The 114,136-nt window shown below is 37.7% G+C and overlaps 7 protein-coding genes across 13 annotated transcripts in view; 5 read left to right on the top strand and 2 right to left on the bottom strand.

Moving 5' to 3' along the window:
- The window catches only part of cdk14 (cyclin dependent kinase 14), a 145,654-nt gene extending 143,455 nt beyond the window's left edge, over window positions 1–2,199 (bottom strand). The window contains exon 1 of the mRNA XM_079895130.1: window positions 1,889–2,199. Coding sequence (XP_079751256.1) covers window positions 1,889–1,982 — 94 coding nt within the window. The 5' untranslated portion in view covers window positions 1,983–2,199. The remainder of the gene's footprint in view (window positions 1–1,888) is intronic.
- A 2,771-nt stretch (window positions 2,200–4,970) lies between these two features.
- LOC307172613 (pituitary tumor-transforming gene 1 protein-interacting protein) lies at window positions 4,971–23,886 on the bottom strand. 2 transcript variants are annotated; one of them, XR_013823739.1, is made up of 8 exons: window positions 23,566–23,884; window positions 22,519–22,565; window positions 21,006–21,114; window positions 17,243–17,348; window positions 13,366–13,431; window positions 10,848–10,894; window positions 5,275–5,510; window positions 4,971–5,222 (listed from the first exon to the last, which is right to left on the bottom strand). XR_013823739.1 is itself a non-coding variant. In XM_079895138.1 (7 exons), the coding sequence occupies exons 1-7, from the start codon at window positions 23,708–23,710 to the stop codon at window positions 5,461–5,463; spliced, it is 570 nt and encodes a 189-aa protein (XP_079751264.1). In that variant the 5' UTR covers window positions 23,711–23,886; the 3' UTR covers window positions 4,971–5,460. The 2 variants fall into 2 exon arrangements, 1 of the variants encoding a protein (XP_079751264.1); XM_079895138.1 differs by having other exon boundaries at window positions 4,971–5,510; window positions 23,566–23,886.
- A 2,810-nt stretch (window positions 23,887–26,696) lies between these two features.
- Window positions 26,697–35,105, top strand: LOC307173040 (B-cell receptor CD22). The gene is made up of 8 exons (XM_079895844.1): window positions 26,697–26,813; window positions 28,179–28,556; window positions 29,547–29,858; window positions 31,007–31,270; window positions 32,095–32,364; window positions 33,241–33,340; window positions 33,462–33,633; window positions 34,827–35,105. Exons 1-8 carry the CDS (start codon window positions 26,771–26,773, stop codon window positions 34,932–34,934), a joined length of 1,647 nt encoding a protein of 548 aa, XP_079751970.1. The 5' UTR covers window positions 26,697–26,770; the 3' UTR covers window positions 34,935–35,105.
- An 874-nt stretch (window positions 35,106–35,979) lies between these two features.
- Window positions 35,980–61,328, top strand: xrcc1 (X-ray repair complementing defective repair in Chinese hamster cells 1). Of its 2 annotated transcripts, none has more exons than XM_079895128.1 (18): window positions 35,980–36,073; window positions 36,945–37,034; window positions 37,420–37,512; window positions 37,628–37,735; window positions 40,161–40,319; window positions 40,418–40,495; window positions 40,578–40,701; window positions 41,875–41,978; window positions 44,158–44,314; window positions 46,634–46,865; window positions 46,979–47,095; window positions 51,505–51,583; window positions 51,842–51,932; window positions 54,008–54,050; window positions 57,192–57,331; window positions 57,424–57,514; window positions 57,621–57,696; window positions 59,244–61,040. In XM_079895128.1, exons 2-18 carry the CDS (start codon window positions 36,984–36,986, stop codon window positions 59,349–59,351), a joined length of 1,851 nt encoding a protein of 616 aa, XP_079751254.1. In that variant the 5' UTR covers window positions 35,980–36,073; window positions 36,945–36,983; the 3' UTR covers window positions 59,352–61,040. The 2 variants fall into 2 exon arrangements, with proteins under 2 accessions (XP_079751254.1, XP_079751253.1); XM_079895127.1 differs by having other exon boundaries at window positions 36,015–36,127; window positions 59,244–61,328.
- Window positions 61,329–62,826: 1,498 nt separating this feature from the next.
- drd2l (dopamine receptor D2 like) lies at window positions 62,827–86,358 on the top strand. 3 transcript variants are annotated; one of them, XM_079894320.1, is made up of 9 exons: window positions 62,827–62,913; window positions 62,997–63,057; window positions 69,321–69,691; window positions 70,393–70,502; window positions 74,595–74,731; window positions 78,720–78,925; window positions 82,194–82,277; window positions 82,368–82,701; window positions 85,520–86,358. In XM_079894320.1, the coding sequence occupies exons 2-9, from the start codon at window positions 63,030–63,032 to the stop codon at window positions 85,714–85,716; spliced, it is 1,467 nt and encodes a 488-aa protein (XP_079750446.1). In that variant the 5' UTR covers window positions 62,827–62,913; window positions 62,997–63,029; the 3' UTR covers window positions 85,717–86,358. The 3 variants fall into 3 exon arrangements, with proteins under 3 accessions (XP_079750446.1, XP_079750444.1, XP_079750445.1); XM_079894318.1 differs by having other exon boundaries at window positions 63,020–63,057; XM_079894319.1 differs by having other exon boundaries at window positions 63,020–63,057; window positions 82,194–82,274.
- A 465-nt stretch (window positions 86,359–86,823) lies between these two features.
- LOC307172503 (uncharacterized protein) lies at window positions 86,824–99,697 on the top strand. Of its 2 annotated transcripts, XM_079894929.1 has the most exons (11): window positions 86,824–86,924; window positions 87,111–87,601; window positions 89,152–89,692; window positions 90,465–90,569; window positions 90,683–90,811; window positions 90,891–91,065; window positions 91,268–91,446; window positions 92,481–92,576; window positions 92,650–92,792; window positions 98,816–98,971; window positions 99,530–99,697. In XM_079894929.1, the coding sequence occupies exons 2-11, from the start codon at window positions 87,587–87,589 to the stop codon at window positions 99,581–99,583; spliced, it is 1,593 nt and encodes a 530-aa protein (XP_079751055.1). In that variant the 5' UTR covers window positions 86,824–86,924; window positions 87,111–87,586; the 3' UTR covers window positions 99,584–99,697. The 2 variants fall into 2 exon arrangements, with proteins under 2 accessions (XP_079751055.1, XP_079751054.1); XM_079894928.1 differs by lacking the exon at window positions 99,530–99,697 and having other exon boundaries at window positions 98,816–99,069.
- A 1,883-nt stretch (window positions 99,698–101,580) lies between these two features.
- On the top strand, window positions 101,581–110,102 carry ethe1 (ETHE1 persulfide dioxygenase). Of its 2 annotated transcripts, none has more exons than XM_079895766.1 (7): window positions 101,581–102,048; window positions 103,504–103,648; window positions 106,217–106,365; window positions 106,790–106,919; window positions 107,904–107,993; window positions 108,235–108,351; window positions 109,612–110,102. In XM_079895766.1, the coding sequence occupies exons 1-7, from the start codon at window positions 101,893–101,895 to the stop codon at window positions 109,656–109,658; spliced, it is 834 nt and encodes a 277-aa protein (XP_079751892.1). In that variant the 5' UTR covers window positions 101,581–101,892; the 3' UTR covers window positions 109,659–110,102. The 2 variants fall into 2 exon arrangements, 1 of the variants encoding a protein (XP_079751892.1); XR_013823792.1 differs by having other exon boundaries at window positions 101,768–102,048; window positions 106,765–106,919.
- Window positions 110,103–114,136: the final 4,034 nt, after the last annotated feature.

Raw genomic sequence — 114,136 nt, forward strand, 5'->3', positions numbered from 1 at the left:
TTTCATAATGTGATTTTCCTCCCACTTTCAATTCTTTTACTTCAATAAAAGGTTAGATTTTTCCTTTTTTTTAAAATAAAATATCAAAAGAATAAACAATGCAGATTTTTTTTTTTTTTTTTACAGCCATCTTTGATCATATCGACCAAGGGGGCAAATAATTCTGACCAGCACTGTATTTGCATGCATGTATATATATATATATATCATCACCCATCACTTATTTGAACTACTGCCATCCGGAAAACGCTACAGGTCTATCAAATCACACACAACGAGACTCATGAACAGCTTCTATCCCAAAGCTATCACGATAATGAATCATGAACTGAAAATACATCCTCAAACCATCAACAACACATTCTTGACACACAAGATAACTTGTGTGAAGCACCACGAGCACTTTATTTATTTATGAGCAGTACGGCCTTGATTGCAATATTATATTATATAGTCATAGATTTAAACTAATATACACACTGCTTATTGTATATAAAAATGTTTTATACAAATATTTAAATAAATATTGATTAATGAATTAATTTAAATTTAAATTAAAAGTGAAGTGAATGATTAATTGAATGACTCATAGTTAAAATGTAAAGTATAAGGCTTAACTTTATGAGAAAATAAAATTTCTTTTAATTTTGAGGTGAAATGCGACATGAATGCTTTTGAGCTTCGCCCACATATACAAACCACTTCAACTAATTATTGCCTTCTTTGTGAATGTTGCAAAAGAAGTTGTCTCCGCAGGCAGAATGATTAACTCGATTTTGGAACGGGGCCCATATGAATAACTCCTGTGCAAAGACACAATCATCAGCCCATCACTGTCCTTTAACAGAACAGATGAACGAGCACAACCGTGATGAGACACATGACTGGTGAAGTCAGCGTCTTTAGGATATAAAAGCCCCTAGGCAGCATCTTTAACAGAACAGCCTTTATGACACTGACAGAAGACAATCAGAATCTCAAATCAAACCGCAAAGGGACCAGATTAGTGCCCTAAAGAGTGCTCTTCGTAACCGGTGACATACAATAAGCCATAAAAGTAGCATTGCTCAAGTCTCTATTTGAGCTCATATTGAAATGTGACTCATAAGGTGAAACATCTGATGATCAAAAGACTGAACCTTCATGTTCTGTTGTCTAAGAGAGATATGTTTAAAAAAATAAAAACATGTTGATGCATCATAGCTTTTCCTCATTCTTATGAGGACTGACAGTTTTTAGTTTAGGATTTTCAAACAGAAGCAACATTATAATATCAGAGAAATGTCAATAACCAAAAGCTTCAATACTATCTGTCCACAAGGTTTTGATGAAATCAGGGAATACACATAAATAACCAACAGATAACAGGACATTGATGTAAAGCAAAAGTCTCCATTTGATCTGCTCAAGAAATGAGATCTTATGATTCTTACGCAAAATCAAAGACCTTTACAGATGAAGGTCTCTGCGAGTTTAGAGGATTTCAGACACTGACAATGAATCACAATGCAGGAAAGCAATGAAAAGAGTTCATGAGATCACATTGATCGATCACACACATTGATCAAACGTGAACCTCTGACAGAAGATCACAAACAATCAGATTCTGGTGCATCTGCAGATTAAAAGTCCATGAGATTGAGAAGATGTCTATTCCACAGCCCTACTCAATTCTATTCTGCTGGTTTGTGAGGAGCTCAGCCGCATCATGAACAATCATGCAACATCTGCACTTCTTCACATGCACAGCTCAGTTCCGTTTACCGTACAAACGCGTGGCTTAAAGCATAAAAAACTATCATTTACAGTGAAAACAAACTTTCCAAGGACTGTCCTGCAGAAATAATGAGCTCGTGTACAATAAAAGCGATGGATGATGGACACTCACCTATGCGACTGAAGCTCTCCGACAAAGTTCTTCTTAATTTCTTCATTTTGCCGATTTTTTCGGCAGGTTGAGCCGCTGGCATTAAATCACACATGAGTTTGAAATCAGGGAGTAAATTAGACGCGTAAATAACAGTTGTGTGCAAACACTGTCCTTATGTATTAAATATGCATTTCCAAAGTCTAATGACTACATATCTGGAGACAATGTAATCCGCAATAATGTGACGAGGCGAGGGAAACTTCAGGACAACGTCTCTAAACGCCGTGGTTTTCCTCTGGAAATGTGGATGTCATTTTTGGGATTCTCTCCTTTCGCTTGGCGAGAGTGCGGATAAAACCCTGAGTTAGCCCCGCCCCCGCGAGCCAGCTATTGGCCGTCGAACGGATGTCTCGTCTTTTACTGGCTGCATTAACTGTCCATCATCTGTAGAGCTCCGCCTTGCCTTATAATAAGAGCCAGGCGTCTTCAGGACATTTAGACATTTACATTTGTATAGTACGTAAATTGCTTTTAAGGACCCAAATATTCCGTACATTCTATAATTCATAATTCAACCAGGAAAATATAAAAATTATTAAATAAATGCAGGCTAATCATTTGTTTTTCATTATGCGTTTTATAATCAAGTTCTCTTTAATGTTGTTTTAATATTGTCATTTAGTAGGCTACCAGTCAAAAGGTTAAAAACACTATTTTTAATGTTTTTGAAAGTCGTCTCTATGCTTATCAACTTAAGCCTGCATTTATTTGATAAAAAATACGGAAAAAAATGTAATATTGTGAAATATTAAAATTTTACAACAAAGGTTTTCTAGTTTAATATACTTGTATGTATTTCTGTGATGTCAAAGCTGAATTTTCAGCATCATTACTCCAGTCTTCAGTGTCACATGATCCTTCAGAAATCATTCTAATATGCTGATTTATTATCAATGTTGGAAAAAGTTGTGCTCCTTAATTTTTTTTGGAACCTGTGATACTTCAGGATTAATGAATAAAAAGTTAAAAAGAACAGCATTTATTCAAAATATAAATCTTTACTATCGCTTTTTATCAATTTAACACATCCTTGCTGAATAAAAGTATTAATTAAAAAAAAAAAAAATTAATTTCACAATATTACATTTCTTTCTGTATTTTTGATCAAATAAATGCAGGCTTGATAACCATAAGAGACTTCCAAACTTTTGACCGATACTGTATTAAATTCCTTACCATTTGATATACCACAGTATCACCGTATGACATCAACACTGTACTATAGTACCCCCACATTGTTTTATTAGTGAAGTATTACATTTTTAAAAAATAACATTTTACAGGTTACTTTACAGATTTAAAGACATTTGATAATAATAAAAAATTGTCATGATAATGTCACAAAGCAAAAAAGCTTCAATTTCTTTATTCAGTTTTATTTATGAAGTGAAATACGACCAGCATATGGTTTCATATACCCACGAATGTGTCATTGATTGTGTGTGTGTTATAACCATAGGTCTAGAGAACATCTCTCTCTGAGCCGAATGGAAATGCAGTGAGAATGTGGGAGGCAGGACAGTCGAGTCTAATATAAACATTCCTTCATCACACGCCTTGCTCTGCTGATTTCTGCTGCACTTTACAAACCCGTTAGTCAAACACAGTTCACAACCCTTTTTACCTCCATAATCTGACGCATCTGCGAGCAAAACGAGACTTCATCCATTGTGTGAAGTGTCTCTATTTCACAGGTGGTTGAAAATGTCGGCATCCTCCTGCATCACTTTCCTTGGGATAGCAATGATGAATTATTCAGGAAGATTATAAGACAGTAAATAGGGTCAGTGTTGATTTCATGTTGACTTAAATCTTTCATGCGACTGGTTCTGCTCAGCATCTTTAAAATGCAGCTGATGAGCGAGATCTACACAGCGAATTCCCATGGATGAGCTTTGCAGAGTCTGCCCAAACATTTGCATTTCCCTGCTGGATTTTGTTCCTTTGCAGTGTAATGAATGTAGCGGGCACAAATTTCACTGTTATTCTAATTACGGCACAGAATGAACTGCATAACTAATGTGCTTGGCGATTGTTAACGCTGCACTGTAGAACAGGTGGCATGAAATAAGAGAGAAGAACGATTTTCTGCTCAGCGTTTAAATGAATTGAGTTATTAAACGTAGTGCAAAAGAATCATCATCATCATCCTCATCCTCTCGTGTACGTTTGTGTTGCAGCTCATGGTTTAGTATGGAGATCAGGAGCCGTTCGGACTGATGGAACGACTAGGACATGAAACTACTTCCTCCAGGCAGTGAAAGGGATGTGATGCGAATTTCACTTAACTCGTCTGTCCTACTAACTAATCGTCAGTCCACACAGTTTCCATGATTTAGAGATTTAAACCAAACAAGCACTAGTATTTCTTTAAAAGCAGAAGCTCGTTTTTTTTTATTAGAACATGTTTTAATAAGAACACACAGTATAAATATAAACGTCTAAGTCATTCACAGAGTGATTTAAAAAGACGCTTCCTGATTGATCACAACTGAATCAAGAAGTGGAATAATAGAGAAAAATGAAAACTGTTGTTATTTAATCACCCTCGTATCATTTCAAACCGTATCGGTGTTATTTTTGTACCTGGAATTTTTCAGGTCTTTTTCACAATAGTTCATAGTGACAAAAAGAACAGTAGTTCACATGATGCATGCACTATACAGTAAGTCTTCTGAATTCATTTGATGCTTTGTACAAATTAAAGACTTCTCTGATCGTCTTCTCCACCTTAAGTTTGAATATGAGGAAAGACAAGACAGCTTTGGTGAATTTTCATTGAATAAAACTCACAGCAAGAATCATATAATTCCAGAAGACTTGCGCTGAATTCAGAACCACATACTAGTCATACTATGTTTACAATATCTTTCTATGGCAGAAATAGTAAGAGTAGTATGATAGCATGCGCTTCGAATTCATCAGCAATATAAAAATAGCATACGCATAATTTGGATTACCTTTATGGCATATTTATTGTCCTTCTTATCATTTTGAAAGTCATAGTCAGTCTGAACTGTTGTTTTTGCTCGCCAAAGTAACTTGTGCATCAATGAAATACAGGTTTGAATGACGCGAGGGGGGGGGGGTGAATCATGACAGACTTTCCATTTTTGGTGAACTAGTCCTTAAACTCACTATAAGAAAACAAAGAAACAAAAAAAATTCACTCCATTTTGGCCACTTTCATCAGTTGCTTCTAAAGCAATTCAAATGTGATTTTGTCGTGTTTAGAGTAAAAAAAAAAAACAGGAAAATGAAATATAGAGGAACTGCATTCTAGTATACTACTCTTACTATTTCTGCCATACAAAGATATGGTAAAAGTAGTAAGAGTAGTATACGGTTCTGAATTCAGCAAGTGTCAGATCAGAGCAGAGAGAGATAACTGACCAATGGAAGGGCTGATAAGGTTAATCTCAGTTTCGGCTGCTATCCAGCTTCATCTAACCTAAAGTGATTTGACGTGTCTCGAAAGAGCAAAGCAAAGCATCTGGTGAAGTGATTCCTGGACGTCCAGTCCCTCGGTTTTACTCGTTCTCGAACTTGCTGTAAGGGTGGTCGGAGTCTGGGATGAGACCTAGGAAGAAGGACACAGGACAGATATTATTTACATTCATGCATTTAGAAGATGCTTTTACCCAAATCGACTCATGATAGAGGACCATAAGCAATTCGACACTGAAACAATCACATGTGGGGATCAAGAACCGGTTCTTAATCATTACACATCATGTTTTCAGTCAGTGACATTTCTTTTAACCGCCTGTTGCTCGAGGGCATTAAAGCTTACGGTGATTTTGTGTAGAAGCAGCAGAAATAAATTTCACTGAGATCTATTCTTCTCACACACGTTGCTCTGAGTTTGTTTGCACAAGGGCAGATGGGAGAGGAAAAGCCTCTCAACTTTCACCTCCCTGATGGTTAGGAGGTGCAGCAGGTTTTCGGAGGACGTGAAGTGTTTTAAGCAGACGACCGCAGCTCATCCGTAACCTTGGGTCGATTCGGGCATGAGAGTAGCGGATCTGACGCGGGGCGACGCTCAACTCTGATGGACACGTGACATACAGTGTCCAAAACGGCCAGAAATGTTTCTGATCAGCCATGAAACTGTTTTGAATATTAAAAAAAAATATATATATAAGAATACGTTTGCATGCATTTGATTTAAATCGCAAAAGTGACTTTCATCTTAAAATTTGTTTTCAGAGAGGACACTACTTGTGTAACTAACAGATATCACCATACTTTCCTCAGTCAATTAATCACAGTACATCAAGACAATTGGTTTGTAATGAAATGTTATGTTTCTATATGCAAATTATGCATTATCTAATTGAATATGTAGGAACAGAAATTTGGAATAATGCCAGATTCAAAAGTTTAATTTCACTGACATATTAGAGATAGAGGGATTTTGGATGTCACTTTTTATTGCTCAATAAATCAGAAAATATACCAAAATATTTTTAGAGCATTTGGTGCATGTAAAGCTGCTAAAGTGGAGATTTCTGACTCAATGCAGGAGACAAAACTGCACTGGAATTGAAATCTATAAATGCAAATAGATAAAGTGCAATAAAATACACTTAACTGTCTATTTAGGATGTTCCCACTAGTCTGAAAGATGACATGTTATAGAAGCAAAATAGCTTCTATAATAGCAAAATAAAATCTCAAAACTATGAAAAAAACACTGGTTTCACCTGCAGTGTATTTGCCTTGAACAAACAACAACAAAAAAAGGTTACAAGCTAATTGGCCAAAGTCAACTACCAGTGTTGTATTAAGAGTGTGATACATCTCACACCGAACGTCCTTTCGAGGGCAGACGCTAGTGTGTGTGAGTCCATGTGTGAGAGCAGCAGGGTCGGAGACACCCGTTCCCTGACGTACAGACTGCTGAGAGCAGGAGAAACACAAAGGAGGCCTCCATCCATCATGCTGTCATGTCGTCCATACACACACACACACACGGTGCACCACAGGACACACAAACACACGGCCCAGAAACCATCAGTCATAATAGAGCAGCATCACCACACACTCAGACAATGACTTCAATGACTTCTATTTTGTACTGAATAAGCAAAGTTTCCAAAAAATGATTTTTAGTTTGCACTGCAGCAGGTTGTGGAAACAGTTGCAGTTTCTGAGATCATAGTCTCTATTACCTAAAGCAGGCAATCTTCAATTTCTGCAAAAAATTTTATAAAAAAAATTGATTCGTTGGGTGAATCTCACAAAAACAGCAAAGAACACCCCCCCCCCCCAAAAAAAAAAATTATTTATATATATATATATATATGAAACCTTGAATAAAATTATAAGACATACATTTTCTACAAACTGCTTCATAAAATGCATGACTGAAACATCTGAAAGCACAACACTGGGGTCACATCTAACCGCTCAGGATCTGTTCATCAGCACATTACCGACCGCACTCGAACGTGTGCAGATGAGGAGCCTGTGGTGCAGCGAGAACACGATGATCTCCAGTTGGAGTGTCTTGTCATTATATGTTGTGAGCGTGCTCTCACAGCCTTTGATCTTCTCTTCACTTTGAACACCATCTTCACCGGCTCACAGAGAATGTCAAACAGGCGCACTGCAGTCACATGAATGCATCTGCAGGCTAAAGTGCCCCATTATGCTATTTTACAGGTTCCTAATTTAGTTTTGGAGTCTCCTACAGTAGGTTTACATTCATCCGAAGTCAAAAAACACTTTCATTCTCTCATTATATACATTGCAGCATAACCTCTTCTCTCAAAGTATCTGAAACGGTTTGATAAAGCATACAGTCTTTCTAAACCTGGTCAGATGGCCCTGTCTGTTGTGATTGGTTTACTCTGCTCTGATTGGTCAGATGGCCTAGACTGTTGTGATTGGTCTACTCTGCTCTGATTGGTCAGATGGCCCTGTCTGTTGTGATTGGTCTACTCTGCTCTGATTGGTCAGATGGCCCAGTCTGTTGGGATTGGTTTACTCTGCTCTGATTGGTCAGATGGCCCAGTCTGTTGTGATTGGTCTACTCTGCTCTGATTGGTCAGATGGCCCTGTCTGTTGTGATTGGTCTACTCTGCTCTGATTGGTCAGATGGCCCAGTCTGTTGTGATTGGTTTACTCTGCTCTGATTGGTCAGATGGCCCAGTCTGTTGTGATTGGTCTACTCTGCTCTGATTGGTCAGATGGCCCAGTCTGTTGTGATTGGTTTACTCTGCTCTGATTGGTCAGATGGTCCAGTCTGTTGTGATTGGTTTACTCTGCTCTGATTGGTCAGATGGCCCAGTCTGTTGTGATTGGTTTACTCTGCTCTGATTGGTCAGATGGCCCAGTCTGTTGTGATTGGTCTACTCTGCTCTGATTGGTCACATGGCCCAGTCTGTTGTGATTGGTCTACTCTGCTCTGATTGGTCAGATGGCCCAGTCTGTTGTGATTGGTTTACTCTGCTCTGATTGGTCAGATGGCCCAGTCTGTTGTGATTGGTCTACTCTGCTCTGATTGATCAGATGACCCAGTCTGTTGTGATTGGTTTACTCTGCTCTGATTGGTCAGATGGCCCAGTCTGTTGTGATTGGTTTACTCTGCTCTGATTGGTCAGATGGCCCAGTCTGTTGTGATTGGTCTACTCTGCTCTGATTGGTCAGATGGCCCAGTCTGTTGTGATTGGTTTACTCTGCTCTGATTGGTCAGATGGCCCAGTCTGTTGTGATTGGTCTACTCTGCTCTGATTGGTCAGATGGCCCAGTCTGTAGTGACTGGTTTAGTCTGCTCTGATTGGTCAGATGGCCCAGTCTGTAGTGATTGGTCTACCGCTTACAGCATATGTCAGAAATGAAACGCCCATTACCATATATGGATTTCAGTTTCGAATCTTCCTCAGCACTTGAAACACAGTGAAACAAACGACGATGTCGGTTTTACCGCATCAATCTCATTCTTTTGAAGTGCAAGCAAGGTACATTGGCTTCCGTAGTGTCTTCTCGACACTAACAACACAAACCAAACTCTTCCAGGGCTCAGCTACAACTACAGTGTTTGACGGTCAAAGTAGACGTTGTTTTTGGGAAGCCAATTAAGACCATATAGGCGAGCATTATGAATCTTTGTTACAAACCTACGTAGGTTTGGGCAGGAAGTAAGACTGTAATTACTGACGACTCAGTATTAGTTCAGAATCAGTTCTTTCTTTTGAGAGACAATAACTCCATTTATCGAGCTCTGAAACCAGCAGATCTACAAACGAGAAAGCATAACTGGGGCACTTTGATACAGAATAGAAGTTTGTTTCCATGTAGCTTTACTTTATTTCTTCTGAAAGAAATGCTCTCTGCTGTTTCCTCTTATTCAGGTCATTTTCATCGTTCTTCTTCTGTGTCATGAACCCACACATCCAGCTTTCCTTCAGCGTCTCTCAAGGTCACGTGTATTTCCGCAGGTTCGTCCTCCTGCCCTCCGTCTCGCTCTGAACGCTGCGGCTCTGGTGACCCTGGTTCTCGGTTTCTCTCGCTTTCACGCACTGCAGGAGCTGTGATCTGAGGCGCCAAATACATTTACATTTCACCTCATTCCTCTGCAGCGCTGGGACAGGACCCGGGGCTTTGCCACCACATAAATTACGGCTCTTCTCGGCTCTCCACCAGTGCTAATTAGCACAGAGTTAATCAAACGTGAGTCAACCAGCCAGCCAGGTTTTTATTAGGAACCAAAAAGGTGTAAAACAAAAGAAGAAATTCTGGAGAAATTAATCTCTCTCTACAAACCCTCATGGAATTTTTGCATCTGTGCTTTTAAACTTTATAAGGCAAGACACTACAGGTGAATAGGGGAAAAAAAAGAAAGATTAAAAAAAAAAAGAAAACACAGAACAGAACAGAAATTATTAAACATTGAATGAAGCCAGGTTCGATTTTGTTCGACATGTTAAAGGCTTTTACAGAGGGGATTTTGGATATAACTTTTTATCACTTCATAAATCAGAAAATACTGTCAACAGCCAGAAAACAAATCATTTTCATCATGTTTTAGGAACTGGAAGAACAGGTTGGTGTGTATGTCCATCTGGTAAAAGCTAATGAGGTCTTAATTCATAAGTAATGAGTAAATAATTATGTTTTAAACAGTAATTAGTACCACTATCCTACTGCTATCTAGAAAAGCAATCAGTAACTTTTAGAATTAGTATTACTATCACTAAAACACATTCATAATCTCTACTCTCGCTCTGCTGAGGCGCCGCATTACATCCAGCCACATAAGCATTGATCACGAGTCAATCGTTTGAAAAACGGCATATGCTGAATCAAGCATTACTGGGGAACCAGATCAATAAAGACAACCAGAGCTGACATGATGACCTGTGTGAAAACAACGCCATATAATGTCCTGTAATCAGAACAGAACACTACAACTGAAGACACATTAGCTACGTTAACCAAATAATGAAACTAAGAAAGTTGTTGCAGAATTGAGCGCTTTCTCATTGCGTCAGTGCAGCAGATCAATCTGAATCTCACTCACAATTATTGGTGCAATTATCTCCAGCAAATTCCTCCACATCAGCGGCCTGAATACATTAGTGTGTGAACACAAACACATGGGCCAAGACCTCTGCTGACCGTCTGCTCACGCTCAGTAAAGCGTGCAACACTTTTCCAAAACTTTTCAACCGCAGTGTATGAATTTCTTGTTAAACTAAATTTTATTTCTACAGTTTGTATGTTTTGAAGCATACAGTGAAGTAAAAGCAGGCGGCACTATACAGCATACATGTATTGCCATAGTTTTATTTGTGTTATTTCATAACTGTTATAAAATATTACCGCTATTTTTATAAAATGCAGAAAAGAGTCATAGTGAGTCGACTGTGAATGACATTAACGACAGAAGATCAGGACTGATGTGACTCACCATACTTCTTGCGGATTTCATCATGCTTCGTCTTCCTCTCCACCTTCCTGCAATAGACAGTAACCAGAGATTAATAACTGGTTTTGACAGACTGGTCTAAGTTATGCATATTTTTCCAACTTCTACCGAGTTAAATACTGAATTTCTGCGAACCGACAAAACTAATAGTCATTGGCCTCATTTGACTTGTTTTGAGCTGTATTTTGTTGCAAAATCATCTATGACTTGGTAGAAACTAAAGTCAGCATGAAACGGAAGTTGTGAATGACTTTTCCTGCCTATTGTGACACATATCTGAGAGAAACAGTGTCTTTTTGTGTTGTCTCTGTAAAGCTATGGAATGGACAGAGTCCAAAACAAATTTCCCTTCGGGGACAATAAAGTATATCTCATCTCATCTCATCATCAAACGGCTTCTCAAACAGGAAAAAATGTAGGGCGGGACTTTTTTGTACATGGGGAACTGTTCGGATGGTTGTGGTTTGCTATTGGTGGATCTCATGTGAGTGACAGGTTGTCCCGCCCTCACGCCAGTAAACACATCATCAGAGAAGAGATGTTGCTGCAAGAGGGAGGGGAAGTTATTTTGATTAAAGATTACAAGGTGCATGAATACATTTAAAAAAAAAAGAAAAAGATGTGCACTGATAAATCATTTATAATAAACACTGCAATATTCGATAAATTGCAACTTTGATTTCATGATTCAAGAGCATGAAATCTTGATATTTAGGAGATAATCCAAAATTGAAAATTTCACATTTCTTATCCAGACTATGTAATGTAGTTGTGCATGTATTGCTATTTATTTTTAATACTGTGTTGGTCACCACTGTCCAATATTATAACCTGAAATAGTTTGCACAAGAAAAACAATTCAAACTCATAACCTGGATTCAATTTCAGCTGCAAAAATTGCAGAACTGAAAACACGGCAAGTCCTAAAGAGCAGCACATGGGATGCAGTTGGTGATTCATGCCGAGTTCATGTCTTTGTTTAACCCATCCATTCCTTCACAGGCTCACGTGGGGCGTCGTAAATACGAGCAGCAGTGTTTTATGGGTGTGTGACACACTGAACGACACCACTCGCTCCCCGTACATCATTCATTCTCTCTACACTCCATAAAGAAGATGGGCCGAGCCGGAGCCTGGTCTCCATACGAACCCGCGGTCGCTTCATATCTGCACAAAAGTGTCGTATAAATCAGCCGGAGCTTTATGAGCAGCTGATCTGAGAACAATCACCGGAGCTGTTAGCCATCTGTTGCTGCCTCCACAATCCTTCACAAAGCACCGCAACAATGACTCCACCGGTTGCTGTTTTACATGTGTGTGCGTGTGTATCTACTGAGAGAACCCAATCAGATCAGATTTCCATATTAAACTGGAGTGCCAAATGCTTAGACCAACAGCGGTTAAAAACTAAAAGGGTCTTGATCAAAAGACAAAGTTGCACTACCAAAAGTTTGGGGTCAGTACGATTTTTAAATGTTTTTGAAAGAAGTCTCACCAAGTCTGCATTTATTTGATCAAAAATTTTGAATCATGAAATCATGAATTTTCTGCATTATTTCTTTAGTCTTCGGTGCCACATGATCCTTCAGAAAAAAATATTATATGCTGATTTGTAGCTCAAGAAAAAAATTCTTATTTGATTAATTGAAAATCATGATTTTTTCCCCACAGGATTCTTTGATTAATAGCAAGCTTAAAAGAACAGCATTTTAATTACTGTCACTTTTGATTAATCTAATGCACCCTTGCTGAATAAAAGCATAGATTTCTTTAAAAAATTTAAATATTACTGACCCTAAACATCTCAATTTAAAATCATCTTGAAACACCAGTCGCAACTCATTCGACTTACACAATGTGACATTTTTGTGCAAAGAATATTCAAAGAGAAAAATACTTAAGGTACTTTTTTTTACGCCAGACAACATTGTGAATAAACATTTAAAATATGCAACAACAACAAAAAAGAAAAAAGACAAATCATAAAACGAACCATTGCCAATCAACCGTTTTTCCTGTGTAGGTTATAAGTTTTACAATTCTTCTTTAAAAAGAAAAAAGAACAGATTTACTCCAAATACATATGTGTTCAATGGCCATGCCATTAAAATCTATAAGACTCCCAGAATGCACTGTGCTACTGTTTGCAATAATCATTCTAAACGATACGTGCTAAAGAAACACACTGTTGTGACAGACAAAAACAACTGAACAAAAGCACATTTGTACATCAGATGCATCACACACAATCCATCAAGACCCTTCAGAGATATCTGATCTTGGTTAATCTGAGCTCTCGAGTTCAAAAGGAGATTTCTGTTCCCCCTCGAGTGTCTGACACAGAAATGACCTTGTTAGTGCAGCACAGCTGCTGAAAGACCCTACAGACATATTTACACGCAACACACGTAATGAACCGATTGAGCCACACACACACATTATGTGACTGAATCCATTACCAACAGGTGCCTGCCTGATCTGAGGTCTGAGATTTACTTACCGTTCATCTGCTCGCTGTCTGATCTCTTCTCTTCGACGGGCAAACTGCTCATCATCACGGTCAAAGCTGAAAATAAACCAACATATAATCATAATCACAAAGAGATAAACATTAAATATTCCACCTAAAAAACAAAAAATAATAATTAAATATCATGAAAATAATGTTGCAATGCAAACTAATCATAATGTTTCTTATTTTTTGATGCAAAATAAATTCTTATCTCTTTATTTTGAGGTTGGGGTGAAATATAACCTGGGCATGTTGTTGACCAATGAAGCTTATTTAATCATATTTATTAACCAGCAACAAAAGAGATAATTTACAGCTCAAATTCACCTGCAGTCCTTGTCGACAGTTATACAGTCACAACGAGATCAGCTTGAACAGACGTTAACATATTTTATGAAATGGATTGTAATTGTGATTGGATTAGTATTTAAATATTACTTATTAGCTCCTCAGTACATAAGCAAGCTCTCAAAGCGTTATAGTCCTTCATGTCTATTGTAATCTAAAAATTCTGCACAGTTGATAATACCTATCAAACCGACTGCGGGCGGTAGGTCCTTTTCATAGCATTGTTCGGGAAGCAGACACACTCTGTCAGTTTAAAAGGGTCCTATTATGCTTTTCCACTTTTTCTTAGTGTGTAATGTTCCTTTTTGAGCATAAAAAAGATGTGCAAGGTTACAAAAGTCCACTCCAAAGGGAGATATTTTAATTAAACAGAATCTACTTTTCAAGAACTACAATTGAACGACTCATTTGGACTACAAGAAGTTTATTCCGGATCTTATGAAGTCACAATGGGATCATTTAAATAATCTCCGCCCACAGATTACAAAAAAAAGGGACGAGGCCTGGTTGAGCTGAATTAGAGAAGACATTGTTGTCGCTGTCAAAGAGAGACTGTTTTTTCCACAACATTTCCAAAACTTTAGTTTGACCTTCCTAAGGCTGATGAACAGAGTGATTAAAACTTATTTTAAACACTGTTCCTGAACATTATAACCACAACGTGTGCTGTACATTTTATGCCGAACAGCTTGCTTTCTGTTGCTTTTGTAAGCTCTTACTTTTGTAAGACAAAAAACAAACCACTCTGAAAGATCCTGTGAAATCAGTGTTTGCAAAGTCTGTGCATGAAACCCGTTCTGCACGATCCTCTTGTTTGTTATCATTGTCAGGGTCTGAATCGGGCTCCAATTAGTTTTGAAATTGACGCCATCCTCAATATTTACACTAGAGAAGAGCTCGTAGTTATGGAGGGGCGGGACATTTCACGAACACGCGCTAAGCGCTGCCAAACACAACACACTGAGCCAGCTAACCAATCACAGCACATTTCGTATTTCGGAAGGAGGGGCTTCATCGAAATCGGCGTGTTCGAGTCAGACTGGGGAGAGAGGAGCTGTAAACTGTAAAAATCCACGATAAAATCACTAAAATGTCAACTTACCGGTAAATTAAAAGCAAACCAGAAAACATGTAAATAAAAGATAGTTTAAAGCATTACTAAATACTATAATAGTATATTAACAATACTAAAAGAACACACAGGCTTTCATGTCATGTCAGAATTACTGTAAGTTTACAAAGCATATTTATGAAAACCCAGACTTCACAAGACATCAAAATGGCAGCTAAATTTATCTGAGAGAATAGAGAGGTGAATTCATGTTGTGATCAAGTATTTTACTGTCATCAACAACCAAACTGCACATGGATTCATTTAGCCTGTATGATGGTAGGACGGAAGTAGAGATTTTAAAGCCACGGATTCAGGTGACACTTTTTCTGATAAGATCTTGTTAAACATGTCTTTAAGAGAGCTTACTAAATAAAAACATTGTCTACTTGCTTTAAAAGCAGAACAGCAAAAATCACTCCCCTTAGACAAAGAACATGAACAACTAGTACTAGAATCTGACATTTACAGTAATTCTGCTGAGAATCAGCAGCTTCAGGACAATCCCCTTTAGGTCAGTCATCACTGAAAATGAAACACCAGCCGCATGAATTCCCCTTCGATGTCCAACCACAATTAAACATCCTTTACTCAGAAAGAGAGCAAAAAAATGAAACTGATCTGTAGTCCTTCTGTGAGTCCCAATACCACAATGCATTACATTCCACATTTATTACAAGCTCACATGAGTGAATGTAGATGAATAAGCGTTAATAAGAGGAAGTGCTCGCTGCTTCTTTAAGTAATACACGCCTGTGTTTTCATCACATGAGATGTGTGATTGACATGAAGCCGGTGAGCGGATGGACGGCTTGCCAAATGAAATCATCTCTGATTGACTGACTGACACACAGACATGCCCTTTACAACCCGTCAAATACAAATACTGGCTTCTTTAAAAATCATCTCTGTGGGGAAAACATCCATTCATACATTATTCTTCATACATAAATAAATATATCCAATACTAAAATGTAATTTTTGTTCATTAACACTATAAAGCTACTGTATCATATTTGATATACAAGTTTCTAATGTCTCTAAATGATCAACATGAACAAAACTTTGCTACAAAATGCCTTTTGCCGTCTGAATGATACTTTATACTTTTTAGCAAGTAAAAGGCCTTTTAGTATCATTGTAAAAACATCCACCTTCAGGTCAAGCTTTTTGTTGTGAAATCTTTACTGATTTTTATAAAGTAAGTGTAAGAATAACTTTAATATTGTTAGTAATACTTCAAGATGAACACTTACTGAAGCAACTTAGGTTTGCTTAATTATTCATACATAAATCATGTTCAAATGTAAGTATCAATTATGATCCATCAGGGTTTTAAGGAACGTTTCTTTGTTCATCTCTCAATCATCATTATATTGCATTGCATTATATGTTTTGCCCACCACAGTATAAAATACAGAGCATTTAAATATCATATTACCAAAACATATTATTGGTCTCATTGATTTACATTACAAGCCAGAATTTTATCTTTAAAGCCATATGAATATCAGCATCTGCACTAAATTGCTAGCCTGGGAAAACCCAAACAACTTCAGGCAAATTCAGATTTGCTCGAGAAGTAGTCTGGCAAAGAGTTCATTCAAGTCCATTTCCATGGCCTAGAAATCGCGGCACCAATCAGAAACGTTGAGGCGGGCGTTACACAATGACGATCGCTCTGATTGGTTTTAGGTCTATCCAATTGCGCCCAGAGGCATTTGAGCGTCGTCCGTTCAACTTTTAAATGCATTATTATATTCAAATTGCAAACACATGAGGACAGTCTCCATGAAAGACCCACTGGCAGATGAACGTGCTACTACATTTCTCTCCGAAACGGTAGGAAATTAAATTAGATTTAGAGGATGACACGATGATTGACAGGGCAGTTTACGTGACAGGATGCACGCGACAGATCCGTCCGATAAAGATGACGAAGTAGTATGTCCCAAAGTTTGCCTACTTTTTTGCTACACATTCAAAAGTAAATACCTTTTCTTCACAAAAAGAGTACATACTTTTATGGCGTAGTGTAACTTGGGACGCGGCATATGGCTTTACACGATGACAATCGCTCTTGACGAGGCATTTGAGCGATGTCCGTTGGTGACGCCCCTTTGGAAATGATTTGTCTATGGAGCTTTGCCAGACCATAACTCAGTTACTACTGAGAATGGTCTGGTTTTACTAAATTGCATATTTTTGAGCAGTTTGGGCACCTCTTTTGTCTGAAGGTTCAATAAACTGTTTTACTTTACAGCTCTGAGGTGGAAGTGAAACCTGGTAGTGTGAATCTGACTATTTAAAGAAAAGAGGCACTGATGCCCGTATGCAGGACTGTATAAGGCGTCTTCTGTTAACTCATGAGTGTTTAACGTGTGTGTGTTAAGTGAAGTCTGTCACCTTGAGCGTCTGCGTTTGCAGCAGCAGCAGCAGCAGCACACAGTGATCGCCAGCAGCAGCACTCCCAACACCACGGCCATAGCGATGATCAGAGCCTCGAAGTTCACTGGCACAACACAAAACAACAGCATATCACAACACTGAACACATACACACTTGCTCAAACAGATCTACTGAAGCACTGAGTGTGTGTCACTACTGACACCTACTGGACACTTACTGACAGTGCAAAAACAGGAACGTTCTCATGATTGAAGAGATGTGCAATTGTGTTTATTGTTATCATGTGAGCATGAGCAATGTGATTCATCATATAAAACTTAAAGCAAGAGGTTACCCAACAATGATATCATTTACGCAACCTATTTACGACCTGGACATTCTGTTCTCATCCAATATGATTTCAATTCAATATCATCAGTGTCATTTTAGGGAATTCACCGTAGATCCACAAGGTTATAAGTCTGTCCGAATGTCTTCTTCTCTTAAGATAAGTGGTTTTGTAACCCTGACTTGAAACTGAGCTGATTCATGACAGAAATACTTGAGACTTTCATTGCAGAAGTGAGAAACTAAGTAAGGGTGAATATAAAGCCAGCCTTTCATCATCGTGAAATAAAACTCAACATCAGGATTTTTATCATTTTTATTTTGTGAAAATGACAGTCTGAATGTACATTTTCACACGTATTACATTGACTATTTACCAAATAAATAAATAAAAGAACAGGTAAATATTTATTTGAGTTTAAATTATTTATGATCTATACGTGTAGAGGCTACAGAGATGCAAAACTACGAAAACCCCTAAAGGGACATGAGTCATAAAGGAAAAAAATACGAGATGGCGGAAAAATTATTTGTTAATGCTTTTGCGTTCCCCTGAGAAAATTTGTTCCCCCACAAATGTTTTGCATTCCCCAAGAAACTTTGCGTCCGCTCGCAAAGAACACAAAAGTTTGAATGCAAGTTCGAGCGAATGCAAAGTTTCTCAGAGAACGCAAAGGTTTTGTGAGCGAACACAACGTTTTTCGGGAGAACACGAACTTTTGCGAGCAAAAACATTGAAATATATTTTTTTCCTCCCATCTCATATTTCTTTCATCACCATGTCCCTTTGGGGGCTCAGTACTTTTCCATTTCGGAAAAGGTTTGGCTTATACCTAATCAATATTTAATTACAAACAAAGTTAAGGAGGTATCATTCAAATTGATACATAGAATATACCCTGTAAAACATTACTTTATAAAATTTAAAAGTGATATTGATGTTAATTGCACCTTTTGTGACAGTTGCCCTGAAACTGTGGTTCATTTATTTTGGCACTGCCCATTTGTAAGACCATTTTGGCAAAATGTCTGTGATTTTATCACAAGAAACACTGATGACCAATTTATGTTGTTTTGGAAACATATTTTATTTGGTCTTTGGGAGAACAGTAGAATCAAGCATAGTCAGGTTTATATAATTAATTTTATTCTTTTAATGGCAAAATTGTATGTAAATTCTCATGTAAAAAACCCTGTTTTACTTCATTCAGGAAAGAAACTGAGCTTTATATTGATTCACTCCGATTTTCTATGAAGCAAAAAGCAATTATTGAAAATTTGTAAATGCTTTAATATCTTCATATAAATTAACAATAGCCCCCTAGTGTGCAAGTCTTTGTTATATCTATGTATACACAAATGTTTGTAAAAAACTTTTTGTTGATAATAAAAAAAAAAAAAAAAAAACATTTCTGTTAAAGACCCCCGGTGGTCAAAATCAAGTTTTCAATGTCTATGTGTTGTTTTTAATATTCTTTAAGACAAACCATGTGCAAATTCATAAGTTAACACCATTGCTGAGTATTTTCTCCTTAAAACTGCAGTGAACCAAAGACTGGTGTTTCTGACACCACAAACTACATTGTAACCAATCACGTAACGAGGGGGGCGGGCTTTAGCATATCATTAACAGCTGTGAAGCAAGGGAGTCTCAAGAGGCCACCAGGTTATCCCCGTGAATTTTTCTGTTGATATGAAAAATCGTGTACATTTAGCAATATAGCAGGTGTATGATGTATATCATGATGTTATGATTAGGGTTTCTCCACTGACGTTCTGAGTTGTTTAAAGCGTTTCTAAGATGCTGATTGTTAGAAGGCAGCTGTCTGACTCTGAGATGGTGAATGGGAACATGGTTTGTGTAACATTAGCAACAGATTATTAGCTGTTTGATAACATAGTCAAGCAAAAGGCTAATCATATTAATTACCGTTGTGTGTCCGACGTTGTAGAGAGCGATACATAAAACGCATTACCATGATACATCGACTTGTAGACGAGCCTGAATAATTCACTCGTTCCACTACTTCTTCTGAATCAGTTTCTGGTTTAAACATGTATGGCTGAATTAAACTAGTTTTCCACTTGCCATCATGTGGTGTTTACTACAGTAAAGTTGAGCGAGTGGATCTGGGGTGTGTTCCAGAAAGCACGGTTAACTTACATCACATATACCCTGAACTCCCGGTTGATTAAACCAAACCCTGCTTACTCGAGGTATGCTGGTTCCAGAAACACGTCGGGGAATAAGTTCAGCCAACCCAGAGTATCTTCACGGTTAACACACCAGAACTTCTCAACAGAGCGACCAATCGACGAGTCACCATGGAAACAGACGCTAAGAAAAAGCGCACCATACTACTTCCTTATTCTTCTTTTGTTTAATGGTGATTTACATACTTAGCGCATATCGCCACCTATTTGGTGGTTGTGCAATCATTTTTTCAATCTTTCGTTCAATATTTAATCTTTAATCACTGAGAATAAGAATTATATTGTTTGTTTAATGCTAATTATACAATGACATATCACATATGTATTTTATTATAGAAATGTTATAGCATAAAAAATGACCCGTTGCAAAAAAAAAAAAAAATCAAGTTATTTTAAAGCATGAAAAAAAATCACAGGAAAAAACGTTTAAATATGTAATTTTGGTGATCAAAGATGAATTTTAAGGGATACAATTATTGACTACAGGGGCACTTTAAATAAAATAGAGCTGAAATAAAATTAAATATAAATATTAGATGGAAAACTTAAAACTAAACAAAAATTTGAAATGTTGCCTTGGCAAATTAAATACATTTAAGTTGAAGTACTACAATTATTAACTGAAATAAGAATAAATTTAATTATAGACATTTTTTTAAAAAACAAAAACTAATAATAATGACAAAACAACATAACAAAATTACAACTAAAAACTAAATGAAAATTAGAAATGTTGCCTTGACATCTAACTGAAATAAGTTTAACTTGAAGTGCTAAAACTGAAACAAAATATGTTTAGTATTTAGTATTAATATTTAACTATAATGAATACTAACATGTATAACAGAAAAACGCTCATTTATTTAGTGTTGCCCTGGACAAAGGTCATTATTCAGGAATATTTAACCACTGAATCCCACGACTGACCCATCAGAATCAAGTACTCAAGACATCTGCATAATAAGTGAATTTAATGTCCTCAGGACTTGTAAATAGTGCCATTACATTATAAAACAACTGCTGCCTTTCCCCTGTCTTTTAAAGGAAGTTGAACTAAGGGACTTTCAGCCCTGAATGCAAATCTCACTTCACGAATGTGAAAGTATTGCTTCCATCGTCTCAACAGCTGGCTGTGTAATAGAAATCGTCATGTATATCGTGCATCTTAAAGCTATTAGCATGTGTTACATGATAGAACATGAACACAAATCGAACTCACCCCAGCAAACACCCCAGCGGGCCTGAGAGAGTTTACACACCGACGCCGGAGGAATCACATACGACACGGGATAATCTGTGCAGCTGTTGTTGGTCTGGCACCACAAACACTGTTGGCAAAAACATTTATTATAATAATAATTATTATTAAAGGTCTCATTCTGCAGAAGTGACACTGTTTTAGTGGAAACACAGCAGCTCAAACATTATTATCAATGCATTTGATGCTGTTTTGTGTCTCACTAAAACATTCATTCTGTTTGATCCAATGACACAAATCAGTCTGATATCAACATTTCAAAAGATGAAACGAATGTATAATCATCATATAATTATTATAAAAGTACAGACACCAAACTGACACAAATTGTTACTATTGTGCAATTGTAACTGTTTTGATGATCATTTTTATTACCATGGTTCTACTACAAATGTAAGGTTAAAGGAGAACTCCGGTCAATTTTAACATTGAGCTCATTTTTTTGTAAATTTGGAGTGCTGTCAGTACAGAGAACAACGACAAAAATCGGTGTTGCCTACACCGTGTTATCCTCTTTTTAAAATTTGCACCCTGTTGACTTCAATGGGGCAAGTTTTAAACCTGCTTTTAGCCTCTTAACATCCTTGATGTGTCATTACAAGTGCCCAGCCAATGTGAGTGATTCCTTCGGAGTGAACACGGTGAATCTGACTGCAGTAGATGTGAAAGATATGAATAAAAATGAAGTTAATTCGGCCAGCGTAAATACCTGTATTTATTTCCTGTTTTCGGTCGAAGTCCACAGTAGTCGATTGTCGAGTTCACGCGCGTGATCATAGGTAACTAACTAACTGCGTGAGCTCGACAATCGACTACTATGGACTTCGACCGAAAACAGGAAATAAATACAGGTATGTGTGCGCTGGCTTTTATTATTATCATTTTTATTCATATCTTTCACATCTACTGCAGTCAGATTCACCGTGTTCACTCTGAAGGAATCACTCACATTGGCTGGGCACTTGTAATGACACATCAAGGATGTTAAGAGGCTAAAAGCAGGTTTAAAACTTGCCCCATTGAAGTCAACAGGGTGCAAATTTTAAAAAGAGGATAACACGGTGTAGGCAACACCGATTTTTGTCGTTGTTCTCTGTACTGACAGCACTCCAAATTTACAAAAAAATGAGCTCAATGTTAAAATTGACCGGAGTTCTCCTTTAAAGCATGGTTGCAGAAGTTGCATCAATAAATCAGCACACAAACATAACTATCAATGCATTTGATGAATTGTATGTTTTGTAGTGTTAGTTGGCTTGTGTAAAATGGCTTGTGACACATTCAAGTCAGTCTTTGTGTAAATAATAGTGTTATAATTAATAAAACTGGAGTGTCTGAGCAGATTAGTCTGATATATCCTTTTATATAAATACTTCCCTAAATTACAAGATTCATTTTTGAAACGTTCAGATGGCAGTGCAAAACAAGGAATAACCTGGCTAATAAAAAGTAAATGAGCAGTATTTGATCTTACCGAAACATTGGCGAGGCAGGTATCACAGGAAGTCAGAGTATTGCATGCTGGGGTGAGAATAAAAACAGAACAAAACACTGACATAAAAACACTTTCACTTTGAAATCAAAGAGCTGAATTTAGCCAAAGAATTACCCAGATGAGCTGGAACCTCATAAGGCATAAATCATTTATGCTTAACTTTGCTAAAGGGATAGTTCACCCAAAAATAAAAATTCTGTCATAATTTATGAGTTTCTTTCTTCTGTTGAACACAAAAGAAAATATTTTAAAGAATGTTGGTTGTTCCAGACAGTTGACGGCACCCACTGACCTCCATTTTATAATTTTTTCCTACTATGAAAGTCAATGGGGTCAATCAACTCTCTGGTTACCAACATTCTTTAAATATCTTCTTTTGTGTTCAACAGAGGAAAGAAACTCATACAGGTTTGGAACAACTTGAGGGCGAGTAAATGACAGAATTTTCATTTTTGGGTGAACTGTCACTTTAAAGCTACCACGGTATGGTATGAACATCTAAGGAGGCACATTTCCTCCAGATAATAAAAAATCATGCTTTGGTAAATTCTAATTATGACTTTTTATGTCATATTTATGACTATTTATGTCATAACTATGATCTACCAAAGCATGATATTATTCTTATGTGGCATAAATGGGCTTCCTTAAAAATCACATACTGGATTACCAATCATAAATGGCATACAAGAGTATAACAACTGACAATTTAAAAAAAAGTCCTTCAAAAATATGTATTTTTCCATTGACATTCACACATTATGTAACTTCAACTTATGTGTTATTCATAAAAGTCCTTTTGGTGTTTTTTATATTGATGACTAACACCACTGACATAAAAATAGTAAGTTTTATATTAAATATATTACATAAATTATAAAAATATTGTAATAATGTATATTAATTATAGAAACATACTAATATATATATATATATTTACAAGACTTTACAAGCATTTTCAGACGGACTATTTCAGACTATAGAGATATAGGATAAGAAGGAAGACACAGGCAAGTAAAAACATACGTTTGTGAACAGGTGGAGGAGTTGTAGGTTTAGTTGTAGGTTTAGCTGTAGTTGTAGGTTTAGTTGTTGCTGTCACAGTAGCGCTGAATGCGACACACAACAGCAGGAAGACCGACATCGACCCAAAGACTCGGGATTTATCCATACTGTGGAGGATTTAAAGGTTTGTACAGCAGAAGAGTGTTGAATTGTATTTGAGCTCTGAAATCTTCCTTTCGGCGAAGCGGAAATCTCAAAAACTCTCCTCAATACGCAAATGAAACAAACAAATCATCTAATGACAAAACACGGATGCACAACAGCTGACGCACTTGTGCTTTCAAAATAAAAGTCCTTAAAAACTCCATAAACGGAAGTATCATCATATCCTCCTGGGAGTCCCAGGGATAGACTTTTGTCCACTGTAGTGGACATTATATTTTTGTGAATTTCTCTGACACCATACATGTCACATGTCACAACCTGGGTGTCCTGTAAAGATCACATTCAGGACTTTTCAGAGATACCAAATGTTTGGAGGTTTCACAATGAAAACAACTTATCCTTGGTCTTTAAAAATATCTGACATTAATTTAGTGATCAAATATAGCACTCTTATGGAAATGTGATAATGTATTGTAATTATAATTTAAATCAGACTACTTTTCAAATTGTATTTCATAAACCAACATCTCAGGAAAACGTTATGGGGTTTCAAATCGAAAAATGGCTTTCTGTTACAGAACAGGGCATTGATTTCATACATGTCCACTGTAGAGGACATCAGGACTTAAATCATGTTTATCAGGCATTTTGGGAGACACAACAAGACATAAGGAAATAAATTATACATCAATATTCCTATGAAATATTAGATATTATTATTAAAATGTTGCTAATTATTACTCAAATTATTACACTACTTTTTTCATTAAATGTTGCTCCAAGAACACATTAATGTGCAAATTAGATACAGTGTATAGATACATTGCATTGAATGGGAATATTAATTTATGGCCATTTTACCCACATATTGCTTAAAGTAAAATGGTGCATCGCTTCATTCCGTTATATCTTTCATAACATAGTTGAGAATCATCTTTATACAAATTTTAGTTAAAATAAATCCTGAAAACCCCAAATGTATTGGTGATTGAAAAAAAAAATCCCATTGTTTTTGCCTATACATATAATTTCATGTCAACTGAGTCCTGGTGTCCACTACAGAGGACATAGCATATCATATGAATAAAATATCATTTTTCAAAAAGGTTTTTTTTTTTTTTTTTTTTACATTTGTTTCTTATGTTCTAAACATTCTGGGTCTCAGGAGGATATAATTATCATAAACGTACAGACACCAAACAAACCCTTTTTTTAGCCATTATGAAAACAAAAACAAAAAAACAAACATGGTGTTATTATAGTAAAACTTGAACCATGTTTTTCAGCAGGTTGATTTTTATTACTATGGTTTTGCTACAAATAGCATGGTTAAAAAAACAGTAGTTGCAACAACAGTACATTTGTGGTTACTGTGGGTTTACTACAAATAGGTTACTGTACTATAGTTGCTATAGTAAAACTATGATTATGACTATGATTCTCACTTAATGCAGGAACCAATTACTCATTAGAATTAGAAATTGAGGCATTGGTGTATTGATTCAGTCCTAGCCAGAATCTAAACACTGAATGTTCGCAACAAAATAAAATGTATGAGGAGGAAGCGTTAAGAGAGGAAATGGGTTAAAATGTGAGAGTGAGTCACTGCTGAGCACATGGTGAACTTAACCTTGTGTAATAATACTAATAAAAATGTTAAGAATAACACAATTAGTTTTTGATGAATATGACATTATTCCTGCAAAGTAAAATAAAAAAATGAAAGCAATTTTAACTGTAAAAGACTGTAAAAATGCACAAGTAAAAACCTGTTGGTTAACAGTAAATTCCTGTACAACATTTTTGAAGAAAAACTGTAATACATTTCATGTAATTTTACAGTAAAATGCTGTTAAATGTACCATTTAAAATAAAATAAAAAAAAGAACAGTAAAAAACTATTCACTGACATTCCCAGAATTCCCTGTGTGGCTCTTTACATGATGTTTTTTAATTTTAATAATTGAGTTCCTTCTTAGTATTTCAGTAGGCTGCATTAGGGTTTTATATTAAGCTGCATCTTATGTTGTTAAGTGAATGTTTATTGCATTATTTTAATATCATGTTTCCAATCATGATGTTGTTTTGTATTTGTGTGTATGACACTGTGTGCATTTTCTATATTAACCTCAGCTTGTGAAAAAGCTACTTATAATGTACTCTGAATCATCATGTGTTTTTTCTCTATACCACCAGTGTAATTATGGTGGATGTCAGTATATTAAAAGTACAAAACGATTTTAGTAGCAACATGGCCTTGCTAATTCAGCAAATAAGGTCTGTTGGAATTACCTGTTTTAATATATATATATATATATATACAGTATATATATGTGTGACCCTGGACCACAAAACCAGTCACAAGTCGCACGGGTATATTTGTGGCAATAGCCAACAATACATTGTATGGGTCAAAATTATCTTTTATACAAAAAATCATTAGGATATTAAGTAAAGATCATGTTCCATGAAGATATTTTGTAAATATCCTACCGTAAATATATAAAAATTTTATTTTTTGTGAGTGAATGCAGCACAATCGCGAACATAAATGGAGAACTTTAAAGGAGATTTTCTCAATGTTTCGATTTTTTTGCATCCTCAGATTCCAGATTTTCAAATAGTTGTATATTGGCCAAATATTGTCCTATCATAACAAACCATACATCAATGGAAAGCTTGTTTATTCAGCTTTCAAATGATGTATACATCTCAATTTTAAAAAAAATTACCCTTAAGACTGGTTTTATGGTTCAGGTTCACATATATATTTTATATAAGGCCTACACGTTGTTCTGTAAATATGTTAAAATTTTTACTGTATTTTTACTGAATTATTAATTATATAGCAAGACCTGATAACAGCCTTGTGTACCTTGAATGCAATATAAGTGTAGTCAAGATGTTGGAGCAAGAACGTCATGGAACAGAAGGTCAGCATTACGAAACATGCCAGACCTCCAGTTTTGACTTCCCTTTAAAACAGAAAAAGACCAAAAAATCCCCATCAGGCAGCATCTGTCCACTGGTGTAGTGTCGTCCCCCCGGCTGGCGTGCGCTCATGGCTCTGGACGCAGCGATTGGGCTCTTTACTGTGATGACAGGTAAGTGTGATTTTAGTATATCTGCCCTGATCTGTATCTGTCAAAATCAAATCAAAATCCGATTATGTTGCAAAGATCATTTTCTCTGAACATCGTCTCAATTCTAACCATGCATTTCATTCTTATACATGCTCTCTTTCCACACATCATTAAATAAACTTAAACACATAAATAATACAATATGTTAATATTCACTAAATGCATGTGACCACACTGCGAATGCAGACTCAGACACTTCATAACTTCCCTTTTCTATATTCGACTGTGTTGTGAAATGCTCTTGTCACAACGCAAGACTGATATCAAGTGTGTTTTTTAGATACACGTGAAGACAAAGAGCATATAAGCAGTGTGTTTAATATTCTCATAAGGACGATCACTCTGACAGAAGTCATTTATTATAGGTTATTATTATATAAGTTTCAATGAGCAACTTTTGGCAATGAGATGTGAAATATTAGTCTTCATTTGTGTCATGCATCTCTGAATTGGTTTAACAGAATAAACACTTTACAATAAGGTAAAAATTAATGCATCAGCAATACACGTTACAGTGTTTATTAATAATTGTTAACATTAGTTAATAAAAAATGCTATTGCTCATCGTTCATGTTAAGATCCATGAAATAATTATAATAACTGATACAACTTTAAGGTTCCATTAACATTAGTTAATTAACATGAACTGAAATACTAAAAATACTTCTAAAGCATCTATTAATCTGTTAATTTCAACATTTACTAATACATGATTAAAATTACTCATAGTCATAGTTAATATTATTGAATGCGTTAAATAACGTTTACTAATGGGACCTTATTGTAAAGTTTTGGTTTTAATCAGTAAATGTTGAAATGAAAAGTTAACATTTTAGTTTAGGGTCCAATTCTCACGATTAATGCTTATGGGCATGCATATTACTAGGATATTGGCTGTTTATTATTATTTATAAAGCACATATTAATGCCTAATTTCTGCATGACCATATTCTACATCCGTAATCAAAACCTAAACAACAACTATCTTACTAAATATTAATAAGCAGTAATTAGGAGTTTATTGAGGCAAAGGTTGTCATTAATAGTTACTTGTGAGAACTGAACCCTAATCTAAAGTGTGACCATTAAAATGAACTAAGATAAATAAATGCTGCAGAAGTATCCTTTTTGTTAGTTTCATGTTAACTGATGTATACTGATGTTAACAAATGGAAGCTTGTTGTAAAGTGTTACTGAATTATAAAAAAAATATATATATATATATATATATATATATATATATATATATATATATATATATATATAGCTATATATATTTTTTTTTTTTTTTTAATGGTTCTGTAAACTGTTTCTTCTCTGTTTCAGCATGCCTGTGGAGGGCGACACCTGCTGTCTCTCTCTCTGCCCCGGGGCGAGTGTTAGTCCTGGAGGGATCGTGTCTCGTGCTCCCCTGCTCCTTCAGCCCGGTTCCCAACGCAACGCGGATGGAGGTTCGGCTCACGAGAACCCCGACTTCCTACTTGATGAAGCTGAGACCGACGGTCTTCAGCACTCACCGCGGGGAAGCGATTCATCCAGACTTCAGAGAGCGCACGTCGCTCGCGGGGAACCTCAGCTCCGGGGACTGCTCCATCAACATCCACAGAATCAGGAAGGAAGACCAGAACACATATGAACTGCAGATGAGGGAGCTGGGTCAAAGGTCATGGGCTGTGGCCACCAAAATCAACGTCAGCGTCACTGGTATGCTAATGTTGTACTGACCTGATGCAAATACAACTAAACCCGTTAAAAATGGGTATAAAAATGTGGTATAAATGTTAACTGAAATAAAATAAAAAATTACAAAACCTACAGCAAATAAGAATTTATTTCAGTATGTTGCTATGACAACATTTTTACATTTTCGTTTAGTTTCAGTTGATTTAAGTAGCCTAACTAAAACTGAAATAAAAATGTAGGCTATAGAAATCACAAAAAACACACAACAAATTACTTAAATTCAAAATATTATTAAACACTATAGGCCTATAGATTTAAGTGACAAACAAAATGTCTACAACTTTAAAACAAAAATATTTGAATAAATTCAAAAAACTAATAAAAATGATAAAAGCACCAAAAAATCCAAAACTAACTAAAAATTTAAATGAAAACTGAAAACAAAAATTAAAAAAGAAACATATATTTATATATATATATATATATTAAAAAAAGACACACCACAAAAATATTATAACTTTATCAAACATTAAAATTAAAATGGAAATTATAAGAATAAAAACTAATTCAAAGTAACAATAAAACTAAACAGACATTAAAAAACTAGAAAACATGACAATGTAAAACATAAAAATAAAACAATTAATTAAACTAATTCAAAATATAAATAAAAACTATAAAAGTATATTAAAGGTGCAGTAAGCGATTTTTGAGAAATGCTGTCGAAAGTGAATCGGAACCAGCACCAAAACACTAAGTACTTGTAGCCAATCAGCAGTAAGGGGCGTGTCCACTCATGAGGAGGAGGTGCTGTGCTACACAGCGTTTTGGGGCGGAGCTATCAAGATAGGGGTGTGATCCTTTTGGGTAGGGGCGTATTTTCAAATATCAACAGCGTTTCTCAGAAATTGCTTACGGCACCTTTAATGATACTATAACAACACTGATGTTCATGTGATTTTACATCTAATAACACAGAATATGTGTATGAATCTTGTGTCTCATCATCAGATACGCCAGAGCCGCCTGAGGTCACTGACCCGGGGCCCGTGAAGCAGGGTCAGTGGGTCGTGTTGAACTGTTCAGTGAGGCTCAGCTGCCCGTCCGAACGGCCCCGTCTGCTGTGGAAGTGGGAGCGAGGCGATCAGGGCGGGAGCATCGTTCACGGAGACACGGACCTGCAGCGTGACCCGGGTCACTTACCGGTCATGTTGACCTCACTGTCCTTTACCGCCCCGCAACACACGAACCCCAGAGTGCGATGTGAGGTGGAGTATCTGAAGAACAGGAGATCTTCAGCCAGCCGAGAGGTCCTCGTTCACTGTAAGATGTCAAAGATCCTTATTCACTAATCACAAACAAACAGAAAAGCCATGGAAATTCAGTGGTTATGCAGAACTTAAATTCAAACCAATGCTGCATATGAGGAAAAGTTGCGCTTTTAAATGGTATAACAACATACAAAGTGACAAACCTTTTTTACTTCAAGGCCCATCATTATCAAAGACCATATTTGAAGGCCCTCAAAGAGATTTCTGGTAATTCTGTTGTAATTACAAAGCTGCTTATTTTCAAACATTTTTATTTATAAAGCTAGGGGTGGCTATTAAAATTAGTTGAATTAAATATTTATATAAATATTATAAATTATATTTATAATAATAATATTTCATTAAAATAATTAAAGTAATTCTTAATCATTAAAAAACTTCCAGTTATTACCAACAAATGTACATGATTTTCTAGTGACTTTTTTATTATTTCAATTATTTTATTATTTTTTTAATAGTTATTTATTTGGCTACACATAGCAATTTATAAGCACTGATCAAATATTTTAGAACTTGACATAACTTGAAAATTTCACATTCATTATTAAAATGTCGATGACTTAATATTTCTCTAATTTCCATGACTTTTCATGGTCTATAAATCACACTTTTAGAAATTCCCTCATATATCCAAGTTTTGTGGTTCTGAGCTAAAAATTGCAGTTCTAATTAAAATAAGAAATATGATACTGTTATGTTGAGTCCGAGGATGAATAAGATTGACGAAGTAATTCAAATATAAACGTTGTTTATTAATCAAATAGACTTGGGTAATCCAATAGTGGTGAAACACAACAATACCAGACAAAGGGACCTGACAGAGGGAGCTGAATGGATTAAATATACAAGATGACAAACTGAATACTAACAGGTGGGATCTAATTAATGAGTAACCAAGGAGACTGATTGGCGGGAACAAAGGAACACAGGAAACGGGTTACAAAAGATGAGCAAATTAAAAGTCCTTGAAAATGAAACTAAGACAGACTTAATTGAAATTGTGACAGATAACAGCTTACATCTTGATTTTCAGTTGTTTTCACTCATGTCAAAGTTTGTTTTGTTTTATTTTAAATCATCTCGAGGCCCCCTGGTTGAGAACCCCTAATCTAAAGCAGTTCTAAATGTTTCTCCTCACAGTTCCTCCCAAAGACGTCTCCATTCAGGTCCTCACGACGTCTGTCCGGGTCGGAGGAAATGCTCTGCTGAGTTGTTCCTGTAAGGCCGACCCGCCGGCGTTTGAATACCAGTGGTCAACCGTTCAGTCGGGAAACACGGTGATCCTCCCCAAACGCACTCACATCGTCCGCATCTACAACGTGACCCGAGAGACACGCGTTCAGTGCACCGCTGCCAACAGACTGGGACGGGCGGCGTCTCGCCTCACGGGTCTCAATGTGCAATGTGAGTCAACGTGCTGTAGTAGTTTACACACTTAATTAATGATCTGTCATTATTTGTTCTTTATTTGGTGGTTCCAATCCAGAATCTGTGGAATACAAAAGGAAACATTTTTGAATTAAAAAAAAAAAAAAAAGAAGAATTTGAAAAAAAAAAAGAATATGAAAAAAAAATTAAGAATTTGAAAACATTTTTAAGAATTTGGTAAAATGTGGAAGAATTTTCTTTTCTTTTTTTTCAAGATTTCTTTTTTTTTTAAGAATTTGAAAAAGTTTTGGTGGAAAGCAAAAGTTTTGGGGGGAACATTGATTGAAATGTATTTTTTTCTCCCATCTTATATCTTTCCCATCATCATTTCCTCATTGAGAAACTAGTATAGTTTTTATTAATATTTTGAAGGTGTTTTTTATTATTTTAATTTCAATTCAATTTCAAGTTTTTTTTTTTTTGTGTGTCATTTTAGTAGGTTTTTTATTTAAAAAAAAAATGTCTATATAGTATTTTTTCAGTTTTAGTTTTATTTTAGTACATACATGAGAAATGAGAAATGTATGCAACTAGTTGAAATAAAAAAAAGTTTAAGTTGTTTATATTTTATTTTATTCCAGTCAACATTTATTTTATTAAATTTTTTTTTTTTTTTGTTAGCTATAATAATAACCCTGCCGTAGAAACCTGTAAAACATGATACAAAATGACACTGCATTCTTCTGCTTCTGTATTTTGTCCTTTATAGGTTTAGTAACCTATACCTTATACAGTAGGTTTAGTCCTTTGCTGTTTAGTTTGTCTCATGTTGCACATGTCCACTATTCTCGTCCCTGCAGACGCTCCTGTGATTCTGTCCAACTCGTCCTGTGATTGGGACGGGACGCTGCTGTCCTGCTTCTGTGCCGTGGACTCAAACCCTCGTCCCGCTGTCACCTGGAGCGTGAATGGGACTCACCTGCCGGACGGATATAATGCTTCTTTTTCTTATTTCAACCATATTCTGATGGCGACTCTCAGTGGATACGCAGACGCTCCTCTGCCGGTGGAATGTTACGCAATCAACTCACTGGGAAACGACTCTCACGTACTGTATGAGGCTCATGATGGTACGCTACAGCTGAACATTTAGAGGATTATAGTTCAGACAGATATGAAGATTCTGTCATTATTTACTCATTGTTTCAAACCCCTATTCTATTATTTTTCTGTGGAATCTTTGTTTGCAATGATTCTGTAACTGATCCATAAATCCTGAATATTTGCACAGAATGGGAACACTTCCTTCTGCACATCCTTCTGTTTTAAACTATTAAATATAATACTTGGTAATAAAATTATGCTTTTATCTGCCAATAATAGTTTTTATACTATTAAATATGATAATTGATAATATAGTGATGCTATCTACCAAAGAGTGTAGTAAAAAAGCTCTGTTTAACACAAATTTTGTGTTTTAATCCATTCTCCAAAAATCAGGACAGGAAATTAAACAAAAAAAGAGTGGAAAAGACTAGAAAAATCATGAAAATATTTGTGGTAATGGTGTAAAACCTGAAGAACATTCAGTAATGGAAACTTCTGGAATTTCATTATTTTACCTATTTATAAATATTTAATTTTATTATATTTTTGATTAAATATTAATTTATATCAGTGCTGTCAAATCGATATATATGGCATCTAACATGAAAGTTTTTGTTAACATAATATATATATATATATACACTATGTGTGTGTGTGCCATACATATGTGTATATGTGTGTGTATATACAGTATATACACACACAGACAAATATATAATATATATAAATATAATATATATACACACATATATGCAAAAAAATTGACAGCACTAATTTATATATAAATATAATTTATAATATTTACATAAATGTTTAAATATTTAATTACTAATTTAAAAAACAAAGTTTGCATATTCATTACATATGCATTATAATGAGGAAGTTGTTTTTTCCCACAGGTCATCTGATACGCATTCTAATACCAGCAGCATGTGCTGTGTTTTTCCTTCTGCTGCTGAGTCTTCTGACTCTTTACTGCTGTTGCTGCACAAACAGACAGTAAGATCCTTCTCACTAATGTTTTATCATGTGCTTATTAACAATTCAGTTTCATGTCTGACAAATCTCATCTGACTACATTCAGTGTAAATGACATCTGAGCTCTTTTCTTGTTGAAAAGGAGACGTGTCATGGCCTACAGACCTCCTGCAATACATCCGGAGAGTCTCGGCATCTATCAGGAGCGCATGCCGCTCTACATTAACTGCAGTGAGGTCACAAACATCTACACCAATGGCAGTTACCAGCTCATCTATCAGAACTGCACTCCATGTTTTGTACGAAGCAAACAGGTAAAAAGTGACGATGGGCTCATGAAGATTGGTATGTTTTGAGTCGAGACATTCATTCGGGACAGGGCCTATAAGTGAAGCGACACAACTGACACTGGTAGATCACATGGCAGATGTAGTACATCCTGATTTCATTCATACTTCCCATATTCATACTATATAGAATGTAATTTCTTAATGGTTGAAGTCAATTTAAATTCAAATGTAGTACCTACTCAGACAGCACGTGATTTCAGATGCAATGATAGTCATCTGCTGTATGAAATGATGACATTTTACTTGATCTTTTGAATTTTTTTTATTAAGAATGTTGAATTTTTGATGTTTGCATTCTGAATTTTTGAATTCCGAATTGTTTTTTATTATTATTATTATTATTATTATTAATTTGAAAATGTATTCCTACAAGTCCAAAAGCGCATTTAGCCTATTGAAACTCTAAATTATAAAAAGAATGTTTTTTATTGAGATTATAAGTGAAAGTCATGGGGGGGAAAAATCAATCAAATAACAGGGGTATATCAGGGGCCGGTTTCACAAAGATAGACTTTGACTATGGCTTAGATATAGTAGATAGTCAGACTTCAGATAGACATCTAAATCAGACCGTTGCACAAAGCACTTAAGACTCTGACTATCTTAAGTAGGACTACACTGCAATGCATTCTGGGTAAAATAAGACACTTTTCAAAACAAAAAACATGGCGGATGGAGTAAGCGCATTCAACCGCTCAGTGCAGTTTACCCCAGCGGAAAATATGTGTCTGTTGGAGGAGTATAACAGTTACAAGGACATTTTACTTTGGAAATTTAGCAGAGAACGTAGTAACAAAAAGAAATGTTTAAATTATGTGCCATTTTCCCTTTTCTTTTGGCTGTTTGTAATGTAACTGATTGTTACTGCTGGTTGCCAAGGTAACAGAGTCTTAGACCTAAGTTAGCCTGGGGGTAAGGTGTCTAATTTTTTTGGTCTAAATTAAGTCAGTCTTTATTTTTGTGAAACAGTCTAACTTGCATTAGACTAGTCTATGAGCTCATTTTAGACTTGTCTAACACTATAGACCGGTCTAAAATAGCTTTGTGAAACCGGCCCCTGAGAGGTATCACAACAGCAAAGTGCCATCTGTATTTATAAAAGGCATGTGAAATGGTGATGCATTTGATTTTGAAATGCAGCCGTCTCTGTGTTGCAGATACATAAGAGACAAAGACGAGGAGCCAGACGACAGCGAGATCAGCGAGAGAGGCCGACCGCCGTCACCATAGACTCTGACACGGCCATCTATGTGGAGGTCATATGATCACAACATCATCAATGAATCCTCAAATAACAGAAGCAATCTTACCTGTCTGTGTTTATATAACCATACCTCTGCGTTTTCACTGAGAACTGAGCCTGTGCTGGCGCTGTTGTTTCTGTATCAACCAGCCTCCAGAAATAAAGAAATAAAAAACAATGTCTTTGGCATCTCAAGCTACAGTTTGAAGAATATGAAGAAATGCATGTGAGTGAATATTGTTTGTTTGGCTGTTTGCAACATCACTGAATAGACAAAAAGTGGCTTTATAACTATGTTGTGTGTTTTAATCGCCATTCAATTGAACAGCCAATCAGTGATCTGCAAATCAGTCTTATCAAATCAGGTTATTTTCAATGAACACTGACTGAGCTGAAAGTCACATTTGAGAGTGTCTAATGATTTTCCTTTGACATGCGCTTTAAAAGTAAGTCATTAGTGAAAATTCTTTGCATCATTGAAAAGTCAGTATATTTCAAAGGTGGTATTTGTACATTCCATGGACAATATATTCATAAATGATACAAGATAGAGTCATGAACTGAAAGTATTTTAGGTTCGTCCTGAGGACAATAGACAAATAAAACAGAGTTTATTGGAAACTAAAACATGCAGGCTGAGATTGGAACAGGGAAATGGGCAAAAGGTTACATTTTTTGAACACTAAGATTGATCTTGTCATGCAACCGAGAAGAAGGGGAACATAGTTAGTGTGGTAAGTGCAAGACTTGTCAGATGGCATTTCAAAGAAAACCTTAAAGCTGTGCAGGTGGAAAAATACAACATCTAGGCCTATTAAAAACAAGTATCAAAGAAAGGCTATTGATCAACATTTCAGTTTCTCATAGCAGTGAGAAAGGGAAAAGACTGATTGACATAGAGACATGATTATTATACTTTTTGGAAATTAATAAAATATTCCTTCATGCATGAGAGCTCTCAATTTGTAAATTAAATCATTGTGTTTTAGATTTTGATTTTTTGATAACTTCCAAATATTTTTCCTGAATGGTTTGCAATTAAAACGGACCTTTATTTCACCATCTTTACCACTGATTTCCTATGAAGCGTCGCTCTGCCTGTGATACGACGGTCGGCGGAAGTGATGTCACGTGTTGTGAATTGAGAGGGAGTTTGTATGCGTGAGTGTCCGTGAAACAGTCTCCACACAAGCTACATTAAGCCACATAACTGAGGTCTGTAGACTTTAGACGTCGCTACAGTGTTCTTGATTTAATTCAATTGAGTGTCTGAATGTTTTCAGCCCTGTTTCTGTCGCTTTAATGACCGCTGCAATGCAGCTCCATTGTTCGCTAATAACAGGGCGCTGTGAAATTATGAAGCATGCTAGTTAACTTAACTAGTCGCTTTAATGGTCGAATACTTGCTAAACTACACCAGAGACACTGTTGACAATCATTTGGTCCAGATGCGAGCTGATGACGCACTTAGTCTCGTATTTATGAATGACAGACACTCAGTGTAAACAAAACATATTAATATGTTGCTAGATATTAAATGTTTTCAAGTCTGTCTCGTTTAGATAATGATTGAGTTGATCTCTTAAATAATGTTGTATTTTTATGAGGCCAAAACACTCAAATATTTGAGTAGACTATAATGAAATAAGTCGTAGGTTAGATTACAGCAAAATGTGAACAGAAATGCTCATATTATTCTTAAATATGAATGCTGCTATAGTTTAATATCTGACCATAGTTACTAGAATATTTATATATTACTCTTTTGTAGATTAAAAACTGCTTGCTAGACATGATTTGATGTCTGATTTGTGATCAATTAGCGAATCAGTCTGAATGATTTAAAACAAAAACAAAAAGAAATCTAATCCAGCAATCTCAAACAACTGGAAAGGTGGTGAAAAAAATCTCAACAATTAATTTCTCAGAAGTTTATTATAGGTCATTCAAGTCTACTGCATCTTTAAGCTTTCACTTACATTTATAATGTTCATTATTAATGAAATCCTCCTTTGTTGTACATTTTTTTCAGATTTTATGAGACCAGAGACGAGTGTTTAATTTGACGAACATGCCTGAAATCAAACTTAAGCATGTCGTGTCTTGCAGCAGTGAGGACAATGTAAGTATACACTGTCTATATTTATATATACCTTAATACCTTTAACCTTTTTTTTAAATTGATTTTTAAGAACTTTCATAGTAATAAGATTTTATGGCTTTCCAAAAGCCCAAGGCCACTTTAAAATCAACATATACTAATCTACTAACAAGAGAAGACTGTATATGAGGACAGAGAGAAGTCTATTGAAACAGTTCATTTGAAAAGATTCACAGAAATGAATGAAACTAACTCTTTTTTTAATACTGAAGGTTAAATGCGAGACTATTAAAACATCTAAGCACTCTCACAAGACGAGGAAGAATGAAGCTAGTCTAATAACATGATGTAAATGACCAAATAAAAGTGTTGTTATTGATGAGACTTGTTCAATCCTTCTGCACAGACTCACAAGGCAGACAACCTCTTGAGCTCTGACACGTACAGAAAATGGAAAGCTGCAAGACCTGGAGAGAAGCAAGTTTCAGTCATTCTTCAAGTATGGCTTTTCTGTTATATTAATATGTTAATATTCTGTTTATTAATATTTTTAATTATTTATTATTTAAAATAAACATATCAAAATTACATTTTTGTCTCTGTTGTTTCTCCAGTTGGAAAAGGAAGAGCAAATTCACAGCATAGACATTGGAAACGAAGGCTCTGCTTTCATTGAGGTCCTTGTTGGACACTCCACGTCAGTCAAAGATCAAGACTTTGAGGTGCGTCTTAAAGTTACAAGCTTTAAAAGCATCAAACAGTTTAAATGGCATTATCTTAGAATACATTCATTTATTTATTATCCAGTTAAGTTCAGATAATACACATTACTTCAAATTAGCTTTACAGGAAATTAATGTTTACAATATCTTAATATTATCATGCCTAATAGTTGCATTTAGCAGATTAGAGCTGGACGATAATATAGTTTATATTTTGTGACAATATAAACAATCACAAGAGTAGTTGGATATTGTATAGGTGATAATAAAGTTACATTTTGTGAAGAAAAAAAAAATCTTTCAATAAAAATCTTTTCCATCTCAATTATGAACACCTAACGCTCTCCCATAGTAGATCACCTAGTGAGCACAATATGTATAATTCATATATATTTATTTGTGACACCCATTATTTTTTGCTCTTATAATTACCAACACATTCAACATAATAGCTGCATAGACAATACATCTCCTATACAGTACACATCTTTTAGTGGTCAGTGTTATTTTAGTATTATTGACTAGTATAGATTTTATTAATCATTTTAGTTTTTACTTTTTTTGGCTGTGTAAAAAAAACAAAACAGAGGATGCATATGCTTGGACTCCCTGACTATATACATTTAAAACGTTTTTAATATTGTATTTTATTTCATTTCAACCTCAAATTTGTGACCTTCTGGGTTTGTCCTATTTGATGCACCGTTACAATATTTAAATGCTAAATTAAATCTGACTAAACTTACATTTTGGGTGAAATATACACACAAATATACTGTTGCATTTTTGTTTTGCAATATAACATGACACAATATATTTTTACACCCCTAAAATATACCAGCAATTTACATTACATGTAGCAGATGCTTTTATCCTAATATTTTCTTGCCAAATAACTAGTTTAAATTAGGGCTGTCAAACGATTAATCGCGATTAATCGCATCCAAAATAAAAGTTTGTGTTTACATAATTTATGTCTGTGTACGGAGTATAATTATTTTCTATATATAAATACACATACATGCATATATATATATATATATATATATATATATATATATATATATATATAATTTTTTTTTTTTTTTTTTTTTAAGAAAATTTGTTATTTATATATAAAATATTTATATATAATATAAATTATATGTAATATAAATATATATACACAGTATATACATGCAAATATTTCTTAAATATATACATGCATGTGTGTGTATTTATATATAGAAAATAATTATACACCGTACACACACATGTATTATGTAAAAACAAACTTTTATTTTGGATGCGATTAATCGCGATTAATCGTTTGACAGCCCTAGTTTAAATTTTAATATATATATTATTTTATTTCAGTAAACTTTTATTTTAGATCAAGTAACATTTTTTTGGTTTTAGTTAACTATAATAGTAAACTATTTTTGTATATCTATTTATTTTTTAACATTCTATATCTTGTATCTATGTTAAGTTATGTTTATTGTTTCCTTAAAGGATTTTTCACTTCAGAATGAAAATTTCCTGATAATTTACTCACCCCCACATCATTCAGTCGAAAAGAAATCCAGGATTTTTCTCCATATAGTGGACTTCAATGTGGTACAACTAGGTTTTCAATGCAGCTTCAAAGGGCTCTACAGGATCCCAGCCGAGGAATGAGGGTCTTATCTAGCCAAACAATCTGTCATTAAAAAAAGAAAAACAACGTTTATGTCCTTTTTAGTCCTGCGATGCGCCACGCATTATGTAATCACGTTAAAGGTCACACGTGACATAGGCGGAAGTTCTGACCTAGTGTTTACAAAGCGGATGTGCAAAGACTTAGTCAAACGCCATTTACAAAATAAATAAATGATAAAAATGTAAAGCAAGGATGTCGGACAATTTTAAAGTTGGAGGAGATATTGAGAGATCGCCTTTTTGAACCGGAACACATGTGACCTTTCAACGTGATTACGTAATGTGTAGCGCATCGCAGAGCTAGTGCAAGACAGGCATTTTGTGGTTAAAAAGTATAGATAGATAGATAGATAGATAGATAGATAGATAGATAGATATCTTTTTTAAAAGGCAGATCGTTTGGCTAGATAAGACCCTTATTCCTTGGCTGGGATCCTGTAGAGCCTTTGAAGCTGCACTGAAACTGAGATTTGGATCTTCAAACCAGTGCACCCTATTGAAGTCCACTATATGGAGAAAAATCCTGGAATGTTTTCCTCAAAAACCTTGATTTCTTTTCGACTGAAGAAAGAAAGACATGAACATCTTGGATGACGTGGGGGAGAGTAAATTATCAGGACATTTTAATTCTGAAGTAAACTAATCCTTTAATCCCACCTGAGGTATAAAACTGATTCTGATTCTGAAGAACGTGTGATTTTCAAGGCTGTTGGTGTTAATGTGTCTTTCTTGCGATCTGTTGTAGGTTCTGTTGGTCACGTCGTCCTTCATGTCACCCACAGAGAGCCGCAACGGCACAAACTCAAACCGAGTGCGCTTCTTCGGACCCAACCAGCTGGTGAAGGCCACGGCGCAAGAGAAGTGGGACTGCGTGAAGATTGTATGCAGTCAGCCTTACAGCAAGGTGAACATTGTTTCCTCTCACGTTAATTCAAACACGAATGCCCCTGACACGACAGTAAGAGTGTGAATCGCGAGCCTTTGTTCTCTGTTTGTGTGTAGGCAATAGCATATGGAATCACCTTTATAAAGCTGCATTCTCCTCCAGACGGAAATGATGTTCCCATCACGACTCCACCGGTGAGTGCTGTTCCTCCACAGCTCGTGTTCAGTGTCCTGCTGTTTGACGGCTCTTGAGATCTTTTGTCTCTCTTCCTGACAGAAACTAACTAAACTGGGTCAGTTCCGTGTTAAAGACGAATCCCCTTCTTCTGGTTCAAATATCCAGCCGGGAAGCCTGTTCTTTAGCAGAGAGAGCACTGCTAAATCCAGCACAGGACTGAAAGGTAATGCATATTACAGTATTAAAGTGTAACTCTTGCCAAAATGCAACCTAGGGTCTTTTTGTGATTCTACCTGAGGCGAACTTTCGTTTAAAAGCATAATTAGAACGGAAACGCCACTTTTAAGTTTGACCGTATTTTCGTTTTTGAATGGGAGTGAATGAGCACTTCTATGATAGCATCAAAAATCACTATTTTTAAAACACTAAGAAGGCTCGACACAACATGAAACTTTGCTGGAAGTATCACCAGGGGCTCTACACATGAACTCCAGCATTGAGAACATTGTGTACACAGAGTTTACTAAAAAGAAAGGTTTTGAACAACTCACTGTAGCTGTTGTTGTTTCCGGCCGCCGGCATTCTGACAGTCAAAAATAATCGATCTCCGAATGCAACATAACAGGAGGAGAATAAAGATGGAAAGCTCCTAAAGCTTAGTTCCATATAAACTCATGGATAGTTTGTTGTTTTGTCTTTAGTAAAAATCAATATTGACCTTGTATTTGAAAAAGGATTCTCATATAAGAAACAATACTAAAATTCAGAGTCAGTTCATTCGCATTCGAAGATCGACTATTTTGATCAAATAACCGCAATCAATAATCAATAATAGTGACAGGCCTAGCTGGCATATTTTGGGGGTGTAACAATACATCTTGTCACAATATATTGCAAAACAAAAAATGCAACTATGTATCATGTATAGTTCACCCAAAAGGAAAGTTTAGACAGATTTAATTTAGCATCAAATATGATAAACCAGACATCAAAGCATACATTTGAGATGTTTATTAATTATTAATAATAATTTAAAAATAAAATGCATTATTTAATAAAATACAATATTTAAACCTTTATAACTCTTTATATAGTCTGACTTAAAAAAAAATAGTATAGTTGTATATATCTCTGTAATTTTTTATTATTATTTTTAGCTCTATTTTGTCTTTGTTTAAAGTATCTTGAGAGTATTGTATCATGAAATCAGTATCGTGTCTCAAATCAACTTTTTTTATTATATTGAATGTTCATAATAACATAATTTTGGATTTCCTTCCAAGACAGATTTTAATCCATGCTTGGTGAATGTTCATTTTGGGTCATGTGTATGCAGAAGTGCACAGAAGTAAATCTAATAATCACAGAATCATTATTACCTGTTTGTTTCTATCAGTGTCTCCTCAGAATGAGAGGTTGAGTTACGCCACCGCTGCTCTGAAGTCCGACGGTTCGTCCACACTGTCGTCTCCCAGCAGCACCAGCACCAGCACACAACAGGTATCAGAATCAGATCAGAACTAGGGATGGATGGAGCGAGTTATCAGTTCTGTTCTTGTTCTTGTTCTTGTTCTTGTTCTTGTTCTTGTTCTTGTTCTTGTTCTTGTTCTTGTTCTTCTTGTTCTTGTTCTTGTTCTTCTTCTTGTTCTTCTTGTTCTTCTTCTTCTATTTAGTTGTATGGCTACTGCTTGGGGGCAGTAAGATTTTTCTTTTGGAAAGAATTCTTTTATTCAGCAAAGAATCCTGGAAAAAAAGTATCACGGTTTTCACAAAAATATGAAGCAGCACAACTGTTTTCAACAATGATAATAAGAAATGTTTCTATTCATCATAATAGCAAATCAGCAATGATTGAATGATATTAGAAGGATTTCTGAAGGATCATGTGACACTGAAGACACTGAAGAGTAATGATGCTGTTTTCAGCTTTGATCACAGGAATAAATTACATTTTAAAATATATTTACATAGAAAGTAGCCATTTTAATTTGTTTTTATTAGGGCTGGGGGAATTAACTCGTTAATTGTTGCGATTAATTTGAAATGTTTAACGCGTTAAAAAAAAAATAACGCAATTAACGCAGCACCCCGTTCCGTGTTTGTATTTGTGTGTGTGTCGGCGCGCTCTGTAGTTAACGGCCCAGTGGCGCGCTCTCCGTTCCGTGTGTGTGTGTGTGTGTCGGCGGCTCTGTCGTTAACGGCCCAAACGCTCCAATCATGCAACAATGGTAAAAGCTCTGATCACATGCTCTGGTAATAATAGCTTTGTAGGACTATATTTTATTTTGATAATTAGTAGAAAAAAAATAATAATAACAATTGTGGTGTATTGGGTGGTGTAATATGTTAAATTGATTATGTTGATTGATTATTGAAAAATAATAATATATTGATATATTCATGTTTAATATTATTTTAATATAGGGGGATTTTCTGTTCCTTTTTTTCATGTGTTGTTTAATTTAATTAGGTGATTGTAAGTTTAAATATTGATGATTACAAGCTTGGTGGAAATGCAATTAATTCCAATTAATTACAGCAAATTGTGCAATAAATTAGTTAATTTTTTTTAATTGATTCCCAGCCATAGTTTTTATATTTCACATATTACTGATTTTACTCTATTTTCGATCAAGTAAAGAGCTTGAGTGAGCGTAAGAGACTTCTCTCAAAAACATTAACATATCTCTCCAACCATAAACCTTTGAACACCACAGTGTTTCTCTCTTCAGGTGTGGAGCCCTATATAACAAGCCCTATATAACTGTATTCCTGTCCTCTAACTAATGAGTAGCGCATTTTACTTCCTTATTAAATTAGCTGCTCCACTTATGGTCCCCATAAATCATCTCTCCGATGCGAACACAGTTCCTGACGCTATTGTCTTTGTGCTGAAGTGGCAGATATTTTGTGGTCGCCTGCAATGGATTATTGACCTTTTATAGCGTTCCAGAATTATATCCTTATAATAACTGGAACTGGAAAAACTGAATCTCAGCAGGATCTGAGATGAAGATGCTCCGCCTGCTGTAGGACATCAGCGCTTATCAAACACTCCCCATTGAAAATATTAAAATCACCATGATATCGAAATTGTTTTTTTATTCCATAAAAAAACAATTATTGTTTTTTATGGAATGTGTTTGTTTTTCTTGTTTTTTTTTCTGTTTTTTTTATGGAATATTGCAATATTTATTAAAAATAATTGATCCATGCACATCATTATTTATTTTAATTCATGTGCCTCATAATCTTTAATCAAAATAACTTCCCCTCCCACTTGCAAGGTCTTCTTTATTGGCGTGAGGGCGGGGAAACCTGTCACTCACATGAGATCCACCAATAGCAAACCACAACCATCCAATCAATTCCCCGAGGACAAAATCAAGCCCCGCCCTACATTTTTTTCTGATCCGAGAAGCTGTTTCACTCTGATATACGTCACAATAGGGAAGAAAAGACTATCACAACTTCCATTTCATGCTGACTTTAAGTGTTTGAATGTCACTTTTTTGTTTAGAAAAAACTTTGAACATTAAAGAAACAGTTCATGTTGTTTCAAACCTGTATTGAATGATGGTTGAGAGGATGGTGATTGTACTTGTCAAGCTCCAAAGAGCACGTCAGAGTAAAAGAAAGTCTGTTCTTAGAGAACCAATGCTTGATGTGTATTTTAAAGGCTCCTGTGAAGAGGAAGTTCGAGTTCAGTAAAGAGCGTCTGGAAGCCACCGGTCCACCGCCCAAAAAGCCCAGTTCATCTGCCTCTGCTGAACCAAACTCTACCACTCCAAAATCTAAAGCAAGAACCAGTGCAACTGCAAGTCCCATCACCACCGGTAAATAACAAGATTGTCATATTCATTGAACACATAAAGTTAATTGTTCTCAGAAACTAGGAGTGTTCAGGGATAAAATAATAATTAAAACAAATTTCTGGATTGAAGTTTTAAAAAGCTGAATTTTCTTCAGGGATTTTGCTCTTTTAAACCAATGATTCGCCATGACTTTTCCAGTCATTCCTGGTTTTACTGGATCAGGATTATTATTATTTTTTTGGTTTATTGTATATAAAATATACAAATTTCCAATAATGAAAATACTATAAGATTTTATTGATTTTCCATGACTTTAAAATGAGTCTTCCTCATATATCCAGGTTTTTCAAGACTGAGAGAATCCTGTTTATCCAAAGGCAAAAAATAATAATTTACAATAGGTGAATTAAAATAAAAATATATTACATCTGCTTGCATCATATTTGCTGAATCAAATCCAATACTTGTTTCCTACTAATTTTTGGGTGTCGATTACAAAATAGCATGTCATACTTTTTCACAAAACATGATGTGCATTTGTAGCATTTTTGTTTTCTACAACCATTTGTGGTGAAGAAGAATTCTTGTATTATCCCTTAATCAATAGAAATGCCACAAAGACATTCCTCTGAGCCAGGTTACAACTATTCAATCAGTTTTCTGCAGATTTTTTTTTACATTCATGACATTTTTCTATTTTAGGGTTCGTCCTTTTGCAAATCAGCTGAATTTTTTCCCAAGATGCAGGGCTGTGCTATATTATATAAATATATGGGTTAGGGATGGGGCCGATCCGATCCAGTATCGGTATCGGGACCCGATACCAGCGTAATTCACGTATCGGATTTTCCCGATCCAACCTGCGGAGATATCCGATATCCATGAGTCATGTCTGCGCTCGCTTTAACGTCTGCTGAAATGACTCCAAAAGTGATTCCCGCTGGCTAGTCTGTTAGCTGGCTGCAAACTGTGGAATGGATTTCCAGAACGGAGGCGCGGCTCAATGAGACGCAGGGTTATGAGACACGCCCCCGCTCAGGAAATCCATTCCGCAGTTTGCGGCTAGCCAACAACGTCTGCTGTGTGGAAATACTTCAAACTGGAAACACCGCAGAGCAAGACAGCAAAATGTAATGTTTGCAAAGCTGTAATTCAGAGTCTTTTGAAGCTCCCTCGCGTCGTACAACACAACGAACGCAATCAAACATTTAAAAAAGCACCACGTTACTGTGCTTTCACACCAAATGCGAATAGCGCGTCAAATTCGCGTTTACCGCGTCTATTTTGAATCCATTCGCGCGTCCAGAGAAAAATTGACGTGCGTAAAAAGCAAAAGTTTGAAACGAAATTGACGCGCATCTGAGGCAAAATCCGCTTGTTTGTTTGCACGATGCTGACGTTGATCGAGCATTTACTGCATCGGAGCGAGGATCACCCTTCAGATAGTGCGTGTGTAAGATGTTTAACGTTAACGTTACACTTGCACTTTTCTTATATTTCAAGACGCAAGTATTTGACATTTTGGGAATGTAATAAATATTGACATCATGACAATCAATTTGAAACCCCAATTGCATATTTCTTTTCAGAATGGGATTTTTCCTGTTAATTTCCTGTTTTTCTGACCTCCTTTTCTGACCTTATACTTACCTCAAGTTGCCTTTTGGGACATACATGCATGCATACATACGTACATGTACTATATATAACATATCATTACTTGCTTGTTGAGAGAAGTTTATTTCAGCATCATATAAAATAAACAATAATGATAATAATAATATTAAAGCAAACACAGCTCTGGTATCGGAATAGTATCGGTATCGGCCGATATCCAAATTCAGGTATCGGGATCGGATCGGAAGTGAAAAAATGTGGATCGGTGCATCCCTAATATGGGTAATGCTAACAGTGAGCCATAAATTTGTTAGTATTTTAATTAATTAATCTTCTTTATTAATGTAAACATTAGTTAAACAAATACTATTCTTCATTGTTAGTTCATGTCAAGTCCATTAAATAATATTAACAGAACACTTTTGATTTTAATAATCTATTAATAAATGTTGAAATTATCAGTTAATGCATGCTTTAGAAGTATTTTTCATTTTTAGTTTGTTTACTAATGAAGTTAACTAATGTTTGTTAGTTAACTGATGAAGTTAACTAACAAATAGAACGTTACTGTGTTAACAATGCATGAAATAGATATTTTTTGTTGTTTTAGTAGTTATTGAAATGTTTGTTTTATCTACTTTTAAGTCATTTCGAGGCTTCCTTTTTATGAGCCACTGCACAAACTGAGTTCTCGATGGTGTCAAATCTTGAATTCTTCTCCAGGCCAAAAGACATCAGACAAGAGAGAGAGTCCTAAATCCAAGCCAGAGCCCAAGCCAAAACCCAAACCTAAGCCCAAGTCAGCAGAACCGGTTGCTTACAACCGCATCTTGGAGGGAGTCGTCTTTGTCCTGAGTGGCTTCCAGAACCCCTTCCGCGGAGAGCTGCGGGACAAAGCCCTGGCCATGGGAGGCCGATACAAACCCGACTGGACTTCAGACTCCACACACCTCATGTAAGGAGCCCATGCATTAGTGTCATGAAGCGTTCAGATTCTCATGATATGTGTCAGCATTCAGAGACGCCTCGTGCTTGTTGTTCAGAGCTTTTTGTCTCTCTCTCCTGCAGCTGTGCGTTTGCCAACACGCCCAAGTACAGTCAGGTGAAGGCAGCCGGAGGCATTATCGTCAGGAAAGAGTGGGTGATGGACTGTCACAAAACAAAGCAGAAGATTTCCTTCAAACGGTGAGAACGAACTGCATTGAGTCAGAGAACTTTAGTTTTTTTTTGTCAATTATTAGTAGCAGTCAACAGATGTGAGGTCAGATCATGGAACATTTGCTATAGCGAATATTAATTTTTCTAATTGTGCACTGCATGTTTAAAGGTGCAGTCTGTAAGAATGACTAGTGGTCGAAATGGGTACTGCAGCCCAATTCAAAATATCAGAGATCGTCGATTCTCCCGCCACCTGCTCCTCAGACTCGACGGCGCTCACACGGGTCGCCAGTTTGAGCACACGCAACAGGAACGACCACTAGTTGTCATTCTTACAGTCTGCACCTTTAACTCCCTGGGGTCTGAGGTGTTTTCTGGGCCCTGGAGGTGTTCTGACATGCTCTGACATTTGTGCTTATTTCTGTTACTTGTGACGTTTTTAAATTGTCATATTGCTTTTATCAGTTAAAGAATATTGCGAAAATTAAGGCATTTTTATCACCCAGAGACATGGAGTCTGTGATGCACGCTTTTATTTCATCAAGATTAGACTACTGCAATGCACTACACTTGGATGTCTCAGTCCCTATTGTCACGTTTTCAACTAGTTCAAAATGCTGCTGCAAGATTGTGGTTTGAACAATCGATTGCGAGTGTAGAAAACTAAATTATGACTGTATTGTGCAAGAACCTCCTAAATTACCCATAGGGAACTGGACTATAGTACACCAATCGATCTGGCCCAGATACTGACTCAAGCGAGATGCACAAGCTCTGATGATGTGCAGCTCATTACTTTACAGACAGTGATGGTCTCTTTAACGACCCCTCTGATTGTGCAGTCCGTTCAAAGCGTGCAGCGATGTGAAGCAAAAAGTGTCCTGAATAATGAATGACTTGGTTACTAAAGTTACTCTCATAGCAAAGGGCACACAAGGTCCAATGTCTTTGAAACGCTGCTGCTGAAGATTTGATCGCTGCAGATTAATGATTATTTGTGGATGATCATACAAATCATGTTTTTTCAGATTTGACATTCCCTCTGTTGTGTGGCATTTGTGCTCCGGCGAGCTTGTGTAGAAAAAGCTACAGATGACAAACTAAAAACAGCCATGGTTGGGTTCAGGCAATTAAATAAATGAACCGCTGCATTTGTTGGCTAGTCTGTGCAGTAGTACTGGTCCCTATCAAATATTCACAATTATTTTGAATATAAAATTATGCAACATTATTGTAAGGCTGGAAGCTTACGCTGCTATTTTGAACCAATAATCGGAACAAAAGGCCGTTGAAGGATGACGTGTATAATTCAAATATTTATCTGACTCCAAAATAATTAATCTGACTCCATTAATCAGAATCAGAATCAGAATCAGAAAGAGCTTTATTGCCAAGTGTGCTTGCACCCACAAGGAATTTTTCTTGGTACTGAAGCTTCCAGTGCACATATACAAATACAAATACAACAAGAAACATAGTAATACAAATTCTAAGAATAAAAATATATAAAAAATAAATAAAAATAGTATAAAGTAAAAAAGTAGGGTCACAGTTGGGTTTAGTCCGAATAAACATTTACAGATTATGAACATATTTACAGTATTTTGAGTAGTATGAATAATATAAATATAAATATCACCTGAGTTAGAGAATATTGCACTAGACAGTGGGAGTCTAGCGCATGTTACAGATTTCTAAACATATTTACAATTAAAGTTGTTGTTATTCTTTAACCTCTTATTCTTTAAAGGTAAAAGTCTTCCTTAGAACTGATAGGAAAACGTAGGAGTTAACATGAACGTTTAGATAATGAAAGTTATAATCACTTTAGCTTTCAACGTAATCAGTGATAAAAGGAAAGATTCTCAAAGCCTTTAAAGCAGGCAAAGTTATTTATTAAGTTGCATGTTTAAATATACAGACAGTAGAATGGAACAACATACTGTATAGAAAACTTAATTGTAACAAATAATGCACTGTCGTGCAGAAGAGACCGTAAAAGCCTTTCTTGTAGTATGAGGTTACGCACCGGTGTGCGGGAGTGGCAGAGTTAAAGCCTTTCTCCTAGATCAACAGTTACCTTTCCTTCTTATACCCTGAGCAAAGCATTGTTAAACATGAGTGGAATACCAACACCAAACCCAACGACAAGAAACCAAAAGATGAGGCAAATGGGTAGTGATCAAGAGGGGGAGAAGAACATTAACATATTCTCCTCAATGCATGTTTAACCAATAGTACCTAGATTGTACATTAGGATACTTTAATATCTCTAATAAGTTCACCACCATTCATTTCAGTTTATAAGCTGTCAGATGAGACCAAACATGGCATAGTTACATATTAGAACACAGTAGTAAATAAACAGTATGTAGTTGAAAGCATCTACTGTACTGTGTCCTGTAAAGCAAATGGTACAGACGTGTCATTGAAGTGCAAACGACTCTGTCTCTCCCGACAGAACCATCCTGTGCCTGGAGTGTCCCAACAGTCCTCAATCAGCATATTGATGAATCCCTTGCACTAGATAGTCATTAGCATACTGTGATAGTGAAGGCCATTGTGCCACGTTTAATTCACAGGTATAACTTTAAAAGGCTTTTTGAAGTACTAGGGCAGTAAAGAGTTCTGCCCATATTTGCTCAGCCCTACATTATCAATATTGCAATAATTGATGTAATGCAGTTTTAATTTTTCATGATAGATGGAGATATATGCAAAATATTACTGGTATTGTTGGTAAATATTGCAGTTTATCATTTATTTATGTATTGTTATACTGGTGCACATAAATAAATACTATTAAATAGAATTTAGTGAAAAACATGCTTTGATTATTTGTATCAGGTTTTTATTGTATTTTATTTATTACGTTTTAATATTTTGAATCTACTTCACTGGTGCATCCTCTGATTTAGCACAAGTACTTTAACTTAATGTAGTAAAATTACTAAAACTGAAATAAAAGTTGTAATAATATAAATACATGCAAACTATTTACAGCTGTCAAATCGATTAATCGTGATTAAGCGCCTCTAACAATATATATATGTGTGTTTGTATATGTGTTGTACATATACATTCTCACACACACACACACACACACACATATATATATATATATATATATATATATATATATATATATATATATATATATATATATATATATATATATATGCATACATATACTGTATGTGTGTGTGTAACTTTTATATTAGATGTGATTAATTGATCTGACAGCCCTATATATATTTGACTTGTGTGTGTATAAGATTATTGTCAAACGGCTGTAATATATTGAGATGTTTTTTTTAGCCATGTTGCATATTGCCCAGTCCGACTGATTATCATAAATGCTGCTTGATAAAAGGCTAGTGTTAAGTCCAGCGCAGAGTGTGCTTTGTGTGTGTTTATTCGTTTAGCAGTCGTCTCGTCTGTTATCGTCGATTGGTTTTGCGGGAGGCAGCTGTGTTCTTCTGTGCCCGGCTCTCCATTGTGTCTGCTTTGAGTGCCCACCTCAGATTATGTATTCTGTATTTAAAAGCTGCATCTGCCATGGGTAATTAAAGCAGCCACTTCCTTTGAAGATGAGGAGGGTGTATGTCTGTCCATGCACGCCTCTCATGCTATCGAACACAGATCAGCTCGGTTGTGTGTCCTTGTACAAACCTGTTTTTTTTTGTTTTTTTCCAGCAGTGATATAGGTGGAATGGGAAGTGCAGGAAGAAGCGTGTTTCTATCCTGCTCACAGAAGCTTATTCCGAAAACTGAGATAAAAACACATCCACTTGAGTGTAGACGATAATTGCTTATGTTCTTCATGTACAGTTTAAAGGAATATTTCACCTAAAACTTAAACTTTGGTTGAAATTTTTTACATTTGATCAAATTATTGTATCCTTTTCCATGAACCAAGATGAGATGTTGGGCAGAATCCCCAAGCCGCTTTTATCAACAACATTTTCTGATTTATACTGCAATGGACTGTGTAATAAATGATGTAACTTATAACAATAGTCCATATGACTCATATGCTATAATAATGTTATGACGCTTTTTGAAATTTTGATTGGAAAAGAGCACTCTGGACATTCTGCTAAACATCTCCTTTTGTGTTTCACAATAGAAAGTCATGCACATTTGAAACAATGTGAAGAAGAACAAATTACGACAAATTTCTTTTTTGGATGGATTATTCCTTAAATGGAGCAAATGTGCAAAATGTAATAAATCAAATAAATACCAGGTCTGATTTGCTCGTCTATCTCCCGGTAGTGTGATTTTAAGTATTTTTTTTACAATCACAGTCCTGCTTACTTTCCCTAGTAAAGTATTCACACTTATTTCAGCTTCTGTACTTGATGTTTGGACAGCAGACATTCCCATCCAGTTCCAGTAAAACTCAGTCTGCTGTTTCTCATTGTGTTTTTCAGGTATCTCATGGATGGAGCCGAGTCCAGTTCAGAGAGTGAGTCAGAACAGGATGAGAGTGAGGAGGAAACGCAGAAAACGGTAATTGCTTTTATATGTTTTATGAATCATGTCTTAAGAAACATTAAATCCCGTCTTAATGCGGTCCTCCCATTATGGTCTTTATGTGTGAATAAAAAGAGCAACATAACCTTGGTGCGGCGTGCTGTTGCCATAGAGACATCCTCCTCAGATTTGTTGACTTTGCGACATGCATCATTGACTCGAGAGCAGGAAACACATCAGTGACATTAATCCGAAACCAATTGCATAAGCATCGTTTTTCTCATGCCTCCCTAGAAAACACCAGAAAAGAAGCATGTGACCCCAAAAAAGCAGCCGATTAAGGAGGAAGATGAGTATGGTGGCTCAACGGATGCGGAAGGCCCAGGTAAAGACAGAATAAAATAGAGATAAAATTGAGTACAATAGTCAACATGAAGTCAAAAAAGACAAATGCAGGGTCTTTTTTTTTGTCTTGTGCTTATTTCACATTGAAAACAAAAGTCTACTGCATTCTAGTCTGATGCAAGGGGAGGGACATTCTTATTATAGAGAGCTTTTGATTGGACAAAAATATGTGTGTAGTCCCAACACATTGAATATCCTGTTACACTTGAAAATGCTGAAAAGTAAAATGGGTTGTGAATGGCATATGAACCTCATTGGTTCTTGCAGAAGCTCAAACGTGCTGCGTAACACAAGAATGAACCTCATTGGTTCTTAGTCTAAAAGCCTAAATTCAATCTTTTCATTTAAAGCAATCGATTCTCTTCAGAAAATGTGGACTAAACTGATCAATTCATTTGGGTTAGTTTTATGATCTTTACATTAACTTTTTGAAGTGTAGTTGTGTAGCTGTCAGTGGAGGGACAGAAAGCTCTCAGATTTCATTCAAATACCTTAATTTCATTTTCGGATGAACTAACCCTTTAACAACAACAGCACTGGTTTACACACAAGTCAAGAAAGTGGCACTGTAGCAAATCTGTTCTCCACTTTTGACATAAAAACCAAAACAGATGTGCACAACGCTGAAAAAACAGACATGACGTCAATAAAGTAATTTACATACAAGTCAGGGTAATGGGTGATAATGTAGTTGCTTTCATTTCCCTTTGCTTAAACCGCTAATGACCTTTCACCCTAATAAACGAGGGGCATTTGAACGCCTACATGAACTTACACGTTCTCGCCTTTTTTAAGCAGAATCAGTGTAAGATCCTGCAGGTAAACCGAGACAGTCATGTACAAGAGAAGGCGTTTGATTGTTCGTTCACAGCAATAATGCGTCACCGTGCTCCTCCATCAAAATCAATAATGGTCATTTTAAAAGGTTTAAAGATGCTGCCGTCTACCTCGTTTTCAGAAGCTCAGCTGCCCAAACATGGTAGAACAGGCGTGTCAACTACATGCATGCCCTGAGGCTCATGCCCTCTTCGAAAATCGTTAATATGTCCACCTGTTTGCCGTGGGGCCCGTCACTCCGGGACGGGGAGAGGCCGGGTTAATGAAGTGCGTGTAAAGCAGCACTCCAATCAATCAGGGAAAATAAAAAAATGGAGGGCCAGAAGAGAGCAGTAGGATTGGAGAGGCTGGAAGTGCGTTACAGACACTTGCCCGGAGCATTCGCAGAGAGGAGACTTGGGCATGTTTCTCATTTCTATGTAAATTGAGGGGCCGCATGAGCTGGCGTTAGCAAACCTCGCTCTTCATGTTCATGCAACTTAAAACCTATGAGAGAAGAAAATGGTGAATCATTGTCCATTTTCATGAACATCATTAGGGCTGAGTGGTTGGACAGCATACTATGCAAATGGCGCAGATGTATCAGCAGGGAGAGATTTTGATCTAGCATTTATACCACAGCTGGATATACCAGCACAGTTGCAAACAAGTCAATACGAGGAAATGCTTTTAGTCTCAAATGTTTTATAATGTGAATCTGTTTTTACACTGATATTCATTTGTTTTGCTTTTTCTATCAAGTTCCAAAAAAAAAAAAAAAAGTAACTCTTTAAAATAAGGTCTCACTAGTTAACATTAGTTAATGCGCCAACAATGAGCAATACATATGTTACTGTGTAATCTTTGTTAAGTTTAGTTAATAAAAACACAACTCTTCATTGTTAGCTCATGTCTGCTCGGGTCCATTAAATAATACCGTATTAACAGATACAACTTTTGATTTTAATAATGTATTCATAAATTAACTACGATTATTTCTAAGATACATCTAGATTAGTTCATGTTAACTATTGTAGTTAACTAATGTTAACAAATTGAACCTTATTGTAAAGTCTTACTTAGAAAATGATCTTTCATTTGTAAAGCATTTCATTTTCTGGACTATCCAAAATAGGCTTACTGCATGATTATTAAAAATAATACTGTGAATTTGTGCAAATTGTAGACATAACGTCTACTCCTCCTGATTAATGTTTTTTGATGTACGTCCCCTCACAGAGGATGACGCCTCTGACATGGACACTGAAGATGAACTGAACAGGTAAGATATTTATTGCGTTACAAATATTGCCCAAATGTAGTCTAAAGGTTTTTTGAAAAAATTCATCTTAAACATTTTAGTTTTATTTTCGAGTAGCTAAACTTGGCTTTCGCCATGAATATAGCCATAAAAGCTGACATTGCGTTAAAAAATAAACAAATACATTGCCATCATGTGTTAATCAAGGATCATAATTGTCTTTGGATGTTCTCATTATTCAGGCTTTTAAATAATGTTGTCTAAAATCATCTGTAGTCCAAAGAATTGTGCAAAATTTTACATACACTATATGTCAAATGTTTGGGTCAGTAGGATTGTCTGCATCTATCTATAAATTACAGAAACGTCTGTCTGTCTGTATGTCCGTCTGTCTGTCTGTCTGTCTGTCTGTGTGTGTGTTAACCACATATCTCTCGAACCGTTGGTCCGATGGATTTCAAACTTGACAGGTGTCTCGCTACGGGCACGAGTAAGTGCAGTGCCAAGTTTGACGTTGTTTGGATGAGAAATGCTAAAGATATCGTTAAATATATCATTTTTATAAGGTTGTGGTTTAAAAATAAACATTCTGACACTAGAGAGTTGTATCGGTCAAAGAAGCCCCAAGAAGGTTGTGGTTTAAAAATAAACATTCTGACAATCTGTCAGCTACACTGTTTACTTCTGAATATTATAGTTTGGTTCCAAAACGTGATAAATCCAATTTGATTAATTTGAGTAAAAATGTGTTTTCTTTACCAAGAAACCAACAATTACTAAAAACACACACAAAAACTGATTTTGCACGGGCACTTTGCACTGCTCCCTGAATCGAGGCGCTTATTCATTTGTGGATGTTAACTGAATCTGTAAGTCAGCTATGCTGTTTACTTCTGAATATTATATTTCATTCTGGTGCGCTTAACGTTGTCGCTACTGTGTAATAGTAGCCTATGCTATTCACCAACTACTAAACATATCCTATTCAGTGCGTTCACAGTCTCTTACACGGGCATCATTTGTAGTTGCCTATTCACAAACTGTTTCCTCAAGCGCAGCGTTTTCTCGGAGTTCACTGTGTGCTTTCTACCATGCACAAATAAAAATGTCACTGAACTTTTGCTGTGTAATTGTAACTATGAGCACTCAAACACACCAAACCAACAATTACTAAAAACACAATCAAAAACTAATTTTGCACGGGCATTTTGCACTAGCACTTAGAAGATGGTGGTATACATAAACACTCAGTGAGCTACACTGTTTACTTCTGAATATTATAGTTTATTCACAGCCATCATTTGTAGTAACCTAGCCTGCTCCCTGAATTCAATGCGTTCACAGTCTCTTTCACGGGCACCAAACCAACAATTACTAAAAACTAGTGGTGGGCCGTTATCGGCGTTAACGCGCTGCGTTAACGCGAGACTCTTATCGCGCGATAAAAAAAATATCGCCGTTAATCTATTCTCCAAGTTGGGTTGGGAGCGTTGGGAGCTGGCTCAAGCTACACAAGCTATGATGACGCAATCTACCCGCGGCCGCGAGGTACACCCGGCTGCAACGCATCATATTCGTCGTCATCTTAAGTAAACACGGCTGAAAGTGAAAGCTGTTGAAAAAGATCGGTGCAACCCTTATTTGGACTTGGTTCGGATTTAAGCCGTCCGACGTAGACTGTGTGGGGTAACAGTTCGGTAAGTTAACACACGACTAATCCGTTCTACCACCTCAAATTCAAAACGAAACATATCACTGAATACCAGCGCGCGCGTATTATTCCCAATATATCTTAGTGAGTGGTGTAGCACATAATCTCTTTTTATTAAAAGCGCCCAATTTTAAGAATCGTTGTTGTGTTTCTTTTTAACTGAAAAGACATCAGTTAGACAATATTCTAATTTTAAATTTGGGGTTTCATAAGCTCCAAGCCATAATAAACATTAGACCTACTTAAGTCTCTGCAGCTAGTGTACTTAAATTTTATTTATCTGCAAAATTATGTTGTATACTTACAGTTTTGCACAATATATGTTCTCAAAACTACATACACCCTTTCAAAAAAAAACAAAAAAACAAAAAAAAAAAAACCTTTAGTAGTTGTTTAGCAGGGTCTGTGTAACCTGTTCTGAAATGGTTTTATTATAATATCGTTATCGCAAGAGGCTGCAATGTATATCACAATATGGATTTTAGGCCATATCGCCCATCCCTAATTGATAGCCTATAGTAGTTGATAATAACATAGGCCTACCTAATGTTGCCTACGTACGGTAACAGTACAGTAGTAACCTTTTACAGTCTATGAGTAGAACAGCTTTCTCAAGCAGTTTGTGATGCATTTTGGAAACAGGAGATGAGCCCCTGGTCTAATGCGCCACCTGGCTTGAGAAACCCGTTCTCAAAGACTTACTTTTATAGTCCTTATTTGGGTAGCACACATATTCTGAATGCCTTCGGCAGAATTCAAATGAGCCATTTTAATCTAGATTAATCTAGATTAATTTCAAAATTAATCTAGATTAATCTAGATTAAAAAAATTAATCTATGCCCACCTCTACTAAAAACACACACAAAAACTAATTTTGCACGGGCATTTTGCACTAGTTTATTAAAAATACAGTAAAAACTGTGGTTTTTGTGAAATGCATTTATTAATATTAGTTTGCTGATTTCAATCGGAATGTTTTAAAATGTAATTTATTCCTGTGATCAAAGCTGAATTTTCAGCATTATTACTCCAGTCTTCAGTGTCACATGATCCTTCAGGAATCATTCTAATATGATTTGCTGCTCAAGAAACATTTCTTATTATTATCAATGTTCAAAACAGTTGTGCTGCTTCATATTTTAATGGAAACAGTGATACAAAAAATGTGTTTTTTAACCATGCAGTCATACAGACCATGCTGAAAATTACCTAAAATATTTAATAAACACAAATGCATGGGCCAGCCCTGTGCATGCTTATTTATTAAATATTTTGGCTAATTTGATGATGCATTATAATTGATAGCAGAATCTCCACTGGTTAAAACATTTGTACCGTTGTGCCGTATCATATGTGCCACCTATCAGACAAAAGACCTCACATTTATGTTGGACACCACCTATGACTGTCAAAAAGTTGCTCAAGATGCTCCTGTGTTCGGCTGTTTTAGGGTGGAGATGGAGAGCAGGAAGAAAAAAGCAGCAAAGGAGAGCCCAGGAAAGGTGAAAGATGAAGATCTGTACGGTGGCTCTACAGATGAGAACACGGATGCTGAGGAAGAGGAGGATAAACCCATCCCTGAACTGCCAGGTCTGACGCCTCCCGGTTCACCTTGACGAAGAAGTCTTGAGTATCAACAACAACATCTCTTTATTGAATGATCTTTATTTTTGCTCCTTCAGACTTCCTAAAAGGGAAGCGCTTCTATCTCTACGGCAAGTTCCCTGACAACCAGAAAAGGCAACTTCACCGCTATATCATCGCCTTTAACGGGTATGAGACAGACGTGCACGAGCGTAAAGCGTCTGTAAGCAGCACTTCTGAGAGGCTGTAGGTGGAGCGTGACCGATGAAATGATCTGATCTGTTTGATTCCTCAGAGCTGTTGAAGACTATATGAGCGAGAAGGTCCAGTTTGTCATCACCAGCGAGGGATGGGACGAATCTTTTGAGGATGTGAGTCTTCCTTATTTCTTTTGAAGCAGAACAAATCACCAGGTGGTGTCAAGTCACCTTTATTTATATAGGGCTTTATACAATATAAATAGTTTCAAAGCAGCGTCACGGTAATAAACAGGTCAATAACAGAATCAAACTTCATCAAATATGAGACGAATTCAAATTCTACTTTAAAGCAGCTTTAAAAAGACAATAGTGTCATTTTTCAGTTCAGTGTTGATTTAATTCAAGGGTAACTCTCGCCAAAATGCAACCAAGGGTCTTTTTGACAGTCAAAAATAGTCGATCTCCGAATGCAACGTAACTGGGAGGAGAATAAAGATGGAAAGCTCCTAAAGCTTAGTTCCATGTAAATTCACAGATAATTTGTTGTTTTGTCATTAGTGAAAATCAATATTGATTTTGAAAAAGGATCCTCAAATAAGAAACAATACTGAAATTCAGAGTCAGTTCATTCGCATTCGGAGATCGATTATTTTTGACTGTCAGAATGCCGGCGGCCGGAAACAACAACAGCTACAGTGAGTTGTTCAAAACCTTTCGTTTTAGTAAACTCTGTGTACACAAACAATGTTCTCAATGCTGGAGTTCATGTGTAGAGCCTCTGGTGACACTTCCAGCAAAGTTTCATGTTGTGTCGAGCCTTCTTAGTGTTTAAAAAATAGCGATTTTTGATGCTATCATAGTCGTGCCCCATGCACTCCCATTCAAAAACGAAAATACGGTCAAACTTAAAAGTGGCGTTTCCGTTCTAATTATGCTTTTAAACGAAAGTTCGCCTCAGGTAGAATCACAAAAAGACCCTAGGTTGCATTTTGGCGAGAGTTACGCTTTCAGTTCAATAGCATAATGGTCTTTGGTATATATTTCAAAGTGTTACATACATGAAGTTGTCAAGAAAATGTTAATTTTCTATGCTGTATGTACATTTTTCTACTGCAAATTGCCCTTTGTGACTAAAATTATTTAAAGAACCAATATTTATAAATGACTGGAAACGTCCATTGATTTTTTTTTTATTAAATTCATTGGTCTCTTTGGCTTGACTTGGCAAACATCAGTAACAAGTGGCTTCATAGGCTAGTCAGGCTTTGCAAGAGATTGCCTCTCCACCCAGGCCTTTTCATATATTCATGCTTTAAAGCAGGGTTCACCAATCTCGGTCCTGGAGGGCTGCTGTCCTGCAGAGTTTAGCTCCAACCAGCTCCAACACACCTGTTTGAAAGTTTCTAGTATGCCTAGTGAGACCTTGATTAGCTGGTTCAGGTGTGTTTAATTGGGGTTGGAGCTAAACTCTGCAGGACAGCGGCCCTCCAGGACCGAGATTGGTGAACCCTGCTTTAAAGGGTTTGACTGCATTTGAATGGCTTTGAGAAAGTTTTGACCCACAACACATGCAGATCTGTTTCTGTTCAACCCGAGTCATTCATGTGATGTTCACATAGAAATTAAAACCCTCTGCTCTCGCAACTCTTTAAATGTCTCGAGTCAAGGTCCTTTCTTCCTTTTCATCCTCATTTACTCTCTGTTCTTTCTTTTTATAGGCTTTGATGGAAAATGGAAGTCTGAGCTTTGTGAAGCCTTCCTGGATTTTCGCCATCAATGACAGGCAGAAGATGTTACCGTACCAGCCCTACACTGTAGTCCCTTAAGAGATCTTTAATCGGCATCCTGCTCTTTGAGAGCATGTCCATCAATCCCAGGCTTGACCTGAGTAGACCTTGGTTGTCTTGGGGAAATAGTTCAACTCATAAATGAAACGTTTGTCATCGTTTACTCACCCTCATGTCGTTCCAAACCTATATGACTTTCTCTCGATCACTGTTCATCTTTTTTGTTTCGCAAAGAGACTTTGTTAATCATCTTTTCTGTCCCATGCAAGAAAGTCATACAGGTTTGGAAGGACCAATGAATGAGTAAATTATGTATCATTTTTGGGGATGAACTTTAATGGGCTCTATCTGTTATAGGTCTTTGTTTTGATGTTGAAAAAACAGACTAATGGCAGATACCAACCCGCCAACCCAGAGATGAAAGACTCTGATCCATATTCATGATCCGTTTTATCAACCATCCAGAAAGCTGTTTATTAGGTGTTAAATTTTAATTACTAAAGACTGAACCTGAAGTCCCTTTTGAATCTGACTTATGCAGATTTATACTCATTTAATATGAATGTTCACATTTATGGTCAATTATTGATTAGCTGATCCAAATTCATATTTGTTGCCCTCATTGCTTCGCTTAAAATAGGATGATTTTTTTTTTAAACATCTGTAGGTGTGGTCTTCAGAATTAATATTACAATAATATTGCTTATGTTTAGAATATTCAAACAACCATATTTAAGAAAAAAAGCACATGAAATAAATATTGCTGTAAAAACACTGTTTTGTTACATTTATTGGAGAACACTTTATGATGTGAACTCCCACAGTTTTAATGTTTGTTTTTTAAATGCATTTTATTTTCGATTCCCTTTAATGTGCGTGTCAATTTGTATCTATTTTGTTTTTGTTTATTAATGTAATTAATATTTTGAAGTTCCGGTTTGAAGCAGTTGCAGAATAAATATAGAAAATAGTTGTTTATCCTGCGGGCCACCGCTGCTTTCTGTCTGTTTTGCTGTTTGGAAGATTTTTATATTGAGTGATTAATGTTTTTCTAGGTTGGCTCTGCTCTAAAATATTTTACTAGTTAGATATTTATCTTTGTAAAGTACAATATGCACATAAGCCACTGTACAAATCAGTTGAGGGTCTTATTAGAAACATTTGTTCACTATGACTAATTAATTATGTCTAATAATTTAGATATAAATAATAAGCTAATAATAAAGGTTCTTTATTGGCATTGATCGTTCCATGAAGATCCTTAAACATTCACAGAACCTTTCCATTCTACAAAAGTTTCTTTAGTGGAAAAGTGTCCTTTAGATTTTTCAACGTTCTTCACACCAAGAACAAAAAATGTTCATGAAGTGCGAATGGAAATTGTTTGCTGCTGATCTTAGCTGGTTTAAAGTTGTTTAAAAACTTTAAAACCATCCGTACTAGTTCAGTGTCTGTCCTAGAAAACCTCATATTAGGCTTTTTGTGTCAGCTGAGATTCATCAAACAGAATTCTGAATTCGTACATTTGACTGTCTTGTTACTGTCCTTGAGTCGTTTGAGTTTTCTTTTAATTGGATGCGTCTCATTTCTGTTCCTCACTAAATAATAAATAGTACGTTTATTTTATATAGCGCCTTTCAGAAAACTCAAGGTCGCTTTACAATAAAGGACAAATCAACATGACATAGAAATGATACAAATAAACTGAGATGGATAACATCATAAAGGAAGCCGTCAGTCTCCATCTTTCACTTGTGTCCTTGTGTCTTGGATCTTTTTGCCCTCTTAGTATTTTTTGTTGAATTTCTTTCTTTTCCTTCACTCAAGTCTTCGTCTTTCGAGCGTAATATATGTTTTGTCAACTCTATGGGATTATTTTTGTGCCTTTAAAATTGGACGTAACTTTTCAAGAAAATAATGAAAATATAAATTGAAACTTATTAAAATGTCTTTGAAACCGGAAAAAAAAAAATTGCAGGCAAACATTTGACTTTGTTTTTAATACACTGCATGTTTTACTCACTGTTTTCTCTTTTTTCTTTCGCCTGTTTGAAAAGAATTTTCAGGCTACCAAATAAAACTAGATAAAAGTTATTAAAAATGTCACGCATGATAAGAACTCTATTATTAATTACTGAATCTCCTTAGGTTTTGTACCTATGAAAAAGCAAACGTTATGTAATCGAAGAAAGACTGTGTAATTGTATAAGGTTGCGTAATGATTGGGCTAAATAAAGCCAACACTGCTGTATAATGTTGTGGGCTCTCAATGAGCTCTAAAATACCTCTCCACCTTTTTAACAAAAATTACTGACTTACTCTCCAACATCTCCATTACCCTGATAATGACGATTGATGATAATGATAATATTATCTGTGCTATTTCTAGGAACTCATCTCAACCATGATGTAGTGTAGCAGTAGATAAATACAGATCAAATTAAAAAAAAAAACTCCTAACTTTATATAACTAAAATGAAATAGGAAGCCCTTACAGACCTCACATGTAAACACAACACTGAAGTCTTCACTTCCAGGTCAAGAATCTGTCAATCAAAAACTCAGTAGCCAATGAGAACATACCGCTGTTAGCCCCGCCCCCACGAGAGTTATATGCCAGAATGGCGAACGAAAACTCAGGGAGCGCAAACGAAAACTTCAGAAGCTAAATGAAAACTCTGGAAGCGTATTGTAAGTACAGATCAGCGAAAGAAAAAAGTGAAAAAAGTTAGTAAAACATGCAGTGTATTAAAAACAAAGTCAAAAATTTTGCCTGTTTTTTTTTTTTTTTTTTTTTTTCGATTTCAAAGACATTTTATTAAGTTTCAATTTATATTTTCGTTCATTTCTTGAAAAGTTATGTTCAATTTTAAAGGCACAAAAATTATCCCATAATGTTCTCTGATTCCTGGAAACATGAAAGCATTAACGCTTCTGTATGTATCTTTATATATCTGCCAGTCTCATATCTGTCATTTTATCTGTCTGTCAGTCTTTCATTCTCTACTCTTCTCTTTTCCCGCCTTAATTTAAAATGAGTGGTCACCTGTGCATTTTTTAACGGCTCTGACCTCGAGGTGATCAGCTAATCCAATCAAACATTTTAAACAAATTAAATTATCACTGTTTCTTTTGATTTAAACGGACAATCGATGAAAATAAATAAACGCTATTAGTTTTATTTTATTTTTTTATTCGATTTTTTTTGCCGCCACCGCTGGTCCTGTCATGAGGAGAAATAAACCACTTGAGTTATATGGCTCTTAGCGCTTCATGGCGGCGCGTTAGCTTAAAATGTGCAGTCACCATCAACCGCTCATACAGTCAAAAAAAATTAAACAAACACAGTTTAAACAGTTTATTTCGATTTGAACTGACAATCTATGCAAATAAATAAACGTTATTAGTTTATCGCCACTTCTGTTCCCGTCATGAGGAGAAATAAAGCTGCTTGAGTTATTATGGATCTTTATTTAGATACGTCTTTTCACTATTTATTTAATTAACTGTTAATGTAAATGGATATAAATCGGATGGATAACCAGCAGCAGCGGTTGGCTGGGCGGGAGGAGGCGCGCGCCTGTGAGGAGCAGAAGATCAGGTGCATCTGCTGCAATGTGCAGGATTACTTCATCTGCAGCTTCTCAATCATATCTTTATTCTGATTCTCCATTAATATGAAAGCAATATCTGTTGTCTCATTGTAGGACTGTTGAGATGCGTGAGAAGCTCCTGCTAAATGACAGTAAGTCACTTTACCTCATTATTCTACATATTTTTCTCGTTCTGCGCGTTTTGAGCACGGGGCAAGTTGTCACAAGGTCTGTAACTCAACTTCGGATTTTGTATGTTGGATTTAAACTCTTGAATTAGAGTGATTTCTGTCCTAAAAACATGTTGTATTTTTGTAATAGTATCAGTTGAGTATCAAGTGAACAATGAAATACAAGACAAGAAGTCAGGACAGGGTTTTTTTATGTTTAAAAGATCGGGGCGAGTTGTCACGTGTCATATGTTGTAGGCTAATTTCAGTCAATAGATTTATTACAATATTATTTAGCGAAAGCAATAGTTTGATATGTGTTACATAATGATGTTTCATGAATTTTGTCTTTCATAGTCGCTTTACTCATTAAATTTAGCTGAAAAGTCTATAATAAGCAGGTTCTCATTGTGACAACATGCCCCACTATTGGGAACTGTATTTAAGAATAAACACCCTAAAAAATATTCACAGGAGTAAAATAAAAAGTGGCACTTTGCCCTGTATGGTCTACTCTATATCTCCAATTATTAGCCTACATAGATTTTTTTTTTTTTTCTGTATGATTCAATTTCACTGATAAAAATCGTCAAACCTCATAATTAATATTGTCACTTACACATGAAATTAATTATTTCTATATACTTTCTTTGTGTCTGTGATTCAAAATTCGATGTTTTTTATTTTAATTATTATTCATAAAAAATTGATGTTCTACAGTAAAGTAGCCTAATGGTTGGGTCTAAAGTCTGAGACCCTGCTTTAAATGTTTTTAATTTAATCCAAAGGTTTTCATTACTAACAATTACATATTTGAGAAGAAAGTTTAAATGAAAACCGAGATGAATGCGAGAATCTCTCCAAAGGGATAAGGATCCTTCAATGGAGAAAGAAAATCTGTACGAAGAGCCATCTGATCAATGAGACTCAATTTGATTAGTCACATAAAAAATAGTGCAAAATCCAAAATATTGTGAGCTGTGACCACCCTTTCAGTTTTAAATATTTTATTATTTTATCATACTTTACTGTATGTCTACATTTTGTTTCCTTTTTCTCCAGTTATTTGTTTATTTTTTCTCCTTTTGCTTTTTGTCTTGCATTAATATTTATGATGCAAATTTCAATAGCTTTCCTAAGCAAAAAGAAAACCCTTCCCTCATCTGGCTCTTGATCACTTGTCTGGTGCTGTAATAACATTTGTAGAGGTGTTAGTTGTATGGGTTTGTGCGCATCCCTGCGGCCCTGATCAGAGGAATTGTCACATAACAGCAAAACAAAAACCGGGCGCATTAAATGCAAACAGAGCTTAAAAAGCTGCTCATTTTCTATGCAACAATGGTGCATCTGTGGACAATCACTGACTCTAATGCTGCCAGGATTTCACTTCTGTAGTTCATGCATTATCTGCTACTCGCATATACGATGCAATAATCAGATGTCTATATATATATTTACAGTATTTGTGGTTTTATTTCATGCACATTATGTGTCAATGTTTATATAGTTACAACTACACATCATTCATATTTTCATTCATCTATTAAACTTTATGAAAGATCTTTGTTGTTCAATAACTGGTAGAAGTGCTAAAATATGGATCTGAATTTGAGCTCTGCGGTGGTTAATGAAGCCGTCAAGGCATTGGAAATGAGTGACACATTCCCCTGCAGCAGATGAGAAACCTTATTACTGGCCATCTCTGACCCGTTAAAGATTAATCTGAGCTCCTCCACATTGGCCTTGAACAACGCCACGCTCAAACACTCTTGCATCTCATGAAACCTGTCAAGATCATCTTCATATTGCAGCCTGTTTTTATGATCATTACGTTGAACATGAAATCACTCTGTTTGAGTTCTTGTACATTCCTGGTTTTAAAGGATTAGTTCACCCAAATATGTAAATTCTGTCATTAATTACTCACCATCATGTCGTTCCAAACCTGTAAGACTTTCGTTCTTCTTCGGAACACAAATGAAGATCTTTTTGATGAAAATGAAAGCTTTCTGTCCCTCCATTGACAGCTACGCAACTACCACTTTGACGCTTCAAAAAGTTCGTAAAACTAATCCATATGAATTGAGTGGTTTAGTCCAAATTTCCTGAAGAGACTCGACCGTGTATGAGGAACAAATTAAATTTAGGCTTTTATATTCACATTTAAACATTCATCAACTCACACATCGGTTGTGATAAACAGAAGCTCAAGCATGTTCGCTTGGCGTGCGAGAACCAATGAGGTTCATTATCGTGTTACGCAGCACGTTTGAACTTCAACGAGAACCAATGAGGTTCATTCTCGTGTTACGCAGCACGTTTGAGCTTCAGCGAGAACCAATGAGGTTCATTCTCGTGTTACGCAGCACGTTTGAGCTTCAGCGAGAACCAATGAGGTTCATTCTCGTGTTACGCAGCACGTTTGAGCTTCAGCAAGAACCAATGAGGTTCATTCTCGTGTTACGCAGCACGTTTGAGCTTCAGCAAGAATCAGTGAAGTTGTTCTTGTGAGTCAGCTTCGGTTGAGCATCTGTTTAAGTTCACTGATCAATGTTTAAATGTGCATAAAAGCCTAAATTCAATCTGTTTATAAAGCTCAATTCATATGACCTCATTCATTTACGATCTCTTTATGAACTTTTGAAGCATCACAGTGGTAGTTGCGTAGCTGTCAATGGAGGGACAGAAAGCTCTCAGATTTCATCAAAAAGATCTTGTGTTCTGAATATGAACGAAAGTCTTATGGGTTTGGAACGAAATGAGGGTGAGTAATTAATGACAGAATTTTCATTTTTGGGTGAACTAACCCTTTAATGAGAATGATTGTCTTCACAATGTTTCATGCAAATTCTCTCTCTCTGAAACGACTTCAGCTGACCCCTGTCATACAGAGACATCTTTCAACATCCAATCAATTAGTTCAAATCAAGTCCTGACCTACACATTTTCTTTCTCATTGAATATCCCGTTTTATTGTAAGATGATTTTTATGACAATTATGCACATTTTCCTCCTAATTGTCATTTTATAATTACCTACTCATTGCCATTTTTGGTCATGTGAACTGCATCAGGCATGCAGGATTTTGGTTCGTTTTCCGTAATATTTCAGATGTGTGAGGGGTGTTTGTTTTTTCTCAGTATCAGTAATGTTCTGCAAAAGCTCTTCATTTCTGTAATATTGGAAAAAATATCATTAATCATTAATAATTTTATGTAAAATGCATTATGCTAGTGATTTCTATACAGTAAAAAATATTTTATGAATATAAATGAAATTTAGAGTGACCTAGGAGAAAGTGTGCACTGTGCTTAATTGTCATTAAAATAATGTCACAATGCAAAAAATATATAAATAGTCCAATTCAGTTTCTTTTTTATTTCTGGTTTGAAGTGCAACGTGGTTTTCATGAGGATTGAGACGTAGCGATTAAAACTGATCATCAGCTGCAGACATTTTTAGGAGATGGAGGTGATTATTAGATTAGGAAGCGATTATTCCACTGCAGAATCAAACTGCATGCAGAGCTATTAATTTTTGAGTGCATACATTCATTAGCTAATACTTAATTATCACACATGCATCATTTTCTCATCAGTGTTTGTGTCTCTGTAATGACAGATTCATCAACGGTCAAATGAAATACAGATACGAGAGCTCTCATTAGTGTGTATTGTCCTGAGTGATTCCTGATTAACAGGCGTGAGGATGAGAACAGAAGCTAATATAGATTCCCTTTTGCATAGTGTGTCGAGTGCCGCTTTCCCTTTAATCAGGGTCGGACCGTCCGCTTCACTGCCGCGCAGCTGCAACCTCGTTTGCATAATTCGTTTAAATGAACTGCTGCCCTAAGAAACATCTTAGTGTTGGGATGATGGTCTCAATGAACCCTGAAAAGATGTGTTGTGCTATTTGAAGCTGCATAAATTGCTTTGTAAATGCAGTGTTTACCCGTGGACTTAGTATCGTTGTGAATGTGTGCATTGATTTATACTCCTTTAAAGGAACACGCCGAATTTTTGGGACTTTAGCTTATTCCCCTTATCCCCCAGAGTTAGATAAGTCCATACATACCCTTCTCGTGCGTGCCGTAACTCTGTCTAACGCACCCACCGCTAGCCTAGCTTAGCACAAAGACTGGAGGTAAACGGCTCCAGCTAGCATACTGCTCCCAATAAGTGACAAAATAACACCAACATTTTCCTATTTACATGTTGTGATTTCTATAGTCACAGCGTGTACAAATAAGGTCACATGAGACACAGCCATCTTCTAACCGTACACATACTGGGAACTATATTCTCAGAAGGCGAAGCACTGCTACTTCTGTGGAGTGATTTACTCCAACTCTGAGCGAACTCTCTGCTCCTCACCACGGGGCTTCTCAGGTGCTGCGAGCAAGTAGCAGTGCTTCGCCTTCTGAGAATATAGTTCCCAGTATGTATATCTCAAATGCGATCAAGTGCTTCCAAGGCAACGGTGTTTTTGGTTAAATAGTTTCAATAGACTATTAGATTAAAAACCTGCTGTTACATGACTCATGCGTGACTGTTCTGTATGAAACTGCAGTCGTGCTGACTTTACCTCATTGTAGCTTTACATATGTTTCCTTGAGCAAAGCTCTTGATGCCACAGAGCAGACTGCCAATGCAATTAGTCCCCACGTTGGGCGCCACTTTCATAGAAGTGCTTGGAAAAGTAATGAAAAGTTGCATTGTAATGCACTGAAGGCCTGATCGTGCATGTGTGTGCATGCTGGGAAAATAATTTAAAGGGTTAGTTCACTCAAAAATGAAAATTCTGTCATTAATTACTCACCCTTATATCATTCCAAACCATCTTCTGAACACAAATAAAGATTTTTTTGGATGAAATCTAAGAGCTTTCTGTCCCTCCATTGACAGCTATGCAACTACCACTTTGATGCTTCAAAAAGTTAATAAAGAGATCGTAAAACTAATCCTTATGAATTAAGCAGTTTTGTTGAAAACATTGATAAGCGAACATAAACAGAAGCTCAACCATACTTGCTTAACGCATGAGAACAAACTTTACTTAACGTAACTTTACTTTTCATTTATTACTTAAAGCTTACTTGAAGTTCTTTGATACTACATCAAAAACTACTAGCCTAACTGATAAAGTTCAAACATTATTAAAAACAAGTGAACAGCCGGTAATAAAATAAGAACAAATACACAAATTACAAGCAGAGATGAATGCTAAATAACAAAGTTACAAAGTCTAACAGTAGTATTCAGGTACAAAAATTAATAATTAAGCCTAAATGTAAAATAACACTATTTGTTAACTGTAGAAATTAATAGTTTCATTTTTGTTAAAGCTGTATTTTGTTGTTTTATTGACATTAATGATACAGACAACAGTAGGAATATTAAATGTGTGCTTTAAGACTGACTGCACGGACCGAAAAAACTGACAAACAAACATCCAGTTTCTTTCTCAACTGTTCACTTATGACATAACCGAGAGAATACTTACCGAGACGGGTATTTAGACATCATTTTGTGTGTATGTGTCCGTTCGAGGTCAAGGAATCGCGAAAGAGGGATCACAATTCGGTGTTCAAGCTCTATCTGAAACTCTCTTGACCCGTCTGCGATCCGTTCCACCCCTAGTAATTAATGACAGAATTTTCATATTTGGGTGAACTAACCCAGAAATTGCATTCAAGAGTAATGCTTTAAATAAACAGTTGCAGTTTAAAAGAATGTCGTTTGTTTGCCAGTGATTCAATGACATAATATTCTATAGGCAGTGAATCACCGGTAATGGTAAGCAGAAAACACAATATTTTTTATGCAGTTGATTACAATTAACCATTCCCTTAATATAAAAGAAATGAATTATATTGTTCAGTCTTAGAAAAGTAAAAATAGAGCACAATGTACTGTGTTGATCTAAAGGAATTTTCCGTAGCCTATTTTTAATCATGCATTGAATTGCGTTAAAGTAAATGTCCATAAACTTTGTGGCAGAACATTTCCAGTACCTTTTAGTTGTTGTTTTTTTCTTACAGTGTATATTGTTAATAATATGGATCAAAGGGATGTTTGCGTTTCTCCTAACAGCTTATTGACAAGGTGTTGATGTAATAAACCAGTTACACATGTGCCCATGGGAAATAAGGGCTTTGCAAAATGGTTAATGAATAAATAATGAGACAATTGTAATTTTTGGCTGAACTATTACTTGAATAGTTTTAACATCCTTTGTCTTCCCAGGTGCCCAGAGGAGCTGCATAATGCCTTTTCTCGACATAACTGAAGACAACTTCTCCATCGCCTCCCCAACCCTGAATTCATCTCCAGCTCTTTCCTCCATGGCGTTTTCCTCCATCTCTCCATCCCTGTCCTCGTTTCTCCCACATTCAAACTGCTCCGTGGCTCCATCTCCCTCCTCACCGCCATATAACTTTTACGCTGTGTTATTGGTGTTGCTGATTTTTTGCGTGGTGTTCGGTAACGTGCTGGTGTGTGTGGCCGTGTCCCGAGAGAAAGCGCTGCAGACGACCACCAATTACCTCATTGTGTCACTGGCCGTGTCGGACATGCTCTTGGCCACATTGGTGATGCCCTGGGGCGTCTATCTGGAGGTCAGTAGACGTACTAATTGGTCAATTTAATTGGTAATTGCATGTAGTTGGAACCCTGATAAGCACATAAGTAGTGCCCTCTATGGAATCTGTTTATATATTTCCAAAATTCTATTTTATTTTATTTATTTATTTTTCCATTTTTTTCTTCTTAATTTTTCTGGATTCCATTTTAGTTATCAAAATGCAAGTCTAAAATTGAATCTTATACAATTTAACAACAATTTTAATAAAAGTTTAATAAAAAATAGGCTATATTTTCTATGCCCTATGAAATCAGTTTTTTTTTTTTTCAAATTCTGTTTTACATTTAAAATTTTCTTGATTAATTTTTCTCATGGTTTAATTAGATTGAAATAATCAAAAATCATGTCTAATCAATTGAATCCCTAAAACTATTAATAATTAAATTTTAGAAAAACTAAACAATTTAACTTTTAATTTTTTTAAATAGTAGAGTCCTATAAAAAATTCAGAAATTCTGTTTCAACTTTTCTAAATTTATGATTTAATTTATTATCAAACATGGTGGTATTAGCAAATGAATGCATGAAACTTGAACCATTTAATTACACTTTTAAAATGTAACAAAATGAAAATTAGAAAACAAATCCTGACAAAGTGCTGCACAACAGAGGTTTGCTGATATTTCAAAAAGCACTGATGTTTGATGTCTAACGAGAACATATGTGTTTGTACAGGTTGTGGGTGAATGGAGGTTCAGTCGGATCCACTGTGACATTCTGCTCACCCTGGACGTCATGATGTGCACTGCCAGCATCCTCAACTTATGTGCCATCAGCATCGATAGGTGACCCATTCATTCACCATCCCATTTACATCCCAGTTGACTCTTTGACTAACAGCCAAAGCGAGGTCCGGGTTTTTTTTTTGTTGTTTTTTTTAAAATAAAAATATGAATGATTCTGATTAACATTTTAACAATTTCCTAATCTGTTTTGCCTCAGCGTTTGTTTGGAGCTTTGCTAGACCTGAATTTATCTTTGGTTTAGGCGCACTCCAGGCAATTACGTGCTTGCAAGGCAGAGGAGATTATGAATTATAAATCCTGCAGTGTGTTAGAGGCACTTTTTTCCCTTGCGGGGAATTTTAGTGAATGCTGCTCCTCATTAAACCATCTCTGGAAATGTGCTGGAAAATTGGAAGTACATTAAAGTCGATGTGCATGAATAACTTATAGGCCTATAGAAACGAGCTGCAGATGTGGTTCACTTCTCAGCATTGTGGATGATGCTTGGCTGTTATATAAGCGTAAAGCATCATTACTGTACCTGAGAATGTGGTAAAAAGAAAACTGCCCCTCTTATTCAAATCCACATTTTCATACAGTATATTCAGAAGCGGTTTAAGTTTTGACTAATCACAGTATTTCTACATGAAAAGGCTTAAATGAGAGGACAGTGGTGCTATTCTTACTCAACACAAAAAAAGGGCTTTAAATTAGTTTCTGAAAGACTTTCATGTGGTGCACAACCTTTAGAACAGACACCTTAAACTTTTCAATAAATGAATCTGCTTTGTGTTGTAGTTAAAAGACATTTCTATAAAGTGTTCGGCAGACTTTTAAAGATATTCTGTGGTCGTTATTGTGTCTTGGGTTTTATTTTCTCAAATAACCCGACTTAAAATGAAATGCCCTCCACTCCATCAAAATGGCCTTTGTTTGTTTCCTTCATGTTATTGATGTGTATAGATTGACAAATGCAATAGAGGATTCATCATATTGATTGAAGCACTGTGGCTGCAGGGTGGAATCTTTCAACCCCAGGGGTGGCAAGGTGGCTTGCCAAGGGAAAGACACACGCTCAGAGAGGCTTACAGTGGAAATACACATGTGGGGGTCATCCAAGGGGGGGAACCATGCACATGGAGGCACCTAGCCAACACGAAAGCTGCCGCAGGCATAACTCTGGCGTTGACGTCAACAGTGCTGGAGGAACTCAGGGCTTCTTGGAGAAACTCACCTGAGGAGAATATCGCATGTATCCAGTCCGAGGAGTGGAATGGCGAGCAAGCGATGACACAGAGCAGATCCTAGTTACCGGCTACTTGAAGCGAATACATGGGAGGACACTGGCTCCACTCGGAGATTGTAGAATCTCGCGAATGTGTTGGGTGTCGCCCAGCCTGCAGCTCTGCAGATGTCTGTTAGCGAGGCGCCATGCGCCAAGGCCCAAGAGGAAGCCACACTCCAAGTGGAGTGTGCCCGAACCCCGACCTTGCTGCTGGTATGCCAAGGCAATGGCATCCACTATCCAGTGAGACAACCTTTGCTTGGAGAGAGCCTTTCCCTTCAGCTAAACACCATAACAGACAAAGAGCTGGTCTCAGGTCCTGAAACACTGCGTTCTGTCTACGTAGGCACGGAGGGCGCATACTGGACAGAGCAGTGCCAAGGCTGGGTCTGCCGCCTCCAAGGGCAGCGCTTCAATCTCCTGGCTCCCCTCAGGAACCTGATGACCAGGTCGTGCTGACCCACTGTTTTCGACTCCAGGAGGTCATGGTGCGCAGAGATATTGGCCACGTAAACCTTGAGGGTGGAAGGAGACAGCCTTTGTTCCAACCCTTCTTGGAGGAAGGAGAGCATGGACCCAATTGGGCATTTTCTAGGGTCTTCTCGGTGAGAAGAACACCAGGTGACGAAGAGGTTCCACTTCAACGCATAGGCGTGTCGAGTAGACAAGGCCCTAGCGGAAGTGATGGTAGCCACCACCTGAGGTGGTAGGGTACTCAAACCTGCCTCGTCCCGTCCAGAAGCCATACGTGTAGGTTCCATAGATCGGGACAAGGGTGCCAGAAGGTGCCCTGTCTCTGAGAAAGGAGGTATCAGAGGAATTGGCCAGGGAGGGGCTGTTGCGAGGAGCACCAGTTCGGAGAACCAAGTCCGGGTGGGCCAGTGAGGCGTAACCAAAATTACCTGCTCCTCGTCCTCCTTGATCTCCCGTGAACGGCATAAAGCGACCTCTGACGCTTATGACTTCATATGAGGAAATGGCGGACGAGTTGCGACATACGGCGGGAACGTAGACCACCTTGCCGGTTGATGTATGCCGTGTTGTGTGTCCGGACTAGTATGTGTTGGCAATTGTACGAGGCAATTGACATGCAGGAGGTGCTGGGGACCTGTCCAGGATCCCGCAGCTGCATGTCCATTGCACATGGCACCCCAGCCCATGGCAGAGGCATCTGTTGATACAACAATATGCCTGGAAACTCGTTCTAAGGGTACTCCGGCCCGTAGAAAGCTGAGGTTCGAACATGGGTGAAGGTCTGACGGCAGGCCCTACTAACTGGTACCCGGAGCGTGCCCTGTTGCCATGCCCATCTCGGGACTCAATCGCGAAGCCAGTGCTGAAGCGGTCTCATATGAAGCAGTCCAAGCGGTGCCTTATGAGGATGCCTTATGCCCCAGGAGCCTTTGAAATAACTGGAACTTCCAGTAAGTGGAACTGCTCTCTTGCCCTCGAATTGTCTCAGGCAAGTCAGCAGTGACTGCACGCGCTTGCTTGTATGCTGTGCGTACATGGCGACCGAGTCGATTTCCATACCGTGAAAAGAGATCCCCTGCACAGGGGAGAGTTTGTTCTTTTCCCAGTTGACCCGAAGGCCCGAGCGGGCTAGGTGCCGGAGCACTAGGTCCCTGTGTTCGCAGACCTGGTCTCGAGAGTGAACTAGAATCAGCCAGTCGTTGAGATAGTTCAGGATGCGAACCCTGTGTTGCCGTAGCGGCACATGGGCTGCCTCGACGACTTTCGTGAAGACGTGAGGAGACAGGGCTAACCCGAATGGGAGAACCGTGTACTGGTATGCCCGCCCCTCGAAAGCAAACCGTAGGAGCGGTTTGTGTCGAGGAAGAATGGAGACATGAAAGTACACATCCTTCAGGTCGATCGCTGCAAACCAATCCTGTGGCTGAACACATTCGAAAATTCGTTTGGCCATTAGCATTTTCAACGGGAGCCTGTGAAGGAATCGGTTCAAGACGTGCAAGTCCAGGATTGGCCGTAACCCACCGGTTTTCTTCGGTACAAGTAAGGGCTGTAGAAGTCGGACTTCATTTCGGCTGGAGGGACAACCTTGACCGCACCTTTCGCCAGTAAGGTAGCGACCTCCGCACGCATGACAGGAGCATTGCCACCGACCATAGTATAGCGGACTCCCCGGAAGCGGGGAGGAGATTGTGTGAACTGAATCGCATAGCCGAGCCTGATGGTTCTCGATAGCCAGCGAGACAGGTTGGGAAGCTCTAGCCAGGCTCCCAAGAACTGAACCAGCGGGGTCATGCGAACCACAGACGTACCCTCAGTGGGGCAGCAAGGCGGAATGACTGGCCCGGACATGGGAGGCGGAGTGTCCCTGTGTGGGGGCATGGTCATAAGCCGCGTCCTGACAGAGGAGACCAGGGAAGGACGTGCGTTCCACTGGGGCCTGCTCTGACAGAGGCAGAGACAGAGGCAGAGGCAACTGTGCCGGCGGTCAGGTGGAGGCAGCAGCTGGCCGCTGGGGCAGTATATGCTTGATGGCCTCAGTCTGTTTCTGGGTGGCTGAGAACTGTTGGGTGAAGTCCTCGACCGCGCCGCCGAAAAGGCCAGCCTGGGATATGGGAGAGTCGAGGAAACGGGTTCGCTCAGACTCTCGCATATCAGCCAGGTTGAGCCATAGGTTTATCTCCTATCTCCTTCTAAGCGAAACCCCATTTGTGTGACTGAACGAAAGGGAACTAGTATTCCCTTCTGAACATAGCCTGACTATCTGTCTTGTATGTCATCAATGTGACATAATATTTTATTTGGTACACCTGTAATTTGAAAACACGTCTGCATTTCACTTCAACAGCAGCTTGTTGCATATTCATCTAAACGTGTTGTGTGTCGATGTGCAGGTACACGGCCGTGGCCATGCCATTACTCTACAACACGCGCTACAGCTCCAGAAGACGGGTCGCGCTGATGATCGCTATCGTCTGGTTCCTGTCATTTGCCATTTCCTGCCCGCTGCTGTTTGGTCTCAATAACACAGGTACAAAACACTTACCTGGACATTGTTACTAGTTTATGAGGAAACTGTATTGATAGAATCGTAGTGCTTTGTTTTCTTTTATATGTACACTCAACATCAAAAGAATGTCCTTAAAATCACTCAGAACTCATATGATCTTCTGTGAAACTCAAAAAGAGAATCTTCATGCAATTCTTTGACATATAGCAACAGTTCACTAAAAAATTATGGCTTAAAAACAACCAAATGTTTTTCTGTTTTTAGCAGTTTTAAATGCTCAACTATTGTTACTATTGTTATAGCTATTACTATATTGCTGGGTTAAAATCATTTGCAGAGTGACCACTGTAATAACACAGGCAACAGTAATAATCAAAAGGAAAAAATTGGCAAAAATTAAAATGTGCGTATGAGTGAGGAAAAAGTGCAAAAAAGACAGTTAAATACAGCTTATTCAGTTAAACAAATTGCCTTTGAAAAGTTTAATGTTGAATAACTTACATTTAACTCTTTCCCCGCCAGCGTTTTTGAAAAGTTGCCAGCCACCGCCAGCATTTTTGATAATTTTCACAAAAGTGTCATGGCCCCCAGAATATTTTGTTGTATGAATATCTGAATATCTGCAATATGTGAATTGAAAGAATAAAGCCATCTGCTTTTAAACAAAAAAAAACATTTTATTCTAGCTTCATGCATTCTTTTTTATCAACACTTGAATGTGGGTTAGTTTAAAGAGATGAAATTCTTTTAAAACAGTGAAACCTTCATCGCTGCTCAAAACCTGTCGAGTTTAATATAAAATTTCTCTTGCTCCAGCTCTCTAGTTCCATCCTATGAGCCTGACCACTGTCAGAGTTTTCGTGAACTTCATTGGTTGAAACAGCAGAGTGAACTTTTGTGCTGATTTCCATCCAAAGGGACTTGGCTGGATTCATGCACTTGTAATGAGGTTTCCCTCCGTGCATAATTATCATTTCTGCACTCCAAGCAATATGTGTGTTTTCCTTTGTGTTAAAGCTCTAAAGATCAGCTAATCATACACTGTCATGTGACTCAGTATGATATGATGTGACAAGGATTTGGAAATAAGAGCAAATCCCAATATCCCTCCAAAGAACACAGCCTCCGGGCAATCCCTAAAAAATGTCTTTTTAGCTCAGTGGGAATCATAAGGATGGGTCACACTGTAAATTATTATGCATTTATTGTTAGTCATTTTTTCAGATTGTGTGCCAATGCAAAAGTCTCCATTTGCTCTACATTCTGTTTCATTGGTAATATACATTGCACATCACCTCTTTTCTCACTGAAATGGTTCGAACAAGGATCCGGTCTCTCGAAACCCCTCCTTTCCAAGAGCCTACTCTGCTCTGATTGGTCAGTTGGCTCAGCCTGTTGTGATTGGTTAACCACTTACAGTTCATGTCAGAAACAAAACGTCCATTACCAAGTATGGATTTCAGCTCCGGAGGCTTCCTCGGCATTTGACACACTGTTATATGAACGTTAACGATAGTGTCGGTTTTACCGTATCAAAGGCAAAATTTCTTATTTTTGTTTAGTTTAAGTTGAAGTACTAAAATAACTAAAACGTAATAAAAACAATACAGACATATAAAAAAAACTAAAAAAAAACTAATGACAAGCACTCAAAATTACTAAAACTAAAACGGAGAATGTAAAAATAAAATGTAGTTCAAACTATTATCAAAAACTATAATACTAAATCAGTGATATTAAAATATCAGCTGTTCAAAGAATTAGTTCCATTAGTTCAGTTTAGTTATGCTTAAAGTCCCCTTTTTTGGGGCTTTTAGTATGAATGTGTTAGCCTTACTGTTATTTATAAGCTATTGTGCTCCTAATCAATGACAAAATTCACATTTAGAAGATATAAGCCTTCAAAACTGTCAGTCTCTCACTTCCGCCAATAGATCAGTGATTTAGATGACATCACTCTGCACTTCAGCTTCTCAATAGATTTTCTGTCCAATCAAATGCTCTCTAGAATCTGAAGCTGAATAGACGCTGAAGCTGCAGCTAAAATCAGTCACTTTTTTGACACATTTACTATTTTCTACATGGTGAATGGCACATAGTGCACTATATAGGGGATATGAACGATTCAGACAGTGTAAATATGCTTTCCATTGGGGTGAATGAAGTCTGGTTTCACGTTAGTGTCACGTGAACCCCCGCAGCTCGGGTCCAGAGACACGATAGCACAGAGCGGATCATATGCGTATCGAGTCGGTGCAGACCAGAAAACGTATCGGAAGCTGTGATATAAACAAGCTATGATATAAACTAAACACTATTGGCACTATTGTCCCGCCATGTCTTCCTGTTTCAGTGGAAATTACTCAAACGCATTGAATAATGCTGCATGTTTCAAGGCAATCTTTAATGTAATATGTTGCGATTGCAGCTCCTCAGTATTGAGAAGCCTCCACTTATCCACTATTTGTGTCTTTATTTAAAGTTAGTGCTTGTGTACATATACATATACGTAAATATATGCTCCACGTCAAACCATCCTTGACAACAACGTAGAGCAGGAGGATGATCGAAACACCTCCCTGACTGAATTTCAATAAGCGAGATCCTCTTCAGCTCAAGTGGCATCTGCACTTGCACACAGAGTCCTTCACAGATTGTCCCAGCACATGGTGCTTAAACAATAAAAACACATGCAGCATTCATCAAACATGACACTTCCACTGTGAGCGCTGTGAAATTATGTTTGCAAGACCCATTGAGTCAAGGTCTAAAAGTTTCTTTAAGGAGAACTTATAATTCTTTTTTTTTTTACATTTTCAGTTTTTCTTTTAGTGTTGCTGTTGAAGCATGAAAAATGTCTTCAAAGTTACAAAGCACAAGGCCACTCAAAAGGGAGTTATTCTCTGTATCAGTGCGCACTGTTTCTGAACTCCAGGAACAACACGTCACAATAATCCTCATTTAAATAATTCCCACACAAGGCATATGCAGATTAAAGGGGCGGGGCCTGGTTGAGTTAGTTAGTAGTGTGTTGAAACTCGCGGTTATGGTAAGAGGCGTGACATTTCCCAAAGACACTCGAAGCGGTTGACCAATCACAACACACTGGTCCAGCTGACCAATCACAGCATTAGTTACGCTTTTCTGAAGGAGGGGCTTCATAGAGACAGAAACTAAACAGGGGTGCGTTTCCCAAACAACGACGTAACTCGCTGCTTAACTACCATAGTACGATGCATCGTTGAAGAAATCAACTAGCTAGTCACGACTGTTTCCCAAAACCATGTTGTTGCAAAGTGGTCGTTCAACCACGTTGGTTTATGACATCACGCACGTGGAGGAGTAATAACCTCTTTTAATGAATCGCTTTGAGATCGAATTAACGCTAGATTTTTCGCTATAAATTACAGACATGGCATCTGAGGACTATTTCTAATTTTTCTCAGTTATTTTGCTTTATTTCCAGATTCAATCATAGGCTCGTTCTTACATAGTAGAGCTCGTTCGCACATGCTCTCTATTAAAAAACAGTGCTTTAAATCTCTTGACAAACTAAAAGATCTAAATGACATTTTTAGGTATTCTAAAAAAAAGACAAAAGTTGTACTGAATGTCAGCTTGCTTATTTTGCTCAAGGTAAGGATTTATTAAGTCCACATGTAATACAAACTAGAAACTATGCTTCTAACCACAGCTCGAGAGCTTTCGTTCCAACCACACAACTCGTTGAACTATGCTGATAACGACGGAACTTGCGAATATAGCTGGCTAATGGTGCTTTTTGGAAATGCACCCCAGAGCGTTACTGACTGGGAAGAGAGGATCTGAAATAAAATATTTAAAAAATAAGGTGGTTTTTGAACATTTTGAACGTAGAGCTCAAAGACAAAATCAAGACTTGTAAAAGGGCATAATATGGCCTCTTTAATATTCCTTAAGAAGTTCGATTTTGATGTAAACTGCATGTTTGCATGAGATTCACTCTTGTCCTTTCTGTCTTTCATATCAGCCAGTCAAGAAGGGAGAGACTGCAGCTTTGCCGACCCTGCTTTCGTGGTCTACTCCTCTGTTGCTTCCTTTTACGTGCCCTTCATTGTGACCGTGATGGTGTATGTGCAGATCTGCGTGGTCCTGCGCAGACGGGGCAGACGCACCGCACCTTCACGCAGACACGGCCTCCATCCAGAGCCCAGAGATGGACAGAGATCTCGCAAGGTGTGCTGGGAATATCCTTTCACTAGAATTTTACTAAGCCCTAACCTTAGCAGTCGTTCAATATTTGCATACATCTTTTGGTCTAGCAAAAAAAACTTGACTGAAATTTCAGCAATTTTCATCACATTGCGCTGAGAATGCCATGTCAGTTGGTGCCATCAAACGTTATGAAATTGTAAATAATGGAACACTACCGATACCTGAGACTAGTCCACAACACAATTCACTCATGAACACAACCAAATTAATACATTTATTCTGTAAGGATTAGAGGTGTTTCAGTAAATGTATTCATCATGAAAACTTTCAGTAAGGGTCTTTCGGTTCAGTACATATAAATATTATAATAAATATAAAGTTTTGTTTCAACCGCTTTGAGTGCGGAACTTCTCTGTGTGCGGAACGTAATTTAAAACTCTGAGTTTCCCTCCTAGGATGAGACAATGGGCCCTATTTTAACGATCTAAGTGCATGGTCTAAAGCAGTGGTTCTCAACTCCAGTCCTCGGGACCCGTTGCTCTGCACATTTTGTATGTCTCTCTTATCTGACACACTCAGTTCAGTTCATGGAGTCTCTCTTAACGAGCTGATGATCTGATTCAGGTGTGTTAAATAAGGGAGACATACAAAATGTGCAGAGCAGCGGGTCCCGAGGACTGGAGCTGAGAACCACTGGTCTAAAGCGTACGGCGCAAGTGCACTTAGGGCGTGTCCGAATCCACTTTTGCTAGTTTAAAGGAGAACTCCGGTCAATTTTAACATTGAGCTAATTTTTTTGTAAATTTGGAGTGCTGTCAATACAGAGAACAACGACAAAAATCGGTGTTGCCTACACTGTGTTATCCTCTTTTTAAAATTTGCACCCTGTTGACTTCAATGGGGCAAGTTTTAAACCTGCTTTTAGCCTCTTAACATCCTTGATGTGTCATTACAAGTGCACAGCCATTCACGCGCGTGATCATAGGTAACTAAACCTATGCGTGTGAACTCGACAATCGATTACTGTGGGCTTCGACCGAAAACAGGATGTAAATACAGGTATGAGCGCTGGCTGAAATAGCATCACTTTTATTAATATCTTTCACATCTACTGCAGTCAGATTCACTGTGTTCACTCTGAAGGAATCACTCACATGGCTGTGCACTTGTAATGACACATCAAGGATGTTAAGAGGCTAAAAGCAGGTTTAAAACTTGCCCCATTGAAGTCAACAGGGTGCAAATTTTAAAAAGAGGATAACAGTGTAGGCAACACCGATTTTTGTCGTTGTTCTCTGTATTGACAGCACTCCAAATTTACCAAAAAATGAGCTCAATGTTAAAATTGACCGGAGTTCTCCTTTAATGATGGGAAAAATGGTCTAAAAGGGTTGTCCCTATTCTCTTAATGAGTAATGGGTGTGTTTTGGGATTTATGTGCGTTAAACCAATCAGAGTCTCATCTCCCATTCCCTTTAAATGCTAGTTGCGTTCGCGCCATGGCGGATTCGCGATTTACATTATTTACGGAATTTGATAGTGGAAAGACCGAACGCGTCTCCAGAGCGCAAACGGATCTGCTCGTGCGCAAGCAGACTATCTATGGGACAAGCTGGATTCCACCATATCTTTATGTACACAATAATAATATTTTACACTGTAATCCTTTTATTTAAAATATTTGGCATGTTTGTGTGCTGCTGTGCGTCCCTGTGTGTGTAATAAGCAGAGTGTACGTGCGTTGTGGGCCCGCCTATAGGCGCACATTACTAACACGCTCTTTAAATAACAAAAAAATATTGCGCCATTGACTTTAGACCAGGTTTCAGTTGGTCAATGACGCAGTCTGTTTCTGTCGCCTCAAAATAGCAACGCGCCAACAATGCGCCAGAACACACCTCATTTTCAGACCAGCGCCACAGGCGCACAAATGAGCGCAAATGCATTTGCTATTTAAACAACGTGGCGCAGGACTTGAAAATGATAACTGCGTCGGGCTGAAACTAGCAAAAAACACTTGCGCCACGCTTGGCACTGCATTGCGTCGGGTGTAAGATAGGGCCCAATATTATTTGTATCAATATACTTTGATGTTGCGAACACATCTGAAAAATAAAGATGGACACAGAGTGAGCTGCTGCCATATAAGTGCATGATCCAAGTGGTCTTAAACATGCGCTTCAAACTAAATCATAAATCTGCTGTCAGATGCACGTGTTGTTTAATGGCTTTGAGACGCTGTTTCCTCAGCGCACAACTTACTTATTACGGTTGAATACTTACTGTAAATGTTACAAATTCACGCAAATATTTCCATTTCGCATAAAGGATTACCCTGACAGCAAGCAAGTCTACGTTTAACTTCACAGATTTCAATGACCGAGTGCTGGCATGTGCATGTCAATCAAATCGAAGGAGTGTAATAATTCTAACCTTATTCTAAAATATTTTGCATCCAACAACACCATAAACTGCAGTGTGTGTTGCTGCCAGATGCAGCAATATTGACAGACTTTTTTATTTAAAGACAGATATAGTTTGTTCAGTAAACCACTGGTTTGTTTTTTCCCCTGCTGTACTAAACCGTGACTTCAAAACTGAGAAATGTACCGGATCATTATTTTTTTGTGTTCAGTTACACCCCTAGCAATGCATCAAATCGATATAAAGTGACAGTAGCATTTATATTGTTGCAAAAGATTTCTAGTTCAAATAAATGCTGTTCTTTTAAACTTTGTATCACAGTTTCCATAAAAATATGTAGCTCCTGAACTGTTTTCAACATTGATAATAATAAATGTTTCAGCATATTAGAATGATTTCTGAAGGATCATGAAGACACTGAAGACTGGAGTAATGATGCTGAAAATTCAGCTTCGATCACAGGAATAAATTACATTTGAAAGTATATTAAAATAGAAAAGTCATTTTAAATTGTAATAATATTCCTGTATTAATCATCAAATAAATGCAGACTTGGTGAGTATAATGGTGTGTGCACACCAAAAGTGAAGCGAATATTCACATCGCGTTACCCGTTCTAGATTACTCACGTAATTTTTCGAAACTCGTCTTTGCATTGACTTTGTATGTAATCTAATTGCGCAAATAATTAAATTAGCTTTTGGTGTGCACACACAGCATAAGAGACTTCTTTCAAAAACATTAAAAAGTCTTACCAACCCAAAACTTTTGAACTAGATATAACTTGCCTTTTGATTAGAATTAAAATTATTAACTAGTGACTGTCACATTGTTTCATTGTTTTCTCTCTCTTTTTGTTTGTCAGAATAAGTGTACTCATCCTGAAGATGTGAAATTGTGCACTTTAATATTAAAGCCTCCTCCAGCCGCTCCGCAACGCAAGAAAGTGGTAAAGCACTACAGCTATTCACACTGTCCCTGTCACATTCAGTCACTTCCTTAGCGTGAATGTCTGTGTGAATCATGTTCTCTGTGACAGACACTGGTGAAAGAGGCCGTGGTTCATCCTCTGGACGTGGAACCCATGTGTTTTCTGAGTCAGGACAGAGAGCAGCCTCCACAGCAATCGCAGCAGCCTGGACATGCTAAAATCTCCAGTCCCGCACGGCCCACGCGTCCCACGCGTCCCTGCTCCACGCTCTCGGTTCCCGGCCTGCGCAGGGCCACCCTGCAGGAAAACGTGAACGGCCCCCACGGATGGAGGGAGAGAAACGCAGACAGAGAGAAAGGAGCCGTGGCGAAGGAGAGAGTGAGAGGAAGACTGTCGCAGCAGAAAGAGAGAAAGGCGACACAGATGCTCGCCATCGTTTTAGGTGAGAGGTTCAAATAAATCACAGTAAAAACTATTAACCTGGTGACTGTCCTGGTAGCAGGACACTTGGCACGTTTTTTTTTTATTGCCTTTTCCCCATCACACATTTTAGCAATCGTCATAAATTAGGTATATTTCAAGAGCTTAACTCAAAATTTTAAAACAACTTAGACATTACATAACCATGGAAATGGTATACTGGGCTCGTTTTTTTATCATCAGTTTTAAATTTAGTACACAACTTGGTTTGACATTTGGCTTTGATTTCCTAGAGTCCAAATTATTTAGTAAAATATACATTTTGTATAAAATTTAACAGGTTTTGTTTATTACATTTGCAACTTTTTTACACTTAATATTTTTTTAAATCTGCTCAATGTCTTTAAAAAAAGAGGCCATCCTTAGGTCTGTTTTCATGAATTACAGCCATTTAAGTCCAGATCTAAGCTCAAAAAGAGTTTAACTAAATAAATATGTAGTCCACGTTTGCTGTGCGCTTCACTTTTGAGTAATCTCTAAGTTGAGAGTCTTACCAGGGTTTTTTTGGGGGGCTGAAAAGATGTTGACAGCAGATTGAGGAGTGAGGAGCAAGTTCAAACTACACCAGAGATTCGAAGATCTTCCTGCAGTTTTCTATCAGAAAAAATACTTGTGAGTTTAACTTTACGACTGAGTGAAGAAATTACTTTTGAACAATAATAAATAATTTAGGCTGAGTTTTTTTTTACTCTCTGAAACCATATTACAGCAAAAGTGGACAAAATGAGATTTAAGTCATTGCTATTTAAGTATTATATAGTTTTAATTAATATTTAGAATTAGCTTTAATTGTTCAGTTTTTTATGTGCTTTTTTAATGTCACTATTTAGGTATCACTATCAATTATTTATTATTTTAGGTCAGTTTATATTTCCAGCTTCAACTCTAAATTTCTAGATTACCTTAATTTTTTTTTTAAATCTAATATTTATATTTTATTTTAGCTTTATTTCAGTTAACTTAAATGTTTTACTAGTTTTTATTTTAGTTAATGATAATAACCCTGATGTGAGTCCACTTTCAAGTGTCCACATTGAAATATCTCATGTTGGCAAAGAAAACTGGCTTCTTATTCTCCGATTAAAGCATCTTTCTACGGACTCCATTTGGAGTCGAGAAGCGTTTCCGGCTGGTTTGTAGTTGCTGCACATGCTGGTGAACATAAGTGATTTTAGGTCCCTTTGTTCTTTTAGGCTTGACATTTAAGCAGCAGTACTTTTGACATAATAAATATTCATTATTCAACCGATAGTTCAAGTCCTCTAATTTGATTGGACGAGAGGTATTCAAAGAGTGCTGATAGTCAGTATTTCTTCAACAGCACTTTATCACGTACACATTTATAATTAGACTTCAGATGAACGGTGCAAATGTGCAGTATTTTTTAATAGGCACCTTTTCACACCTACACAAAAAAATAAAAATTCGAAGTCATAAATCAAACAAAGATTAATGGATTATGTTTAAAAAAAAAAACTATTTCAGTATTTCTGCTTCAAAATTTCACATTTAATTCAATGTCTTACTTGCCGTTTCTTTGTATTATTTGTGAAATTTACTAGCATTTTTTAAGCTACAGTCTGTAGCTTTTTTTGGTTAAAAATTATCCAAAATAAATGTTTGAGCAAGTACATAACCAGCCAGTGTTCAAAACTCTCTGCTTGCCTTAGCTTGATTCAAAATGGTAAGCTTGTAATAATGTTTTTAATTCCAGTGGTACTGGTGGATTTCCACGGGAAATTCGAGCATGTCTTTGCGTCATTACGTCACATCTGTACACATAAAGAAGAGTCTCGGCTAGTAGGCTATGAGTGTGAGGATGTTGGAGGTGGAGATTTATAGCCTTTTCTCACAGCACTTGATATAATTAAACTTATCAATTTGATGGCGGATCCAGAAAGGTTCAAACGACAATCACCAGTGACAACTGGAGATTCACCCGTTGTAAAACGCGAAAGACTTCGGAGGAAAAAAGAGACTGCAACCGGCCTGTGCGAAAACAATGATAAATATCGGAAGGGCATTAAATGTCACGCAATGCTGATGTTAACATTAACAGTTTGAGAACAAAGTATAATTTGCACAGTTTGACGTGATATGATAAGTGATCGTTAGATTTAATCAGCGCGATTCACTGCAATGCTTTTTTGTCCTTAGTTGGTCAGAACAAAAGTGGATGTGAGCGATGATTAGATGAATATGTTAATATGTGCTGCAAGCTTTCCTCTCAATAACAAAATAAACACACTACAAAAATGTCATCATGTCGACTGAAGAGGTCATTAAAATTACACTGTTATGATAGTTTGATTATAAAGTAGATTTGAGACTATATAGATCTGGCTATGTTAGACTATAGTTTGAATTAGTCCTTTTTCTTTGCATGACACATTGACATTACAGTATAGAATAGCTCTTTCAGCATTACCCTGAAATGAATATTATATAAGCAATCATTTCAATGTTTCATAGAATGGAAGAGAGGCTCACGGGAGTGTGTGAAAGCGTGTGAAATCCTTTTGATTTTCCAAGTGAAACCGGCCCGAATCTTTCACTTAAAAGTCGGTCTACAAGCTTTCGGGGATGGTCTTGTTTTTTTAAGTTTTGTTGAAAGCTGTTCACACATTTCCAATACAAAAAGCGATCAATACAAGAAAATTCTCACACGCAGCCCCTTTAAAAGGAGAGGTTGAACTAGGTGATGTTTTTAACCAGGGCAGCTTACAAATGCAGAAGTTGTTGAGGTAGTTTTCTCTCCTTGATGTTTGTGTTTTCTGCAGGTGTCTTCATCATATGCTGGCTTCCCTTCTTCCTCACACACGTGCTGAAAGCTCACTGCGGCAGCTGCTGCATCTCTCCGTCGCTCTACAGCGCTGTCACATGGCTGGGTTACCTCAACAGCGCTGTCAACCCCGTCATCTACACCACCTTCAACATCGAGTTCCGCAAGGCCTTCATTAAAATCCTGCACTGCTGACAGACAGCACACCACAACAGGGGAATTTACTGAACAAGAGAAGCTTGTGACAGACGAGGGAAACATTTGAAGCTCAGTGTGTAACGATAACACGGATCAAGAAACACAATGACAGCTAAGAAAAGACGAGACATTTGAAAAGGCAAAGAGTCTTTGTTTGTGGAACTGATTCTCTGAAACGGTTGCAATCGGCAAAGGATGTGTTTTTATAGCAGGACGTCATTCAAAAGTTAACATTTTGTCGCCATTTGCTCAGGCTTGCGTACAAACCCATTTTATTTTAGTTCTTCTGTGAAACACTAACAAAGATGTTGTACTCAATCGGGACACGCCATGACTTGTTTAATTGAACATGAGATTTCAGAGCTTCTGCGGAGACAAAATAAATTGGGGTCTGTTCCTCACACAAAGGACTTCAGAAGACTTCAGAAGGATTGATATGAGACTATTTTATGAGAAATTAATGGTGTTTTTTGTCCTTTTTGGCAGTACATGTGAGACAGAAGAAGAAGAAATAAACACACTTATCATTTTGTATCTATGAGAATGTGTGATCTAACATAATATCATGCAGAAGATCTGAATCTGTACTGTATGCTGTAAATAACATGAGATAAATATTCAATATTGAGTCCACTGAGATTTTTGACCCCTACCACACGACTTGAAAATGTGCAAATATTTTAAAAACTTCCAATTATATACATATCATCTCTTAAAGGGCTCATTTCAATCTGTTTTAGTTCAATTTAATCTGATTTTGGTGTCAAAACAAAACAAAAACAGTGTATGTAGCAGTATTATTTTATCATTGAGAAATTATTATAGCAATAGAACTTTTTTGTATGTGTAAATTTGTTGTTTTTGTCATATTTATATGACATTTATATGATTTTAATATGTCAATATAGTTCTAGTATTTTAGTAAATCAAGTTAAACTAAATGAACATTCATTTTATTTCAAGTAACGGAAATTTTTAGTTGTAGTTTTATGATATGTAGACCTATTTCAAAGGAGGCTGGTGACGCTTGAAACTCCTGTTTCTTATTTGTTTGCCTTCCCTTGGCTTGTCCTTTAGTGTAATCTGACGTCGTAACTGAGTTAGTTTAATCTTGTTTTCAATCTAACTGCTCCCATTACAGATTGCACGTCTCCTGTTGACTTCCAGCACCTTACACGGTCGAATCCTGTAATGTGATCGGGCAGGTAAAAACCCTCCTGGGGTGAAACAGGATTCACAGCCTTAAACCACACTCACATGTGCACATTTTCCATATGAGGTCATGTTTTAAATCTTTATTATGCCTGTTTAGTTTACAAATCTGCATAGCCCTACAGGTATACCAATGCATAGTATAGATGATGCTAACATGATTTTTTTCCTCCCCTCAGTCATCATGATCAGTAACCTGTGTAGATACGTGCTGAGTCACTGGCTTTGTGTTGTTTTGGGACTCATCAGTCGCAGTATAACTTACCCTCAGACGCTCAACTCTGACCCCGTCTAACAATAATCAGCATGCATTTTTCATCAGCCTTGGCAACTGCTATCCATTACAGCCGAGCCACTCTTCATAAAAATTCCTGAGCAGCGTCAGACACCAGCTGAGGGTTTAGACTGAATGCCAGCGGATGAAATGCTGTTGAAATAGAGGAAGTGAAGGACAAGAGAGCAACTCTGGGACACAATGAGACACGGCGAGCATCTCAGCGGAATGAATGGATGGTGGATGCAGCGAGTCGCATCTCTGCTGTTGTTCTTTTGACACTTTTCTTTTCATTATTGCTTGCATTTCCAAGTGTCATCTATTGTTGGTGGCACTAGAAGAATGGCCTCATTTCTTTGAACGCATGAGCTGACACAAACTATGGCTTTTGCCCAGGTAAGAACAATAGTCTCTTAGTATTTGTAACCATTCATCAAAATGTCTTGAAGAAACTGGCGCTGAGTTTACATTAGCTGAACAGCAATGACATTTAATGTGTGATGGTTGAGTGCGTAATTGCTAAATAGTGTTTCATATCCTGTTTAATTGCTAAATAGTCTTTCATATCCTGTTTAATGTACAGAGGAAACTGACACAGTGACATTTGCTCAACCAGTTAATGTCAAATGTAAATGTTAATGTGAAACAGGGTCATGATATTTTGTAGCAGTGTTATTTTAGTATAATTGGCTATTAAAGTTTGTATTAATATTTTGAATTGTGTTTTTTTTGGTTAAAGTTTTAGTAATTCTGTTTTGTTTTTGTTTTTTATATGTCTATATTGATTTTTATTTCACTTTTAGTTATTTTAGTACATAAAGTTAAACTAACGTTGAATGAAAATAAGAAATACTGCCTTGGCAACTAGCTGAAATAAAGTAAAGTTTTTACAAATATTTTACTTTATTTCAAGCAACGAATATTGTTTCTATGTTTTTAGTTTCGGTTAACTATAATAGCTATTTTGTGTAGCTTTCTGAACGATCTTAAATGGTTCATTTAATGTTGCAGAAATTATTTTCTGCATCCTTTTTGCTTTATATTTGATCTTTTTCATTGTCTGGGTAACAAAATTGGCAATAGTGCGGGTAGTCAGATGCACCGAAGTGACCATCATGAACAAAATTCTCCCCATGCATGTTTTTTATTTTTTTTTATTATTAAATATTTTGGCTAATATGATGTTTTAGTTATAAAAGTATCTTATTAGTCTTTCTAACTAAATTTACCTGGTTTAAAGTCTTCTGATAGACAGGGTTCCTACAAAGTTTGGAAAAGAATGGAATTTGATTTGAGTAATTTCCAGGTCTGGATAAGTATGGAAAAAGTATGGAAAAATACGTTTCAAGAATATTGCCACTACTCAGTTTTCTAAACTATAAATTTAAGAATTAAAAAAAAAAAAAAAATAATAATAATTGTCTCACAAGCAGAATATTTTCATGACAAAAGTTTAGTGTTTGACAAAAATTTGTTTAGTTGAACATGACTGAATGTATTCAGGATGCACAAGGTCTTTAACATAAACAAGTTTCTTTTGAACTTCACTAAAAGAAATGTGCGTTTGTCACTCAAACCAACAACAGATAAAGGAACAAATGATAATCTAAATCAGACTACACTTCGCTGTTTGGTGATCGTGACTCATCAAACCCACATTTACCGTTTCAAACTGATGTGTCAGATAAATGAAAAAAAGAGAAAATAAAAGTTTTACAGATGACTGTACTAAACACCAAATATAATGCTGCTGGTAATGCTGTATGAACCATTTATGTTAAATATGGTCTGAAAAATCGACAGATATTTGGAAATTTTAAATGAAAAATGTGTAGGAACAATGGCTAGAATTCTGTCGGTTCAAAAAAATGTGAAGAAAAGTCTAGAGTCCGTCTAGGCCTAGTGATAAGTAACATGATTAACTTTTGACATTTTCTTATGTTTAGGGTTTCTATAAAATCAGCCCTTCAAAAGACAACCAGGAGCCTCTGCAGTCCTTCCCAACATGTCCTCCTCCGTCCACTGGGATTCCTCCAGATCTGCTGTCCACCTGTCCGAAGCTTTTAAACACGGCTCTTCCTCTTCTCACGGCTCCAGTAATGACGGACGCACCTCTCACCTTGATACCTGGAACTACATCAAAAAGCCTGGTTGTCCCGAATCTCACAGATGTGTCTCCGCAGCCGACAGAGCTCCCTCTATACGGAACAGAAAGTGCATCCATACAGTTTCCTCTCCCTCCTGTTACGCTGTACACGTCCACACATCCACGGATCTCTCTTGGTTGTGTCCAGCTGCTGGGAGTCTCTGAACTGGCTCCCTACACACTGTCGACACTCATGCCACATCTGCCCCGATTACCACCACCTGAGAGCGGCTCCTCACCCTTCACAGACCCTAGAGCTTCCTCCAAAGAAGAAGAGATCATCTTACAGGAAGGAGGCATTAACATTAGTGTTTCTAAGAACTCCTCTACAGACGGGGCAGGTGAGGTGATGGATGGATGGATGGATGGATGGATGGATGGATGGATGGATGGATGGATGGATGGATGGATGGATGGATTGATGGATAGATTGATTGATGGATGGATTTATGGATGGATGGATGGATTGATTGATGGATGGATTTATGGATGGATGGATGGATGGATGGATGGATGGATGGATGGATGGATGGATGGATGGATGGATGGATGGATGGATGGATTGATTGATGGATGGATGATTGATGGATAGATTGATTGATGGATGGATGGATGGATGGATTTATGGATGGATGGATTTATGGATGGATTGATGGATAGATTGATTGATGGATGGATGATTGATGGATAGATGGATGAATGGATGGATGGATGGATGGATGGATGGATGGATGGATGGATGGATGGATTGATGGATAGACTGATTGATGGATGGATGATTGATGGATAGATTGATTGATGGATGGATTGATGGATAGATTGATTGATGGATGGATGGATTGATGGATGGATGGATTGATGGATAGATTGATTGATGGATGGATTGATGGATGGATGATTGATGGATAGATTGATGGATGGATGGATGGATGGATGGATGGATGGATGGATGGATGGATGATTGATGGATAGATTGATTGATGGATGGATGGATTTATGGACAGCCTGATAGGTAGATAGATAGATAGATAGATAGATAGATAGATAGATAGATAGATAGATAGATAGACGTGTTTTACATATTTTTAATTCCCTTCTGGTTTCTTATCACAGATGTCTCTGGGTTCAGACTCTGTCCATCATGTCCATCACGTCTGGCTTTAATTACAACCCTCATCCCCACCTTCATCATCCTCATGGTCTGCATTGCCATTATAGGTACATGTGCTCTCAGTAAAGACTGTGATCTGGTAGAATCAAATCAATATACATCTATATACAGTGATTAAATCATGAAAACAGTCAGATAACGCAATACCTTTCCTCTTTAGTGAAGTTTGTGTGTTTCCCAACCAAAGCGCGAGACACCCCTGCTGGCGGCTCACCGAACTGCACCATCACACCGGCGCCCTTCTATTCAGTGAAATATCCAGCCAACGACACCGCCAACATTTCCTCAGGTACCATCAGAGATATATTAAGATATATATAATTGATTTTATGATGATGATCGAAGTGAACTTGGTCTTTGTCGTCCAGATTGCACCACAGCAGTGAATGCTGGGTCTCATGGGATGCGTATTGTTGGTGGTACGGAGGCTGCGAAGGACCAGTGGGGGTGGCAGACCAGTTTACACTGGCGTGGCAAACACGTGTGTGGAGGATCCATCATTACTTCTCACTGGGTCGTCACCGCCGCACACTGCTTTGTACAGTGAGTATGAGACAACAGAGAGAAAATGTCAACTTTATTATCGACCAGCTTTAATCTGCTAAATGCGACTAGAAGGTGTGAAGATGTTAAAAAATTATAAACATTTACATCATGATTTTCAGTAAAGCTGAAACCATGTGTATTGTGAAAAGCTATACAAATGCATTTTGACTTTTTTCATTGCTGTGTTTGTGTTTGTCAGATATGATATGATGCTGGAGTCTGATTGGATCGTGGTTGTTGATACTGTCAGTGTCTCGGATTCGTCTCAGGGCAAACGCTACAACACACTGCAAATACACCCACACCCACGATTCTCAGGGAGCGACAACGACTACGACCTGTGTCTGCTGCGCACGCAGACTGAGATGGAGATGGGAGGTATGTTCACTCGGGCAGGACTAGCTGTGTGCAAATTCATTTGCAATCCCAAAAATTGTGCAAGTTTATGTTCCATGTAAATTGACTCAATTTACTTTCTTAATACACATTCCTGGTTTAAAAAGGGATGTGTTTTTGCATTTGAAAATGCAAAAGCAGGGCAGTGAAATGTAAAAATGGTAACACTTTACAATAAAGTTTCATTTGCAAGAAATAAACTAGACTGAAGTGACAGAACCCTGATTATGTTACGCGACTTATTTCCCAACTGTTTATGTTCACTTAAGACATAACCAACGGTGTTTAAGCGAATACTCACCAAGCCGGACATTTTGACATATATACTGTATGTGTTTTTAACCATTTATGCACGAACCCAAAGCTCAAAGTTTACTTGGCTTGTCCGCGTGCACAGAAAAGCCTTTTGGAGAACAGTGTGTCTTTCACGGCTTAATGCAGTTTTAATAATTCTTTTATTATCGAGCACGTCCTGCAGTTTAGCAACAGTAGACTGTATTTCATGACAATCACTGATCTAGCTGATTTGGATTAAGTTTGTGCTTTTAGGGAGAAAAGAAAGCGCACCGCTATATATATACTGTATATGTTCATGTGTGTGTGTGTGTGTGTGTGTGTTTGTGTAATATGTATGTGTATATTTATTTATTATTGTTACTATTTACATATATATAAATAATATATATACATTTTAAAATATTATTATTTTTGTCTTCATATGAACATACATAATGTGTTTTGTGACGGAATCAGAGAGCAAGAAATACTCTTTTCTGATCTTGACATTTGTTAACATTTCAAAGCAAATGAAAGATTCCTTTTTTATCTCTTGTTGAAAAGTATCAATAAAAGAGGATCTCTTTTTGTATTATAATGTATAGATAGGTAGAATCTATTATAAAACAAATAAGAATAAAATCTAGTAAAATTAGGTGCAAATGTCATGTTGACTTTAAGTGATATTAATGCAGATGGTTCCTCTGTAATTCAGAACAGATGTGTTGACTGTTGTTTAGATGGAGTGAGACCCGTGTGTTTACCACGTCTGAGCGAGTCTTTTCCTCCTGATTCCCCCTGCTGGGTCACAGGTTGGGGTTACACTCATGAAGGAGGTGAGATCATGTTTCTGAAGCGTTTACAGGCCTCCCGAACTCTCGTGAAGGTGTCTTTCACTCTCTCATACAGGGTCGGTGTCCTCACACTTGAGACAGGCTTTAGTTCAGGTTATCGATCAGTCCGTATGCTTACAGTCCAACGTGTACGGCTCCCAACTCACTCCCAGAATGCTTTGTGCTGGCGTTATGGAGGGAGGAGTGGACTCCTGTCAGGTATACACATCCATTAACATGATAGATTGCTCAAAAATGACAATTCTGTCATCAAAAAGTATAAAATGCTATAAAAGACTATAAAATGCTCATGCACATCATTATTTCAAGTACAATAATAATGAGGAACAGATTCACTAAAAGTCAAATCTGATTCATATTGACCTGCATGAGGTAAAATGACATAAAACCAGTGATTGATGACAGAATTGTACATTTTCTGTGAAATATTTTGATACACTGAACAGTGAACACTTTACAATAAAGTCTCATTCGTTAACATTAGTTAATTCATTACCATTAACTAACAATGGGCCATATTTTAACGATCTGAAACGCAAGTATCAAACGCAAAACACAAGTAACTTTGTGGGCGGGTCTTGGGCGCTGTTGCTATTATACCGGCGGGATAAATGACTTTTGCGCCCGACGCAAATCTAAAATGGGTTGGTATGAAGTAGCTTCATTACTCATAGGTGTGGTTTGGGCGTAACGTGAAATAAACCAATCAGAGCGACATCTCACATTCCCTTTAAGAGCAGGCGCGCTTGTTCCATGGCGGATTGCTATTATAACGGCGGATTTGCCAGGCGCGCGCCAGGAGCGGTTCACAGCCGAGGAGACTGACGTTCTTGTCAGGGCCGTAAAAGACAGAGAAGTGACATTGTATGGGGATGGAGAAACCCACCCAAATTAGCTTCGGTTAAACAGGCGTATAATAATTTGGGTAAATGTGCAAGCTAGATTTATGCCTATTTTTTCACATCTTCATGGACACAACAATGATTTCCCTCGTGTGTTAATATTTTTCCTTGTAATAATGTATATATTGTCACGGGGTGAAGAATCACTCGACAAGGCAGGCTTTAGTGAAAAGGCCCCGGAGGGTGGATTTTATTTACAGTGAGTGAAATTAAAGGTGCAGGAAGGCGGTGGTCCGGTGAGTGGTGGCTGGTGCTTTCGTGCTCTGCAGTGTTCAATCCAAAGTGAAAGTGGGTGTCCAAAACGTGCTCCAAAGTGATGGGCTGTCGGTCACTCGCTGCTTTCTGAAGGGAACAGAGAGAAAGGTTAGTCCAGCAATTCATACAGCTCGAGACCAGAGTCTGTCTGTCTGCTCAGCGCGTGCTGCTCTTGTAGCTGTGGGCTGATGAGGTGCAGCTGTGACCGATCAGCCCGCTGTGAGGACGTGCAGGTGTTTTGTGTCTGTTGCCAGGGCGACGCTGATTCCCTCGAGGACGCTCGTCACATTTCCCCCCCTAAGCGTCGTTCTGGTCCTGTGAACGTATGGAGATAGTAGGGGTGAAACAAGGGGAGGGTGGGAAATGACCCCTGACAGACCTGCATAAGCTGTCCATATCCGTGAGAGGCCATCAGCGTTCGCGTTGGCGGCCCCGGCCCGATGTCGTACCTCGAAGTGGAAGTCCTGGAGCGCTAGGAACCAGCGAGTCACCCTGGCGTTGGTGTCCTTGGCGCGGGCCATCCACTGGAGAGGCGCATGGTCGGTGACCAGGGTGAACTTGCGGCCTAGGAGGTAGTACCGGAGCTCCAGGACTGCCCACTTGATGGCCAGGGCCTCCCTCTCGACGGCGGCGTATTTCCTCTCGGCCGGGGACAGCTTCCTGCTGATGTAGATGATCGGATGCTCCTCACCTTCCTGGACCTGGGACAGGACGGCTCCCAGTCCCGTGTCGGAGGCATCCGTCTGCAGCAGGAAGGGGCAGCTAAAGTCTGGAGCGCGGAGTACCGGTGACGACGTCAGTGCTTCTTTGACCCGGGCGAAGGCCTCCTCCACCTCTGGGGTCCAGCATACTTTCTCCGGCTGCCCCTTCCTGGTCAGGTCTGTCAGAGGGGCGGCTAAAGAGGAGAAGTTGGGGATAAAACACCGGTAATACCCTGCCAACCCCAAGAAAGCTCGTACCTGGGTCTTTGTCTGGGGTTTCGGGGCGGAGTGGATGGCCTCTACTTTCTTTTCCTGGGGTTGTATCAGGCCCCGCCCGACACGGAAACCCAGGTACTTGGCTTCAGAGAGAGCTAGATGACATTTTCGGGGGTTGGCGGTGAGTCCAGCCCGCCGGAGCTCCGAAAGCACCCTCCGCAGACGCTCCAGATGTTCTCCCCATGCCTCGGAGTGGATCACGACGTCATCGATGTAGGCGGCTGCGTAGGCTTGATGGGGCCGTAGGATGATGTCCATCATTCTTTGGAAGGTTGCGGGGGCCCCGTGCAGGCCGAAGGGAAGGGTCCGGTATTGCCAGTGGCCACTGGGGGTTGAGAAAGCAGTTTTGGGTTTAGCATTTTCAGAGAGTGGTACCTGCCAATAGCCTTTGGTGAGGTCCAAGGTGCTGATGTACCGGGCCCTTCCCAAACGGTCCAGCAGCTCATCGACCCGAGGCATGGGGTACCCGTCGAATTCGGAGACTTCGTTCAGGCGGCGGAAGTCGTTGCAGAAGCGGAGGGTGCCATCCGGCTTTGGAACCATTACGATGGGGCTGGACCACGGGCTCCGGGATGGTTCTATTACCCCCAACTTTAGCATTTGTTGGATTTCCTCCTCAATAGCCTGCCGACGAGCTTCCGGGACACGGTAGGGCCGTTGCTGGACGACGACTCCTGGGGGTGTCCTGACGTCGTGCTGGACTACGTTGGTCTGCCCGGGCTGGGTCGAGAACACATCCTGGAACTGACTGACCAGGTGCTGCAGCTCCGCCTTCTGGGCAGCCGAAAGATGGGGGTTGACGTCTACAACCACGGGATCGGTGAGACTGAGGGCCGCCACTTGGTCCCGGGTCCCCACCCACTTCTTTAGGAGGTTAATATGGTAGAGTTGCTCTGTCTGGCGTCGACCAGGTTGCCTTAGACGGTAGGTGACTGGCCCGATTCTTTCTAACACCGTGTATGGACCCTTCCAAGAAGCCAGGAACTTGCAGGCCGAGCTGGGGACCAGGACCATGACGCGGTCTCCCGGCTGGAACTCCCGTGGTTGGGCTGCCCGGTCGTAATGGCGTTGCTGGGCTTGTTGGGCTTTGCTGAGGTGTTCCCGGACTAATGGCATCACTCGATCGATTCTCTCTCTCATTTGTCGTACATGCTCGATGACGGTGCGATGAGGGGCAGGCTGCTGCTCCCAAGCTTCCCTGGCGATGTCGAGGAGCCCACGTGGTTGGCGGCCGAACAGGAGCTCAAAGGGGGTGAAGCCAGTTGAGGCCTGGGGTACTTCGCGGATCCCGAAGAGTACGTAGGGAATCATAAGGTCCCAATCCCGCTTATCCTCCGCCGCCACGCGTCTCAGCATCTGCTTAAGGGTCTGGTTGAACCTCTCCACGAGCCCGTCCGTCCGTCCGGTGTTCCGGGTTCAGCGCTGGGCATGGGCTCGTCTCGCGGCGGGGGAACCGTCGGCCTGCTGACTGGTCGCGAGGTGCCTTCGAGCGGGCGTCGCTCCTGGACCACCCTCCGGGGAAACGGCAACGCTCGATCCCCAGCCTCACGGTGATGGATGGCATCCGCCAGCTCGATTGCCTCCACGAGCTCCAGAGTGTTGGTAGGATTTTTCATTCCAACCGCTTGCCGAATTGGACGGGGAAGAGCACGGAGGAGCCGATCGACCACCACCCGTTCCGCTACCTGAGCGGCAGAGGGATTGCCTTCCAACAACCAATGATGAGCGATGCGGCTGAGTTCAGCGGCTTGAGCACGGGCTGGCACGCGGGATTTGAATTCCCATTCATGAAACTGTTGGGCGGCGCAGATGGATGAGAGGCCGAGCCTCGCCAGGATTTCACGCTTGACTTCGTTATAATCTTCTGCGGTCTCCCGGGGAAGTGAAAAATAAGCCCGTTGGGCTTCTCCGGTGAGAAGTGGTGCCAGCGCGCGTGCCCAATCGTCCTCGGGCCAGTCCTCATTTTGAGCTGTAGTTTCAAAGACTTGCAGAAAAGCTTCCACATCATCTTCAGCCGTCATCTTCGGCAGCAGACGGGTTGCTTGAGCACGAGGATCAGGTAGCGGAACGCGCTGGGCGGCGGCGGCGGCACGGATGGCGGTTATTTCTTCCTCCGTCCTGCCCTGGCGAGTGGCGAGATGTTCTACAATTTGCTGCTGGCGGATGCTCACCTCCGTGAGGCGTTGTAGAACGTCCTCCATCGTGGGGACCGAGCGCGCCGCTTTCCGTATCCTGCAGTGCACACAGAAAAAAAAAGGAAAAAATTAAGGTTGGGGCGGTGAACTTGACGGTGATTCTTCACACACTTGCCCGAATTCTCCACCACTGTCACGGGGTGAAGAATCACTCGACAAGGCAGGCTTTAGTGAAAAGGCCCCGGAGGGTGGATTTTATTTACAGTGAGTGAAATTAAAGGTGCAGGAAGGCGGTGGTCCGGTGAGTGGTGGCTGGTGCTTTCGTGCTCTGCAGTGTTCAATCCAAAGTGAAAGTGGGTGTCCAAAACGTGCTCCAAAGTGATGGGCTGTCGGTCACTCGCTGCTTTCTGAAGGGAACAGAGAGAAAGGTTAGTCCAGCAATTCATACAGCTCGAGGCCAGAGTCTGTCTGTCTGCTCAGCGCGTGCTGCTCTTGTAGCTGTGGGCTGATGAGGTGCAGCTGTGACCGATCAGCCCGCTGTGAGGACGTGCAGGTGTTTTGTGTCTGTTGCCAGGGCGACGCTGATTCCCTCGAGGACGCTCGTCACAATATGATTTGCAAAAATGAAAACTGCTTTGTCTGTGTAGATGAGAGAATCAAAGTGTATGCGCGTTGTGCACACGCTACATTGATTATGGCCAAGCATGCGCCCTTAAAATAGCATCTGAATAACATGTGCAACGCGCCGCTGACTTTAGACTAGGTTTCTCCTGGTCAGTGGCGGAATTGTTTTCTGAAACTGCAAAATAGCATCAGGGAACGTTTGCGCCGGAACACGCCTCCTCTTTTCCCTGAACCGCCCCCGGGAGCGCAAGTTCATTTCCTAATTTACCGGCGTGTGTCTGTGGAGGGAAAAGTCCGCTGTGCGCGGGTGCAAAATAGGAATGATACATGCGTCGGTGTACAAAGTCAATTGCGCTGGGTGCAAGATAGGGCCCATAGAGTAAAAAAAAAATGTAATTACTTGAAGTAAATTAAACATTAACTGAAATTAAATTTAAACTTATTTTATTTCAGCTAGAAGGCAACATTTCTCATTAATAAAAACTATATAGACATTTAAACAAAATTACTAAAACTTTAGCTAAAATGAAAATGAAAGCAGAAAATATCAAATAAAACCTAATTCAAGAAAAATAACACAAATTGTAGTAGTATATCAATCATACTAATACAACACTGACTTTTGTGAACATTTAATAAAAATACAAATGTTTATTGTTAGTCATAAGTCTTGACTTGTTTGCGCTTTTTGTGTTTAAGATATTTTTTTTATATGTATTTTCTGTTCCCATTGTTGTTGTGTTTGCCTTGTTTCCTTAGCTCCCTTGTTTTGTTTCCATAGTTACCGTTGTTTGTTTCTATAGTGAATAATTACCCTCACCTGTCCCTTGATATCTTGTGTATATATACCCCTGTGTTTCAGTAGTCGGTTGTTGTCTTTACATCCCCTTGTAAAGCTGTTACATTGTTTACCGTTATCCTTGTTAGCTTTAGTTTCTTGCTGGGATTGCACCATTCCTGTCTGGATTTATGTTCCCTGTATGGATTCCCTGTATCTTCTTTGCTGTTGTGGATCTTTGTTTGTGTGTTTTCTTCAATAAAACTGCTGCTCTTATATTTTCATCTCTCTTCCCTGCCCCTGCGTAATATAGTTCATGTAAGCTCATGTCCATAAAATAATATTAACAGATACAACTTTTGATTTCAATAATGTATTCAGAAATGTTGAATTTAACTACGACTAAGAAATGCTTTAGAAGCATTTTTCATGTTAGTTCATGTTAACTAATGTTAACAAATAGAGCCTTATTGTAAAGTGTTATCAGTATTTCCTTGAAGGATCCTGTGTGTGTGTTTGTTATATGGTGTGTTGTGTGATTGTTCTCCAGGGTGACAGCGGAGGTCCTCTAGTGTGTAAGACTGAAGCGGGTGATTGGAGGTTGGCTGGTGTGGTGAGTTGGGGAGAAGGATGTGGAAGACGCAATAAACCAGGCGTCTACACCAGAATCACTCAGCTTCTCCAGTGGCTGGATCAATACATCAGTGTAAACGCAAACAACACCAACAGCATCATCCTTCTGTTTGAGGAATGTTACGGGTTCAAGTTAAGCTTTGACCTAAAATAAAATTTACTGTAATGCACTGGCAAAACACTGCATAATACACAAAAGTAAAACCACAGGACTTTATGCATACAATCGAATTGATGAACTTCGCAACATTGACACTAAAATGGAATCAATACTGATCAATCTGTACTGTATAAAGCACAATGGAATTAAAAGTGACATGACATTGTTTACACCCGCTCACTTTTTCAGCAGCGTTAGTTCCAGAAGTATTTTTTCCATTCATTTCTTCCATGGGGATTGCAAAAAAGTGAGTGACTGTGTAAAATAAACCACATCTAATAAACCAACCAAACTCCTGACATGACTTTATAAAACCAGTACCTTTTATTTGATATGTACGACAAAACACCACCAACAAAAAAGACTGTTTACACAGACTTTAACTGATTTGAACTTGGAACATTCCTTTAAAACCAATGTGCATGTATATAAAGTCCAAAAACCATTAACATTTATTTCATTTCATTTCAGGATGAAAATGAAAAGGCATTCTCAGTGGCCACCATAAAGGATAATAACTTTTGAAAATGCCGTATTGTTATACAGATTGTACAGTGTCTTACAACAGATAATTGAAACCTTGAATAGAAACAGATATCATCTCTGTAATATAGGCTGCAATAAAAGCTCATTACATCCAGACCGGCTCATGCTGATTTAATATGCCTGACTGGAGTCACGTAAGCTCAGAAAAGGGCGTGTAAGAACAATACATAAATAAAAATAATGTTGGGAGATATGAATGGAATGTGGGACGTAGTAAATTCAGCTGACTCACTCTGAGAGTTGTCTCTTCATGATGATGTTGTTTCTATAGTTGTTTGAATCTGAATCTGATCACATATCCGGCTGATTGACCTGTACTGGAAACTCTGGCCAGAGACTTGAAGCTCATAAATTAACTAAAACTTGCACTCATAGTGTCTGGTAAACATCTAATTTTTTTCATTACATGTTTTAGACGGCTCATGAATATTAATTAGGGTGTGTTGCTGTTGTTGCTTGGTATCACACTGGAAGCGTCTTGTAATTGACCCTCAGAGACTCATTGATATTTTTGAGCCTACGTGACTCCAGACACTCTGTGTTTCATGATCATTGAATATTTGTGTACATCACCCACTTCCCTACAAAGAACCAGGTATAGAGGCGGACAGCAGCTGCTTTGACCTTTACAAGCGTATTTCCAGGTAAGTTCAAAGCAGCTTTATTTGGTTACTTGAGAAACCTCTGTGGTTTACTCTGGTTATCAAACATTAATTGTCGCCTACTATAATTGTAAATGTTTTCTGTCAAATGTTGCTTTGATGCCTTTTAGAATGTGAGCTGCTTCTATTGTATTTTAACCCTTAGTTATTATAGTATAATTTAGTTGATTGAAACGTTGCAGTTTTCCTACTATTGAACCCCAGCAAATACGAAACATTATCCTAACGTTAGCATGTTTTCTGTTTGGTTTATTTTGGGAATGAGTTCATAAGATTATGAGCATTCTTTTAAAGGGATAGTCCACCCAAAAGTATAAATTCTGTCATTATTTACACAAAAGATATTTTGAAGAATGTTACTAAACAGTTTTGGTAACAGACAGAAATAGAGACATGTAAAGTCTTGTTAAAGTCTGCAGGAGCATTTCTCACAACGTTTGACAAAAAAAAGTTAGCTAATAGGCCTTCAGTCTATCTGCATGCAATAGATGTTGATCCTTAAAGAGATAGTTCACCCAAAAAATGAAAATTCTGTCATTAATTATTCATCCTCATGTTGTTCCAAACCCGTAAGACTTTTGTTCATCTTCCGTAAACAAATGAAGATCTTTTTGATGAAATCTGAGAGCTCTCTGTCCCTCCATTGACAGCTATGCAACTACCACTTTAACGCTACAAAAAGTTTATAAAGCGATCTAAAACTAATCCATATGAATTGAGTGAGCGGTTTAGTCCAAAATTTTCTGAAGAGACTCAATCGCTTTATATGATGAACATTGAATTTAGGCTTTTATATAAACATTGATCAGCGAACATAAATAGAAGCTTAACCAAACCTGCTTGACATGCAAGAACAAACCTCTTGCAGAAGCTCAAACGTGCTGCGTAACACGAGAATGAACCTCATTGGTCGCACGTTTATGTTTTGATTTGTGAGTTGATGAATGTTTACATGTGAATATAAAAGCCTAAATTTAATCTGTTCATCTTGCGACAGAGTCTTGACTAAACCGCTCAGATATGGATTAGTTTTACGATCTCTTTATGAACTTTCTGAAGCATCAAGACACTAAACTGTCAATGAAGGGACAGAAATCTCTCAGATTTCATCAAAATGATCTTATTTTTTTGTGCGAACTAGTTTCTGTTTTTCTATGTTGTCAGAAGAGAGGGAGGCTTTTGTGACACCCTAATAAAAAACTTTAGCAGAACGTTCTCTAATGGTTATTTGTAGGCTAGGTTTTGTTTTTAAACCAAAAACTAGTTTTCTCTCGTAAATTCACTCGGCATCCCACCGCCAAGTGGCAGCGCTGCACACACAAGCTTGCTGCGCATGCGCGGACAAGTCAAAGTTCCTTGTCAGTGTCCGTGATCACTTTAGATTTTCATAAACATTAGGAATCGACACTACTATCTATACTGCATATTAGCTCATTTATAAAGCGATCCCATGCATGAGCAATTCACGTCTCTTGCCAAATAATACGCGCCCCCAATATCTGCAGAGATCCCGGAAGGAGGCGTGCACTCGCTCGTTTACAGTTACAGTTTGGTCCTTCAGTGATCTGATCTGAGACTCGTTATACCGGTTTAAGGTGGAGACTCCGACGTGCACACAGAAGTAAAATGAGTGCAGCTCTTTTAAACAGACTGAAGCCTGCAGTGAGCTCTGCGATCCGGCTGTGGAACTGCAAAGCACCGGTGATCGTTCCCAGAGGCCCAGCGGCGTCAGTGAGACTATACAGCGGACTGATGGAGCCCGGAGCCCCGCTCTTCAGACAGGTGAGAGCGCGCGGGGCTTCTGGTGCTCTGCAAATTAGTTTAAGTTTTTTATTCATGTGACATGAGGAGAAACAAGTGTATGTTTTTGTTTTGACTGAGAACCAGAGAGAGCGATTTATATTCAGAGGTGTGATAAAGACAAAGTGAAATACAGACACATAAAGGCTTATTAAAGTCTGCAGGAACTTATCTCGCATCATGTGACCTAAAGTTTTCTACAACAATAAATCTGCAATAGATGTTGATATTTTATGAGATTCTGAACACCTGACCTGTGTGAATGTGAACTTTAACAGAACGGGCATGCGTCCACTAAAATAAGAGTGAAAAACATATTTATGACTGCTGTATGTTTAGCATGAAAACAAAGGAACATTGAAACGACTGTGAAGCAAAACTCCTAAAAAATGTATTGACGTTTTAGCATCTTTAAATGACAGTCCACAGCAAATGCATAACAAATTGCAACATTTTATTAATTCTCCACAGTTCAGAAAAAGTAAGAGCTTTTATTGCCGATTTGTCTTGGTGACAGAAGCTTCCAGTGTACAGACAGATAATACAAATAAATAATACAAATACAGACAGATAATACAAATAAAACAAGTGATTAAAAAAAATAAAAAAAAATAAATAAATAAATATATATATATATATATATATATATATATATATATATATATATATATATATATATATATATATATATATATATATATATATAAAAAAAATAAACAATATACAAAATAGACAATGAACAATATATGTATTTACTATGTGTACAGATAAGTTATATACAATAACTCAATATTATATACAATAACTAAAAATTCAAAAACATGTATTAATCTTAGTTAATGTTAATTCCAACATTTACCATACATTATTAAAACCAAAAGTTTTTCTTATTATTTAATGGACCTGAGTTATAACATGAACTATCAAGGAACGGCTGTATTTTTGTATTAACTAATGTTAACAAAGATTAATAAATACTGTGACAAAATATAAATTGCTAATTTTTAGATAAAATTAATTATTGCAGTCATTGACTAATATTAACTAATGGGACCTTATTTATTATAGTGTATAGTATAGTATATAGTGTATATTTATGTATAGTGTTACCGTTACTTCTGTAAAAGCTCTCTTTTGACTGCTTCCTGTTATTCTAAAATTAATTAGTCATTTTAATTTGTTTTATATCAGTGGTGGAAAATATCAAATTAGATCAAAGAAGTTTCACTCTGGAATTTTGTCAGAAATAATGGTTACCCTGTTGATTTTTTCTGCATGTGATGAGTAAACTGATACACGGTAACCATAGTTTGCAGATGAATATAGATATGAAGTATAGATATAGATATGCAGATATGAATGGAATGTTATTGGACACACACATTCAGCTGACTCACTCTGACAGTCCTGATGATGATGATGATGATGTTCCTGTAGTTGTTTGAATCTGAAAGCAGCACGTACACATACCTGCTGGCCGACACAGACACCAGAGAGGCCGTGCTGATCGACCCCGTGCTGGAAACAGTGGACAGAGACCTGCAGCTCATCAATCAACTGGGACTTAAACTCATAGTGGCCGGTGAATCTATCCATCTATCGTTCTATCCAGGGCCTTAAACTGGCAAAATGCCAAAGCCGCCAATGGCCGGAGCCACGAAACTAAATTTTAGATACCAGTTAAAATTCACAATTCTCTATTCCCAATTTTGAGACCACAGCTAAAACTACTAGCCTAACTAATGTACATTTAAAACAATATTAAAGACAAGTAAACAGTCAGTAATAAAATAAGAACTAATAATCAAATTACTAGCAAAAGCACAAATAAATACAATATAAGAAAGATACAAATGAGGGGGAAAAAACTGCTTTTCAGGTTTTTCAGGTAGGTCTGACAGTGGTTTTCAGGTACAAAAATGTAATAAAGTTAGCAAATGTTAAAGGGCACCTATGATGCAAAATTCACTTTTACATGGTGTTTGAACATAAATCTGTGTTGGCAGTGTGTGAGCAAAACCACCCTAGAATGATAAAAATCCACCCAGTGGTTTTTTTACAATCTCAATAAATCATAAGGACTGTCTCAGAATGAGCTGTTCTCAGATTCGGCGCAATGTGACGTAGAATTGAGCAGGCCCCTCCCACGACTGTTGAGTGACACTTCAGTTTGAGCCTAGACCCGCCCTGAGTGAGCTGGACACAGAGTCCGCCGTTGTTCGACGCTTGAGCAGCTGTAGACAAGAATGTCTCCTAAGCGATTGAGGTGTGTTGTTGATGGATGTAAGAATGAACATATCAGTCTTCATTTACTCCCTTTGTTACTCAAGGATGGATCTGTACTGTTTGTGATCAAGCTTACACTCTCCGGAGCAACAGGCCTAACGTGACTGGACACGGAAGAAATGAAAGTGCGAGCACGCTCTTTATGACAGCTCTTCGAGTCATTTTACGGATATAAGGTTTACCAGTTTATTTAGCACCCACTGAAAAGGTGTGTATATTTGTTTACTGTTAGTTGTAACGAGCGTTTTGTGTACTTCGCTGTGTATGTTGTTGATAATGAAAGGGAGAGAGAGAGAGTTTATGGATAAGACTTTAATGCGCACTTCTTATACTGTGTTTATTCAGCTCTTACAGAGATTCTCTGGAGTAAAACTAACGCTCATCTTTTGTGTGATGTACAATAAACTTCACTGAACTCGTCAGTATATTTTGGTCATCATTCGGACGGGTTTTGCTACAGCAGGCTTGTATTAGTGGATAAAAGCAGATGACAATTAAGTTATAACCATAATTAAACTAAACTATACCTGTTCTATGTCCATACAGCATATATTCTCTGGCTCTGTGGGCATTATTGTCCGACTCCGAGTCGAAATGAACACCGCAACTGAGAGTTTCTGTTCTGATATTATCAGATGAGATTGTCCTGACTCTGAGCGCGAGCTCGTGAGGCTCCGCCCACTGTGCCGTGCAGCAGCAGTTAATTTGCATTTAAAGGGCACACACTAAAACAGCACGTTTTTCTGAGCCCCAAAAAATTACAATTTAAACATGCTGTAAAAAATGATCTGTTGGGTATTTTGAGCTAAAACTTCACATACACACTCTGAGGACATCAGAGACTTATTTTACATCTTGTGAAAAGAGTCATAATAGGTGCCCTTTAAATAACACTGCATAGTCTTCACTGTATAAATTAAGCATCCTTATTAAAGTTACAAAAGTTATTCAGTCTAGAGCGGTGAGAGATTTTTTCTCAAGCGAAAGAAGACGTGAAAGAGCTCAGTTTAGTATTCACATTCTGTCAGAGACACGCTTTCTGGGCGCGCACTTTGGATGTTTGCGCACTAGGGGTGTAACAATATATCGTGTCACAATATATCGCAATACAAAAATGCAACAATATGTATCGTGGATAGTTCACCCAAAATAAAAATTACCCTGTGAGAAAAAATTGAAGTTTTCAGAGTCAGTACTACATTAAACTACAATATATTATGTTGAATATAATGTATAATAATGGGGGAATATTAGTGGGTCCTGATAATGCTTATGTTATAAGTCTTATGTTACCAGTAAAAAGTGGCCTACATTATTTTAAATATATCTAGCCAGTGACAGAGTGCAAGCATATTCGTCTAAAATAATTCTGTATTTTCAGGTTCAGAATCATGAATATATTTATTCTGGTGTCAACATTGTCCAAGCCTATTCATTTACACCCACAATGTTATATCAAATTGAGCATTTAATCAACAGCACATTTTTTCTTAACCTTTTATTATATGTCTTGGAGTATCGCAATAATATCGTATCGTGAGTTCAGTATCGTGATATGTATCGAATCGTGAAATTAGGGTATCGTTACACCCCTATTGCGCACACAAAACTTTCTACACTGTGTGTGAGTAACGTAACAAGCTCCTTTTTCTATCATCCGTCCCGAACATTGCTGACGTTCATGCATTGTTAAAATTCACAAAAATGTTACCGGCCAACTGGCGAGTCACACCGTTTCATACACTCGCAAACGTTTTGGAGCTTGGCAAGTGTTCATTTTAGGCCCTGGTTTTATCTTCCATTTATGAAATAGATGCAAAAACAGCCAGTTTGATGATGCCTGTCTGTGCATGTTCTCTCCCAGTGAACACTCACTGTCACGCGGATCACATCACTGGCACTGGACTGCTGAAGAAGAAGGTGTTTGGACTGAAGAGTGCCATCTCCAAACACAGCGGAGCCACTGCGGACATACTGCTCTCAGATGGAGACCGGATCACTTTCGGAAAACATGTATGAAGGATTACACCTGACCGGGGCTATTCAATACATTTTAAAATCCATACTGTTTCAAAAACAAAATCATGACTGGGCCATTTACAGTGTGTTTATTTAAATTAAATAATATATAATAATATCACCTAAATAATATATTAATATTGCAAGTGATCAGGGCAATGCACTAAACCTTACAGTCCACTCAGATTTAAAAACAGGATCATGAACAGGTCATTTACTGTTAGTTTATTTATGATAGTTCATTTGTTTAATCTATTTTAATGACAGTGTGAAGAAAAAACACAAAGGCTGTGTTGATGTTTTACAGTGTTGTTATCATGCTTATCATAGTCAGTGAGAGTTGAACAGGTTATATAATAAATAAAGTGCTGATAGGATTATTACTCTTTTCAGAACTTTGGCTTTTGGTCCGTTTCAGTGTCTAACCGTGCGAGAGACCCCGGGACACACGGATGGATGTTTGACGTACGTCACTGGAGATCAGAGAATGGCTTTCACCGGCGACGCCATCCTCATCCGGGGCTGCGGACGGACAGACTTTCAGCAAGGTGACCGAAGCGTTAGGATTACAGAAATACAGGATTGATTTAGCGAATCTCCCATTGTGGAGCTGTTAAAGAGGCCATGTTATGCCCTTTTACAGTCTTGATTTTGACTTTGGGCTCTACTAGAATAGGTTTTCATGCTTTAATGTTCAATAAACACAGTATTTTTAATATATTTGACATTGTTGCTCAACCTCTCTTCCCAGTATGTATCGCTCTGTTTAGTTCCTGTCTCTATAAAGCCCCTCCTTCTGAAAGGCTCTGATTGGTTGACTGGAACGGTGTGTTGTGATTGGTCAGCTGCTTTGAGCACATTTTGGAAATGTCACGCCCCTTACCATAACCGAGAGTTTCAACACACTACTAACTAACTCAACCAGGCCCCGCCCCTTTATTTGCGTATACCTTGGGCGGAAATTATTCAAATTATGAATATTGTGAAGTGCTTATTCCCGGAAAAAAACTCAAGACTACAATGGAGGCGTTTCAGGGAGTTCAGAAACAGTGTGAACTGATACAGAGATTAACTTTGTGCTTTGTAACTTTGCAGAGCTTTTTCATGCTCAAACAGCAACATCACACGCTGAAGAAAGATGATAATGTAAAAAAGCATTATAGGTCATAACAATCTTTTCATACTGTTTTTCTCTAAATGTACACAAGGAAGAATAAGATTTAATCTTTTACATTTAAATGCTCCAATATAACAACACAGTCATAAACGCCAATGTACCTACATTGATTGTGAAGGTAGTCAAATGACAAACTGTTTAGAAAATGTAATACCCAAATAAAAAGTAGAGTAAAATCAATTGTAAAAAAATTGTAGAGTGATATCATGGTAAATATTTAGTGAATATTCACAATATCATCCAGCCCTAATAGTTTGTAGGTTTTTCCCTGTGCTCATGTTGCCTTTGTTTTTGTAGTACTTGAAATGGCCACATGATGGCGAGACTGTAAAGCTCCTCGTCTGTCTTCACTCAGGTTGTCCAAAGAGATTGTACGAGTCCATCCACAAGAAGATTTTCACCCTGCCTGCACATTGTTTCATCTACCCCGCACACGACTACAAGGGTACGTGATTTACAGCATTAAACTATGAGTCGCTGTGTGTTAAAGTCATTTTACCACGGGAAACTAAAGTCTAAAACCACTTTAACTGTGTGGAAACCGCTGCTTCGTTGAGTAATCTGATAAAAGACACCAATGTTAAACAATTAAACAACCATTTACTAAGGTTTGTAGTAGTAGTAGGGATATTTCACTTTCTCTTTGTTCTTCTCCTGTTTGATTCGATCTACTCTGAACACTGAAGGCCAGACTGTGTCCACCGTAGAAGAGGAAAAGAAGTTTAATCCACGGCTGACAAAGACACTGGACGAGTTTGTGAACATCATGAACAACCTCAATCTCCCCAAACCTAAAAAAATAGGTAGAGTATCAGTATATTTCTCTGCATGTACAGTTACAATACACTGTTAGCACCGTTACACTGTTTTATATGCGCATATTATATAAATATATATAAAGATATTATATAATTGAAATATTATTACACAATTTAAAATAAATGTTTTCTATTTGAATATAATTACAATGTAACTGTAATCAAAGCTGAATTTCAGACTCCGGTCTTCATTGTCACATGATCCTTCAGAAATCACTCTAATATGCTGATTTGCTGCTCAAGAAACATTTCTGATTATTGTCAATGCTGAAAACTGTTGTGCTGCTTCATATTTTTGTGGGAATCATGATACATGATTCTCAGGATTCTTTGATGAATAGAAAACAACATTTATTTAAATAGGATTTATTTGTAAAATTATAAATGTCTGTCACTTTTGATCAATTTATTGCCAGTAAAAGTATTAAATCTCATCTCTAACCTTGGAATAGTAGTGTCTCACAGTTTTCAACACTGATAATAATAAAATGAGCATCAAATCAGCATATTAGAATGATTTCTGAAGGATCATGTGACACTGAAGACTGGAGTAATGATGCTGAAAATTCAGCTTTGATCACAGGAATAAATTACATTTTTAGAAATATATTCAAATAGAAAACAGCTAAACATAAAGCTTTGTTGAACATAAGATACTTATTTAAAAAAAAAAAAAAATCTTAATAATTCCTAGCTTTTCAAATATCTCAGAGGAATAGTTCAGCAGAAAACAACAATTCACCCTCATGTCGTTCCACACCTGTATGATGTTATTAATTCTGTGTAACATTAATAATTCAACATCTGTGACCACGACTGTCACTATATTCCAAGTCACATGATATTTTGTGTGATGAACAGACCCAGATTTCAGTGCTCATTCACATTTGCACATGTTGTTTTTGGCTACAACATCTGTCATGGTGTCAAACCTGATTCTTCTTTTGTCTTCTACGACAATAAAGTAATTCAGATTTGAGCAACATGCAAATGAGTAAATGATGACGAATTTATTTTCTAGGTGAACTATCCCTTTAAAGGTGCCGTAGGGGTCCGTTATAATAGAATGAGTGAAAACATGTATCTATCAGTCATTATGACTAAGGAGGTTGGGTCGGGTTTGACGGGGTGTGTCGTTTTGCTCATATTGAGTGTGTTTGAAGCTTCATTTGATGGGAAATGAGGACTAAAATTGTGTTCTTTTAACATTATTGTAATAACCATGTTTTGTTTTTAAACCCACAGATATATCAGTGCCTGCGAACTTGGTGTGTGGACTTCATGATATTTGAATGTGAAAGCTGACATTAACTTTTTAGGTGTCTTTTTTTAATTTTACAGTGCATGTAATATAAACTACATTCAGTGAGATGATATTTGTATTTAATCATTCCTGTGATTGCGGGTAAGCAGACAAAGATGAACCAGAACAATGAAATATCAAACAATTACATTTTCATTATGGTCAGTATTTGTTTTTGTCGATTTTCTTCTTCTTCTGGATTTCAAAAAAGACTTTGGCCTTAACTGTGTGCTGAATCATATAAATATCTCATTCAGAGAAATATTCTTTCAGCATCCTTTACTTAAATGCTTTAAATAATCAAGTGCTGCAGATCTCATTTGTAATGTGAAAGGTTATAGTAAAACTCATCTTATGATATATTTTGTGATAAAACTCTAAAATATATATATTTAATCTGTTTTTAATAAATGTTTGGTCAATCCACAGCTGCGTCAAGCACAGTTTTTGGCTCTTTTGGGGGTTTTGTCACTTATACAAACATCCTGAATGTTGCATTTCCACAAATGCCTTTACCGTCAGGACAGACGAGAAAAACGAAGTGATTTGCAAGTGAAATGGGCTGAAAGTTCATGCACAGCCTGAAGGTCTCGTCTTCAAAACAATATCATTTGCATTAGTATATCAGTGCTGATGAGTCTTCACACTCAGATTACTGTGATACTGTTAGTTTGATCTTCAGTCTTTTCAGAGGATTCAGGAGTAGGACGTTCAGACAGGTGATGTTTCTGATCACCCACTCTGCGTCATTGACGTGTAAATGTGGACAATTGTGTGGGTTTCTGGGCTGTTTTTGCAGTGTAGTTTCAATTAATGTTCTTTTTGGAGGCAGTTTTAAATTTCATAGTAGATCAAGCTCTAATAAAAGGTTGTTTCTGTCGATGAAAGATTTAGAAAAGGTTATTAATGCCTTTGTTCTGTCCCGCCTTGACTATTGCAATGTGTTGTATGTAGGGTCCAGTCAGACCACTATATCACGTTTGCAATTAGTTCAGAATGCGGCGGCACGGTTGCTAGTGGGTGCTAAGAAAAGTCATCACATCTCTCCTATCTTAGCTTCTCTCAGGTGGCTACCAGTGGATTTTAGGATAAAATATAAAACTCTGCTGTATGTTTTTAAAGCAGTGCATGGGATAGCTCCTGCTTATGTATCGGAGCTTATTGCTCTTCATCAAGCATCGAGGTCTTTAAGATCAAATAATAAGTCCTTGCTTTCTGTCCCTCGATCTCATTTAAAGTCAAAAGGTGATCAGGCTTTTGCTGTTGCGGGTCCAAGGCTCTGGAATAGTCTGCCTCTTGAACTAAGAGAGATCAGTTCTTTGAATGTATTTAAAGTTAGTGTTAAAAATTATTTTTTATCTTTAGCTTTTGAGAGGTTGGACTAGTATCTGTATTCTTAAGTTGCATGTTGTTTTTATGTGTTGTTTGTTTTTAAGTAGCTGATTGTTCAGCACTTTGGTCTGCATGTGCAATTGTAAAGTGCTTTATAAATAAAGTTAAGTAAGTAAGTAAGTTTCCACAACGGAATAAAAATAAAAGTGACTTTTTATATATCTCACTCACAATTATCTCACAGTTCTTACTTTTTTCAGAATTGTGATATATAAACTCACATTACGAGAAAAAAAGTAAGAATTGTAAAATCGCAATTACCTTTTTTAGTTTTATTCTGTAGCAGAAACGGGGGGAAAAAACAGAATTCAGAGAAAAAAGTCAGAATTACGAGATATAAACTCACAATTATGAGTTCATAACTTGCATTTGTGAGGAAAAATTTAGTAAAAAAAAAAAGTATTTATATTATATTTGTATTCCGTGGCAACAACAACAACAACAACAACAAAAATGAATTCCGAGGAAAAAAAGGCACAATTCTGAGATGTAAAGTCGAAATTCTGAGGAAAAAATCTGAATTGTGAGATGTCGCAAGAATGAGTCCCTAACTTGCAATCGTGAGGAAAAAAGTCTTAGTTTCTGCGATTAAAGAGTTGCATTTACCTTTTTAAATTTTTTTTTTTTTTTCGTGGTGAAAACAAGCTTTCATAGAACTGGAATCTGTTTGTTTCATTGTCCTGGGTGGGTGTGTGGCATAACACTGGCTCAGCCAATGGTGTGCATGTGGGGCGGAGCTATCTCTGCGACTTGACTAATGGCAGACAGGGACAGTATTTTAACTTTGACAGCAATGACTATTTATGCAGTTTTGTTTCAGTGCTTCACACTTGACCTCTAAACGAGCGAGTGTTGTGCAGTTACCTGCGTTTCATCAAGCTCACAGCACTCAACACTCGTAGTGCCCTTTATGCAGAAGCAGCTCAATGCCAGGAAGCCAACAGATGTGCTTCGGCAGGAAAATAACAAGCCTTTTATTGTGTGACAGTGGGGAGTGTGAATAATAGTGAACAAAAAATGTCACATAAAGGCAGTCACTAAATTCTTGATATAGTCTCGCCTGCGTTTGCCAAATGAGGTTCTTTTGCTGCAAGGTATGAGATTTGAATCATGTCTCTGACAGTATGCTGTGTGCAGGAGGAAGACACTTTAGTGCACAAAAGAGCCAGCTGTCCGTGTCTTACTGCCCTCCATCTGTTCTGTGTTTTGTCTCAGCTTTTATACGCATCTCACTCTCTTGTCTTTCTGTCTGTGTGGCACTGAGACTAATATCACGCACACTTACACTTGAGATTTAAGACCCCCACAGTCGCGCTGGACTCTGTCGTGATGTGAAAGTCACACTGTGTGTCACTCCCTCAGAAGTGAACTGAGCAACGATTAGGGGTCATTCCTCATACGCACAACTGATGAGAAATTGCTCAGGTCATACTCACTTCATCTGTATTAATTAACATCATTACCATATTTTCAAGCCTATTTTGAAATGATCAAACTTTGTGTCATTTGATCAGACAGAATGTGTGAATGTTTTAGAGAGACACAAACCAACTAACACTTCAATATTTCAATATTTTATCCAATATATTAAGACAAATATGATTAAATTAAAAAGTGAGTGCATCAACAAACTTATCACAGATGGACTGAATTGACTTCTTCACACTTTATTTAAACTTTTTTATTAAATATTTACTACTATTTAAAACTAGTAGGCTATACGCGTTAATTTTTGGCCTAGTGGTCATACAAATCTTGCACTCATTATTCCCAGCAATAAATCACAATGGGGCAGATATTAGGTATATTATTAGATGTTATTTTGTAGGTTTTAATGAAACTGACCAGACGGAAGGAGCTGTCCTCTGCAACCAAGGAGGATATTGTTAAAATAGCAAGACATGTTCATGGGTCAACATATTTAGTTGATCCTGGAATAACATTTCTGCCCTGAAATTTAGTCCTTACCCTATATCCCTACCCCTAAACCTATCCCTACCCATAACTTTTCCCTAAAATCAGAGGGAAATGATAGGTGAATAACACTGATGTTGAAGCACCTCACCCTGGGTCTACGCCTAAACTTGACATAAAATGTAAACTTGTCCTTCAAATCTGATTGGTTGGTTGAAAAGTTGTTCCAGGATCAACAAAGATGTTGATCCAGGAACATGTGATACTTGATGAAATCACGTTCACCAACCCTGGTCAATCGGTTTTCGACATTGCTCATGTGCAGGGTGTGAATGGTCACAATGTCCACAGAAAGACCTTGCAGAATGGAAAATGCTGTGGTTGGTCAGGGAAGACTAGAGAACATTTTGAAAGGAGGATGAAAATCACCTTGAGTGTGGTACCTCCTCAAAACAGCTTCTAAAGACCTGAACGAGACATCCAACCTCCAATTTCATCTTGAACGGTAAGCCATCGGCTAAGCGGCGGGATTGAGAGGTTGTGTACCAGTAAAGAAACCATTTATAAGTTTTATCTACTGCAAAAAAACACCTTGCATTTGCCAAAGAATACGGCAGGGGAAACATGATGGTATTGGGGACGTGTGGCTGCATAATGTTGTTGCAACTTGCTGGCACTAAAATGGACCGATACTTGGGAATCCTGCATGCTGAACACAATGTAGCCAAGTATGGAGAATCAAGATGTGGAGATCAAAAAAAAAGTTCATGAAAAGTTCATGAAAGTGTTCATGCTCAGCATTTTAAAGTCTTCAAGTTTAAAGTTGAAGTCTTCAGTCTCCTGACCTTAAAGCTGTTGAAAACCTTTGGGAAATGATTAATGTCATGCAGGTCTTCCAATGAAGCTTAACTTTAGGAAGAACTTAAGGAGGATTGGAAAGAAGTTAAGCACTACACATGCACAAAGTTTAGTGAGTCAACTTCAGATAATGGCTGCTGTAACAGAAAAAAAACAAAACAAAGGAGAACCAACAAAATATTAAAAATAGTCAATGTGCTTTTTATTTCCTGTGCGCTTTTTGTTTTTCTATTCCTGTTTTGCATATTAAGTTTGTCTTATACAAGTCATTTGCCTTATGTATCAATGCCTTATGTATATAAT

Source organism: Squalius cephalus, assembly GCF_949319135.1.
Source record: "Squalius cephalus genome assembly, chromosome: 15".
Lineage (NCBI taxonomy): Eukaryota > Metazoa > Chordata > Actinopteri > Cypriniformes > Leuciscidae > Squalius > Squalius cephalus.

What these genes read in the sequence shown, in the direction of transcription:
- LOC307172613 (XM_079895138.1), bottom strand. Translation starts at nt 23,710, where the DNA reads ATGGATAAATCCCGAGTCTTTGGGTCGATGTCGGTCTTCCTGCTGTTG. An exon ending in CCGCTGGGGTGTTTGCTGGG is followed by an intron (nt 17,349 to 21,005) that starts GTGAGTTCGATT and finishes GTGTTGTGCCAG; the next exon opens with TGAACTTCGAGGCTCTGATC. An exon ending in TGCAAACGCAGACGCTCAAG is followed by an intron (nt 13,432 to 17,242) that starts GTGACAGACTTC and finishes GTTTATTTTCAG; the next exon opens with CTTTGACCGTGATGATGAGC.
- LOC307173040 (XM_079895844.1), top strand. Translation starts at nt 26,771, where the DNA reads ATGGCTCTGGACGCAGCGATTGGGCTCTTTACTGTGATGACAG. An exon ending in AATCAACGTCAGCGTCACTG is followed by an intron (nt 28,557 to 29,546) that starts GTATGCTAATGT and finishes TCTCATCATCAG; the next exon opens with ATACGCCAGAGCCGCCTGAG. An exon ending in GTTTTGTACGAAGCAAACAG is followed by an intron (nt 33,634 to 34,826) that starts GTAAAAAGTGAC and finishes TCTGTGTTGCAG; the next exon opens with ATACATAAGAGACAAAGACG.
- xrcc1 (XM_079895128.1), top strand. Translation starts at nt 36,984, where the DNA reads ATGCCTGAAATCAAACTTAAGCATGTCGTGTCTTGCAGCAGTGAGGAC. An exon ending in CAGAAGATTTCCTTCAAACG is followed by an intron (nt 47,096 to 51,504) that starts GTGAGAACGAAC and finishes TGTGTTTTTCAG; the next exon opens with GTATCTCATGGATGGAGCCG. An exon ending in TATATCATCGCCTTTAACGG is followed by an intron (nt 57,515 to 57,620) that starts GTATGAGACAGA and finishes TTGATTCCTCAG; the next exon opens with AGCTGTTGAAGACTATATGA.
- drd2l (XM_079894318.1), top strand. Translation starts at nt 62,831, where the DNA reads ATGGATATAAATCGGATGGATAACCAGCAGCAGCGGTTGGCTGGGCGG. An exon ending in GAAGCTCCTGCTAAATGACA is followed by an intron (nt 63,058 to 69,320) that starts GTAAGTCACTTT and finishes TTGTCTTCCCAG; the next exon opens with GTGCCCAGAGGAGCTGCATA. An exon ending in GATGCTCGCCATCGTTTTAG is followed by an intron (nt 82,702 to 85,519) that starts GTGAGAGGTTCA and finishes TGTTTTCTGCAG; the next exon opens with GTGTCTTCATCATATGCTGG.
- LOC307172503 (XM_079894928.1), top strand. An exon ending in GGTCTGCATTGCCATTATAG is followed by an intron (nt 90,570 to 90,682) that starts GTACATGTGCTC and finishes TTTCCTCTTTAG; the next exon opens with TGAAGTTTGTGTGTTTCCCA. An exon ending in GCCGCACACTGCTTTGTACA is followed by an intron (nt 91,066 to 91,267) that starts GTGAGTATGAGA and finishes TGTGTTTGTCAG; the next exon opens with ATATGATATGATGCTGGAGT.
- ethe1 (XM_079895766.1), top strand. Translation starts at nt 101,893, where the DNA reads ATGAGTGCAGCTCTTTTAAACAGACTGAAGCCTGCAGTGAGCTCTGCG. An exon ending in ACGGACAGACTTTCAGCAAG is followed by an intron (nt 106,920 to 107,903) that starts GTGACCGAAGCG and finishes GTCTTCACTCAG; the next exon opens with GTTGTCCAAAGAGATTGTAC. An exon ending in CCCCGCACACGACTACAAGG is followed by an intron (nt 107,994 to 108,234) that starts GTACGTGATTTA and finishes TGAACACTGAAG; the next exon opens with GCCAGACTGTGTCCACCGTA.